The sequence below is a fragment of the Vigna angularis genome, chromosome 6, assembly GCF_016808095.1.
Source record: "Vigna angularis cultivar LongXiaoDou No.4 chromosome 6, ASM1680809v1, whole genome shotgun sequence".
Classification (NCBI taxonomy): Eukaryota; Viridiplantae; Streptophyta; class Magnoliopsida; order Fabales; family Fabaceae; genus Vigna; species Vigna angularis.
Genome location: NC_068975.1, coordinates 27,087,914 through 27,200,776, shown reverse-complemented (window position 1 = coordinate 27,200,776; position 112,863 = coordinate 27,087,914). Strand labels below are relative to the sequence as shown.

The 112,863-nt window shown below is 32.5% G+C and overlaps 8 protein-coding genes across 17 annotated transcripts; 2 read left to right on the top strand and 6 right to left on the bottom strand.

Moving 5' to 3' along the window:
* Positions 1–229: 229 nt before the first annotated feature.
* LOC108345671 (probable serine/threonine protein phosphatase 2A regulatory subunit B''delta) lies at positions 230–13,345 on the bottom strand. Of its 3 annotated transcripts, none has more exons than XM_017584332.2 (13): positions 12,791–13,345; positions 11,990–12,229; positions 11,634–11,739; positions 11,284–11,380; positions 9,373–9,478; positions 9,049–9,139; positions 5,701–5,842; positions 5,454–5,601; positions 5,153–5,262; positions 2,982–3,138; positions 2,626–2,751; positions 2,374–2,524; positions 230–764 (listed from the first exon to the last, which is right to left on the bottom strand). In XM_017584332.2, the coding sequence occupies exons 1-12, from the start codon at positions 12,938–12,940 to the stop codon at positions 2,384–2,386; spliced, it is 1,614 nt and encodes a 537-aa protein (XP_017439821.1). In that variant the 5' UTR covers positions 12,941–13,345; the 3' UTR covers positions 230–764; positions 2,374–2,383. The 3 variants fall into 3 exon arrangements, with proteins under 3 accessions (XP_017439821.1, XP_017439822.1, XP_017439823.1); XM_017584333.2 differs by having other exon boundaries at positions 230–760; XM_017584334.2 differs by lacking the exon at positions 230–764 and adding an exon at positions 785–2,292.
* A 6,656-nt stretch (positions 13,346–20,001) lies between these two features.
* LOC108345529 (uncharacterized) lies at positions 20,002–63,383 on the top strand. Of its 7 annotated transcripts, none has more exons than XM_052879773.1 (33): positions 20,002–20,275; positions 20,379–20,462; positions 21,330–21,417; positions 24,743–24,851; positions 26,109–26,207; positions 28,652–28,694; positions 29,390–29,461; positions 29,563–29,658; positions 29,768–30,004; positions 30,188–30,371; positions 30,796–30,907; positions 31,018–31,104; positions 31,223–31,361; positions 31,607–31,703; positions 31,817–31,879; positions 33,417–33,526; positions 36,114–36,218; positions 37,235–37,311; positions 37,958–38,033; positions 38,704–38,925; positions 56,667–56,738; positions 57,717–57,788; positions 57,863–57,927; positions 58,007–58,109; positions 58,184–58,315; positions 58,555–58,698; positions 60,403–60,510; positions 60,625–60,675; positions 60,720–60,824; positions 60,907–61,020; positions 61,284–61,480; positions 61,830–61,899; positions 62,386–63,383. In XM_052879773.1, exons 2-33 carry the CDS (start codon positions 20,379–20,381, stop codon positions 62,572–62,574), a joined length of 3,522 nt encoding a protein of 1,173 aa, XP_052735733.1. In that variant the 5' UTR covers positions 20,002–20,275; the 3' UTR covers positions 62,575–63,383. The 7 variants fall into 7 exon arrangements, 4 of the variants coding, with proteins under 4 accessions (XP_052735733.1, XP_052735734.1, XP_052735732.1 ...); XM_052879774.1 differs by having other exon boundaries at positions 20,002–20,296; positions 60,747–60,824; XM_052879772.1 differs by having other exon boundaries at positions 20,002–20,296.
* Positions 45,614–47,494, top strand: LOC128197593 (uncharacterized). The gene is made up of 2 exons (XM_052879776.1): positions 45,614–46,960; positions 47,197–47,494. The coding sequence occupies exons 1-2, from the start codon at positions 45,949–45,951 to the stop codon at positions 47,232–47,234; spliced, it is 1,050 nt and encodes a 349-aa protein (XP_052735736.1). The 5' UTR covers positions 45,614–45,948; the 3' UTR covers positions 47,235–47,494.
* A 6,411-nt stretch (positions 63,384–69,794) lies between the features above and the next one.
* LOC108345133 (protein G1-like5) lies at positions 69,795–71,250 on the bottom strand. The gene has a single exon (XM_017583708.2). The coding sequence runs from the start codon at positions 70,746–70,748 to the stop codon at positions 70,206–70,208; it is 543 nt and encodes a 180-aa protein (XP_017439197.1). The 5' UTR covers positions 70,749–71,250; the 3' UTR covers positions 69,795–70,205.
* A 14,436-nt stretch (positions 71,251–85,686) lies between these two features.
* LOC108344767 (low-specificity L-threonine aldolase 1) lies at positions 85,687–90,217 on the bottom strand. Its single transcript, XM_017583254.2, has 10 exons — positions 89,996–90,217; positions 88,667–89,114; positions 88,389–88,500; positions 87,856–87,906; positions 87,325–87,396; positions 87,099–87,231; positions 86,943–87,001; positions 86,728–86,828; positions 86,346–86,412; positions 85,687–86,119 (listed from the first exon to the last, which is right to left on the bottom strand). Exons 2-10 carry the CDS (start codon positions 89,107–89,109, stop codon positions 86,081–86,083), a joined length of 1,077 nt encoding a protein of 358 aa, XP_017438743.1. The 5' UTR covers positions 89,110–89,114; positions 89,996–90,217; the 3' UTR covers positions 85,687–86,080.
* A 1,715-nt stretch (positions 90,218–91,932) lies between these two features.
* On the bottom strand, positions 91,933–96,960 carry LOC108343807 (protein CHLOROPLAST J-LIKE DOMAIN 1, chloroplastic). Of its 2 annotated transcripts, none has more exons than XM_017582197.2 (10): positions 96,751–96,960; positions 96,534–96,633; positions 96,351–96,455; positions 95,879–95,956; positions 94,948–95,003; positions 94,252–94,309; positions 93,999–94,124; positions 93,792–93,887; positions 93,176–93,247; positions 91,933–92,172 (listed from the first exon to the last, which is right to left on the bottom strand). In XM_017582197.2, exons 1-10 carry the CDS (start codon positions 96,870–96,872, stop codon positions 92,110–92,112), a joined length of 876 nt encoding a protein of 291 aa, XP_017437686.1. In that variant the 5' UTR covers positions 96,873–96,960; the 3' UTR covers positions 91,933–92,109. The 2 variants fall into 2 exon arrangements, with proteins under 2 accessions (XP_017437686.1, XP_017437687.1); XM_017582198.2 differs by having other exon boundaries at positions 96,784–96,958.
* Positions 96,961–103,176: 6,216 nt separating this feature from the next.
* Positions 103,177–105,211, bottom strand: LOC108344988 (transcription factor MYB4-like). Its single transcript, XM_052879769.1, is given in 4 exon segments — positions 103,177–103,416; positions 103,418–103,771; positions 103,969–104,098; positions 104,193–105,211. Coding segments are annotated over 4 exon segments (660 nt in total). The 5' UTR covers positions 104,323–105,211; the 3' UTR covers positions 103,177–103,370.
* Positions 105,212–107,482: 2,271 nt separating this feature from the next.
* LOC108345084 (uncharacterized) lies at positions 107,483–111,561 on the bottom strand. Its single transcript, XM_017583650.2, has 9 exons — positions 111,360–111,561; positions 111,171–111,250; positions 110,712–110,902; positions 109,219–110,386; positions 108,971–109,071; positions 108,739–108,798; positions 108,459–108,509; positions 108,037–108,107; positions 107,483–107,773 (listed from the first exon to the last, which is right to left on the bottom strand). Exons 1-9 carry the CDS (start codon positions 111,473–111,475, stop codon positions 107,626–107,628), a joined length of 1,986 nt encoding a protein of 661 aa, XP_017439139.2. The 5' UTR covers positions 111,476–111,561; the 3' UTR covers positions 107,483–107,625.
* Positions 111,562–112,863: the final 1,302 nt, after the last annotated feature.

Genomic DNA, 112,863 nt, shown 5'->3' with positions numbered 1-112,863 from the left:
ATTGCAATGCAGTTAGAAATATTATATATAAATTTATTATAAAATATAGCAATTAAAATTCTGTAATCCAAAGTTCAGAAAAGTTAAACATTGGTGTTTTAATTCCCTTCTTCATTTGAAAATAAGTGCTATGTTCTTAATATTTCGTTAAATACAAAAATTATATTGAGTATATTTTACTAGCACTTTTATAAGTCCACATCAGTGTAGTAATATCAGTCAAATTGGATAGAAGTGAACTGAAGTTTCCTCTAAATAGTAGATAGAGCAAATCCAATGTACAGCCTCTGCATGCATCAGACAAATCGAATAACGCAGAAAATACATGACCTTTTTTGTGTAGTTTTCTTTAAACTCTTCAGTAGCCTAAAAAGAAAAAGAAATTCGGTAAAAACAAATAACAGCCTGGGCCATAATTGACGAAACAAATCAGGAATGTACTCTTGTACAGATCCGAGGTAAAAGTGACTCGATCAGTAAATCAAATTACTAAAAATCCATCAGAAATCTCGCTACTTATGGTAAGCGTCTAAAAATGACGTCAATTTAATTCAACTTGGCTAATCACCTCAGCAAAGGTCCTCACTTTACATGGACTTTGGTCCAGCGACAAAACTTCCAAGATCCCAATATTTATCATATGCGAGTCTGAATATCGTTGTTGCTGATTGGCCCCCATCCAAACATATTCCATAGCAGAAGCTTGGAATTCCTCCCCTTTGGGGCAACGTTGGCGTTCAAAGCTGAACTTGAGTCGTGTCTGTCTGAACAATGGCCAGTCAAGCCGATATGCGGCATTAATACTTTTCATACACTAATAATGTATAATTTTAAAAACTAGATGAACTTATAATTTAAAAATGCTTTCATAATTAAGAGGATACAAAATTATACACACTGCGTAGTAGTCAGTTGACCAAAAGGGCTCCCAAAAAATGACCAGATAACATGATAAAAAATGGAGGGGGGGATAATTGTCACCTCTTTTCTCTTCCCCATCCCCGATGTAAGTTTACGGAATTACGGGGGCATGAAGAGAACAGAAAGGTGGCTAGGGAAGCAAAATGTGAACAGCCCAGGTACAAAATCACAATGGCTATATTTGGGAAAGGCCATTGCATCAAGGAAGGAAGTCACAGTTTGGGTCAATATCGATGAAAGCACGGGTTATGGGCAACAGGGCAGGGCAGGTAACAAAAGTTACTTGAGATACTTGTACTCTGTACAATGAATAGATAGATAGATATGGGCTTTTGTCTTTTCAACCAATATATTTGCTTGTCTTCTTTATTTATCATACAGACTATTAAGTTGTAAGAAAGTGTTTCATTTTGAGAATGAGAGGGTTCAATAATAACCATCAGACAAAAAAAAATGGTCAATATAACTATATAATTTAAAATCTTACATTTATTCTACTCTCCCACGCGCACTCTTGCTCGTGTATCCCGTCACTCTTTACAAAACCACCAATTCCTCTGCCCTCTGACTTCCTTCAAGCACTCCAATGTTTAATGAAATGCTTTTTTATTTAAAAAGTAAAAGCGACCTATGACAAGCCCAACCGCAGAACCTCATGAAGGAATTACCAAGGCCACATTTAATTATCCAAAAAATTTCTATTGCCAGACCTACATGAATCCATGGCGTAGCCCCTGAACATTCCATTTGAAACCATACAGCATGTCACTAGTATTGGACACGGCGATGAACTTGCGTTCCCTTCATCTCGTTTTTTTATTTCATGTGATATTCATGTTTAAATTCATCAAACATTTGAGACGAGAGTGATTGTTGAAGTCAGTTGGACATAGAAATGGATAGAGAAAATGACGATTTTGGAAAGAAAAAAAAATAGGAGATGAAGAGAGACACGAGAAAGTGAATGAAAGAATAGAATGCATAGTCACGTTAGATTTTATATTGACAGTTTATTTTAATCCAACGGTTATTATTGAACCCTCTTATTCTCACAATAAAACATTTTCTCACGATAGTTAATGCGGTAATACCCCAATTGATAATAACACAATCAATTGATCACGAGGCAAGCTGCACGGTGAATGCAAGCTTCCATGTCCAAATCCTAATACAGAGCATTGTAAAACAATTATGCCCCCGTCATTGAAATTTCTAAATCACTACTGCGAGAATGCCATTGAAAATGCTCTGCATGTGCAAAAGTAATTAAATTGAAAGAGAATGATAATTTTGATTTGCTGGCTTCGAATGCCTGCAACCTGCTTAAGACCAGTCTAGCTTAGTGCTGCCCTGATCCGTATTTAGCCCAATCTGATTTGAATAGACCCCTTTTTCCAAATTATATTAAAAATGCAAGATAAATTGGATAAGTATTATCATAGTTAAACTTACATAAATGATGTCAGAAAGGAGCCTCTAGTGATTCATCCCAAACTTCTGCACTACCATTGGATGCATCCTCTACGTCTTCTTCCATTGAAAGCCTTATATATTCTCTATGAGCAAAGCGATCCCACTCTGTCAATGTAGGATTCTCACGTTCCTGTTCACAGAAGGGCATATACCAATTCAATCAAAACTCACCAAAAATAGTTACTCACACTGACTCAACAGCGAAATAATTTCTATCAAATATTCATCTACCTGACGAATCAAAAATGGGTCACGAGTTTCAAAGGCCATGAACTTATTCAGATTGAACAGGATATTGAAAACACTTCCTGAGAGTTTACCGCCTTTCAGGTCTCGCAGAGTTATATAGCTCTCATCCTACATAATCAAGAATTTGAATTTAAAATTAAGGAAAAAAGTATCTCAAATAAAGCATAAAATCAACCAAAAGGATAGAGAAAGGACAAGAAAATGAGCAACCAAAACAGTGGAATTGGTATGTTATTTTTCCAAGACAACACAGTTTTAAACAACAGATTACATTCCATCTAGAATGACTTCCCAACAACATAATGAAGAATCGATTGAAGTAAGATTGAGAGACAAACCTCAGGTCCAACCATGTCAATAATCTGGCACAGTATATCCTCAAATAGCACAGGTTCTTGGGCCATGCACTCCATTCGATGCAATTGCTCCTCATAAAAAAATTGCAGTTCATTCCGTGTCAAAACTCCATTTCCATCCAAATCAATGCACTTAAACCTAATCATGACAAATCAAATCACCAATAATAACCAATTAAAGTCAACTAAAAAGATCAAATATCCAATGTTTGCTTAAGAGTGTACTGAGTATGAAAACAATAGAGGGAAGAGAAAAAAAAAAAAAGTGAAAAGCTTCAAGAAAAAGAAAAAGGGAAGAAAAAAATAATCAAACATCCAATGTTCTTCCATTTATTCCATAAATCAAGCCGCCCGAATTTCCATCAATCCATTTCCCCTGTCCTGTTTTCAGCATTACCTTTTGTTGAGGCTAAACTTAAGCATTCTACCCTACTACACAAAGGGCTTTCTTATCCCAAGGAAGATGTTCGGATGTGTTTGAAATTGGTTTTGTCAGGAACCAAGCAATGAAAAGAGAAAGAAAAGAAAACTTTTTATTGGATAGAATGAAAAGAACAAGAAATAGGAGAGCCTCTCTCCTTCAAGGGCTTCCCCTTCACAGAGGTAACACTCAGTCTACAAAATTCACCCCCTCTTCCTCCCCACTTCTTCTTTCCTATTTATATCTAACACCTCAAATAACTAACTAATGAATATTCTAACTATCTTAACTAATTTCTCTTTTATGTGTATCCTAACATACACTCCTCCAAAAATCAACCTTGTCCTTAAGGTTGGAACAATGGAAGCTTTATCACGTAGCTCATCTCCATCACGGTGATCGTTATCTACTCTTCCTGAAAGCATAGTGATTTTGTCCTATCATAGTGGGGGAATGCTCGGGCCACTACATTCAAATTCAGGTCCGAAAGTTGGGTGGTGGTGGGGATGAGTGGTTTTTGTATAAAAGTCTCTGAACCAGTAAGTTTAAATTCCAATATTTATTGATGTTCCAACCACCTTCATTATCAAATCTAAGTCCAGAAATGATTTCTTATTCATATTACGTAAATCTGAATATGGGAAAAAAGGATTTTTGGCTGCATTTCCACCTTCAACTTTCTTATTGATTAATTTTGTAATTTGGTTATCAAGAAACTAACCTTCACAGTCCATAATCTTCTCTCTCTTTTGATGCATCCCCTTCTTCCATCATAATTTATGTTTCTGTTTCAAATCTCACTTCCTTTTTGGTTTTTTCTTAACTATAGAGGGTGTTATTCTTCATAGCAGAACCTTCTCTCACGTCTCAAACAATTTCCATAGCTCTAATCAAGTCTTTTGGATCCTATGGTGGAATCTAATTTTTGAATGTTAGATTGCAACCCTGAAAAGAAATACCCCTGCAATTGATCTTTTGGTGTTTGATTTGCTTGTGACACCAACCTTGAGGAGTTATTCCCTTCAAATATGGGCAACTCCACCCTTTTAATCCAAGGCCTTAGCAATTCTACTCTTTCCTCATCTGATCTACTACTACGTAGATATCTTTCTTCCTTCTCTTCATTATTACCGAGTACTCTCCTTCTTCAGACAGTTTCTTGCTTTTCTTGATTTCTTGTAACAGTTATTTGATTTCTTTCATGTATGGAAAATCAGCTTTCAGCTCCACAACCACCTTCCCTTGTTCGCGGGCCCATCTTTCCAACCACTCAAACGACTTTCTATTATGACCTGTTACTGTAGATTTGGCAGATCAGACCAATTTATTAGAATGAAAAGAACAAGAAATAGGAGAGCACTCTCTCCTTCAAAGGCTTCTCCTTCACAAAGAGCTAACGCTCAGTCTACAAAATTCACCCCCTCTTCCTCTCCCTCTTTCCTATTTATATCTAACTAACACCTTAAGTAACTAACTCATTAATATTCTAACTATCTTAACTAACTTCACTTATTTGTGTATCCTGACAGTTTCCAATTGGTTTAAAATATTAAATGAATAAAACCTGTTTGAGAGATTGTTTTCACCATGCAAACATTTAAAACAGTTTTATATTGCTTATATCTTCTAGATTTCGTAATTTGAAATCATTCAATATAAAGGAAACACCTAATGAGAGTAGTTTTGGGGTGGGGGGTTAAGAAAATATCTTAATGGATGGGAAACAAAATACCAATATTCAAGACTTGGCTCAGATGATTTATCCTCTTCTGACAGTATGAAGTAAACAAAATCTTCATAACCCATCTTTCCCTCAACCTTACTGGTAAATCTTCTAGGAACCTGAGATAATATTGAAGAGAATCAATTTTTGCATCGTGAACAAATGCTCTGATAATTCATATAAACAGATGTGAAAAGACATGCACGTGTATTACAAGAGAAGGGTAGGGCTTTGGGCTGTCTGTGGCCCTAGACAACAATAGTCAAATTAGAAGACAGAAGCAACAGATGATATAGTAATCCACACCAACCTGGGAAAATATTCTATCAACAATTCGATAGGTAAGCGCATGGTTACCATATCTGATAAGATTCTCTTTGTCTATCAAGAAATCATGATCTGTATCCAGCTCCCAAAACTTGCAGTATATGACATAAAAATGCTCATAAGAAAAGTACCTGTAGATAATATTAAGGTAAAAACAGTAAGGCATCTTCAAAAAACCAAGGTCATTTTACATAGTTAATGAAAATGACATCTTCAAAAAGTACACCTACCTCAAAACCTTGTTTATGTCCTCTTCTTCATCAGCATGCTGCATTGCATCAATTATGTTTCCACGCTTCAGCTCCCTCAGGGTGAGACGACCATTTCCTGATCTATTAATGTAGTAATATATTCTGTATATGACAGTTTCAGCTGGAACATCAGAAAAACAAGTAGTTATGAACATTGCACTACGAAGACGAAAAAAGAACATTATATCAGATGATAATGTCAACAAAGTTGAAAAACTGGTTACAGGGGAAAATGCCGGCTAGAATTATTTCAGTAAGTGTAAAACAATCAACAAACAGAGCTGGCAGGTATGTGGATTGCCTAAGCAGGAGAAAAGTAAATGTTTAAAGAGCATCCAATACATTTGGATCAATCAAGAGAGCTACTTGACAGGACACAGTTTTGCATGGTCTTGAGTAGAAAAAAACTAATTGTCCAAACAATAGCTTATAAATAGCAGCTGCAGGCAAAACCCAACGATTTTAAAAGGAACACATACCTAATTATATTTTGTAAGGTAAAGATTGAATCAAATTTCATGAAAGCACAGTACATTGGATTGAAAAAAAAAAAATGCAGTGTCAGAAACATGCAGCCTTGTTTTGCTCATGTTGCTTTACTTAAAATGCCATATTTTGTATTTATTAGAAAGTGGGTTTAAGCCTAACTCAATCCCACAAAACCGGCTTGTAAGGTGAGGTTTGCACCTCACTTATATATTATAATTTGGCCTTATCTCTAGTCGATGTGGGACTTCCAACACACCCCCTTCATGCTGAGGTATAGACATCTCGTGCGTGATAGTAGAAATTGGGTGGTCCGATAACGGCCGGATAGCGGATGGAATAGAAGAATAGAATGCCCACTTAGAACTCGCTAGGATAGGCTCTATGGCTCTGATACCATATTAGAAAGTGGATTTATGCCTAACTCAACCTCACAAAACCGACTTGTAAGGTGAGGTTTGCACCTCACTTATATATTATAATTTGACCTTATCTCTAGTCGATGTGGGACTTCCAACAGTATTGTTCATCTATTGTATGATTTATAAATTGATTCGATTTGATTCACAAATTCATAAAATATCTCTTCTCAATCACAACAATATAGTCACACAACAGCGTAAAATAGATCTTCCAAGTACAATTCATAAACTAGCTCCTGCAATCCAATAACCATGACTGTGATATTCTAAAAGTCTCCCTCATGCTAAAGCTGGCTAAGCAGGACAGAGAACTTGTTAGGAACCCAGAATTGATAAAGAGAAAGAAAAGTAATATTCTTTATGGTATAGACTGTATAGACTGAAAAGAACACAAAAAATAGGAAAGCACTCTCTCCTCCAAGGGTTTCCCCTTCACAGAGAGCTAAAGCTCAATCTACAAAATTGCCAAAAAGTCCCCTGCATATTAGGACCCTCCAACTATATAAAGGAAACCTCACTCACCCTAACAACCTAACTAACACTATTTCTTAATTTGTTTCCTTCTATCATACACACATTATATCCTATCAGAACTACACCCCAAAAAAGAGGCTAGGGATACTATAAACAAGACGACACATGTGGAGCCCATGCACCATCAAGAACAGCAGGTGAAAAATAGCTCATAAATGCACATAAGAGGTTCTTCAATATTGGCACCCCGAGGGATGGTCAATTGGTGACTTCTGAACAAGACAATGGTGTCTGGTTTAACCAAAGATTAAAACAGTTAATCAGCCTCAAGAGTGGTATTTAAAACAGAAAAAAAATAAGGGTCAAACTAGAGAAGATTTGCATTTTAGGGAACTCGTCAACGAAATAATTATATGATAGGTCAAAAATGAAATGATTGGAGCCAAGGGAGCATGGATGGTATCAAATAGATGCGAATGTCAAAGGCAAAACTCAAAAGAGATGATCAAAAAATAAAGCTGAGGATTGAAGATGATCAATGACTATTCTATTTAATGGAGTAGTTCAGCTAATTCTACATAGCAAAAAAGAGAAATGCCTCTCAGAGTGGACTATGGCTTTAGTATATAATGTTGGAATTAGGTTTAGAAGGAAAAAATGGAGAGAAAAAGGATAAATACAATAAAATTCATATTGACTTGACATTATATGATGTGTTAAAATTCATATTGACTTAAATTACTAATCCTTACTGTTGGAAGTGGACTTTAAGCCTAACTTAACCCCACAAAACCGGCTTGTAGGGTGAGGTTTGCACCCACTTATAAACTATGAAATGGCCTTATCTCTAGTCGATATGAGACTTCCAACACACCCCCTCACGCCGAGGTATATACATCTCGAGCGTGGGATTAGACTTTTTAATGGGTGGTCCAATAGCGGCCCGATAGCGGGTGGAACAATATGCCCAGCAAACAACAAACATCGCTAGGATGGGCTCTAACCATGGCTTTGATACCATGTTAGAAGTAGACTTTAAGCCTAACTCAACCCCACAAAACCGGCTTGTAGGGTGAGGTTTGCACCCACTTATAAACTATGAAATGGCCTTATCTCTAGTCGATGTGAGACTTCCAACACTTACTTTTGTACTAGTAACCCTAACTAAATAAGCTAACAAAATCACACGAATTAGAAAGCATGCAAACTATGATAAGCAACCTAATCCGCCTAAGATACTCTAAAATATTCCAAGATATGACACTGATATTATGGGATAGTATAACAAAACCAAACCATAAAAAGTTGCTCCAAATTCATTTCAATAAATCCAATACAGGGGTCAGATATAGATAAAGGATATGTCAGAAGACCTAGCACAAACAATAAAGCATTCTCCAGGGCATGGAATGTGTAATTTGTTGATTACTAACTCAACTGTAATGTCTCTCTCTACATATCTTCCAGTAAAATATCTGAAAACAAGTTTAAGGACATACCCAGTATGTAGAACTTGATTAATCCAACAAGGGTCAGGATAGAACACTACAGAAAACATTTCAACAGAAACAAGAAGTTTAACTCAAGGGGAGTGTCAGAAATTTGGCAGAAAAGGTTTACAAAAGGCTAATTCGGGATGTGTGAGAATAATGCAGAAGATCTGCCCAATCTCCCTTGATATCCAAAATAGTGACTCCACTCAAGCAATCAAAGGAAGAACAACAGTGCCATAAAACTTTACTGCAGTTAAAATTAGTCCTTTATAAGGCAACATCAACAAAAAGCTGCTCCAGGGTAGAAGAAGACATTCATGCCTTCCAATAATCCACACAATGGTTTTGTTTAAATCAAGTACGGCAAGAATTTCAAATTTATTAACCAATGTCCACATATGAACTTACATGAACCCCTATATACAAGGTTACAACCAAGATGGAAAACAAACCGTATCTCTCTTGAAACTCAGGTGTGCTCTGCAGAAACTCCAATCCTGGATGAGTTGCCAAAAGTTCACGTAGCACAGGTTTAAAATCATCCTGACATGAAGTATCATATAGTTAGAAAGAAGATCAACAAGAATATACTACCATAGCCAAGAAAATCAACAAAAGTGCCACTAAAATAATCAATCACACTAGAATCAAGGAACCCAAGAAATGATATTTTGATAGATATAACCTGGTCATGGCTAAGTGTAACTCTTAGAGGAGGAGAAGAAAACTACATGAAATCAAAGGCATAAAATATAAATGCAATAGAAGTAAAATACCTGAGTAAGGTATTTGAGCTGTGGTTGCTTTAAAATTGTGAATATTTGGGTCGCTATATCTTTTGTCAACATGTTTCCGTTGACCCAATAATCAATAAATGATTTCCTATAGGAATATAAAATCAAGGAATTAAGCATAATTATTGGGAATTACTAATTACGGGGAACAGAACCATTCATGTACAGTTCCTACCTAAGTCATGGAAGGAGACTTAAATAAAAAGCATGTTCTTTTTATTAATAAACATAAGGTCGTTCAAGCAAGAAATCAATCAGCATACTGCCATAATGAATTGAAATAGCAGTTTGCAAGAGTAGTTTCCGGTTTAACACCAAACACAAGGGAACCATAGAGAATTCTTGACCAAACAATGCATAAAACCAAGTTTGGGGCATATGCTTGTTTCTGCCAACTTGCCTCTTCCTACTAATGGTTGGTTCCTTCATTTGTTACCTTGAACAGTACAGCATCAAATATTTTACATGTCATAGTAGGAAAAACTAAAAACCTTCATTATTCAAAAGATGATCGAGAGAGGAAATTTAATGTTCTTTCCTTTCTAGTCAAAACTATTCTGACATAGTTTTCAGTTAAGATCATGTTTGTTGATAGCAAAAAGGAAGAAAGCACTCCAGAGGGAAGAAGATATAAAAATTTAGTTGATGTAGTAATTCATAACTTTCCACAGCCTCCTCCACAAGCCATCATTCATCTTTCAAATGACAATACTTTCCTGGTTGCCTTTAATACACTTTTGACATGTCAAACGAGGTTCATTTCTAAATGTCCAAATTCAATACTTAGTAGAAATTACAACAGATAAAGTCAATATTACATTCCAAAATGGCCGTTACATATTTTTCAGGGGGGGGGGGGGGGGGGGGGGGGGGGGGGGGGGGGTTGGGGCGAATTAGTCACCTCTTTTTCAAAATCTCTCAAAGGAAATTCCCTGGAAAAGAAAACATTCCCCTGGAAAATATATTTTTATGAACACGCTCTTTGAAGTGATTTCTATCAGTTTTGAAGTCTGTTATATGTATCAGATGACTACTAATTTGACCAAGAAACCATACTAGTTTGCTTGTTTTAGGTCCATTTCTAACAACTTTCCTAATCACTCCTCAGATTAGATACTATAAACATCATTGTTGACTTTGCAATGATATAATGCAATTAACTCAAATTTAAAATCCTAGAAACTAGTGGAAGAGATATTTGAAACCACAACTAAATTACGGATAGGGGACAGGGCATAGATAAACTGTTTATGGCATTTGTGAAATATACATAAATAGAATCAAACAAATGAACTATTGGCCATTGATATAACATGTAAACTAATGCATCCACCTCCCTTGAGCTTGACATATAAATCAAGGATAGATCCATCACTACCAGTACCACCTCCATTTATACTTTCATTATAAACACGTAAAACTCAGAATAACTCACTGAAGATGGCTACAATATGTCAAAGAATCACTCAATATTACGGGAACTAAAGAATGTTTCTATCTTTTAAAGGACGGCTTATTTGGGAAAGGGAACTAAATATTAATACATTATAGCAGGAGGGTAATATGTGAATAAGGTCAAACTTGAGTATCTTGTAAGCTTAAGGCTTTGTATAATGAAGAACTCACTTGATTAGCCAGTTGAATAAAGAAATTAATTATCAAAAATAAATAATGGGATAGTCAGAAATACAGGATTTTCGGGTTCCAAGCTCTTTCCTTTTTCTGAATAATTACACAGTACTTATCATGTTCCAGCTCTATTCAATGTCATGACATCTAAATAAACACTTTTTAGATATCGAAACAGCTAAATCAAACAACCACTATCCGCAGCAAAAAAAATACAGAAGCATAATTTTGTTATAATTATAATGATAATAATAAAGCACACACCTTGTCACAAATCCAGTTCCATCGTCAATCTTTCTAAACAGAGATGTGGAAAAGAAAGATGGCAGCTTGCATACTTCCTTAGTAATTGTCTTGAATTCTGCCAACCAAAAGAAACAAGTAGAACATAATTAAGCTAGTATTACTGTAACTATTCATTTTATTACAGAGTGGTTTTCAGATAGATAGTCACGTATTGACTTGAGGGAGCATTTAAACTATTTTTTTTACTTAAAATGAGGGGTGGTGCTTGCTTAAAAAGCTAGGATGTGCACGCTATTGGAAATCACAGTTTCCCCCAATTGCCAATTGCTCCTTTAGACTATAACGCCTCTATATTCCCAATATCTCACCATGTATCTGCAGACCATCCATGTGATCATGAAATAAATGGTCAATTCTAACAAGGCATTGTTCTTTCAGTTCATTTGGAGGAGGACGCCCAAATTGAAAGTAGAACTGCAGCACACAAGTATCTATGTTATTAGAAAAAAAAAAAATATATATATATATATATATATAGCATGAAAAGGGGGGGGGGGGGGGGGAGAGGGTGATAAACAAAAAAGAAGAAAAATAAACACAGGACATACTCACAAACAGTCAGCAGACGAGGAAAAAAAGAAAAGCATGATAAATAAAAATATACAGGAAAGCATCACATATAAATAAAGAATATACTGATAAACAGTTACCAGATGGACCTAACCTGAGGTATCAATTCTTTTACTGGCTCACTGACAACCTTCAAAGGAGAACCCAAGTTAGAAGGGCCAACTCTATGTTTCACTATGCGAGGGGAGCCAGATGAACTTCTTGGCGAAAGAGGCGGTGCAGTGCCAGCGGGAAACATGGAGGGTAAAGAATTGCTTGAAGAATTCGGACTAGAGCAATTCCCTGGTACATTCAAGGGAGCACCTGACTTTGCTTCATTTAGCAACGATGTTACCTACACATATCAACAAGTGAGACATAAGATTAAGAATAAAATCACAAATGCACGAATTTATCCTTTAAATACTGTTTGAAGGGGAAAACTTGACCAATAAGGAAACTCAAATTTTCAAAAACAAAATTAATAATCCATATTTCATTCATGAGTATCATCAAGACTTATTTATATGGCTTGTGAAAGTAGACAACAGTCCTTCCTACAATAAGCTGCGGTGGTTTCTCTTAAGGAAAGAGATTGAGACATAACAGTAGACATAATCACTTATTAACATAAAAATATGTTGAGTATATCTAGGAAAAAAATCATAATAATGCTCATGAAGTAGGTGTATGGAACCCCACACCAACGACTATCTTTCATTAACATAAATAATAATTAATAATCCATCATTCTCACAAAAACATTGTGGATTTGAGTATTATTATTCAAATGATTATTAATTTATTATCTGACAGCAGAAGTTGCTACTACGAATGGATATGTAATAAAAATTGCGAAATGAGCAAAGTTGCAATATGTTGATTTCCTAATCGAGGAACATGTTACGAAGCGTACCAATCGATGACTTTCAGGAAGCGAAAGCCACTGCTCGAAGAGCGTCTCAACGAAACTTAGGTTAGATTTGAGTGCCAAAGAGGACACCTCAGGGAGCTGCAACAAGTCGACATCCAACGACGCCGTATCGCTAACGACCTCCATGCTCATCTAATCGAAACCGTGACCTTATCTCTCATTCACGAACCGAACCACGCAAAGAACAAAGCGAAACCTGCTTGAGCGAGCTGAATTTCAATGCCTTCGAATCGAAACTGCGTGCGCCAACCAGATTCTATATCGGAATGAAACAAATGTGCTGGAGCCAGCTGCTGATTCAGCAGGAACCCTAGATCTTTCTACTGTTAGGAATTACGATCGATTACCGATGTAGATTGAGGAGATGGATCGGTGCGGCGATCTGGTAAGAGGCTTCGACGGAGAAAGAATGCGCGAGGGAAATAAAACCGGATGTAAATTTCTGTAGAGATCCACGCGATTTTGGAGGGAGAGAGAACAAATGTGTGTGCAGATACTGAAGAAAAAAAAAATGAAGAGAGGCGTGGTGTTTTCGTGTTTTTTTGTATATTTTATTTGTTTTGAAATGAAGCGAAAGAGCAGAAAATGAAAATTTTGACAGGCCGACACGTGGTCTGCTTACGGAAAATACGGTTTTTTGAGTGCAATCATCAGTCTTCACATGCTGGAGGATCCTACGTCTACAGTCAACACCACTTCCAAGTTCCCATCCATGGTTCCATTATTTTTTGGGGTACGACCCTAGCAGTACTTTATTTAATTGTACATATCCTTGCTTCCATTATTGCTATTCAGTAGTATATTAAATAATGAAAGATGCTATTTGTGCTCTTAAAAATATAATCAAATATATATATTCGAATTTTATGACTAAAATTTTAATCAAACTTTAAAGACAAATTTTAGTCACCATTCATTAATTAATGCAAATAATTTTACGAGCAATTTGTCCAGTGAATGAATTTTATAAATGTAAACAACGAATTTGTCCGTTTATCTTGTTAAACTGTAATGTTAAAGGCAAATGTAGATAAGGTAAAAGTGGATTACGTTGTCTAAACTCATTCCGTGTAGAAAAGATAAAGAATTTGTTATACTTACAATTGAATTTTAGAAAATAAGGGGTAACATAAAATGTAATCAGACTTAGATTTGCAGTACAATACACGAAATCCAAGTTATGGTCAAATTAGATATTGAATTGACGAAGATAAAATTAACTTCAATAAATAATAATATTATTTTCTTTTCAATACATGAATACAACATACGGAACAATACTAATAAAAAATAAAATTATATACATAAATTTTAAATTTAAATTTCACTTTAAAATATCACGACTCAAAAACAAGCTATATGTCAACACAAACAAATAAAGAAAATATAAGATTATATTTAAGTTAGAAGTACAAATGTCTTTAAAAAATAATTTAAAAAAATACGTGTTATTTAGTGAATTCATTAATTTTTTCTAAACCCAGTTATTTCTTTTAAATTCTTTTTGAGTTATAACCCGTTCTTCTAGTTTAACCAAAACTTCATTTTCAAACACAAATATTGGTTTCAGTTCAAACCATTAATTCAGCTAATTCATTTAACGTTGATAAATAATCACTCCAAGAAAATTGTATATATGTTGTCGACAGTAACGTGTAATAAATGGATTTATCGAAAAAGGATATAAGGATTTAGTCAATGAGTAAGAGTGACTCTTTGAATAAAGCTTACTTTTAGGTTTAATTAGTAATTTAATTTTTATATTTAATATATTTTGTTTCTTATTTGTTTTTAATTTAATTGAGTTTTTATTTTTCTTTTAAATTTAATATCATATATTCCGTTAAATTAACATTAACAGGTGTTACTAGTTAAAATTTGTATCATGTATTAAATTTTGAATTATCTTTTACTTAAAACTCTTCTTATTTTAATACATCACGCTTTCAGATAGAAAATGATTCAAAATTTTGATAGGTGGCAGATTCAAAAATTGTAAAACATCATACAAACTATGTTCAAATCAATTTAACGAAGTGATTGAAACTTTTAAAAATTCAATTGAGTAAGAAAAAAATAAGAATTAAAACAATTTAAAAACCTAAATATATATAGACAATATTATTAATTAAATCATTATTTTATTATTAAAAGATCGCGTTCATAAATAGAAAAAGCAGTTGACTGAGTTTTGTTTTATAAAAAATATTATATCTTTATAAATAGTTTTCTTACTTTTTGTTATATTCTTTATAAGTTTTTAACTTATTTTTTTAATATCGGATACTAGCACAATAATTTTGTCTCAAAAAGCTTATGTCTCGTTAGAACTTTTATTGGAGTATATTTATCTCTTACCTTTTCTTAAGATATTTTAATGATATTGTATGCATTTGTGGTAGCATGTTGTTCGAAAGGATTTAAAATAAATCTATCGATTTCTGATAATTTGTTGGCACATAGGTAACATTTTCAAATAAATTTTTTAACATGAAACTTTTTAGTTTTTTATAAATTTTAAGTGAGATGTTTTTTAAAAAAAATATTAGAAAATACTAATCTAATATAAGGTTTTTCAAAATCTAAATATAAGTTATTTTATATGATAGTTGAATAATAAAATAAAATTACTTTAATAGTGTGAATACTTTATTATTGTTTTTTGTTATTATTTTGTAAATTGTTTGCTTTACAGATAATATCATCAATTTTCTGTAAAAATAATAATATCACGTGTAACCAAAATATATGTTTTATTGAATAGTGTCGTTTTAAATTAAAAAACAGTATATTACTTTTAGGTTGAACAGTATTTCTATTTTTGAAAATAAATCTTATATTATGAAATATTTTATGCTATTTGAATTAACTTTGTATACACTTTTAAAAGTCATACCTGAATGGTAGATATGGATTTTTTTTATGCAATAATATCTAAACGTTATTGTTTTTCGTTTTGTCAATTAAATTTAGTTTTATTTAACAGTATGATTATATTTTGATATTTTACAAGTAATAAAATTGTTATTTTGAAAACATAAACAACTCAATTTTACAACTAAGGTTAAGAAAAATTGCAACAAAATTTGTTGATATTAATTTTATCTGTGATATTAATAGAACTAAGGTGAGTATCACTCTAAATTCATACGAAGATTTTGCCAATAAAATGTTAGTATCGACCTCAACTCAGCTATATGTTAATATTAATGGATCAAAGTCAATGTTGATTTTAACCCAATCAAATGTTGATCTTGGAAACATTAGGGTTAATATTAATTCCAACTCATTGATATTGATCCAAACTCAACAAAAAGTTATCATTGGTAAAAGCAAGGTTATTATCAATCTCAATTCGACTATAAACTACCCATGCGAGACAAAGGTCAATATCGACATAGACTTGACGATGTTGATATTAGCAAGAACAATATCAAGATCAACTCCAACATAATATTTTATAAACTAAGATCAATATCAACCTTAACTCAACTAAAGGCTAGCATTTACAAAACTAAAGTCAACATTAACATCAAACTCAATAAAAGACGGATTTTGACAAGACTAATGTTTGCTTTGACTTTAGTTTGAGTGAAGTTGACTTTGTACTACCACGATAAGGACAATCTTCTTAATCACTCCAGCCTTTATGTCTTATTTAGCTTAAGGTTGGGAAGTTGTGATCCGTCATGTTGACATGCATCGTGGAATTTTGACTAAGTACGGTATACCTATGATGTTTGAGCATCAAATTATGATTAATGATTATTAATATAACATACCGTCTTAAATGTCTTTATACCAAGTAAGGGATGTTCCTTACAAAAATCGATCATGGACTAGTGATTCAAAAGTTTTCATTTTGATGCAACGAGATGTTTGGGATATTGGTTAAAGTTCAAATATCACTTTTATGCCTTTTCGCCTTGAGTGTCTCTTACGACTTAAGATTAAATGTAACGTGCCATCACAATATCAGAGAACGATCAAATACCAAATACTTTTACACGAAACCAACTAAAACTTGGGGGTTGTATATAGGATGACAAAAAAAACCCACACCTACGAGTATCTATAGATAAAATCCACGATAGATAGTTGATATCCGCGAGTTGCGGGTGACATATATTGTAATATCCGCTTATAAACAGGTAGAGTGCATGTATTATACTATTTATACTCGCATGTATCCGCTATCCATAAGAAATAAAAGTAAAAAATTAATTTATGTTTTACTAAATTAAATTTAATTAAAATTAATTTTTAATTTATAGATAATTTATATTATATTATATATTTTTTGTAATTTTATTCAAAATTTATTTTAAAAAGTCATAAAAATATATATTTTTTAAATACGTACGAGTACCTATAAATTTTAAAATATCCGCAAATATTTTTTAAATGAGTATCTACATAGGTAACGGGCAAGTAGCAAATATATTTATTTGTACAGATCAAATAACGGGTAAACTCTATTTATGTCCGACTCGACCTGTTACTATTCTAGTTATATATTATAACAATACAAGACTTGTTAGAAACGATTTTAGACTAATTAACCGTATAAATAAATTAAAACACATCTCCTATAATATTAAATATATAATTTTAAATGTATGATTTATATTATTTTATAGGATTTTATATATGTTCGATGCATAAAATATAAAAGTTGATATTCAACATACAATCCGATTGACTATAATAGGAAAATATTGTAAAGGTTTAGACTCTACAATATTCTAACTTGAAACTTTAAATTAAATAATTCATAAACACTCCTTTAAATCTATTTTAAATTATTTGTGTTTGATTTAGAATAGAAAAAACATATTTAATTTAATGTCCAATTCAAACACGGTTACAATGCCAAAAACCCTATATTAATCAGATAAATCTTACTATTTTCGACTGTTCTTTCCTACTCGTATTTAGGATAATTAAATAAAATGATCTAAAAAGGACAAATATTTTGTTGTCATATTTACTTCATATATCGTCTTCATATTTTATTGTTTATTTGAGTGATTTAGAAGTAAGTGAGAATGAATTTGGAAGCAATATTTGTAAGAATTAGTGTAGGATTTGATTGATATGACAGATTAAAAAAATTTACTCCAAAATTCACTCTTATTTACTTCCAAATTCACTCAAATAAACAACAAAAAAAGTTACCTTTAAATCCACTCAATCACTCTCCCCCAAATCCATTTAAGTGAACAAAATATATTGAAGCAATATTTTCATCAAACTCAAGCTTTACATCCATGGTTCTCACCTAATTCAAAATTTAAGAGATTCAAACAAGTCACCACACTCATTTTAACAACGAAAAATTATATATGTACACTCTTTCGGTTGTAGGGGCTGAGTCGTGTAATACCTCACGTCCTCCTCTTCCTATTTCTCGACCGTCTCCTTACTCCTCGTCTCACTCCTCTGCGGGTGGGAGACCTGCGAAAGATTCTCCGATGCCAAAGTCAGTTTGAGAACAATGACGTTTTTCAATAGAACAATAATAAATGCTCAATCAATGCCCCCTCTACCACTCACCTTTCACCACCTGTATTTATAGTTTTTGTTATGGGCTTAGGATTAGTGAAAAGTTAATCACGGCCCAACTTTGGCCCAATAGTTTTTAACAGCTATTTACCTTAATCTTGATCTGGTCAACGGGCAGTAGAGTCGGCCGGCCTCCTGATATTTGGTCTTACAGCCGGCCAGCTCATATGAGTTGATGTTCGTCCGGATGACGAGCGGCAGGGCCGCATGATTGGATAATCATGGATCTACGAACATCTGGTCTGTATGCTGTCCGGCCCCTCCTGATGACGAGCGGCAAGGTCGCGTGATTGGACAATCATGGACCTACGGACGTCCGGTCTGTACACTGTCCGACCCCTCCTGATGATGAGCGACAAGGTCGCGTGATTGAACAATCATGATTATGCGAACGTCCGGTCTATATGTTGCCCGATCCCTACCCAATCCCTACTGGTACATACACTTTTCAACTTGTTTATTTCTATCAAAAATTTAATAAAGAGTTATTTTTATTTAATTATTTAAACTTATTTTATATTTTTAGATTAAAATATAGTTTATATTGAATACGTGTATCAAAATTAGTAAAAGTTAAAGCTAAAAGATTCAAATAAGTCACCACGCTCCTTTTAACAACGAAAAATTATATATGTACACTTTTCAACTTGTTTATCACTATCAAAAATTTAATAAAAAGCTATTTTTATTTAATTATTTAAACTTATTTTATATTTTTAAATTAAAATATAGTTCATATTGAATACGTGTAGAGTAAAACATTGAGTGTCTATATATTATCATCTTAAATACTATATTTTTTTTATCAAAATTGGTAAGCAAAATTGTACTCAGTGATTTAAAAATTATCCATTTATTTGAAACAAACATTATTTTTTGTGTGATTTGTCCAACAAATTGCCCCTTGCATATAAATAACTTACAGTTGTTTTCTTTCTAATAAAATACATAAAAAAATTGAAGAGGATTCTCAATTTTTTATTTCATAAATGATTCTCCTATTTTATTATTTTATCTATAATCTATAAAACAAACGTTATTAACAAAATGAAGTTCTTAACTTGTGAAACCCCAATCCCAATAACTCTGCCATATAACAGTTATATATGCTTTTATTTACTCTTATCTAAATTATTAAAATTATTATTTCTAAACCAAGGATCGTTCATTAGAGATTAAGAATTTCAGAAAAGTACTATAAACATTGAAATTATTTTGAGAAATGTCAACTATCTGTGTTCTTCACAATTATAATTATTTCAACACAATAAATATATGGATAACATAGTTAATGAATAGTAAATTTTACTTCTAAGTAAAACCTTATGGAAAAATATTTTAAAAGATAGAATGTATTAATTCACACAATTTTCAGGTATTTGGGTTTTCGTAATCGAATAATCCCAAGATATCAAATACCAAGGTCGGCATAGTCTCATATTAATCACATAATAATGTAAATAGCAATTTTTTATTTAGTATTTGTAGGCTTTTTTTATTGGATTATGGCGGCTAGAAGATATATATATTTTTTAGTCTCTTAATTTGCTATTTTTATTTTAAAACAATTACATTTTTAATTTTATTATTTATTACAAGTATTATTGTAAAGTCAAGAAAAAAAAAACTCTGGCATTTCGGAACTTGGGCAGACAGAAGAAAGGAGACTGGGTTGGGTGTAGTAGAAGTGGAGGGACTGAACCCAGTCGCTCAGACACATCACAGTCCAATGGACCCTCTGCTTCTGCTCTCACCGCGCTTCAAATAAATTCTTCTTTCTTATCTCACTACCCTAAACTCCTCACACTGTCACTCTTTCACTCTCCTCTTCTCATTTTTCCGATTCATTCACTTCTCAAGATTCTTGTCATCATCGACGACGACACGACGCGTGTTTCCGCGGTGATCTTTCCGTTAATGCATGTAACGAAATTTAGCCAATGAAACTAATTGAATCTCGATAAAGTATTTTCAATTCCTTTTTCCAATTTGTTCTCTCGCGAAGATGCAAGGGTTTACTCCAACTACAGATTTGAAAGAGCTTCAGTCCACCATGCGAGCCATCGAGCAGGCTTGCACTTCCATTCAGGTTCCAATCATTCTGTCCCGCTATAATCCCCGCTCGTTTTTTTTTTTGGAAGTGGAGAAGGAGAGAATGCAGAGTTAAGAATAAGGAACTCATTTTCCCTAGTTCTGAATTTTTGTCGAGAATCTAAATACTTAATTATGAAAACGTCGTTTCACGTTTAGTTGTTTTCTTTGGTTCTGATTATAAAACTTGCTTGAGTATCTGATGTGTAAGTTGACGTCTGTTGTTATTCCTGCCATGCTTGTGGTAAATAATGAGAGATCGGCGGAGTGTAATTCCATTGGTCGTGATTATTCTGTTGAGTGTTTTATTTGTTTTGTCCAGAGTAGAAGGTAAAAATAGCACGATCACATTAACGCACAAAAGAATCAATTATTATGTTATGTACACTAATATGGTACTATATTTACCTGTCTTTAAAATTTCTCTGTAAACAATTTTTTCGGAAAAAAAGGCAGATGTTAAACTGCTGAACATGGCAAGTGTGTTACTGCTTCTGACATCTTCTTCATTTGTTAGTACAAAATATTTGACAAGAAATAAATGTGTAACACACTATCATATTTTTTGCATTTTCTACTATTTGTATTGCATAATAAAATGTTGCTTTAACTCCTGGTCTCTTTTCTAATAATTTTGGTTCTTGTCGAGTACCCATTCATCAAGTCTAGGAGAACTACCTTTACTCGGATATAAAATCTCTCCCTTTATCTCTCTCTCTCCCTCTCTCTCTCTCTCTATATATATATTTATAGTGTGTGTAGATATATGTATATACATATGTATGTATGTATATGAACATATAGACATGCAAATAGATATGCATATGTAGTCATGTTCTTATACTTGTGATGCATTTATTTTCAGATGCATATCAATCCAGGAGCTTCAGAGGCAGTTATTTTGTCATTAGGCCAGTCTTCTCAGCCATATAAGACTTGCCAATTCATTCTTGGTGAGTTTCATGTTGTGTGACAAACAAAATATCTGCCTATCGTGTAATGCAAATAATATTGTTCATTCAAATACATGAGAGTGGACGTATGAGAAAGAATGTTTAAGAAATTAATACATCTCTCAGCCTATTTATGCATTTATATATAAGAGTCCTTGCACCAAAGATACTAAGACATGAAAAGACTACACCTAGGTGACAAATGAAAGAAACTTTTTAGCTTTCTAGAGATAAACAAAAAGATAAGTTAACCTATTCTAACAAGTTAAACTATTCTAACACTCTCCATTAATATCGATTGTAAAACATACAAATTGAATTCAAGGATTTAGTCAAAACACTTGAAAGGTGATTATTGGAGTTAACAAATTTTGTGCAAATTTCCTTGGACAACAACTTTTCTTGGACATAATGACAAAAGGTTATTGTGTATCTTGTTCTCTCACAAAATATAGGAACAAAAGCAATGTGAATAGCTGCATGATTATCACAATATGTTCTCATTTGTTGAATTTCACCAACTTTTAGTTCTTGGAGGAATTGTTTTATCCACACCAATTCATAAGTGAACTACGCTATTGCCCTATAGTCAACTTCAATACTAGATCAAGCAAGCACATCCTGGTTCTTGCTTTTTTAATAAATAATATTGCCTCTAATGAAAACACAATATTTAGTAGTGTGTTAAGAAGTGAACCTTAAGCCTAACTCATTCTTACAAAACCAACTTGTAAGGTGGGGTTTGTACTTTATATTGTAAATTTGTCTTATTTCTAGGTAATGGGAAACTTCTAACACATTCCTCACGTCGAGGCATATACATATCGAGCATAAGACTAAATATTAATTGGTGGTCCGATGATAGTTTAATGATGGGTGGAACAATAAATCCAATAAATAACAAATTTCACTATAATAAACTCTAACCTATGGTTTGATGCCATATTAAGAAGTGAACTTTAAACTTAACTTAACCTTACAAAACTGGCTTATAAGTTAAGGTATGCACCCACTTATATATATTTTAAATTGGTTTTATCTCTAGTCAGTGTGAGATTTCTAAAATAGTGAGATACTTGTTTACAGGAGATTTTGCCCTATTAGCATCATAATAACCATATATATGAGTTTTCCATTATCTTCATATACCAATCCCTATTTTGAGTCTCTTTGAGGGTGCAAATGACAACTTTCTAGAGATCAAGATGAGGAGCATTCCAAATGCGGAAGGTTCTTTTATATCTTTTAGGTTTGAGAAAGGTTCACTTTATTCTACCATTAATTTCTAATTTGAATCTATAGGACTATCCATAGGTCTACAATAAATTATATCGGTTTCTTGTATCTAAGGCATATTTTCTTTGAGAGATTACAAAACCTTTGATTGAGCTACTTCAATACACAAGTAGTGTATTTGAGATCTTTGGTCTAAAAGTGATTGCATAAATGGTTCTTTAAATAAGAAATTTTAGTGAAAAAATTCTCTATAATGACTATGTCAACTTACACAATTAAGTGCACGCATTTCTTATCAGACAATAAGAGATTGAATGTATGTTTCACTATGTTTTAATGCATACATTTGTACAATGTGGCTAATTTCGCCAAACCAAACAGGTGGAGATTGTTTTAGATCACATGGATTGACATAATTTACAAACTAACCTGTATTTTCCTCGTGCAACAAACCTAAGAGGTTGCTTTATGTAGATTTCCTCCTTTACATCACCATGAAGGAAGACACCCTTGATATTTAGTGTCTTGTTGAGGTCAATGGGGAATTGTAGACATGGGAAAGAAAATTCATACAATGGTGATCATTTTCTGTTTCACTGTCATTCTCCCCAAAGATGTGTCTATCACATTGTATGTGTGGATGACATTGTTATTATAAATAGTGATAAGTAGGGCATTGGCCAACTATAACAGTATCTTTCTCAAAAAAATCTTGGACACTTTAGGTATTTCCTTGGTATAAAAAGTTGCACAATTGAAGAATGGTTTGGTCATATCTTAAAGAATATATGCTTTGAACTTTTTAAAAGAAACATGAATGTTAAATGTTAAATCTATGGAGACACTAATGGATCCAAGTGTCAAACTTGTACTTGTCCAAAGAAAACTGTATTATGATCTTGCGAGGTACAAAAGATTGGTTGGTTTGTTAAATTAGCTCATTGTTGACTCATCCTGACCTTACCTTTGTAGTGAACATAATAATTCAATTTTCAAATCTCCTTGTTGTTACGATTGGGATGCCGTCATATGGATCATAAACTATATTGAGAATGGTCTTGGAAAAGGCTTCATTTATGAAGATAAGGGAAATACTCAAATTGTTGGGTATGTGACTCTCATTGGGCAGGGTCACCGAGCGAGAGACACTCCACTTCAAGGTATTGTGCTATTGTTGAATGTAATTTAGTATCGAGGAAAAGCATAAACAAAATGTTGTGGCACAATAAAGTGCAAAAGTTGAATATGGGACAATGACATTAGTCATTTGTGAGCTCATGGCTTAAACAACACCTTAAAGAGCTTAAATTCCAAGAAAGTTCCTTAATACACCTTATATGCGATGACCAGAAAGTATTAAACATTTCTCGTGATCTTATCTTTGATGAGGTTACCAAACATATTGAGATGGATTGTCATTTCTTAAAAAACTGAACCTGGAGATATTGGCATTAGATTTGTCAATTCTATTCACCAAGTCTCTAAGAGGACCAAATATTGAAAATATTTGTAGCAAGCTGGGTGTGTATAACTTGTATGTTTAAACTTGAGGTGACATGTTATAACTATAGAAATAAGGAGCAAGTATTATATAATAAAAAATATCTAGAATATATATCATTCTCAAAAAGTTACTTGTTGTCTCTAATGTTCTGGCCCAAGCTCTGGTTGCTCTTATCCTGACCAAGCTCTTTTGAAGACTTGCTTAACTCAGGGTTTTGAGTTTCTCACAAGCCCGAGTTTGTGGAGGAGGAGTAGAGTTCTGCTCTTTTTCTTTGTAAGCTGATTGACTATCTGCCTCATGATCATGATTAGTTAATGTTGTTTGTCTTATGCTACATCAGCTTCTTTTTTTATCAACAGCATAGTTAGTTGCTGTAGTTAGATGGTACTTTATAAGTTGTTTCGCTTTGCTGCATCAACATAGTTAGACTATCTTGTTGCTTATCTTGTTCTAGTCTCTGTTACTATTTAAATTGATCTCATATTTTGTGAGACTAGAATATGAAATACGAATGAAGTTCTTAGGAATTGTCTCTCTTTTAACTTATAGGTTTTCTACAATACTGCATTGGTTTTATCTGTGCAGAAAATTCACAGGTGGCAACTGCCAGGTTTCAAGCGGCTGCAGCAATCCGAGAAGCTGCTATTAGAGAATGGGTTGTTCTCAGTGCTGATGTCAAGAGAAACTTGATAAGGTTTTCTAATTTCTATTCCACTAACTTTTGTGTCGTTTTTGATATTTCCTTCATAAGCGGCCTTGTTCATATAGTTTACAATTACATATCTTTTTTATGCACCTAATAGCAGTTGTTTCATACATTTCCAAAAAGTTGTTACTGTTGACAACATTACTCTTGTGAAGCCTCTCAATCCAACCCAAAGGTAAAAAAGGCTTGAGTTGTGTATCCATGATTTTGTGGGAAATAAACCTTTTTGGTTTGGGTTAATATATCCCAAACACATTCATCCCATCCCAACTGGCCCAAGCCTAACCGATTATTTGGATTAAGCATTAATTTATCCTAAAGACACCCATCCCATTTATTGGGTTTGGGGCAAGAATTTTCATACTGCAGCCACCCTTTCCTTCTGTGTGTTATGCTGTTGCGTAGGATAATGTAGAGATTCTTACATCATATTTAGCACAAATTTTTTGTGGTTAAGAAAAGCTGTAATGAGAGAAATAAAATAGGAAAAGGCATGGACTTTCAGGACTATGCATATGCCCATGGACTGCAAAATTGAATGAAATACAAAGCACACCTAAAGAAGTACAAAATCTATAAATAAAATTGAAGGGCCTATCAGGAATGTAATAGTAAAACATAACTGATGTATGTATACCACTTTAATAGCTGTCTGGATTTAATAAAAATGATACTTGATCTTTTTTCCTGTGTCATAAAAAAGGAAAACATTGTTGTGCCATTTGTTTTTAGACTTTCCTTATCGATCCACCTAAATGTAGTGCATGGAATGGAACTATGTATGCTACCAAATATATTGTTATGGCTTCAAGTAGTATGGTTGTTCCTAAATCGTTGCCTCAAGAACTGGGAGGGAGCCAAATATGTATAACGTGTCTCTTGTTTGATAGTTACAAGACAACTTTCTATCAGACTCAGTCATGCTGATGCTTCTATTTGATCTTTAGTTACTGATTGTCTAAATAAAACTTAGATCTAAAGAAAAAAACGGTAAATGTAAATCTGAAAAATAATGCTTCAATTATTTCTTTTCTGATTTCTTAAAGTGAGAGATGCAATTTATATAATACAAGCATGAAGCTGATGTCGGACTTAGCTCAACAGAAATAAGTATTTTGCTGATGTGTATGTAGCAGAAATAACCACTTTGCTAATGTGACAAATGCCACTCAGTTTTACCAAAAACAGAAGTTTTATTCTTTTACTCTGATGTCCGATTCCTCCTTCAATATCTGTTACTTGCAGTTTTTGTCTATGCTATATCATGCAACATGCTAGTTCTCCTGATGGTTATGTTCAAGCAAAGGTCGCATCTGTGGCTAGTCAGTTGATGAAAAGGGGTTGGTAAGTAGTGTATTCTATTTTTGATTTTAGTTTTATTAGGAGATTAACTGAATATGTAACCGGCATATACAACCATGTCTCATTTATACATATATTTGTAATCTGGATTCTTTTTGTTGCAAACTTTTGGCAGGTCGGGGTCTTACTTTAGTGACTGTCTAAATTCACATTGAATTGAATGATTAGCTTTGTTTGAGAGAGATCCTACTTGTTATAGAATTTAATTCACTAGAGCGTTAAATGGGAGTGAGTGCAGATGCTGTAGAGATTTTTTTCAAACTGCCGTCTTAGAGTAACTAAACTCAAAATAGAATTAAAGAGAATGAACTGAATATTTTTATTATTGTATCTCGGTTCTGAAACATGAGTACAGAATGTTTTTATAGACATTGCTTATTGACAGCTGTACTAACTAGCTCACTAATAATCTTACAGCTGTACATAGAGTCTTACTAGCTGTACAAATGGACTTGAAAGAATTAATACAGAGAGAGAGAGAAGTCTAACCAAGTAGTAATTACAAGAAGATCTCTAGAACCTTCTACCAGCTTCTAAGAACCTCTAGTAGAATATTTAATATCATAATAACGACATAAACTGTATAACTTACTTGTATCTACTAACATGCAGTATTATTAAAAAATCTTACATTGCAGATACAACTTTAGTGCATCAATATAAGTTATTTACATTCAGAGACTGTTATTAAAATTCTTGTTCACTTTCAATAAACACTAGTGACTTAAAAAATTATAAAAATTACTGTATAAATAAAATTATATGATTGCATAATGATTTATCTATCGAATTAATGAAAAAGCTCTTTGAGATAAGTAAACCCAAAACCCTCCAAATATTAACAAAGTAGGCTGAGGCGTTTGAAATTTTAAAAGCTCTTCCTCACTTGAAATTGGAATCAGAATAGTTAAATCATGTCCCATGCCTGATTAACTGAGGGACTAGCTTAGAAACAAACTTGACATCTCGTTCTTCCTGAAAAAAAAACTAATTCCATACTGAACACCAATGATTGTTTTGGTATTTTGAAAATATAATGATATTGTTGAGATCATATCCAGCAGTGGAGCTTCTTAGGGACAAGGAAGCTGTGGCCACCCAAACTTTTTCTTGAAGTTCTATATATACACATTTGAGAAGTTTCGGGAAACATGTTTACACACATACACATGCATACATACATTAAGTGAGTCAAATTTAAATGACAACCAGAGAAGTAAATACTAACCAGATATTAATATATAGATGGCCAAGTTTTAATGTAATGTGACTACTTTTAAAAGTTTCACCGCCAAAGAAATTTTTGAATGAAGCATAAAATATTTCAGATGGATGAAGGTCTTAATAGTTTTTTCATGTCCAAGGATTTTTGTTTCCAATCTAAGGGGTAAGATAAAGATTTGAGACATGGTACGCATTTTTCTTAACAAGATGATGATTGAGTGAATTCTTTTGATATTATATGTTGAGTACCGAAGCACTTGGGAAACTCAACCACAAAGCTATTAAGGAGGAAGAACCAAACACTTAAATACTCCATTGAGTATATTTATTAGACTCAGTTCAAAGCAGTCGGTCCAACTGGTTAAACCAGAAAGTAGTTGGCTAGCCTTTCTGAGCATATTATTCAATTGGTCATGCATTTAAACTGAAATAGACCTGTTTGACTTGGAGGTTTTAAATCAAACTGGTGACTCACGGTTAGTTGGAGACTGGACCTGGTTAGCAAGTATAACTTTCCCAAGTGGCCATAAAGTACAACACATTATTAAGGTAGAAGGGTTGGGAGAGCTAGATCAAGGGTTGCGCAGCAGCATTTAGGGAATCCTGCATTTAAAAGTAGTTTCTTAGATGGTTTGGGGGACCTGACTTGTTTTGTTTGCTCCTGCAAATATGTTTTTCGTAGTCATGATCCCACAATTGAATGCTTCTATTAGAGTGTAGTTACTTAGCAAAAGTACTTTGTCAGATAGCCCTCTAGTGCAGAAAAGTATTCCCGTTGAGTAACTATACTTTAATAGCTTCTAAGTGAGGACAAAACTCCTTAAATGCATTTTATGCTAGTTACATGATTTTTAGGGTAAGCAAAAAAAGAGTTGGATTGAATGATCCATGTTGGAATGCGATTTTCAGCAAGAACCGACCCTTGTAATCCTTTCTTTAGATATTGACTTTGCTAAAACTATAAACACACTTTGACTTGGTTAAACATCAACAATAATTGTTTGAGACATCCTGCATTGCACTTGTTCTAATTAAAGATTTGTAGTGTTTTTTTTCCTTCTATGTGGTGCTTATATTATAGCAAGTTGTGTATTTTCTTTAGAAGAAAAATATTATTATATTCTTGCAGATCCGTACAGTTAAAGTTTTGTGGTTATGGTTTCATTTGTCTTATAGTTTGTTTGGTAAATATTTTCTTGTAGGCTTGAGTTTATGGTTGGAGAGAAGGTGGTTTTCTTTTATCAGGTGCCGACATATTTTGTTTCTGTTTATAATTGCTTTCAGCTTTTTTTGGTCTCAATATTACACTTTTTGCCTGTCTGCTACTTTTTCTTAATGCCGCTCCTATATCAGTGGGCTGTTCAAATTTCTCTGAATTGATTACACTGATGACTGAACTACTAAAGTAAATTTAAGTGGTAGTTTGCTTTTTTTTAGTTGGACAGAAACTTTTTGTTGGGTTGCTCGGTATGGGATTGCGTAGAAATAAGGAGCTGATCTTTATAATCAGAAATATTATTATAATTATAGGAATAAGGAGCTGATCTTAAATAATTAGGAATGTCTAGATTATATATATGTGTGTGTATATTATATTATTCAGAACTTTTTTTATTTACTTTCGAATTATATCTTTGTTATAAGAGGATATAAAATCTCCCCTATTTCTTGGATTGATTTTTTTTTTCTCGGTATCAATAAAGCATCCGTGCAGTCTTAGAAACACACGGTTTCTATTCAATGTTTTTCTCTTTCCTAGATTTTAACATCTTTACATTTTAATGTTTAAATGACTAACCATTGCGATGGACAATCTATTCTTTGCCTCATCTTCTGTTTATTCTATTCACTTAACTTTAAGACGCTATACCATTCAGGATTTTTAGTTTACTCTCAAACATCCATATTTCATGCAAGTCTGACAGTTTTATGTCTTGCAGGTGAACAAGGCCGTTGTGGGTGCTGATGGGATAGACATGCAGTTTGCTGGAATAAAATTCCTTGAATCATTGGTATTAGACTTTTTACGATTAAGAAATTTTACCCATTTCTTCTTATTGCCTTGGCTTTGAACGTGTTGTTTTAGTTTTTTTATTTAATTCAATATCTATAGCTATCAGAATTTTCTCCATCTACTTCAAGTGCTATGGGCCTTCCAAGGGAATTTCATGAGCAGTGTAGGAGGTCATTTGAACGGGAGTACCTGAAGGTCTTTCTGATTTTTAATATTTATTTTGAGTTTTCTTTTACCAGGTAATTGATTTTCATTAGAATTAGCAATAACTTCCTGAATTGGTACCCCCTCTTTTATATTATAGACATTCTACCATTGGACCCAAGAAGCCGCCTTAAGTGTCACAAACCAGATTATTGAATCTGACTCTGCTGTACCTGAGGTTAAAGTTTGCACTGCTGCACTGGATCTCATGCTTCAAATCCTGAATTGGGATTTTCGTAGCAATAACAGTGACACAAAACTAAATGTAAATGTCTTCTCTTCTGGAGTTAGACAGGATGGGGATTCTCTCAAAAAGTCTGAATGTCACGTAGTGCAGGTAATGAGTTGGTTTGCTTACTTAACAATGCACATGCATTTGATAGAACTAAACGTAACACACTACAAATTGGTCATCATTGCACATTAAGCAAGAAACATGATGATTAGGTCATAACTAGAAATTTAGACTGTAAATCTCCCTTCAATTGGCCTTCATTCTCTTTTTCATGCTAATATGCAGCCTGGTTCTGAATGGCGTGATGTGTTAGTTTTAAGTGGTCATGTTGGATGGCTTTTGAGTTTATATGCAGCATTGAGGCTGAAATTTTCACGCGAAGGATACTGGATTGACTGCCCTGTTGCAGTCTCTGCTCGAAAGCTAGTTGTACAATTTTGTTCTTTAACAGGACCTGTATTTCTTTCTGGTATAAGTATTACTTGTCTTCCCTTTCGCGTATTGTATGTTCATTTTATTAGAATTACAATCTTCAAGTTGATAAGTATTCTACCTATATTAGGGGGGATTTGACAGAGATGTCTTATGAGAAGCATGAAATGAGACTATAGTGATAATGGTTTTTGAAGTCCATGTTGCTTTAAAGTTTTTAAACTCTTCATTACAACCTTTGCGGTTCTTGCTTCAATATAAAAAATTTCAAACTGCTACTCGCACAGTTGTACTGCTGGATTTTATTGGATTACTAGTTATTGATGAAAGGATCCTGACCAGTCTTAAGCCTCAGGGACATGTTTCTCTGTGTAACCATTACAACCCCTGTCCCCTAAAATATATAAGTTTTGGAAATCCTTTATTTGAATTTCTCTGACATTGTTTGTTCCGTGATTTAGATGATAGAAAAATGCATGAGCAACATCTTCTGCAGCTCCTATCTGGGATAATAGAGTGGGTAGATCCTCCTGATGCTGTTTCAAAAGCTATTGAAAATGGGAAAAGTGACAGGTTTGGAGAATATTCATCTGCATAATGCACGGTTACCTACCTGCACATACCCATCTGATCATTTTTTACAATATGTATTTAACCCTCAACTTGATGTTGGTTTCATTCAGTGAGATGCTTGATGGCTGTCGAGCATTATTGGCCATTGCAAATGTAACAACTCCCCATGATTTTGACGGTTTGCTAAAATCTATGAGGTCATAGTTAGCGTAATTCGATAGTGTAGGTTTAGGGTTTAGCATAATTTCTCAGTGTTGACCATAATGACAGTTGAAATAAACTGACGAGGGTAAACATTTTGTTTTGATACTTTAGGCCTATGGGTACTCTTACCTTTTTGTCAATGTTGATGTCTGAAGTTATTAAAGTCCTCATGACTAGTAACACAGAAGAGGAGACTTGGAGCTGGGAAGCACGTGATGTTTTATTGGATACTTGGACTGCCATTCTAACGGTATTCATTTGAATGAATTGTTTGCAACATTTACCTTGTTTCATCTAATTCTAATAACAATTTTTCAATGAAAATAAAATAAGGAAACTTGTTTAGTTCTGGTATTATTATTTTTTTCCATAAAATTCACGTAGTAGGTGACATTATGTAATATGGACATCCCAGCCAGGGTAGCGTCCCCAAGGCCCATTAATCATATGCTAGTTCTTGTCATTACACTGAACTATATTTATTTCTCTTTCCAGCCAATAAATACAATGAATGTGAATGCTTTGCTTCCGCCTGATGGGATAACAGCTGCTGCTAATCTCTTCAGTTTCATTGTAGAGTGCGAGCTACGATGTAAAACCTCTATAAAAATTTCTACAATGTTGTCTTTTTCTTCATACAATTGTATTACTTTCTTTTTCTGCATGTACAATCTTATGATAATGTGACTTTTCTTTTTTATTTAGTGGCTTCTGCAACAGCATTTAATGATGAGGGCAATTCAGACTATCTTCATGCTTCTGTATCAGGTACGAAACCAAGATTATAAAACATTGCACATGTTATTATTATGCTGCAATTATGTTCTTGTTGATATTTGTCTTTTCTATTGCTGGATTTTCTTTAAGCTGTTATACTACTGAACATAGAATACAGACTGCATACAAGCAGATGTGGACAGGAGACAGAGTCCTGCTTTATAATGTCAGTAATTGGTTTAGAACTCCATTTAGTGCTGCAAATGAGGAGTTGTTGCCTTGAAAATGTAAACTCAAAATGTGGTAAAATTGCATTGTCATTGATGCCTTGTTGAAATACAAATGCCACATTCACAGGATAGAAACAAGTTAAATCATATGTAATAGGGTAATGATCCAAAGTGATAAGAGACTTGTACATGCAAGTTACTCAAGTTGAAAGCTTACTAACTCTCACTTACGCACACCCTCATAATTCTAATATGGTACCAAAGCCTATAAAACTAAGGAAGACTTGTAACCACCCAATTAGAAAAAGTGGCCGATAACAAAATGAAATACTCAACAAAAAAGAAGCTCAGTAATGGAAGGCAGACAGACCTGTGGCTTCTAAAACTTAAGAAAAGAATCCCAAGTTCAGGCAATAAAGGAAAGTAAGACCTGTGGCCTTTGAGACGCAAACATTAAGTACAATCCAAAGCTGGGAATTGAAGACAAGTTAGAATTGGACCAAGGTAGTTGGAGGCAAGGGCGTTTGTGCCATTGGTATTTGGTGGGTTAGAAATATGTTAAAGAGTATTTAAGTAAAAGGCCATGATTTTGAAGTGCTGCCATAGTTTTAGGACATAGTGGCCTCTCAAGCTGAAAATTATAACTCACTCTTGGGCAATGACACCGCAAATATTATAAAATGCCTGTGGTAGCCTCTTCCTTGATAATTCAATCCCATTTTTATTATTAAAAGAATGAAACTAATATTTGAAATGGAATGGCTAGGGACCTATTGTGGGGGGCATCACAAATTACTTAACAACTAAAATACAATATCGCAATTTGAAATGAGTTGATTATTTTAGAGATATGATGTATTTCTTAGGGAAATATCTTATCAAATATTTTCCCTATTAGATATTAATTTTGTTCCTTATTATTGTATCTCTTGTTCATTATAAAAAAGAATATATGTGTGTACCCAACGCACAAATTTCGTTGTATTCCTTCTTGGTTTCTCTCTTCTCAACATGGTACTAGAGGACTACCATCCTTTGTGAAATGTTTTGAGATCGATCCTTTCAAGTCATTGTATTATTTTTTATACCATATTAGTATTAGTTAGAATTAAGTGGAACAAAATCTTTTTTTAGATTTATTTGAACTATTAACTTAAATGGGGCTGCAATAGTTTTCCACAGTTCAATTTCATTGATTTTATTTAAGGCCGATAGTTTCCTTTAAGAATACATTTAGTTCTTGTGTGAAAATATCTTCTACAATAACAAATTACTATGATTTTTCATCACCAGAAATCGATATCATATTTGGGTTTGAAGAATTTCCTTTTTGTTTTCAAATTACAATGTTTTTGCAGCCATGGATGAAAGGTTAAGCTGCTATGCGCTTATTGCAAGAGCTTGTATTGATGTTACAATTCCTTTGCTCCTAAGAGTATTTTCCGAGCGGGTTGCACGCCTTAATCAGGTTGGTTTTATATTTGTGGAATGGTAGCAAGATGCACTTTATTGACTAGTGGAAACACATCTATTCACTTTTTCTCACCATAATAACAAAATATATAGCTAACAAATTAATTATTACAATAATTGTTAAAATAAAAAGTGATTATTAAATTTATATTAAAATTATAAAAATGTGTGTAAGAAAATTTGTTTTATTAATTTTTATTTTATAGTTGTATAATAACATTAGATGTAATTTTTCTTTATGATAAGTATTACTTATAGTGGGTAGTCTTTTATAAATTAATAAAATGTTATATTTATAGGGGTAAAAATGGTAAAAAAATGAGTCACAAGAAAGGTAGTTATAAAAAAACATAGCCCTCTTTATATATGGTTATAGATTACAAATTTTTGGGACTCTCAAAATGATGTGGGTCGCCCTCTGTATTTATCTGATATCACAATTTTGAAAATCCCAGTAGAATGGTCTGATGGTAAAGATTGTGTTAAAGAATGAGTTTAGATTTCTCTCTATCTTTTTTTATGGAGATTAACTTTTTATTATGAATATTTTAGATCTGTTCGTTATTAGTTTATTTTCTACCCCATCCCCTATTTCTGAATATTATTAATTGTTTTGACTGCAAAGATTGATATCAGTTATTGTTGATACTGCAGAAAATTGATATTAGTTATTAACACCATAAAAAACAAAATGAACAATTATTCAGAATCCAAGAATTTAGATGTAAGCCAGGGGGGCTGGAGAGCCGAGACAGGATTTCTTTTTTGTTTCATTTAGAAGGATGTACATTACACCCTTTTAGAGGAGGTGAATAAAGCAATGTAAAAATAGTGGATATGTTTGAAGTCTAAGGAAGATATTCTATAAAGAAATGTTCTTAAGAGAGAAAGGAATTGGGAGAAAATCTCCATGGAGATAAAATTTAGCATTCTTGTTGTGTATTCAGTGGTCTGTAATTCTTATGTATATCAGCTATATAACTGAGTATAGATTCTACTAGAATATTAACTGACTTAAAATATTCTAAAATATAATGAACACTAACATGTAACAGAAAACATGTATGTTGAGAGGTTGCCACACTGTGGGCCTGTTTGAATTAACTTCTCCATAACATATTGGGGAGAAAAATAAGAAGAAAAAGTGAAATTGGTGTCTTTATAAGTTAAAATAAGGTTATGCATTAACTAATTTTGTAGAAGTTCTCTCGTATAGTTTCTCTGAATTCTAATTTTTAACTTTTTCATAAACTATTTTTAGGTTTTGCAGAAAATCGTTACATTTTTCTATCCCATAACTGCTTATAGAGAAGTTTGTCCAAACATATCCTATGTACTCTATCATCAGATAAGCAACCCAGGAAAGTAATTACAGAGCTCTTAGGGAATTTGAACAAATAAAAGAGGGGGAAAAACTCAACAAGAACAGAATATTTTTTATTAACTGATTTCACACTTGAATATTATGTACAAGAGGTATAAATAGACATAGATTATTTCATGCTGTTATAAACTGACAGCTGTACAATGAAAAAGAACACATACAATGAAAGAAACCTACAGCTGTACAAGTTTGACTATTTATACAAGTTGACTATAGTTGAATTCAATATATACACTAACAAGCTCTCTCCGCAGAATTATTAGTTTATTGCATTTTCATTAAAAGCCCAATGCCCATAGCAATAAACCTGAAACTGCTTTGAATATCTTTACTTTTATTTTCACCCCTACCCCATTGCAGTAAATAAAAATCATATAACCTCTGTTGTAACTCGATACATTCTAAGCATTATGAGGAAGATATGGTCTAGGGCTCTAGTAACTATTATAATTAGCAAGCACTTTACTTACAATAGCCGTGTTCCTTACCCTAGATTGTTGCTATTAGAATGTTATATTCTCTTCACATGTTGCTGCGTAATTGATAAATCAATCTTTCTTGGATGCTCTCACAAGAAAAAGGTTCACTGTTGGTTTACACCCATTAAGATACAATGCAACTTTTAACACAAAACCACCATTAATTTAGCATTGTCATCTATATCACCACCCATGTAATCGCATGGATCTAGGATTATCGAAACACAAGAATAATGTTTTGTAAACATCTTGTGGGTGTACATTATCTAACACCAAATATAAATGGAAAAATCAGAGTTTAAGTGTATAAAAATGATGGTGGGATTAGTTGGAATCAAATGGTGGAAAATTGTGATGCAAATGTCTCTTCTAAACATGACTACAGTTTTTGTTGCAATCAAGTTGGAAACTGGTTAAATTGACAATAGGTTTTGGATGAATTTGATTGTTCATTTTGGTTATTATTTAAAAAAAAATACTTTTTATATCAATAAATACCAATTGGATATCTAAATATATATAATAAAATAGTTTCTCCTTTGAACAATAATTTTTAGTGATAGTGTAGAAATGTTACGTTCTAATAAAACAAATTGAAATATGGAAAAGCTAAAGCTCTATAAGAGAAAACTTCATAATACAGACACTGGCTTCTCTATTCGTATTTTTTGTAAGTTGTGAATTATTTCCACAGCTCAAATTATTCACTTCATTTGTAGGGCAGAGGCATCATCGACTTGACTGAAACATTGGAAGAACTTTATTCATTGTTGCTTATTATTGGTCATGTAATTGCAGATGAAGGGGAGGGGGAACTACCATTGGTATGTGATTTGTATTTTGTGCGTGTTTGATTCACTTAGAACTGGTTGTTCGTGCTGCACATATTTTTGTTTTAATAAAGAGAAAATACTCTATTTGGAAAGATGGCTTAGGCAGGGGGTGGCTGGGGTGTGGACAACATTTATACCGTAAACAATTTGCAAGTTTGATACACAGAAAAACAATTTTGGGTATTTCTTTTATATTTCCATTTCGTGTGTATCAAATTGGCAAATATTGCAAATCTCGTGGGATAATATAGAAAAAAGTCTGTTAAGAAAAAAAGGGTTTTTTTTGGGAAAAGGGACAGGACTTACCATAAATAGTTGTCATTTTGATGCACTGAAAAAATAACTGTATTTCTTTAATATTTCCATCTTTAACTTTTATTTTTCATTCTGGCAATGTTGACTAGGGGTGTTCATTGGATCCGATTACCCAATGACACAACCCCCAATGACACAACCCGACTCAATGCAACCCAATTAAATTGGAATGGACTAAATTGGGTTGGGTTTCAATTATGATTGGGTCCAAGCCAAACTAACCCACTCTAATACAGTTTGGGTTATGGGTTTTGTATGGGCAATCCAAAACTCAACCCGATACTCACTCTTACTATTGTGGTATGAACAAATTATGTTATATTTCTTTTTTTCATGTTTTAAATTAGTTTGGACAAATTTGTTATGATTTGACTTATTGTCTTACTTGAAGTCTCAAATTAAATTTTGTAAAGATTGTATTATTTTTTTAATTAGGTTGATACTTGAAATTACAACTTTAAACAAAAAAGAAAGCTTTTCAAAATCTTGAACCAATTGACCCAGCCCAATCCAACAGGCTCAAGATTGAGTTTAACATAAAAAATGCATAAACCCAACCCAATCTGATACTATTTTGGTGGGTTGGGTAATGGTTTGGTCAAATCCTACCCAACCTGACCCGTTTAACATCCCTAATTGTTGACTGTAATGTGCAGTGTTGATTTAAGGTTATGTCATTTTGTGATATTTAGGTTCCTAATACGATACAAACCCAGTTTGTTGTTGATTTCGTTGAAGCAGATAGGCACCCTGTTATTTTACTTTCCAGGTATATTATTTCCTTCTGTTTTTCTGGCTTGGAAATTGATGTTTGAGTTATTTGAAAGGAATCTTAGCAAATTATGTTTAGTGAACTTCGTTCAGATATTGGAACTTGTTTTTTCCTTGGCTATGTTAAAATTCATGATTTTTTTTTAATAAATTGGTAGTGCTAATGCATTAGTTCTTTTTTATAAATTTATAGAAAATTCATAAAATTCACATGTTGAAGTATAATCATCTTGCTTCTTGAATACTGAATTTGAGGAAATTTGGGGTATGATAATGTGTAATTAAACAATTGGTATTTCATTTTTCTGTCATTGATTTTACTGTCAATGGTGTATAAGCAGTTTTTATTGACATTGATTTTACTGTCAATGGTGTACAAGCAGTTTTTTATTCATGCCTGTGTTTGCTGTTTGTCTGTGAGCACATAAATGACTGTTACTCTAGTAGCCTGATAACTTTGTCTTTGTTAAAGAGCTTTCTTTGGTATGGTTCTTCCTAGGATAGTAGTGAAGAGTTGATTCTTGAAATTTTGATGATACGGAGTTAACATTTGAATACAATACCTTATGTCGAAGTTTGCATTAGGCATAATGTCTGATCCAATTATGCATCCATAAGACCCTTTTCCTTATGCATGAATGCAGCTCAATCTTAAAATTTGCTGAGCAGTGCCTCAGTCCGGAAATGAGGGCATCAGTTTTTAGTCCGCGACTAATGGAGGTATGTCAATCCACCTTATATTGTGTCAATCTTTTTGTAATGTTAATTTGGCTCTTCTACCTCCTATATTCATAAGTTTCAGTTAGACATCCAATCTGAATACGTTGGTTTTGACGTTTTCTTGCTTTATTTCAGTGGTAGACCAAAATCTTATTCACGATTTGAATCTAACAATTCAAACCCAGAAATAATATGTTCTTTTGTTGCTTTTTCTTTGTTTTCATTCTTCTAAATATAATGATTTTGTTGTACAAGACTTTAGTGTAAGTTTTATTTTTTTCAGATTTAAATTTGTGGTACAGAACATAATATATGTTATATATGATATATTTGAAATAGTTTTTCCTTGTTTGTGAATCTTATCGTATGATACAAATAATGATTCATGATTCAAAAAGCTTTTGGATGTAGAGTTCATTAATATACTAATAATGAACTAGACTATTTTCAGAATTCTTAGTTTAGCAACTTCCAAGTCATTTAAAAAATTAATAAAGAATGACATTACCATTGATAACATTTGGCTGTGTACGCCAATAGAAGCCAATTTTGTTGGTTTTAAATTGTTGTCTTATTTGGAGATTAAGTATGTTGAATTCTATTTTCTGTGATTCTCTCTGGTGAGGTACTTATTATTTCCCAATCCCTTTTAAATTTATGCTCTATGCAGTCAATTATATGGTTCCTTGCAAGGTGGTCTCGTACATATTTGATGTCTTCTGATGGGATTGCGGAGAAAATATTAGATTCAGGTCATCATCACGAGCATAGTTCAAAAAAGACTTTGCTTTGCTTCTTTGGAGAACATAACCAAGGGAAACTTGTTCTTGATATTATTGTTCGTATAGCTTTCATCACACTTACATCTTATCAAGGAGAGAAGGATTTGCAGGTTTGAGTTTATCATTTTAACAATTTTGGACATTCTCTTTTGAACATGGTTGTTTGCCTAGTTTGAATTTCTGTAACTAATGTGATGTGTATATCAAAATTCAGAGTTCACAAACTACATCTTTACATGCATATTTATCATAATTGTCAAAATGCAGTATGTTTTATTGTATTATGTAAATGTATTATTGGGGGTGGATTTTATTTTTAATCAAAGAAAAGAATGTTATAGCATCACTATAGAATTTGCAAGCCTAATTAAGTTACTCTACAACTTGTATCAATCATATGCAGTATTCTTAAAAATATTATTTAAGAGCGGCAGACCACACATATTCCAAAGAAGTCAAACAATACAAGGAGGTACACTATCCATTGAAAAAACCGAAGTTGTCAAATCATAAATTGCTAAACCTTCAACTCCTGTTTCCCTCCCTTTAATATGAGAAAATTTGAAATTTGTGTTCTAATGGACTCTAAAACATTAAGCCATGGCTTGCTTAATTTTGAAGTTACCGAAGAGCTATCATAGAGGATTTCACAGTAAGGAAAAAATTGGTTTCAATCCAAAGAGCTCTTCGTCCTTTTTGAATAGTAATCTGAATATGTATAACTTCCATAAGCTCTACTTCAGAGGATTATTCATGTAGAGATTGTTAAACTCTAGGGAAGAGAGGAAAATTGAGTTGTAACTATGTTTTTGAGACAACCTGAGTACTTTATTTTAAGAAAAAAGGAATCAATATAATAAGGGAGACATCATATCCTCTAATAATAAAGATATAATAAGAGAATAAATTAAAACATTTCTAATAATACATATATAATCGAAATTTTCTTGATTATATAAGATCAATTCCTTATTTATATAATTGTAACACTCCCTTAAGTTGGAGCATATAAGTTGTATGAACCCATCAATCCTGTGACCACTTAGAGACTTGGTGCAAATATAAGTGTTTACTAGTGTTGACAAAACTAGTGATTTCTTTTTCTGTTTCTCTCATGAATGACAATGTATTAAGTTTATATTGTTTTGTGTGTGCACCCAACTTAAGAGGTGGGGTTGTATTCTGTCCACTATTGTATTATATATATATATATAGAATACCAAAACCTTGTAAGTGAGTTAATGAATGAATAAAATGTTTCAGTTAGTTCTCTAACATGGTATCAAAGCCAGGTTCAGTGTGACGCCACTGTCGCCGTCACTTTCCGCCGCCATCGCTGGTATCGCCGCTGCCGTCCGCTGTCGCCTTTTGACAGGCAAAGTTAAGGGTTAGGTTCGCCCTGAGAAGCACAACCCAACCTTGGTGGTCGCCTCCTAGAAACCTCTGCATGCTCCTCCACGCGCCACTTCTCTCTAGCAAGTCTCCGGTGTGTGTTCCTCACGCGCTGCCTTCTCGGTGTCAGATTGACACCGCACCACTGCAGATCGTTTGCCGGAGCTTCCTGAGCGTGTTTTGGCCCTTGCTTCGCTGTTTCGATGGCTGTAGTTTGTACCTAGGGTTTTCTCCCTCAAGCTGATTTTCTCCCTCAACGCTGTTACCCTTCATTATTTGTGGAACCAGATTCCATATTTCCATATTGAGCCTTCTTCATCATTAATACCAGATTTCACACTGTACTGCTGATGAACTTCATTTCTCTTAGTATGGTTGGACAGGGATTCTGATTTCCCATAGTCATAAGACTTTGTCTCTGTTTTGGAATCCTAAGTTCTGCTTCTTCTCTGAGATTTAGAATGGCATCCTTTACTGAAATTAATTTCTCCTTATCTGCCACTTCAAGGAGAGGAGCTAATCGAGGAGGCCATGGTAGTCGAAGTGGGTATGTGCAATGCTCATATTGTAAGAAAATTGGTCATACCCAGAAAAGATGTTATTCGTTACATGATTTTCCAGATAAAAATGTGCATCTGTACAAATTTGATAATTTGGAATCAAGAATTTTAAATGAAGAGTATCAAGAATTTTAAGATATAAGTTTGACAAATCCACTGGTCTTTGTCAGTTTCCTCCCGTGCCAAGTGTGTCAACTGCATGCATCTCTCAATCTGTGGAATGTCAAGGTTCATGGATTCTTGACTCAGGTGCCTCGAACCATTTGTCTCTGGTAACACTCATTTATTTTCCTTCATTACCCCTCAAAAGTTCCTCAATTGGTTACTGTTGCCAATGGATCCAAATTGACATCTCAAGGAATTGGCAAAGTGTCCTTATCTCCTTCATTAAACTTAAATTCCGTTTTGTATATTGCACATTGTCCTTATAATGTAATCTCTTTGAGTCAATTGACACGTTCATTAAATTGTTCTATAACCTTTACTGCTACTTCCTTTGTCTATAACTCTTTTGTTTCCTGCATTTCAACTTCATCTCCTAAAATTTTACATGATCGTTTGGGTCACCCAAGTTTGTCTAAGCTGAAGTTGATGGTTCCAAGTCTTAAACACATTCCTGCCTTAGATTGTGAGTCTTGTCAGTTAGGAAAACATGTTAGATCTTCTTATCCAAAGAAATCTGAGACACGATGAAAGTCTATTTTTTCTACCATTCACTCCGATATTTGGGGACCGAGTCGAGTTACTTCCTTTGGTTTTAACTATTTTGTAACCTTCATTGATGAATTTTCTTGTTGTACGTGGGTTTATCTTATGAAAGAGAGATATGAACTTTTAGTCATTTTTATGTCCTTTGTTAATGAAATTAAGAATCAATTTGGAAAGACAATTAAAATTCTCAGAAGTGATAATGCTAAGGAATATTTTTCTGCCGCATTTTCTTCATTTTTATTTTCCAAAGGAATTTTACATCAGTCAACATGTCCTCACACTCCACAACAAAATCGCATAGTTGAGAGAAAAAATAGACATCTCATTGAGACAACATGTTTCCTGATGTTAAATACTAATGTTCCTGTTCATTATTGGGGGATGCAATCCTCACTGCTTGTTTTTTGATCAATAGGATGCCTTCTTCATCTCTTGACAATAAAGTTCCTCACTGCATAATTTTTCCAAATGATCCTCTTTACCATGTTTCTCCACGTGTTTTTGGGAGCACTTGTTTTGTTCATAATGTCTCCCCAGGTCTTGATAAACTTTCTCCCAAGTCTATTAAATGTGTCTTTTTGGGATATTCTCGCATTCAAAAAGGATATAGATGTTATTCTCCATCCACGAGAAGGTATTATATGTCTTCTGATGTCACCTTTTTTGAGGATACACCTTTCTTGTCTTCCAAGGAGGATCGTTCATCTATTCAATAGATACTTCCTACACCATCATGTGATCCCTTGGTCATTCCCGCTTCTCCATCTTCAGCTCAAACTCAGAATGCACAAGATACTGTTCAACCACCTTCCTCCTTGCCTGAAGATCCTCGAGACTCAGCTCCTTCTCCATTAGTTTCCCAGACCATGGATCCTTCACCCTCCTCGTCCTCTCTTGACTCAATTAGTTCTCTAACAGAGGCAATGTATAATCCGGCTTGGTTGTTGCATGGTGCATTATGGAGCTTTCTTCAAATTTGAGTTCTTTGAGAAATTATTTTAGCCATATGAGCTCGCAGGTGACTAATGTCGCTGCCTATTCTACTTTTACGCTTGATTTTGGAACATTTTGTTTCTTACTTTTTCCATGCTTTTAAATTACCTCCAACAAGAACACAATACCTAGGTAGAGCATATGTCACTTGGTGACCTTGCTCAATCAGGATCAAAATACTCAACAATTTCATTATTTCCCTTGTCTTCATAAACAAGACCTTCTCAAGGAGCTTTGTTAATACACTTTAGAATTCTCACGACCGCATCTTATTACTTGTTGGAAATGTGATGTCAAGGGGCGTCTGATAGGATATAGGGTGATAGGATATAATGGGTTTAGGATAGAAGGAAGAGGAAATGAGAGGGCAGTTAAGAGGGAAGAGGAATTGAGTGGGCAGTTAGGAGGGAAGAGTTGTTTGACAGTTAGTTAGTTAGTGGGAAGGGGAAGAGAGACTTAATAAATAGGGTGTGTGTTCTGTATAGGGAGGATTATTCATTTTTGTATTCATTTGGTATAGACTGGAAATTTGTTCCAGTGAGAAATTTCAACCAATGGGGAGAAGAAAAGAGAAACGGATAACAGCGCAGAGGATGGGGTTGTCCAATACTGTGAGGGGGATGTTGTTACCATCACATCAAGGAGTAGAGGGTCAAAAAATGCTGTTTTTAGTGTTGATTGCTTTGCAAGAATTAGAGGGCAAGAGAGGAGAGAAGAAAATATATGTGAAGAAGGAGGCAATGACGAAAATGTGGAGACATTGGTGTGGCAGCAGCTGAGAAAGTTGCAGAAGTTACTGCTGTAAGGGTTGATAACATGACAAATGTTGGTAGGGAAAATACATCAGGTGAAGACCATGATGGGAAGGTTGTAACTCTTGCTTCTCTAAGTAAAGTTGCAAAAGTTGTTGTTTTTAGTGGAGATAGAGTGGTAGGTTGTGGTGTGAATGTCAAAACAATAATGAAAGGGGAAGAATTCTTGAGGCTTGGGGTTAAAACAATGGTGTCAGAGAGCAATCCAGTTGAGTCTGTTTACATAGCAAGAGAGGAACTTCTGCAAGACATCAAGAAAGGAATGAAACACTCAGGTGGAGGAGAAAATTCAAGCAATTGGGAGCAAAAAGGAGAAGAGGAAGCCATTGATAAAAATGGAGCTAGGAATGGTGAGGAAAAATCAGTTTTTTCATGGGTGAAAAGAGAAGAGTTGACCACTTATAAAGGGATTGACACCCAAGGTCAAACAACAGGGGCAGCAAATGCTTCTGAAGTTCAAAACACCAAAGGATCAACAAAAGCACAACCAAACAACAAAGAAAATGTAGTCCAGGGGTTCAAGACCTGGCATAAAAAATCCAAGAACCTTTCTTGGGAAAATCTGGCCACAGCTCTACTAAAGATAGCTGAAGGGAACAAGAGAAGCATTCTATGTGAGAGTTGGACAACAGTAACACGGATGGGGAGTGTGGAAATTTTACATGAGAGTTTGCAAGTAGATGAAGTAGGTGCCGAAAGTGTTGTTACTACAAGAGCGATGAAGTCAGAGATGAGATTTTAAGGATTTCACAAAATTGGGCTAAAAGAATTCAGGAAGAGTGGAAGTCATTGGAGGAGGATCAACATTCTGAAGTTCAAAACACCAAAGTTTCAACAAAAGCACAACCAAACAACAAAGAAAATGTAGTCCAGGGGTTCAAGACCTAGCATAAAAAATCCAAGAACCTTTCTTGGAAAAATCTGGCCACAGCTCTACTAAAGATAGTTGAAGGGAACAAGAGAAGCATTCTATGTGAGAGTTGGACAACAGTAACATGGATGGGGAGTGTGGAAATTTTACATGAGAGTTTGCAAGTAGATGAAGTAGGTGCCGAAAGTGTTGTTACTACAAGAGCGATGAAGTCAGAGATGAGATTTTAAGGATTTCACAAAATTAGGCTAAAAGAATTCAGGAAGAATGGAAGTCATTAGAGGAGGATTTGCCACCACCCAAGCCTCTAGACCTGAATTGGAGGGTAGTAGCCAGTGTGTTCCCTTCATATGATAACACGATGATGAAGAGAAGCCATGAGATCAAGCTTCCCGGTTCCAACCTTGGGGACAAGGTTGTTCTGCAGCGAGGTGTAATGATAGGATATAAAGTGATATGATATAATGGGTTTAGGATTGAAGGAAGAGGAAATGAGAGGACAGTTAGGAGGGAAGAGTTGTTTGACAGTTAGTTAGTTAGTGGGAAGGGGAAGAGAGACTTTATAAATAGGGTGTGTGTTCTGTACAGGAGGGATTATTCATTTTTGTATTCATTTGGGTATAGACTGGAAATTTGTTCCAGTGGAGGGAGAGAGGCTTCCTTGGTGTGATTCTTTGTACATTGTTTCATTCATACATCAATAAGATACACACTGTTTTGTGTCTTTTCGTGTGTGCTTGAGAGGAGGAGAGTGTTGATTGGCTTCTTGACTAAAGAAGCCTAACAGAGTCACAATGAGATAAATTAGTTTACTAACTGACCTTTTTTTATCTCCCAAGATCTATATTCCTCCTTTATCAGGTATAGGTTTGACACTAGGATCCACTGGCGTTAACAGGCTTAGCATTGAGCATCCTTGGATTGCGTCTCTTCTATACCAAGGAAATACCTATGATAATGTTTGAGGAAGATATTGTTTTAGTTGTAAAATGTCGTCTTTACCATTGCCTGTGATAATAATGTCACCCACATATGCAATGAGATAGATACATCATCTGGGAGAATGACGATAAGATAGAGAATAATAAGCATCACTTTGTATCATTCGAAACTGCTGGATGAAAATCCAAAAATGCCCAAATCGTGAACAAAGTGATTACTTGAGGCCATATAGGGACCCAGGTAAATGACATACCATATGTGACTGTTGAAATGTAATATGTTTTTAGATATAGGCTCTGTAGGAGCCTATTGTTTACTGTTTATTGTTGATTACTGTTTTTCATTATTGTATAAGTATGTGTTTAGTGTGAAGATAATAATATGAAAAAAAGAGAGTTTCTTTCTCTTAATTCTCCAAAATGGTATCAAGAGCCAAGCACCGGGGCTCTCTTCTGTAGACGCCATCAACCACCAGCCGCCGCCGTCGCCGCCGTTTTCGCCGTCGCCGTCGCCGCCGCCGCCGCCGCCGCCGGTACCCCATTTTCTCAGGAAAATTTAGGGGTTTTGTGCGCCTCCGTGAGCGCGACCCAACCCTGGTGGTCGCCGTCCCTGCAAAGCCCTCACGCGCTGCCACGCGCCGCCGCAGCCCGCCAGATCTCGCGCGCGTACTGTTCACGCGCCGCCCTACGCTGGTCGGAATTTCACCGCGCATCTAGGGTTCCGCTCGCCTCACTCTCCTGAGCCTATATCTGATCTTACTTCCCTGTTTCAGTGGGTGTAATTGATACCTAGGGTTTTCTCTCTCCCAATAGTTGAATATCTCTCCAAGTCTGGTTCTTTTTCCGATCTGTAATGGCATCTACTGCAATTAATTCCTCTCTATCTGCAACTCCTATCATTACATCTGCAAAACTCAACTGGAAAAATTATTTATCTTGGTCTTCTGCAGTGGAATTATGGTTTCTTGGTCAAGGACACCATGATCATCTAGAACAAGATATCTCTATGGTTCCAGATGAAGAAAAATCTCAATGGCAAAAATTGGATTTTCAGTTATGCGCAATTTTGTGGCAGTCAGTGGAGCAAGAGGTTTTAGATATCTTGAGACCCTATAAAACATGTTCATCATTCTGGAAGAGGGCAGAAGATATTTTTGCAAATGATGTACAACGTCTTTTTGATGCAACCCAAAGAGTAGCTTCTCTAAAACAAGTCAACCATGACATGGTTTCTCATATAGCAAAGGCTCGGGCTGCTGTAGAAGAATTAAAGAACTTCTTTGTAGCTGATTCATTAGAAGGGATCAATAAAAAGCTTGACAAGTTTTACATGGTCCTAATTCTGAGAAGCTTACACTCCGATTATGATCATGTACGTGATCAAGTTTTAGCTGGTGATCAAATCCCTTCAATGGATGGTTTGGTTACTCGACTTCTTCGAGTACCTCCATTGGTGAAAGATGAGAATTCAATCGATGTTATTGGAACATCAGCTATGATAATGCCACAAGGAAGAGGAGTGCCACAAGGAAGAGGAGGAGGCAGAAGCAACCGAGGACGTGGTGGTCGTAGCATACGTCCTCCTCCTCAATGCACATACTGTAAGAAACTAGGCCATACTCGAGACAAATGTTATGTTCTACATGGATATCCAGACAAAGTTGCTCATGTGTCTAAATCTGGTGATCTAGAATCCAGAATTTCAAATGAAGAATATGAAGAATTTTTACGTTACAAATCTGGAAAACCGTCTAATCCTGGCCAATCCTCTGTCATGACTAGTGTGCCTACAGCCAGCCTATCTCAATCTGTGGAAGGTCATAATCCATGGATTCTGGACTCAGGTGCCTCAGACCATATCTCTGGTAACATTCCTTCATTTTCTTCATTGTCTTCTCCAAGAATTCCTCATCTCATTACCGTTGCCAATGGATCAAAAGTGAAATCTCAGGGAATTGGAACAGTTTCCTTATCTCCTTCACTAAGTTTAAATTTTGTGTTATATGTTCCCAATTGTCCATACAATTTAATCTCTTTGAGTCAGTTGACTCGTACCTTAAATTGTTCCATAACCTTTACGGCCAATTCTTTTGTTATACAGGAACATGGGACAGGTCGTCTGATTGGAGAAGGACATGAGTCTCAAGGACTTTATTTCTTAAAACCTCATTCCTCAGTTTCCTGCTTTACCACTTCATCCCCCAAACTTCTGCATGATCGTCTAGGCCATCCAAGTTTGTTCAAGTTGAAGATGATGGTTCCAAGTCTCAAAAACATCCAAGTCTTAGATTGTGAATCTTGTCAATTAGGAAAACATGTTAGATCTTCCTATCCTAAAAGATCTGAGACACAGTGTGATTTTCCTTTCTCAATAATTCATTCAGATATTTGGGGACCAAGTCGTGTTACTTCATTTGGTTTTAATTATTTTGTAACCTTTATTGATGAATTCTCTCGATGTACTTGGGTTTATTTAATGAAAGAGAGATCTGAACTTTTGTCCATATTCAAGTCCTTTTTTATTGAAATTAAGAACCAATTTGGGAAGACAATTAAAATTCTTCGAAGTGATAATGCTAAGGAATACTTCTCTCTAGCATTTTCTTCATTCTTATCTTCCCAAGGAATTTTACACCAGTCAACCTGTCCTCACACTCCACAACAAAATGGCATTGCAGAAAGAAAGAATAGACATCTCATTGAAACTGCACGTTCCTTAATGTTGAATACTAATGTTCCTGTACATCATTGGGGCGATGCAGTCCTCACTGCCTGTTTTCTTATCAATAGGATGCCTTCTTCCTCTCTTAATAATAAAATTCCTCACTCTGTCATTTTTCCCAACGACACTTTATACCATGTTTCCCCACGTGTATTTGGGTGTATGTGTTTTGTTCATAATGTTTCTCCAGGTCTTGATAAGCTCTCAGCAAAAGCTATCAAGTGTGTTTTCTTAGGATACTCTCGTCTTCAGAAAGGGTATAGATGTTATTCTCCCTTCACAAAGAGATATTATATGTCAGCTGATGTCACATTCTTTGAGGATACACCTTTTTTTTCTTCCTCCATGGAGGATCGTTCCTCTGTTCAACAAATGTTTCCTTTACCAACATGTGATCCTCTAATTATTCCTGATTCAGTACCTCAAAATCAAAATCCAAATAACATTGTTCCTCCACCTCTTATCACATATCAACGTCGAACCCAATCTCGAACTCCTAACACTGACGATCCTCGAGACTCAGATCCTTTTGCATCAGATCCTCAGACCATGGATCCTTCATCATCTTCACCTTCTACTGATTCAGATGATAACTGGCCCATTGCCCTCCGTAAAGGTATTCGTTCTACTCGCAATCCATATCCTATTTATAATTTTGTGAGTTATCATAACTTGTCTCCTACATATTTCTCCTTTGTTTCCTCATTATCATCGACTAAGGTTCCTAATAATATTCATGAGGCACTTGTTCATTCTGGATGGCGACAAGCCATGGTTGATGAGATGAAGGCACTTGAACACAATGGCACTTGGGATCTTGTCCCTCTTCCTCCTGATAAGAAGCCTGTTGGTTGTAGATGGATTTATACTGTTAAAGTTGGTCCTACTGGTAAAATTGATCGCCTTAAAGCTCGACTGGTAGCTAAGGGCTATACTCAAGTTTATGGCCAAGACTATTGTGATACTTTTTCTCCTGTGGCTAAAACCAGTACCGTTCGTATTTTTCTTGCTATGGCTGCCATTCGTCATTGGCCTCTTTATCAGTTAGACATTAAAAGTGCCTTCCTTCATGGTGATCTGGAAGAGGAGATATACATGGAGCAACCTCCTGGATTTGTTGCTCAGGGGGAGTCTGGATTAGTTTGTAAGTTGCGTCGTTCCCTTTATGGCTTAAAGCAATCACCTCGAGCTTGGTTTGGTAAATTTAGTCAGGTGGTGCAAAAATTTGGACTGAAACGTTGTGAGGCGGATCATTCAGTGTTTTATGGTCACTATTCTCCTGACAAATGTGTTTATCTCATGGTGTATGTTGATGATATTGTTATTACAGGGAATGACATCACTAGAATTAATCAGTTAAAGAATCATCTGTTCAATCACTTTCAAACTAAAGATCTGGGTCGTCTAAAATATTTTCTTGGTATTGAAGTGGCACAGTCAAAAGAAGGTGTCATTATTTCACAAAGGAAATATGCTCTTGACATTTTAGAGGAAACAGGTCTGACAAATTGCAAGCCCATTGACAATCCCATGGACCCAAATCAAAAGTTAATGACAGATCAGGGTGAACCTTTCTCAGACCCAGAGAGATATAGAAGACTAGTTGGAAAACTCATTTATCTTACCATAACAAGACCTGATCTTTCTTATCCAGTTGGAGTTGTGAGTCAATTTATGCAAAATCCACATGTTGATCATTGGAATGCAGTACTTCGCATTCTCAGATACATAAAAGGAAGTCCAGGACAGGGACTATTGTATGAGAACAAGGGAAACACTCGGATCGAAGGATATTGTGATGCAGATTGGGCTGGTAGTCCAATTGATCGAAGATCTACTACAGGATATTGTGTTTTACTTGGTGGGAACCTTGTATCTTGGAAAAGTAAGAAACAAAACGTTGTTGCTCGATCTAGTGCTGAAGCTGAATACCGATCTATGGCTCTGACTACATGTGAACTTGTGTGGATTAAACAACTTCTTCAAGAATTGAAGTTTTGTAAAAATGAGCAAATGAAACTGTACTGTGACAATCAAGCAGCTCTACACATTTCCTCCAATCCTGTGTTTCATGAGAGGATGAAACACATAGAAATTGACTGTCATTTTATTAGAGAGAAGTTGTTGTCAAAGGAACTGGTTACTGAATTTGTCAATTCTAATGAACAACTCGGAGACATGTTGACCAAATCTCTAAGGGGGCCTAGAATTCAATTTATATGTTCCAAGCTTGGGGCATATGACTTATATGCTCCAGCTTGAGGGGGAGTGTTGAAATGTAATATGTTTTTAGATATAGGCTCTGTAGGAGCCTATTGTTTACTGTTTATTGTTGATTACTGTTTTTCATTATTGTATAAGTATGTGTTTAGTGTGAAGATAATAATATGAAAAAAAGAGAGTTTCTTTCTCTTAATTCTCCAAAAGTGACAACTAGAGTGTTGTTGTTATTGCCCATAACCCTTTTTTTAACTCCAAGACTGAGCATATGGAGATTAATGTCTTTTTTGTATGTGAGCAAGTGCCATCCCAGCAACTTGTGGTCTCTCACATTTCCAATACTAAACCAGTCTCTTCCGCTCATTTTCAGTTTCTCCATTCAAAACCCAATGTGATGGATTTCATTCATCCAAATCCCTCACCTGGAGTTTGAGGGAAGCTATTAATGTTATAGGTTTATTGTTTGTTTGTTGTTTGTTTCTTTATTGTTTTATAATACAGTTTTATCTCTTTTTCTATATTTTATTTCTCTTTATTTTGTAATTTTCGGACTTGTTTGTAACCACCCATAATTGCTCATAACTTCTCTCTTTCTCTCTTTAAGTTCTGCCTGGCAAAATTGATGTCAATTGCATAATTTTCAAAACTCTATTAAGCACTGTTTTTACACAGTCACACGACTGTTTCCTCTGTTTATTCAAACTTTATTACCTAACAAACAATAAATTTTGCTAAGTTGCTAAGATAGGCTCTAACCCATAAATATGATACCATGTTAAAAAACAAATTTTAAGCCTAATTCAATCTTATAAAACTGTCTTATAAGTGAGGTTTGAATTCACATATTGATAGGACTCCTAATAAGGATGGGCCTGTTAATCAACATGAAACAATTATAGAGGGAGCAAGGCCCAAAATATGGAATGTTTACGTGAGAAGAAAGAAAATGGGGTTAGGAAAAGAAAGGGAAGTTAGTTAGAGAGGGGAATGACGTGTCAGGAATCCAGGGGAGGGGAATTCTGTTATAGGAGAGAGAATAGAGTGTGAAGGGGGATACGGAGTAGGAGGTGGTGAGTTGGTTAGGAGGAGAGTCATCCTCTGGTTAGGAGTGAGAGCACTCTGGGTTTTACTGGTGATTGTAGAGCTTTTAGTCCATAACTTTTCTTCTGCATAATACTTGAATAATATACCTGTGATATTCAGTTTAATTGTTGGGTTTCTATCATTAGTCCGACCTGCCGGATCCCCGAGAAGAGCTAGCATTGTTGTCCATGCCACCCAAAATGTCTGACCGAGTCGACGCATTGGAGGAAAGATTGTTAGCGATGGAAGTGTCTGTACGTGAGACGTTGGGGGAATTTCGCCAACTAATGTTGGAAGAGCTGACTAAGCTGCGTAACGAGCAAGCGGGAGAGTGTCGAGAATCTCCGTTTTCAGATATGAATTCAGGGGCAGAATACAGGATGGCAACAAAGAAGGTGGAATTGCCATCATTTGATGGTACTGACCCTGTGGGATGGATTACCAGGGCAGAGACATATTTTGAAGTGCACGGCTCTACAGAAGAGGTGAAGGTCCGATTGGCAAAACTAAGCATGGAAGGGGCAACCATTCATTGGTTTAATCTTCTACAAGAAGCAGAAGTGGGGTTGTCGTGGACCAAGTTAAAAAGAGAGTTGATCGGTCGTTATGGTGGTCGTACTAGCAGTAATCCTTTCGAGGAGTTGAAAGATTTGTCGCAGACGGGCAGCGTAGATGAGTATCTAGCGGAGTTCGAATATATCTCCTCTCAAGTTTCTCGTTTACCAGAGGAGCAATATCTGGGTTACTTTATTGGAGGGTTGCGACCGGAGATTCGGCGGAGGGTTCGCACCTTCAACCCGATGAATCGTCTCCAAGCCATGCGCCTAGCTCGAGACGTGGAAGCAGAAGTGCAGGAGAGGGATTTCAGCGTGGAGGAGGATTACGAGGGTGGAAAAGCAATCGTGATTGGGGTACGGGTCAGGGAGAGAAGTCTGGATCCGGGTCGGGTCAAGGGCCACATTTAGGGAAATTAGGCGTTGGGTTAGGCCCAACCCAGAGCATATCAAATAAACCATTATCGGCAGCGGGCTCCAGCCTTCATGAGTCACGCTCGACGATGCAAGGCAGTAGCGTTTCAGGTGATCGTTTTCCGACCGCCAACCGAAATCGCGGACGAAACATTTGCCGTACTCTGAATTGATGAACAGGAAAGCTTAAGGGCTTTGTTTTCGATGCGGTGAAAAGTATCACCCCTTGCATCGATGCACAGAGCGGCAACTGCGAATGGTGGTATTAGCGGATGATGAAACAGTAAATGAAGCGGGGGAGGTGATCGCGAGTGAGACACAAGAAGAGGAAGATGACCATAACTTGGAGTGTGGGTCTATGGGGTTGTTCGCAGAAGTGGAAGTACCATGGGGTGGTCGGAATAACCCTACAACTTTGCGCATAGAGGGTCTTCTCAATGGAGTAACCCTGGGAGTGCTGATTGATAGTGGGGCAAGTCACAATTTCATTTCTCCCCTTGTAGTGGCTGCCCTGGAGTTGAAAGTGGACAAAAGAAAACAGATTGGTGTACGTTTGGGAGATGGACATAGGGTGTCTACGGCGGGGAAATGTGAGAAGTTGGACATCCAATTAGGAGAATTCTCTACTACGGTAGAGCCATATGTGTTGGAATTGGGGGACGTGGACATGATTTTGGGAGTTTCTTGGTTGCGAAGGTTTGGAAAGGTTACTTTTGAGTGGGAAGAGATGATGCTAAGTTTTTTTTGGCAGGACAAATATCTAGAGTTACAAGGTCAGAAACTGAGAAAACACGGACAACATATAGCGTTGATGACATCTTTCCAGAGTGTGGTGAAGGAGAATAGTTTGGGAGAAAAGTCCACTTCGAAGCAAAGCTTATCAAAGACACAAGTTGAAGATATTCAACAGATTTTAGTGGGTTATGCGACTGTATTCCAAGAGCCACAGGGGCTGCCACCTTATAGAAATGTGGTGCATGTTATTACATTGCAGCCAGAAGCAAAAGCCGTGAGTGTGCGACCATATCGGTATCCACATCACCATAAAGAGGAGATTGAAAAACAGATTGAAGAAATGTTGACTCAAGGAATTATCAGACCCAGTTCTTGCGCTTTTTCCAGCCCGGTAATTCTTGTTAAGAAGAAAGAAGGTTCATGGCGCATGTGCATGGATTATAGGGAGCTGAATAAAGTCACAATTCCCGACAAATACCCAATTCCAGTGGTAGAGGAGTTATTGGATGAGTTATATGGTGCTACTTATTTTTCTAAACTAGATTTGAAATCTGGGTATCATCAAATACGCATGGCGGAGGAAGATGTTCATAAAACAGCTTTCAGGACACATGAGGGTCACTATGAATTTTTAGTGATGCCCTTTGGTTTTACAAATGCCCCTGCGACTTTCCGTCTATGAATCAGATTTTTAAGCCCTATTTGAGGAAGTTTGTACTAGTATTCTTTGATGATATACTAGTTTACAATAAAGGATGGGATGAACATTTGAAGCACTTAATGAGAGTCTTTGAGCTGCTGTGTGAACAATCTTTCATTGTCAATAGAAAAAAGTGTGTTTTGGGGAGTCGGCAAGTAGAATACTTGGGTCATCTAATTTCTGAGCAAGGAGTTGCAGTAGACCCAGAAAAAATTAAAAGTGTGATAAATTGGCCCATACCTCATAATGTCAAAGGTGTGAGGGGTTTTTTGGGATTAACGGGGTATTATCGAAAATTTATTGCGGGTTATGGTAAGATTGCTCGGCCCCTTACTGAATTGACGAAGAAGGATGGTTTCCATTGGGGTCCAAATGCATTATTGGCCTTTGAGGAATTAAAAAAGGTGATGGCTCAAGCTCCCCTATTGGCTTTACCTAACTTTTCTAAATCGTTTGAAATTGAGTGTGACGCTTCAGGGGCAGGGATAGGAGCAGTATTGATGCAAGACCGACAACCGATAGCTTATTTTAGTAAAGCTTTGGCACCGACTAATGTTAACAAGTCAGCCTATGAGAAATAATTAATGGCATTAGTGTTGGCGGTCCAACATTGGAGACCATACTTGATTGGAAGGAGTTTTAAGGTGTACTCAGATCAGAAGAGTTTAAGACACCTCTTACATCAAAAAATCACCACCGAAGCTCAACAAAATTGGCTGGCAAAATTGTTAGGATATCAGTTTGAGGTGATTTACAAACCGGGCCCAGAGAATAAAGCTGCTGACTCACTATCAAGAATGTTCGAAGCGGGGGAATTGAGGGAGATTCAGTCTTTTCCATTATGGTTGCAGGAACAGCATATCCAAGAGGAAGTGGAAGTAGATCCTTTCTTACAGCAAGTGGTGCAGAAGTTACAACAGGAAGATGCATCTGTTGCAGATTTCAGTTTGCAAAGAGGAGTATTATTTTACAAAGGACGCTTGGTATTGTCAGCTAGTCAGATTTAATTCCTACTATCTTAAATGAGTTTCATTCTTCACCAGTAGGGGGTCACTCGGGTTTTTTAAGAACTTACAAATGTATCGCAGCAAATCTGTACTGGACGGGAATGAAGAAGATGATTCAAGAGTTTGTTAAAGCATGTGATGTGTGCCAACGACAGAAATATGAAGCAACGTCTCCAGCAGGATTACTACAGCCCCTGCCTATTCCAGATAGGATTTGGGAAGATATTTCCCTAGACTTCATTACGGGCTTACCAAAATCGAAGGGGTTTCAAGCTATATTTGTAGTGGTGGATCGATTGTCTAAATATGGCCACTTTATTTTATTGAAACATCCTTATACTGCCAGGAAGATTGCTGAATTATTTGCTAAGGAGATTGTACGACTTCACGGCCTTCCGCAATTGATTGTTAGTGATCGAGACCCTGTGTTCATGAGTCTTTTTTGGCAGGAATTATTTCGATTTCAGGGAACAACTTTAAAAATGAGTTCTTCTTATCATCCTGAGACCGATGGTCAAACGGAAGTGGTAAATCGATGTTTAGAAGCTTATTTACGATGTTTGTGTCGGAACAGCCCAAGAACTGGTCATATTGGGTACCTTGGGCAGAATTATTGTATAATACTACTTTTCATGGAGCAACAGGAAAAACCCCCCTTTTGAAATTGTGTATGGGAGAACACCACCTGCTTTAGTGCGTTTTACACAGGGCGAAACACGTGTGGAAGCTGTAGCCGCTGACTTGGTTGATAGAGATGAAGCTATTCGACAATTGAAATATCATCTGCTGCGAGCCCAGCAGTAAATGAAGAAATTTGCAGACAAAAAGCGGAGATTCATGCAGTTCGAGGTCGGAGAGTGGGTGTTTATTAAATTGCGTCCCCATAGACAAGTAACCATAGCTCGACGTATTAATCAGAAGCTGGCACCTCGGTATTATGGGCCTTTCTTAGTGGTGGAGAAGAAGGGAGAAGTGTCTTATAAGGTGCAGTTGCCGGAATCAGCAAAAGTACACCCGGTTTTTCATGTTTCTCAATTAAAAAAGGCTATTGGTAATCATGCGGTAGAACCCACTTTACCAACAGAGTTGAGTCTTGAGGAGGAAGATCAAGAAGAACCTGAGACAGTGTTAGCAACCAGGGAGATTCCTGAGGGTGCTACTATTACTAAACAATGGTTGGTTAAATGGAAGGGGAGAACAGAGGAGGAGGCAACTTGGGAAGATGAGGGACTATTGCGAAGTCAATTTCCTTATTTTAGCCTTGAGGACAAGGCTGTTGTTGCAGGAGGGAGTAATGATAGGACTCCTAATAAGGATGGGCCTGTTAATCAACATGAAACAATTATAGAGGGAGCAAGGCCCAAAATATGGAATGTTTACGTGAGAAGAAAGAAAATGGAGTTAGGAAAAGAAAGGGAAGTTAGTTAGAGAGGGGAATGACGTGTCAGGAATCCAGGGGAGGGGAATTCTGTTATAGGAGAGAGAATAGAGAATGTGAAGGGGGATACGGAGTAGGAGGTGGTGAGTTGGTTAGGAGGAGAGTCATCCTCTGGTTAGGAGTGAGAGCACTCTGGGTTTTACTAGTGATTGTAGAGCTTTCAGTCCATAACTTTTCTTCTGCATAATACTTGAATAATATACCTGTGATATTCAGTTTAATTGTTGGGTTTCTATCACATATATATTATAAATTTGCCTTATCTCTAGTCGATATAAGACTTTCAACGTGTTTTTAGTTTTCGGCCTAAGATTAAGATATTATTGGATATTTTTATGTATCCAAACCTTTTCTTTGAAAGTGCTAGGATTATGAATGAATTACATTTCTGATATTTCAAAGAAAAAATTAGATTTGAATATGTAATTGTATGTCAAAATTATTATCCAAAAAGAGCACAAATTGTAACATCTAATACTTGGGTAGGTGGATTCATCTTCTTAGATCTGTTAAGAGAATGTGTTGACTGGCACCCTAGACATTTATGTTTGATTTATTTGATATGCATATTTTCTTTACCATTTTTTCCTTCTAAAATTTAATATTCAATTTTTAATCCCAAAGTGCAATTTATCCGTAAAAGATGCTGGAATAAATGTCAAATGACCTTGTTTCGAATGCAATGTATTTTTCCCTAGGGACTCACTTGTTACCAGTTACTTCATTCTCTGGTTCAGCAAAAGCATATATGCATCCACCTTGTTACTCTGGTGAGTCAACACTTATTTATGTACCTTTAAATTGATAAAGCACATCAAGTGTTGTATTGATGCAAACTTAAGAGTATGCATATTTTAAAATGTATTTTTCATTAATGGGTGATTCAAGTTTGGTAAGTATTTGCTTTTGTAAGTTATAATAATAGAATGCTCGTAACAATATAATGATGACAAAATGATCAATCAAACTGTAAAACGCATCATATCATATCCATCCTTTCCTTTGTGTTTATATAGCATCTTCCATGCCAATTTTCTCATATTATCTTGGAATATTGGAGTGTATCTTAAATTTCTAGGAGATACAATTTAATTACTGAGGTAGCTCAAGTAGGTTGGTTCTCATGCTCCAAAGTTGACTAACACAACTAGCTTTATAATTGATTACTTTAGCTGCAAATCTGTCTCATTGGAGGGGTAGGGGGTTACAATGCCTCACAGAAAGGGTTCTTCCTTGGGTATAGACTTCCAAACAGAAGGTCCATGTCACCATGATGTGTATGTCAATGTCTTTGATAGTTGTAAGGTTTTTTAGCACATAGATCCGATAATGCATTACCATTTTGATATGATCTTCAGTAATCATGTCAACTTAATGGTCTATTCAGCACAGAAGTATTTCTCATTGTTTACTTGATTCTTATACTCCCATAAACTGGGAAGTATTCCGAAAGGATTTTTGGTGATGGTGTAATTCTCAAAAATAATGTGTTGTATTTTATGTGTTCGCCACTTTAGATGCTTTCTTAATGATACATTAATTGTTTTTTTAATTGGTTTTAAACAATATTAAAAGTGTTGTACATACTAGAAGAGATCAAATTCCCATTTATCATAAAAATGATGGTTATTTCTAATACACTTGAGACCCAAAAAGACCTTCATACAGCTCTCATCTGTTATTCTACTTCTTACCACCAGTGTTACTATCACAGTTTGATTCGCTTGTTCTTTTGATATTATGTGCAGAATTCATGGCATGAACTAGCAACCTCATTTTCCACTGAAAAGACTTTGATGTTGTTGGACACTGCTCATCAGGTAAGATCTTTATCACGCACTATCTACTATGTTGTTATGAGTTGTTTTCTAAGGCCATCAGTTTCTTGCTCCAGCGATCTCTTGCACAAACACTAGTTCGTTCAGCTTCAGGCATAAGAAATTCAGAGGCATCTAGTCAGTGAGTATTTACTTAAACTTTCTTTTGCTATATTTTCAAAATTTGATGCTGTAAACCTTTTGTTTATTTTTATTTATAGGTATGTAAGAAATCTCATGGGTCCTATTGCAACATACATAGTGGAGATATCTAGGAAGCATAATTTTAGAAGCATTGCCCAACAACCAGATATTCTCCTTTCGGTGAGGGCTTGAACAATTATGTCATTGCAATGTTTGTATGAAATTTTGTCCTCAATATCATCAACGTTCTGTAGGTCAGCTGCATGTTGGAACGGCTACGTGGAGCTGCAAGTGCGTCCGAACCTCGAACACAGAAGGCTATCTATGAACTGGGATTCTCTGTAATGAATCCCATTCTAATTCTTCTTGAAGTTTATAAACATGAGGTAGCAGTCCCATATATCAGTATCTTCAACTTATATAATCCTCATTGCTCTTGGCAAACTCAGAAGTGTTATTTATATGACTCTTATATTTTTTTTAACATCTTATAGTATCTAAATTATTCATTTTATCAAGTTAATTTTATTCCTTATAATGATTTCATTATATTGTTAACAAATGTGTGTAATTTCCAAGTTTCTGACATCTTGTTGCTCTGTACTTATATGTATTTATTGTTTAGTCTGCAGTTGTCTACCTGCTACTTAAATTTGTAGTTGACTGGGTTGATGGACAAATTACATACTTGGAGGCCCAAGAAACTGCTGCCGTCGTTGATTTCTGCATGCGTTTGCTTCAGCTGTATTCATCTCACAATATTGGCAAGGTAATTTTCTGTTATCACTTATATTTTTTTTTCGTATGGCAAATACTTTGGATCAGGAGGAACACCTTGGCTAGTTAAATGTAAGCGAAAGGGATGAAGAAAGAGAAAAAGTACTGTACCGTATTATGCTACTCATGTATGGGTATCTTACTAGAGGAAGAACTTAACAGTGAGACTGTGATAGGTGATACAATTATACAAAAGCTAAATGAAGATAAGGAAAACTAAGAGCAGAGAATTCCAGAGAGGGTCAAGGAAAGAAAGCCAAGTGACTGATCCAATTCCTCCCTCTTCTCTTCTATTGTCCCTTATTTTATTTCATTTCTCTACCCAAACGTAGTCCTTCACAACAGAGTTTGTTATGCGATTGTTCTCACCTTTTTGGATCACCTTGATTTCATCATACTTAGATACGTGTCCTAACTGTGTAACAAAATTCTCTTGCACCTTGCCAACGGCTGCCACCTCATTTGCTATTGATTGTTCCTCTATCATAATATTAAACTTTCCTTTTGGTACCTCAGATTGTTGGGGCTCCCGTTTGGCTTCCATTTTGTAATTTTTTTGGATGCATTCGGTTATGATAAAGTTGAATTTAAATAAAAATTACCTTATGAATAGGCTTTTTACATGTCTCTTTTATTTTTCCTAGGGATTTTCATCTCGGGTAAGTGAGCACTAGTTAGTTGTGCTCTCAGCCTCCCTCTTCTATATGAATTTTCTTTTTCTGAAAAAGATAAAGTATACTATTGAAGCTTTAATCTGGTTCAAGTTCAAACCACATACAAATGTCGAGGTCAGATAGTTGGAAAGGAAAATCTTTGGAGTCCTATACCTTCAGTGTTAAAAGTCAATGATTACACACCTTTATAAGTTTGTATGAAGCATAAAGATGCAAAGAACTTTTTTATTTAAATTTTTTTCCCTTTTAAACTGCCTTTCTCTTTCATCCCAATACCAAAAATAAGTGTTTCAATTATATTATGCGTTGTTTCGTTTGTGCTTATTTTTTTGATAAAGATGTTTTTTTTTACTAAAATAAACAGATTTTTGTTTTTGTTTTGTGTTTATTCCCATATACTTATTTATATTAGAAGTCCTACATTAACTAGAGATAAAGTAAATTTAGAATATATATATATATATATATATATATATATATATATATATATATATATATATATATATATATATATATATATATATATATAAAAGTGTGTGCAAACCTCATCTTACAAGTTGGTTTTGTGGAGTTAAAGTCCATCCTAGTAAGATTTTTATTTGTTGGACATATCATTTCACTCGTTATCGGGCCACTAACAAACCTTGGTGTAAGAGTAATATGTTGAAAGTCTCACATCAACTAGAGATAAAGTCAATTTAGAATATATAAGTATGTACAAACTTCACCTTACAAGCTTGTTTTGTGCGACTAAGTTAAGTTTAAAATTCACTTCTTACTATTTGAAAAATAAAATTTTATTCATCTTACTTTTATAAGAAAGTCTTGTCTGTTTTAAATATATGATTTCTTACAAATTATTTATTTCAAAAACACTTATTTTTAAGTTTAAACGAACTGGCCCGATATGAAGTTAATATATTGTTGCTGTCTGAACAAATCCTCATAATTGTTTCTGATTCAATTTTTCTTTTTTGTTATTTTAAAAATATTCTCTCTCAAGTTATTCGCTCCTTTTTCAGATATCACTAAGTCTGTCACTCAGCTTAATTAGTGAGTCTAAAACAGACAAGTATAGAGATTTGCGTGCACTTCTTCAACTTCTCTCAAGTCTTTGCTCTAAAGACATGGTAAATATTTTCTTTGCGTAATTTATTTGACTAGCAGTTGGAAAGAGATTACCTGCCTCCAATACTCATACTTAACTAAGGTGCAACTTAACTAAAAAATTCTTATTGTGGCAGATTGATTTCTCGTCAGATTCGATTGAGGCCCAAGGCACTAACATATCTCAGGTAATATCAAGATTACATTAATCAGTTTCATGTTAAGTTAGTAGTCAATTTCTAGTGCATGTGTCTTGCAGGTGGTTTACTATGGACTTCACATGGTCGCGCCATTGATTTCTATGGAACTCTTAAAATATCCCAAACTTTGTCATGATGTAAGATATTCATGTGCTCTGTGGAATAATACGGGATTGAGTGTTATCCAAAGCTGATACTTACTGTATAACTCATTTGCAGTATTTTTCTCTCCTTTCACATATGTTGGAGGTTTATCCAGAAACATTTGCGCTACTAAATAGTGAAGCCTTTGCTCATGTACTTGGAACCCTTGATTTTGGTCTTCACCATCAGGTAATATTTGTAATGCGCTTTTTCTTTAATAATCAATATTATAGAATGAAGCAGTTTGAAACTAAACTAATTAAGCTACAATAAGCTTAAGCAGTGTTTCAACAGTTTAGCATTCTTTTCCAGTGTCCTAAAGAAACTTTTTTGAAAAATGGATAAATTTCCCCACTGTTTATTACAGTTCAAGATGAATTTATTTTCTAATTGGTAACTTATATTGTGCTTAGAATTTGCGTCTAAGAACTATATGATTTGGGATTTTGAAGGACGCAGATGTGGTTAGTAAGAGTCTGAGAGCTCTGCAAGCTCTTGCTTCTTACCACTACAAAGAGACTGGTAATGGTAATATAGGCTTGGGTGCCCACACCACGGGTCTTAAGGATTCAAGTGGGAATGTTCAGGAAGGTCTTTTGAGCCGTTTTCTTCGTTCATTGCTGCAGCTTCTCCTTTTTGAGGATTATAGGTGAGAATGCACAGAAAATTCTTTTTTCCCCTTTTCTTTTGTTTTACCAAGACCGACTATGTTTTGGACCTTGAGAGTGGGACTGTTTATCTATTGTGGGGGTGTCAAATGAATGTGCAAGTCAAATAATGCCCCATCTTTTAGAGCACACCCACATACTTTATTTTCAAGTGTGGTATGTATTTAATAAAACTTGTCAATTGATTTAGTTTAAATTGGAAAACACATTTCCACACAAGTACATCTGTTTCCTAGTATAATGATACAAAACGGCCACTTCACATCTTTAGTCAATACTGTTGCAAAATCACATTGCAATTGGCTAACAGTATTACCATTGTTATTTCAGTTCGGATCTGATCAGTGTTGCAGCAGATGCTCTCCTTCCATTAATCCTGTGTGAGCAAGGCCTGTATCAGGTATGATCTCTAAATTGCATTTGGTAAAAAATATTCAATGCAAGTTCTAGGTTACAAACATTCTTTATTAAATTTTCATAGCTAACATGTTTGAACTAGTATTATAAAATTGATCTATAGATGAACATAGTGTTGCATATTCTCTTCAATAGTGAATATGCCAGCTACGTTACTTGTCATGTCGAGAATATGTTTTATATTTTTGTTCAGTGTCCATATAAATCCATTTCAAATCAGTGTCCATATATTTTTGTTCAGTGAAAAGCTTAGCTTGTCTGTTGCTAATGGCGACTTACATTCCAAAAAGAACTTCAATTGTGAACCAGCTTATATATTATTGTTTTTTGGGGGTAGGGTATTCAAACTTCAGTTTTTAAGAAAATTTTACATAATCAGTTACTATACAACATTCTTGCATCCCTATATGATTTCCCCCTTTTATTTTATGTATGGATCCTGAGAAGATTTTGGTAAATTTCCTTACAGAGATTGGGGAATGAATTGATAGAGAGACAACCAAATCCAACACTCAAAACTAGGCTGGCAAATGCATTTCACACACTAACAAGTGCAAATCAGCTTTCTTCCTCCCTGGATCGAATAAATTACCAGAGGTTTAGAAAAAATCTTACTAGTTTCCTAGTTGAAGTTCGTGGATTTCTAAGGACAATGTGATCAACTGTGTATGGCTTGTACTGTATAAAGCTTCCGAAGTGGAGTTGGGATCACTACTGATTAAGCCAGCAGCTGAAGATAAACGTAGAGAGCTAATCTCTTGGCATACAAATTATTTGGAGTTACTCCGTGTCCTATCTTCACTTGGCTTTCCTCAGTTATATCATATATCACTTGGGTTGTTTGAAAAAGTAAAAGCTTCTTTTTTGTTTGTCAGAGAGGCTATTACAAAAGTAGAAAAGCTGCCTGAAGAAGGTCTTAGTTGCAATTCAATGACAATAGTTGTCGAGGCACATTCTTTTGTGGAAAAATGCATCCTTGTGTAGATATACATTACTATCACTTAGTTTTGCAGGAGCCTCGCATTCTATGCAACTTTTCATGTTTGTGCTCTAACGTGCTCACAGTCCGTTCAGATCCGTTAGAGATACTAAGCCATTCATATGCTTGTGCAAACTTAAACTTTCACGGAAGATCATTCTTGAGAAGATCAAAATGCTAGAGTGATTTTGTTCACACAAGTTTTGCAATTATGTTTGTAGAAGTATACATATGGCTCCATCTGTTTTGGTGTGTCTGCATCTTATGTTAAGATCTTGCTCATCAATATGTACAGTTACGTATGACAGTAAATGCAATTGTCGAGTGACAATCATGAAAGCTCAATCTTCATTTAGCTCCATTTTTTTAGCAGTCCGGTGGAAGCCGCAATAGCAATGATGGGTGCCGCAATGATGAATGCTGTTTAAATACTTTCCTCCTAGGAGTGTATTTTTTCAGTAATGAATTTTTATATTAATCTTATAAGCTATATAAATAATCCATCTTACCATCTAAAATATTTAATTTTAAATCATTTACGTGTCCAATTAAACACAAATTAATGTAAGATCAAAATCATTTATGTGTCCAATTATACACATAACGTACATATTGATAAATTGAATATAGACATGAATATCTTCAATAATTTCAATTCATTTATCAAATCTTATATCTACAAATATCAATTTCATATTTGTAAACATTTTCAATTTTATATACAAATCATATATCTCATAATATTTTAAAATAAAGTAAGTCGATGAAATATAATTTGCATAACAAATTTAAATAATAAATGAGTTAATTGTTCTCGGTTTAAGATTAATTGAGAAAATTGTTGTCTATTGGACGAATTGTTCAGGACGAGAAAAAAATAACAAATTTCATATCAGATAGACAACCTAACAAATTTGAATTTAACATTTCTAAAATTTTCAATCAATCAAAATATTAAATAAAAAATACAAATAACATTATATTATTAATTTCAAATAATTTGTTGACTCTCGCCCTTGACCAAGCACACAATAATATACAAAAATAAATCACACATCACAATTAAGTTGTCGAATCTCATTTTTTTCTTAGCTATATTTATTTGTATTCTAATTTAATAATAGAAACAAAAGTAAGAAAACATAAAAATGTGTTTTTTTTAACAATATTTAATTTGATCACAAATAATCTAAATTCAAATAATTTACATAAACCATATCCATATTTGCAAACCTTATCCTACATGTATATATTTCAATTCATCTTTACAAAATTTGTACCAATAATATTTCCCATACTATTTTTCTTAATCAAAATCAATTAACATCACATCAGCTTATTGACAAGTATCTATCCTTAAAAGATTTCATTCTCTACCTATCCTTTTAACTCAGATCAATTTTAACTAATTAAATCTTAACTTGAAGTTTTTCATTTCTCAAACAAAAGAAAAAAGACTTGAAATTACCGTAAACTCCAATCAACATAACATAACACCACCAAATCAACCAAAACACTCTAAGAGAATGATCTAGTTGACAACAGATGAAACTCTAAGAAGGTGACGATTTCATAATAAAAAACATATATTCATAAAGATGATAAGAAATTACTTTCGACTTAAAACAATATATTTTTCTTTTTAAATAACAACTAATTTTAAAAAAAAATATTAATCAATATAATAACCAATTTAAATATTAATATCTAAAATTGTTTTTGTTATGAATAAAAATTATAATTGATTTGTAAATTTGTCATTCATCTTTACTTTAACGTTAGTTAGCAAAATTTTGACTATAAAAAAAATTAATATCTAAATTAATCTCTAATGTTAAGAATTTAAGTTTAAACATTTTTCAGAAAATCAATTTATAAAATGAATTATAATTTATTTTTACCTCACTTAATATATATATATATATATATATATATATATATATATATATATATATATATATATATATATATAATAGAACAATTTAAACTATGACATGGTAATTAATATTTGGTTTGAGTGTGTATTTTATTTGAAGATGTAAGTGGGCATGAGAAAGAAGAGAGAGTGGGGTAATAAATTAAAGATGGTAAGCAAAACAAGAAGGGAAAAGAAAAGAAGTGTGGGAAAGATATAAATTAATTATAAGTTGGAAAGCATTGACATCGATCTATTCAAAGTTTGGCTTCGTTTTGGTGAAAATGAGTACAAATTTTTTGCACCTTGGTTTCGTAACACAGTAACAATAAGAGGTTACGAGAAGATGGTACATTAATATAAAGTCTTCTGCTGCCAAAAACAACTTGTTTGAATTCTATGGACAGCATCTTCAGATAGAATATTGGAGAAAAGGTACAATCATACAACACCTTTACCTAAAGTTTGCACAATTTTCATGCACCATTCACACCACTACTCTTACATTATTCAACCATTTTTCGTACACTTTATTTAACTTCAACAAATGTAACTATTCAAATCCAAAACTTTTCAAATTTCATATTCTTTTCACTTAAATCTCACACTTCCATCTCAAATATATCTAGATAAGATGACAAACTCAATTATCAATCGTGTTATTTCTTACTATTTTTATTTTTCGAAAATCTCTTCCTTCCTTTTTTAAAGAAAATAAAATAAAAAATCACTTTAGGAATGGAATTTTGATTTGTTTTTCAACTTATTCCTTCCAAATTGTAGTTTTGATTCCTTTCAAATTGTAGTTTAGAGTTCGATAACCGAATTTTAATTTGATTTTCAACTAGTTTTGTTTTGGAAGTTCTTGATTGGACTTGTGATTACTCCTAGATCAGACAAATTGTATTGTAGATTGGATAGATTCTCGACGGTCAGTTACTTGATTTTTAGTGTCTTTTCAGTATCGTTTAAAGTTTGTTCGGATGGTATCTGCAGGAGGTATTACCATGCTAAAGTCAATAAATGATCGTTCGATTAATAATCAATGCATATTATGTGTATGTTATGTTAAAGTCATACCTAAGATCTTTATATATAGTAGTTGTGATGAGTTTTTACACTTTTGTCGGTCTAATCACAATCAAATTATATCTTAATCTGCATTAAGAGATTAATTAGTCACTATCATTGTTAATTTGAGCATGTTGTAATTGATCTACCATGCTCTTTGGTCAGGATAGTCCTCCATTCGTTGTTATCATTGTTAACAACCATTTTGTAATCAATTAATTTAGAGTGAATAGCTCAAACGAGTTAACTAAAGGAATTTTATTCGAGAGTGATCAATCTAGAAGTTTTGTCTAAAGAAATTCAGTCTGGAAAGTTCTACTTAAAAGAGTTTCAATATTGAAACTCAAATGGAGAAGCTCGACTTAAAGGAGACCGGAAGAAGAGTTTAGTACGATTGAAAGAGCTTATCATGAAGAACTTGATCTAGAGAAGGTGTTTTAGGTTTGAATAACTCGACCTAAAAATACTCAGCTAAACAGATACACGATACAAATTATACATTTGTTCTTTATTAAATTAAAAATACAATTCACTTTTTCATTGTTTGGTTGCTTCCATATCTTGATATTTTGATTAAAAAATTTGATAGATTGTAAGTCACTGCATCGATCTACACGTCAGAAAGTTTTAAGAATTTAAATAGAGTTTTACGAAAATGTGCAACAAGCATGATTTGTAGAGTGTCCATGGGGTTTCTGAAATCCTTCGTAGAGTACAAAATTTTGGGTACTCTACTTCCCACACATACATTTATGAATATCTTAATATTTTTACTTTTTTAAACCCCAAATTATCTTTCTTTTTTCTAGAAATATTAAACTTAAAAATATTACCATCGTAAATATCATGTTTGAGTTTTTTAATCAGGCATTAATACGAACTTTATATATAAAAAATAACTTTTATATATACGAGACCATCAGAAACTCTCTTTTAAGAACAAATATTGCTTTTTATAGCGTAAAATATAATTGAAAGATATATATATATATATATATATATATATATATATATAACATATCTTAATAATATATTTATATAAATACGAGAATATATATTGTGATCCCCGTATTTTCAAAAATAAAATCCTAACATCCACTTAGACTCAGTTTGAAAATCCATTTTATGAGTCTCAAAAAGGAAGTTTTACATTTTTCATTTTAAAAACATAAAACTGAAATTATTATTAGATTAACATTGCACCTAAATTGAGATACATAAATTAAAATTGACATTCAAACATTGCAGCAGCAGCATCACCTTTGCGTGGAATCGATTATTACTGTAAGATTAAAACTTGATTAGCTACTGAATTGAATTAGAGTTATTTAGTTTGATGGTTGCGGAAATAAAGGTGCATTTTACGAAAAGTTTAAAAAGTAAAATAAATAATATTGTATAAGGACTATATTTTTTTAGATTATTTTATTAAGAATTAAATATGACTTTAGATTGGATAAAAATGAGTGAGATAAGAATAACTCATAAATATATTATTTTAAAATGTTTAGTTGAAATTGATATTTTAATATTTTGTATGAATTTGTTCAGGGTTCATTTGTCAAATTTATCTGACTTTCTTCTTAATAAATAAAACAAATTGTAATACTTTTGACAATTATTGTCACAATTCGTGGGCAACTACTTTAAGGTATGATGGAACTAGAATCTTATAAAGTTAACTTAATTCAATTATCTCTAATAATTACAAAATACTATAAGATATTATTAGTACACCATATTTCAAAAGATACATGCATCTATACAACTTTTCTCATATGTCTCTAACAAAACAAGGAAAGTAGGATTAGATCAATTTTGCTTTATAAAGTATACCTTTTTTAGTATACTATATATAACTCACATTACTGATTTAAATAATTTTCCCCGTAGATTATGGTCATTGATTTTCTTTTTATTTGATGAAAAGATTATTTATGTTTTTTTTTTGTATCTACTATTCACTAGCATTCATTAAGTGATAATTTATACCTTAAGTGAGACATGGGAGGACCTAACTAGTGACACGTGTGTTGTTTTTTTAATTCTTCATTTTTTTCCAATAAAAAAGTCACTGGTTCAATGGATTTTTTTTATTTCTATTGTTTATTGACATTATTTTCATTAAGTAACCATGTCAATAAGGAAAAAAAGTTATGAAAACAGTTTTATTTATCTTTAATCAGGATTTATATCCTCTATTTCTTTAAGTTTATTTATTTATTTATTTTTATTTAAGGTTAAAGTTAACATAATAAAAACAGATACAGATCATTATTTAGATTCTCGATGACAAATAAAAAAAATTGAAGAAAAAGGGAAATGCTAACTTAGCAAAGAAAACAAAACAAGTTTATCACATGAATTATTCCTTAAAGTAGAATAATTTAAAAAAAAAAAATATGCAAGTCAATATACTTATTTATTGACGTAGTCATTTAACACACAATTCATAACTTAAAAAATATTAATAAATATAAGAAAATAAAAATAGAAATACATTTTAAAAGACTAAAAAAAAGAAACAAATTAAAATGTTAATCATATTTAACCACTCAAGTTAACTTAACGAATGAATTGTCACTTAAGGAAAATGTTAGTAGACGGAAAATGTTCGTAAATATAAACTAAAACGAAATTTAAAAAAAAAAAATTATCAATGATTCAAATGAGAATTTTATTTTATTGACTTTATGAAAAATTCTCAAATTTATGAAAATGTGAAAGTTATTAATGTTTTTGTCTGAAAAAATTATCTCATCAGTTATCTAGTAAAGTTGAATGTATGCCTCATATATAGACATGCATCCTGGGCTATATAAAATGTGGCATATATAATAATTTTACATGCCCTAAATTAGCCTCTATTAATGTAGTTTTCATCCTATAAAAAGCAATCTAACCATACAAACAATGTTTGAATTAATAAAATATTACTGAACAACATATATCAATTATACATTAAATATATATATATATATATATATATATATATATATATATATATATATATATATATATATATATATATATATATACTACAATGTAACATATCAGTGGTAAAAAATCATAACATTTGCGAATTATTAAATATTTTTAATCGTAACTATATTTTCTGTTGTGGTTTAACTTCCATATCCGTTGAATCATTGGAAATGACAGAAATAATCATTTGTGAAAGAATTCCCAATTATGTTAATTAATTAAAGCAACCGATTCAACCAAGGAACTTGCATTAATCGTATTGGGTTTAGACATTAGAATATGCATATACATGAATAAAAGGGCCTTTAACCCATACCATGTAGAACCACTTTTCATCAAATTTAAGGGCTCTTTGTCCTAGTTACAGGGGGTTAGGCAAATAACCTACCCTCATTCTCAATAATCCAAAAATTGTTGTTACAAATCTAGCTACTTTTCAATCTCCATCTTTAGCTGTCACCTATAACACTACACAGACAATCTAGGTTTTCCTCTAAACACAGATTTCTCAAACCTAACTCCATTTCACAACGCTGTCTTCTTCCACTTTCCAACCTAACTGTTACTTACACTGTTAGTTGTTTAACATAAATAATATTATATTACACCCAACTAACTATTCATAACACTTTTCTTAATCCATGCATGGATCACTGGGAAAAGAAACCAAACACAGAAAATGTGTTAATTAATTATTACAAGAAAAGAAAAACCTTCCTCAATGTAACTGCTGGCTAAGAAACACTGTTAAGAAAAAGAGAAATGTCGTCTGTGAGTAATTATTAGCAAAAAATACACAAAAAAACTACAAAAAGAAAGCACATTGGCAGCACCGGCAACTTCTGATCACTTTACAAGTACATGGGTAACTGCAGTTCAACCATCCATATAAATTTTCAGGTATATATAAAGTAAAACATTATTAATCTTGATTAAACTTCAATATTTCTCACTGGCACCGAACTTACAATGGGAAAAAGATCTTGATCTTAAATATACACTTCTTCTGCTCATCATTTTATAGATTCCAGTGAGTGTGTTACTGTAGAGAATCAGAAATCCCGAAAATGTCCATTAATTTGAGCACTAAAAATAGGCATAAACATGTATCCTAGTTTGGTATACATTCTATTTCCACGAACACAGGAAGCCAGACAACTGAGAAAAACATCTCACGAATTCAGAAGGCGGCGTGAACACCTTTGTAAGCAAAGGCGTATAAATAGAACCTTAAAGTTGCCAAAAATAAACACAAAACGAAATGGAGAAAAAGATATGCATGTGAGGGCATGGGATGATGGATGATATTGATTATATAATTGGTTTGAATGTGAAGAAACTAAGTAGCGGTGGCAGTTGCAGTGGCATTGGGGGAAGTGGTAACCGGAGTTGCATTAGAGATGTTGGAGGACTTTGGCCTTTTTCTCTTCTTCTCGTAGCTCACTCCTCTCGCCTTCGCCTGAAACTCACGAACATCATGCAAGTACAGCCTCACGGCGCGGGCGCCGAACGGGTTGCTTTCGGCTCTCCCGCCGTTCTCCTCGTAGGCGGCGCGGAGGCGCCCGATTAGGGCATCCAGGCTGCCCCAGGCCTGGCGGAGCGGGCAGGGGCACGGCGCCGGAGGGTTAGGCAGCCCGAAGAACGGGCACGTCGGATTGTGCACCTTCGTCTTCCCGAATTGGTCCAGGTAGTGCAGGAATTCCAGCACGTGCGCCCCACTGCACATGGCCACCGTCAGCGGCGGCCGGTGGTTCCGCAGATACTGGCTGAACGTGTTCCAGTCTCGCCGCTTCTGGTTCTCGTACCTACTCGGAGTAGTACTACCGCCGCCACCACCACCACTGTTGGTGGTGCTTGTTATTGGGGATGGCACGGTCTCCATTGCAAAGATCTGATGCTTGGTGATTTGGATTTGAGTCGGATCTTGTGGATAGTGAGGTTGACTTTGTGGTGGTAGGTTGAAGTAGAAGGATCCACCACGAACCCACCTGCTATATAAACATATATATATGTGTGTGTGTATCTAGAAATGAAGATGTTCTTAGGAAGAGTAGGTAGGGTTTTGTATTGTGTAGTAGAAAGAAGTGAAGAGGGTGTGTGTTGGTAGGAAGAAAGATTATCGGTATTGGTCAGAGAAGCTTGGTGAGATAGAAGCTAAAAGGGTGCATGTTTTTCACTGTGTTTATTAACTTGTTGTAGTGTGAAGTGGAAGATGAAGAGGGAAGAAGAAGAAGAAGAAGAAGAAATTGTACGGTGAAAGAGAAAGCGATGGAAATGGAAGAAAAACAAGAGATTTGTGTTTGCAGAAGGAGAAAGTGAGAGAGAAGAGAAGAGAAGAGAAGAAGAATTAAATGAAGAAGAGGGCACTGTGCCCCAAAACAGGACAAAGTTTGGCAGTGAGAGATAGTGATGATGCTGACCATAGCTCTATAGACACATCTTTGCATTCTTTTTTTCACGCTCTGCTTCTAAGCGCGTCGTTCCACTTCCCTTCACTTTGCATTTACTCTTTTTTTTTTTATCATTATATGAAATAATGTATCTATTGAAAAATAAAATATTCGAATTTCATAATATATGTTTATTATTATTCTTCTTAATTTGTGTAAAAATAAAAAACGGGTTTTGGAAATAAAGGAATGATAGTTACATAAGTATTACCATGGTTAAGTTAAATTATTTAATAAGATCTTCAATTATAAAAAAAAATATTAGCTATTTGAATTTGTATTTCTTTTTTAAAATGATTTCTTTATGTTTAACTTTCGTTATACAAGAAAATAAAGTTTAATTATAATTTTTTGTTTTTCCTATATTTTACAAAACCTATAACTTTGTTTTTTTTTTCCCACAATTCTAGTTCCTTAATGTTTGACTGTCCATAATTTTATTCTCTACATTTTTTATGCAGTTATGATCTCTTAGCTTTTAATAAATATATTTAACTTTGTTCAGTTTTCATTTTAAATAAGTCTCCCTCTTCAATTCTAGCTAACATTTTCGACCTCTTAAAAAAAAACAAGTATCAAAGTCATTTTGTTATGTTGCGTCCAAGGTAAAATAAAAAATATGAATAATTAAACGAATATTCATATAATTAAAAATTAAAAGTGTGTAAAGAGGAAATTCAAGAACCAAAATTACAGATAATTAAAAACTGAAGAACTAAAATTACAAGAAATGGTTTTTAAATTACATTTTGAAAATCCCAAACTTTAATGTCATAACTAAAAACTCTATTCACTCTTTACATATTAATAAACTCATTTTTTTTCTCTAATTTGTAGTTTTGTAACAAAAGAAGCTTTTATTTTAAGAATTCACAAATTGTTCTTACACAGTGACAAACTACAATTACAAATGTCATGTGAACAAGTTTAGTTTGTAAACTCTTTGCTAACTCAATTTCAAACATATTAAAAAAAATGCTATTTAGATTAACTTTTGCATCAATTTTTGTTTTAATTTAAAATTTTGTTTAATTTAATTAAAAATTTAATCGAAGTCCATGTTTGAAAGTTATATCAAAATACATTAATAAAGAAACATTGTATTAATTGTAAATTATGTTACAATTTTTATATGAATAAAAATTATTTCAATTAATTTTACAATTATTTATATATCAGAATTTATATAAATAAAAAATAATATTTTAAAATAATAATAATATATTAATTTCTATATTATTATTTCACTTTTCTAAAAAGAAAAATTAATTTAAATACGTGCTAAATATTTATTATTATCTAAAAAGAAATTATCACTAGATTCCATTTTTAACTAGTTAAACTTTTAAAAATATTCTTTTTCCAAATAAATAGGTTTTTGCATCATTTATTATTTAGTTGCTTTGGTTGGCGTTTTGTACCTTTGAACTTCAACTTTGAGGTTTATAAACAATACTACTTCTCTTTATGTCAACTAAATTATCTCATTTATAACAAATTATAAATGTTTTTAACTTTGTTGTTTATATATTTACATGTTATTTATTTATTTATTTATTATTATTATTATTAGTATTTACGTATATTAACTTAAAGCAAGCACAATGATATTCAAATTTTCAAGAAAGGTATATAAATAAGAATCGTTTAAAAATAAATAAATATAAAAAGTTTATGAACAAAATAAATAACTCCACATAGGGCTGCTCCTAGACATGAATATATATATATATATATATATATATATATATATATATATATATATATATATATATATATATATATATATATATATATATATATATATATTATTCTTTATTTTATTAAGAAAATTATTTGTCTATTTTTTCTAATTATAGTTTGAATACATTTATTTTATTAGAGTAAATATTCATTCTCATCGTTGATATAACTCGTTTTATTATGTTTATTCTAATCAAGGGTATGTGAGTTAAATTCTGAAAATTTCATTCGTATAATTAGATTTTTCGATATTTGTACACCAATAACTTCGTTAGGCTTTCATTTATTTAATTGAATGTTTTTTAATGTGTGAATTATATGAGTATTCAGATCATGAGAATGTTAAAATATTAATGCTGTGAAAACGAGTCATTTGGTTTAATCTAATCCAGCTCACGGATTATTCACTTATTGAGTTAATTTAATGGTTATTAATAAGTCAAAAAAATTCAAACTTGATCGAGTTTATCATGATGAGTTAAACATATTGACTCACTAGTTTAATTAGTGACAATTTCTTTTTTCAATTTCAAGAAAAATAACAATTTTTTTCTAATTCAAATCTAAATAAATTTCAATAAAATGATGTTAAATTCCAAAGATAATTCAAAATAAAAAGATATAATACAATCCAAAATTATTTTAAACTCTAAATATAATTTAAAAAACAAACACAAAAAATAAAATTAGATAGATATGCTAGTCAATGTGGTGGAATTCAACTTGGATTAGTCGAGTTCTTAATGAGTAAGACTCAAAAAAAAAAATTTCAACTCAACCCAATCCAAATTTGTGATAGACCAAATTGACTCTCGAGTTCTAATCTATTTTGACAATTCTATAAAATAAATCATACATGTATGAAAAGTGTTTGAAAATTAGAGGTATAATTATAAAATTTAAGTGCACGATACAACAAATATTTTATATTTAACTGGTGTTTCAAAGTGTTAACCATAATATATGTCTTATATTTGATTTTTTATATATTTATAAAATTGTATTATCGCCGGTGAATTATTAAGACGAAAACCTTATAAAAAGGAGAAAAGGGGAGAATTTGGGTGGAAAAATAGGGAAGAAAGTTGACAGCTTTAGTGACTATCGGGAGAATAGAAGAGATTCCGAATGCAGTCAATCCATGAAACGGAATTTTCCAAGCATTTCAAAAACTCCAAATGAGAATATTTAAAAATACATTAATTTTAATATATTTTAAAACATCAAAACTGAAATATCAATATATTAAAAAAAATTAAAATCCAAATGAAAATCTAGATTGATTTTGTGAAACTGTAATCCATAAATGTTGTCCTAATAGCATGAAATGCTTTCTTTTCTAAATATATTCTTTTGAAATAGCTTCATTATAGATGTCAAATGTTTTCTTTTCAATATATTTAATTTTTTGTTTTCTTTTTAAAATAACTATTTTATTTTTCGCATCTCTATTTTACATTCGTAGTTAAAATGTGTTACTATCTGTAGAAAAAAAATATTACATTGTCTTAGGTAATATTTAAGTCCTAATGTTATATTATAATTCGTAATGAAATTAATTTTAAAATAATGAAAAACTGTCTTATTTATTTTTAAAAATAAAAGGGAAAACGTTTTTTATGAAGATAAAAAAAGTAAACTGAATTTAAAGTAAAAATAAAATATTAAATTGATAATTTAACATTTTTTAATCCATGTTGGGAAATTATAGAAATAATTGTATTTTTTTTATAAGTGAGAATAAGAGGTGGAACTTACCTAAACTTGACTGACACAAAATAAAGAAAGTGATAGAAATTAAATGTGGAAATTATGGTGATAGAAATCTTAGTAAAGAATCTAGCATGAGGGCCCATTCATACACACGAAAGTCATGAAAACGACTCTTGTGAAAGTGAAGATCAAACTCAAACCATAAATTATCAAAATATACATATATAAGAATTTTTGACAATTTTTTTCTTAAAATTTTGTAGGAGGAAAAAACTTAAAATAAACACACATCTTAAAACTAGCTATAATAAAAAAATATTTATATTTTTTTAATTTTCAAATAAAATAATCTTTCACATCACCGTAAACTTTAACTTAAACTTTAAAATCTTTTAATATCATCACATAAAACTTTATCAAAAATAAAAACACAAATTATGAAATCGACATCAAACTTATATTAAAAATTATATTTTTAAAACATAGACCAATTATATTACAAAAAATATAAAGAAAACATTAAATCATTAAAAAATAGTTTATGAATTTTTAAATTTATGTGTAAGTTAGTTTTAATAAAAAAGAATTATTTGTATAAGATTTTATGAATTTTTGTAAGTGGGTGAGTAGGTTTAGGGATGTACTGGCAGAAGGTAGCTGAGTGAGATACGATGTAAAGACAAAAAATCTTAGAGGACCCCGAACGACCCAAAGGTTATGGCATGCCACGCACTCACGATGGGACATTACATCATCTCTTTTTTTAATTCAACAATTTTTCTCTTTTTATTTCAGAATTTAATTCACTTTTTAGATTCTGCTTTTTTAAATTCATTTTTTCATCTAATTAACTACATACAAAATTAAACATTGACCAAATTAACTTGTTTAGAACTTCAATTCATTTAGACGAATAAAATTTAATTATTGTGTTAATTGTGTTAAAAAAATGTATAAATAAAAAAGTTCAATTAATCAAATTTTATTTTACAAAATTTCAAATTTCTCAAACAAAAAATCTTTACTTTTCATTTAGATTTGTAATCAATTCATCTTATTAAGATTAGCTTATAACAATAAAGCTAATGAACAAATGAAAATTTATTTGTTTGAAGAAGTTTGTATTATATATGGTGGAGTATTTCTTTGTTTTCGGTATTAGTTTGGTTTTTGGATAATGTTGAATAGATTATAACCTAATACATATGTATCTAAACATATTTAATGTATATGGTATGTAACTATTGGACGGTCTAGTCAATTATATGTCGACGTATAATAATTAATGACGTATCGTCTACTTTATAACTTTATAAAAATATGAACAAACATTTTTGTTTTAATAAGATAAATGAGTCATTTAATCTAAATTTAAATCTATCCAGGTAAAGACTGACAAACACGATAAATGATATTATAAATAACACAATCATTTAGGTATTTTATTTATGTTTTCATTAATTATGAATTTATTATTGTATTAACTTCAAATACTAAAGTGAAAGACTAACTTGAATGTCAGAATGTCTTTTGTAAACATAACATACATTTACATTAAGAAACACATGTTAAAGAGAAAAACAAATATTGCAAATTTAGATACGTTTGTGAAGCTGACCAAGTATTTACAGGATACATTGGTTCTGTAAAACTATATTTTTTATTTAGTTTTTTCGTATGTATTGTGATTTTTTAGTTTAATTATATGTAGGGTGATTTTATGTTTCAGATTTGACACATAGTTTGATAAATAAAGATAAATATATGTTAGTATAATTGGTAATATAATGTCTTTGGTTCGTAGACAAAGATTTATTAAGTTTTGGCTGCAATAATTATAGTTTTGATGTAAGGAAAGTTGGTTATAATTTGATAATTGTTTGTATAGAAGATTTTAATAGGGTAAATATGATTTGGTCTCAATGATATATTATACCGAATAATAACTAATAGACATTATTGCTTGTTGTATTTTTTAAATTTAGAAATATATGACAGAGTTGTAAAAATTTTAATTGTGATCTGGTACGATGAAAGTTGTTTGGAGATGTGAAATATATGTAATCATAATTGATTTTCGAAGTCCAACGAACTCTTAATCAGCTTTTAAAAACAGGTTAAGAGTCCTTAATTTTTCTAAAGATTTTCATTTACCTCCAATAACAACTTCAGTAAAGTGAATTATTAAAGTAAAGTGTGCCACTCACATCACTTTCTTTTATAAAAATTTATAAAATGCTAATATTGACTGAAAGTTGCAATTTTCTAAATTTATGATTTTCTAGAATAACTTGCAAAAAAATAACTATAAATTATAATTTCGGGAATTAAAAGATTAAGTATGAAGAATTTTACTTTAGCCCGCTACTCTTACATGTATGTTATTTTTAAAATAACTAAATAAGGATTTTATATTCTTTTGTCCTGTTTTGTTCTCCAAGATATACTAACTGGACGATTAGATTATAAAAATGTTCATTCATATCTATAACTTTTAGTGCGTGTACCACATACTTTGTCTCTCTGTTATAATATATTTAGAAACGATTTTTGAAAAAGTAAAAAAAAAAATGATAAAGTAAAATGAAAAGATAAAAGAGAAATTTAGTTGTTGTTTTATGAAAAGCAGACACCTGGGCTGGCCCATTAATAAAGAAGAAGTCAAGAAGCACGTTGACATGTTGTTTGGCACATCTATCTAATTTAATAGCTTCTGCGTTACTATTTTCTGGCCACCTTGGTTTTCTTGTCTTTAAATATCATTAAAATCACTTTTGAAAATCTCACCATTAACATCCAAATTCCAAACTGTCTTTCCAATCAGTACAGGTGTGTTTTTTTTCCTCCAAACCATTCAATTCAACCTTTTCTTCTAACCAAACTTTGAAACTTTTCTACCAACGTGCTTCCACAATGCACTATGTCTATCTTCACTGTTAAAACAGACAAAATTAACTTTCCACGTGTTAAGGAAAATACCACACGACATTTTATTTTATTACGAATTAAAATTTATATCATTACAAAATAAAGTAACAGTAATTTAAATTTATTTATATTTAAAAGTATAATTGTATATGCATATTTAATAAATCGTTACGGGAATAGTATTTATTTAAATTAAATTTGCCTCCTTCGTAGCGTACGAAGATTACCTAGGGTAAAGGCAATTCCTGTTAGTTGATTATGACTATTTTGGATAAAAGTTGAAAATGTAATTTGGAAAATTTTAATATATATTTACAAGATTTAAGATGCAAAATGGGGAAAGAAAAAAAATCCTGGAAATGCTTTTAAAATGATGCACTAAATGCGATTAATCAACTACCTTTATTTTGAGGCAAATTGAAATGGGGAAAAATAGAATCAAAATTAAATGAAGGGGGAAAAAACAAAATGTTGTTTGAGAAGTTAACATTTTTTAAACAAAAGATGAGCTTAGCCTTCGTATAGAATAATACATACATTAAATGACAATATTTAATTAATTAATTAATGTGCCTTGCAGTTTTCACATATATCAAAATTTAATTTATTTTATATTAACATTCATACCATTAATTCAACGTCCCAATGTTTATAGTAATTAATTATTATAATTACATCACACTTTTAATAATACAAAATAATTAATTAAAACAAAACACATAAGATATTATTACAATTATCAAGATATAACATATAATAACAAAATATATACATAGTCTTATTTTATAAGGAGATAATACTACACTAAACAGAAAGTATAATATAGTATACAAAAAAACAAATAGAAATAATTAGATGTATGTTATACCATAAACCAACAACTTCATTTTTGTGAATTGGAGAACCAAGAAATTGTTTAAATGACTAAATTGGTATTACTAACTCAATGAAGAGTTCTAAAATAGGTGTTGATGTCATATTGAACACCAATTCGCTCAATTGATTCAAAATCCCCTATTCTCTAATTCAAAACCAAACCAATAGCTCATATATAAAATTTCACATATTTCATATTAGATTTTAATGAACTAAATGACTAACCAAGTTCTAATTGACACAAAAACAAACTCCAAACATTAGATTCCCTTTTAAATAAACTCTTTTAGAATTTAACCTGTTAAAACCCAAAATTTTAGACAAAAAACCAATCATTCCAATAAATTATTGTCAAACTAAAATTCAACAGCTAATCCATCAACCAAACCAACAACCTATCATCGACAAATAATTAAGAATTAAACACAATTCAGTAAGCAATCATATCAAATCTCTTCCAATATCAGACAACACACATTTAGACCAAGTCCAAGTAAGTATACCACAACATAATAGAATTTCAAACCTGCTTAATCTCTAAATAAAACTCAAGCATACCAACTTAGATTATCAAAACACTAAAATAATAGAAAAGAGATATTTAGTTTCACTTACCTAACGGAAGACCAAACTGTTTTAGGAAGCCTAAAACAGTTCCAAACACACAAGAAGCCTTATATATTCTTATGAATCACAAAAACACGACCAGGTGCACCATTATGATCACTTATCAACATAAAATTTATAAAAGACTCAAATGTCACATGCAAAACAAAGAGAGTTAGAATACAAAGAAAACGAAACTGACCAAAGAAATGAACATAAAATCGACTTACTCTATATGAGAAACTGAATATTAGAAGATTTCGCTGCGACGATCACTCAAAGAGTTTTCGATTCTCAAAAAGATGAACAGTGAGCAAGAACTCTTATAGAGAAGTCAGAAAACTCTAAAAAATAGTTTCTAGAAAGATTATGTGTTTTAAAATTATGAAACTCATTTATAATAAAATTATTTATATTAAAACTCTTTAATATTAAAATAATCAAATCTCATTATTTTAAACCATTATCATTTTGAAACTGTCATTTTCTAAATTTTTACACTAATGGTTGGATATGAATTTACTATAAAAAAATTATAACAAAAAAAAATGATCGTTAAACTGTTAGTAAACGATAATATTGTTTTAGTTGGAATAATATTTGTAGTTATGAAATATAGAAGAATTAATGGTGGTTGAAAAACCCAGCAATAGCAATGACCAAACCCTCACTGATAGAGTTGCCAGCGGGGCTTTGTTTTTGGTTTGGCTTTCCTTAGACATAGTTGCTAATACGAAACTTAATTACGAAATGACACCATTGTTGCCAATATTAACACTCTCTTTCATTCCTTAAGCACCAATTAATTTCATTCCGTCCAATGACCTACTCATGACTATAATTTATAGGGCGACAAAAATTAATTACTTCACTCAACTTCATACAAGTAATATCCTTAGTATTGTTTGGGTAATTTATTTTTAGTAATTAATTATTTCCAAATTAAAATGTACTTATTAACTAAAAATAGACTTTTAGAAGCTACTTTTAAAAAAAAATCTATGTATAAACTAATTTTATTTATGTGCTTACATTCTTTTATGATAAAAAGATGAGGAAGTATTTTTCAAATAAAATCTTTAAATTAAATTAAGATTGTATTATCCTTTTATTAAGTTTTAAAATTTAAAATAAAACTTAGGTTAATTTAGGTTGAGATAATATAAGTTTATGCAAAAGATTTGATCAAGTTTAAGTTAAATTAAAGTTATTTCAAATAATTCAGTATAAGATTTAGTTAAGTTGATTTGGAATAAAGTTTAGTCAAATTAATTTAAACTTAAATTAAACTAAGTCTTGTTAGATTTAAATTAGGTTAATTCAGGGTATAGTCAAATTGACTCCAAATCATATATCAAAAGTATAAATGAATTAAGTGAAAGTCAAATAAACCATAAACAAAATGAGTTGAACCCCAACCTCACAACTAAGTTGTGAATAATAAAAAAATATGTAAAGATCCATTTGTAATTAATGCATGAATCAATTTACAATTTATAATATTTTAAAAACTTATATAATTATAAAAAATATTTAAGAATTAATCGAAGTTTTATTTTAATTAAAGTATCTTCACCCTAATCCCAACTTATTCATCTTCAACTTATTTATTTAATAAATAAAACAAACAAATTTTTTATAAGTAAATTAGGTTGATCTGTAAGTCATGAATCAAATTAACATTTCCAATAAATATATATAATCCTAAAAATAATGTTATTACATTCCAAAATTCAACTACGAAGAAGAAAAAAAATGTGACTCTCAATTATGTTGTATAAAATTCCTGTACACCAAAATCTTTATATTTACCCAAAACATATCTATTTACTAAACAATGTTTTTCAATAATTGGGAAATTTTCTGCATTTTTGATGTATCTGAATTATCTGAATATAGACAAAAGAAAAAAAAAAGTTGTATACATTGTATGTGGAGGTTAAGGAAGAAATATTGTACAGAGTTGAAACTACCAACTGACCAGAACAGACACTGCATCTGCATTTGAAAAGGAAATGCACTCACATTTCTTTCATTTAATCAAATCAATGTAAGATAACGATACTCTGAAAATATTTTAGCTATCGTTACGTGATTAGTTCATATTAATATTTATAATTATTATTATTAATTATAAATTAATTTTAAATCAATTATTGATATGTAGATGATATTAAAATATTGTCAAAAAATATTTTTAAAATATTAATATCCAGGATTTTCAAAGTTCAAAGATCATCGGTCCCAATCCATTAGCAACAGCTGCAGCCACTCAACAAGATAAATACTCAAAGTGCCTAAACATGGAATAACTAAAATTACTTAAAAATAGGTTCAGTTAATTTCTATACGCTCAACCATTTCATAATTTCCACATCTTTCAAATTGTTTACTTTGTTATTAAAATTATTTTTCTCAATTCACCGTCAAACTTGTCTTCTTTTTGTAATTAATATTGTATCAATGACTTTTTTTTAAAGAAATAATAATAATAATAATAATAGTAAATATTTAATAATTTTAAATTATAATCTAGATGAATATTAATATTATCTTTAATTTGTAATTAAGATATTTGATCAAATATATCATATATAGAAAATTGTATCAGTCTTTTGATATACACATCTCATTATTGATTGTGCTTTTATTAGCATAAATTATTTTAGTTATACTATCTTTTAAATCTGTATCTATTTTTTATAAATTTTTTATAAAATATCCTATTATATTTTATTTTAATAATAATTAATTTTTTATTTTATTTTATAATCATAAAATAAAAGTGGATATATACTAGTAGTATAGTTAAAGTGGATCAGTCATTAACTACTAGACAATATAAATATATTTTTTTAAAATAAATAACTGAAATTTGATGAATATTCAGTACTTTTATTTTAAAATTGAAGATAAGGAACTAATTTTTTTTTTTATTTCAAAATTCTTATGTTAGTTTACTAAGACTTTTTTTAAATCTTTTTTAATGTTATTGACATAAGTATATAATTACTTTTTTTTTCTAAATTATACCTTTTAATGTTTAAATACATTTTTTTTTTACGAAAACGAAATTCTAATCATGTTTTCGTTAATTTTGCAGGTTGTCTCTGGTTGATATTTTTTTTAAAGAACGAATTCTTAATAACATTTTTTTCTAGTTTTCTAAATTTGCATGGTTACATTAAATTTCTTTTCAAATACTCTTACCTACAATCACGTTATTATTTTATTTTATTTTTCTAGCTTATTACATACAAAAATTTATTACAAATTATTTTAACCAAATAAATATATATAATTATCAAAATTAATTTTATAAAAAAAACAATCATAATTACAATATTTTATATTGTATTAGGATAATTTTTCTATTACCATGATTACCATTTATTTAAATTATCTTATTTATCATTATCTTCAACTTTTTTATTCTCAATTAATTTATAAATATTAAAATGAATATATGTTTAAATTTATATTTACATGAATTTACAAAAAAATATAATTTTTTTATAAACCAATTTTTTATAAATAAACATACAAATCTATAAAACTAAAAAATGTTACTAATAAGCCGTTCCTAAAAAATATAATTTTAGTATCAAAGAACCTAAATTATTAAAAAAAATGATGAAATTAGTCTTTCCAAAGAAAATTATCCATCTAGTTTACATAAAAATTTCCTAATAGTCTGTTTACGTTAACAAAATTAAAAATATCTATAAGAAAGAAAAAACTGGTTTAGTAATACTTAGACCTTTGTTTTGAACAACTTAAAAAAAATCTTATAAATAAACATCTTAACACAATAAAACTAACATTCAAATATTTTAGGTAAGAAACTAAAAAATAAAATATTAGAATTAATAGGTATTTTAAAATAATGAGATCGATTATTAGAAATATAAAATAATTCGGTAATATAAGTAGAATTTTATAAATACATCTCATCATTTAAAATATTCACAATCTCTTCAAAACTCATTTTCTGAGTTCTATCTCTTTTTTCTCTAAGATTTCTAATCTTGAGTTATCTCTTTGATAATCAAGGTACCTAGACCCTCACTCTAATAAATTCTTCCCCTTCATCTTATTAGTTTTTTTGTATAGAGTAAGTCAATTTTAACTTTTTTTTTTCTCTTTTGATTTTCAGTTTAAGACACATGCAAATAGACTGAACGCATGTGTCACCCAATCTATTTTCCTAGTTCTTTATTGATCAATGATTTTAAGGACACATACCTTGATCATAATTCTATGATCTGTAGATACAAATATATAGAGTGGTATGAGCTGAGGTAGAGATAATTGCTTTTAGATGTGTATAGGCTTTCTTAGAAGGTAAGGAAAGCTAATTGTTATATTTTATTTTTTATCTAGAGATTTTGAGTTCGTATTTATGGTTGAAATGTAATGAATTTGATGTTTAATTTGTTGATAACATGTATTGGTTTTGGTCAATGAAAGAATTATATATGGGAATTTGGTAATTATATGATGATATGCTTGTTGATTGATGCTTGTCCTTGAGGAATGTTGGTAATCAATGATTGTGTTTTGTTTATACTTGTTTGGGTTACTTGAGGTTGTTGTTTTGTGGTATAATTTAGTGGAAAGATGATGTTGTTTTGAGATTAGTGAATAGGTAGGGCTTGGGGTTGGTTTTGGATAAAAAACGGATTGTGATAAGAGAAATTTTGAAATAATGGTTGAATGGGAAAAATTGAGGCCTAAGGTCTGTTTTTAGGTGACTTAAGATTTGTGTAGTCTTTTAGTTAAAAAAAATCTCATGTGAAATATATAGAATCTAGTATATGAGTTTTTATAGTTTTGATTTGTCAATAGAACAATGTATGGATCAGTTTTGGCTAAGAAAATGGGGAGTTTTGACAAGTGAAATATTGGAGGAAGGGTATTATAAGCACAACTATTGTTTGGTGTTTATTTGGAGGCCGTCTAGGACTTAGTTAACTACTTAAAGCATTAGAGTTCTGGTTTAAAACATGAGAAATGAAATACATGAGTTTAGAGTTGTAGCTTTATTGGTTGAACTTTGATTACTAACTAAATCAAAAAGTTAGCATTTAATAAAGTTATAAACTTATTTTTGAATCATTCACGATGTCTAGGTGTTGGGAATCTAAGTGTGATTCAAAGTCTCACATTGGATAAAAATGAGAAAATAGAACACTATATAAAGATGAAAGACTCATTAACCCACTGTCTTAAGGTTTTGGATAGAAAGTGGTGTCAATCTCTTATATGGTTAAACTCATATCTCATTGGTACTGTATCTCCCCGATGAATCCCTCCTTATTAGAGCCAACAATGCATAATCTCTTTTCAACATAATCAATTTTGTTGGATTTTGCAACATCTTTTAATTATAAAAGAAATTCATAATAAAGGAATTCTATGAGACATATTTTTCTTGGACGTTAACCTTTTTAAAAAGAAAACAAATAATGTTAATAAAAGATTTTAAATATTGTAAATTTATATTTTATTTAATTAAATAAATTTCATTTTTTATTTTATTGTTATAATATATATAAATAAATAAACAGAAGCATAGAGCCCACAAGTCTTGTGAGATGTAACATCAATGCTTTTTTTGAGTTTTTCTTTCTTTTTTTTTTCTTTGTTTAAATATGAAAAGGACACAAGAGTTTGGAGTTGAAAGCATTGTATCTTTTAAGAATGATGATACCATGTTATCTTTTGAAGAATGATTGATATACTTTTTTATACACCTATTATCAGACACAAAGAGAAAAAAATCTGATGTGACTATAAAAAGTAAAGATAAAAATAAGGTTTTAATGAAATAGAATAAAAAAATATTAAAGAGGTAGAAATGTTAATTATCAAACTCTTTAAAGTTGGTTATAATACAAACAAGAAATTCAAAAACTTAAGGTGAGTACCTATAGATATAAATGTATAACATAGGAACTTGTATATAATATTAGAGGTGTTTATTAGGATCGATCATGTAATAAAATTTGATTTAATCCAATTTAATTAAATTGATTTGAACTTGGGATAAAATGTGAGTTAATTTCAATTAATTCATTCTTTTATGAATTGGGTCTTAACTTAACACTAAAAAAAATTATTTAATAACAATCAATTTTAAAGATTAAAATAATTAGTTACTCTATTAATTAAATTATATGTCATGTTTATAAACTAAAAATTATTAATACTAAAATAATTTCTATTATAAATACAAAATTATAACTAATATATGAATTAGAGTGTAAATTGATTTTTAACATTAACTACTAAAATTTCAATTACTTACTAATATTGATTCTAAATCATAAATTAATTATAATTTTTTATTCATAATATAGATTATTTTAAATATTAATACTTTTATTAATTTATAAAATAATATAATAATTTATTATTTTTTGCTTAATGATTTTTTTATAATAATTTACTCACAATTAAAATACAATTAAATTACACTTATTTTAAAAATAAAATCCAATATAGACAAATAAGTCACTCATATTAATTCTTAATTCCAATAATTAATGTCAAGTAATCCATCTATCAAATGCTTGAATATAAATTTTAAAATATTAAATTTGATTAAGCTAGATCCAACTAGGAATAGAACAACCAAGCAACTACTTTTTGCTAGTATTTCTTACTAATTAAAATGCAGGAAAGGAAGAACCTCATTTTGTGGAAGAAGATACTGAAAATTTTAAGAGTTCAAAAGACTCCATAAAGCCTTCACTATACATTGTTTCCCAATGCAGCTTCATATTCAGGCAACTTTGGATCATTCTAAAACCTTTTCACAAAGCTTCATGCTTATTATTCTCATCATGGAATGGAATTTGGTGTTAGTTTTTCATGTGCCACCAAGTTGCAAACTTCAGTTGCCATTTTCATTTCGTACACCATTCACAGCTTGCTACAGTTTTCAACAAAAGAGTCTTTCAATTTCATCTTCCAATGTAAAAATGCATGCTGATGAAATGAGCAAGTGAAACACAATTTGTAGGCCAAATAAGGCCAAAATTCAATGCCCTTTTTGAAACTTCAAAACATAAAATAAAAAAGAAGAAAATTTTCATTTTGAGTAACAGTATCAGATATTTTTGAAGTTTCTCAAGTAATAATGGATTCCTAGTCATCACCTGAAAGCATGATAAGGTGTACTGCACGTCACTTGCAGATATTTGGTGGTGGAACACAATTCTCAATCTGCAAAAAGTAGGTACTGCCCATAATTACCATAAAGTGCAATTCCTATTTATATTAATTACTAAACTAATCATTTACAAAACATAACTTTTTCTCCACCAAAATAGTTACAAAAAGTTTTACAGAAAATTGTCTATCAGTTCACCATAACTGCATAAAATTTCCTTAGCTATTTCATAATATTAAAATACAAAAGGACTCCACATCATGGACTGGTTTCTAGTTTAGGTGAGTATATAAGAATGGGCTAAAATAATGAAAAGTTTAGTTGATTAATTAATTGCAGATTAAGAAAACAGTAACTGCAAATAACACCTTGATGAGCCAACTGTCATGAGAAGAATACCATAGTCTTCCAAGTCCTTGCACAGCTTGGATGCTGTAGTTCCTAATCTCTCTTCAATTTCAACATATATCTGCACCATGGTATCAATCAAACATTAATTCTAATCACATCACAGATTATCAAATTTGTTTGAGAAACAACAATGCAATTGTACTGTTATCAGTGGTCTCAACTGAATACTCACCATATTGGTTTCCACAGAAGAGGTTTTCACTCTCAGTCCTTTAATTTCATTCAATCCATCTAAGACAAAAGGAAATCTTTTTGAGAAAACTAAGAAGTGCATTTTAAAGGGTGTGTTTAAAAAGATCAGGACAGTTAAAAGTTGAATTGCATTTACCAGCCAAAAGTTTAGCTTTCTTGTGATCACTTTCTAGCTTTTCAACATTTTCCTGTAAAGCAACTAGTGCAGCTGCACAAAGGATGCCAACTTGCCTCATTCCACCACCTAAGGTTTTTCTGAGCCTTCTAGCCTAAAATTGTATATATGTTCTGCTGGTATCAGCTTCTTTCAGAAAGGAGATATAATAATAGATACTGTTATATTCTCCCAGAATTTATATTACCTTGCTGATAAAGCTATTGGAACCAACAATAACAGATCCAACTGGAGCACCCAGGCCTTTTGACAGACATACCTAAAATTCATGTATTCAAAGATATGATTCACAACAAAGTTTGATTAGGGTTTAAAATCTGTTAAAATCAAGAGATTTCACTTATTTTTAAAGAGGGATAACCACAGTTATAAAACATATTCAAAAGCTGAGTAACTTTTCAATAAAGAAAAACAACATTTGCATAAATAACCTTCACAAGAGTTTTTCCTTCTCTTTTTTATTTGAAATTTCAAAATTTAGTAACACATTATTCAACTCTTGAGAAGAAAAAAAGAACTTCCTATATCTTGAAGAATGTTCTTCTGATATGAATTGTTTCTGAAGTGAGAAACAGATTAAGATGTATATGTCCTTAATTATAATATATACCTATGAATACAATCTTATTTACTCCCTTTAAAAATAGAGTAGTCACTTCTGAATATCCTTTCCATGAATATTGTGCAAAAGAAGAAAAATGAGAAAAGAAAAACACACCGAAACTGAATCAGCTGCTTGAACAAGCCTACCCACAGGGACACCTAGTGCCTGAAAGTGCATGATAACACAAAAGGGTAAACAAAAAGGCATATGATGAGGCGCAAAAGAACTGAAAGCAAGATTTTCAATAAAGTTACAGCAATAAGAAAATACAATTGACAATATCAAAGCACTCACTGGAAAAAGCAAGAACTCAGATTCATTTCTATCTGGAAATGCCAATGCCACATTTATGTAGTTATTTCTAGAGTTAATTTGAACCATGGTATAAAAGTAATCAATTTTTTGATGGAGAACTTTTTTGCTGACACATGTTGTTTACACAAACAGATGTATTCATAAAGCATATAGTAAAATCAAAATTTATCTTACTTTACCTTATTGGAGATCTAAGGCTGACAGATATTATTTACACATTTTTTAAGTATTCATCTAGCTAGGTGCATTTCAGGCACAAGTTTATCCTTGCAGTGATTTTACTCAGTTTTTGAACAAAATAAAAATCAATACTAAGCAGAAAATTTACTTACAACTGATGCATTAAATATTCGGGCTCCATCAATGTGAAGCTTCAATCCATGCTTTTTAGCAACCTCTCCTACTCTGTCTGTATATTCAACTGAAAGACATCTACCTCCACAGCTGCATTCAAGAAAACATACCAACCACTGATACTGCTTATGTCCTTAAGAGAAATCTAATAATGTGATCTTAATGTTTGTGTATGTAGCTGATTTCACAAGGGACTTTGTTATTATTGTTGTAATATTGTACTATCTAGAAAAATTTGGACAGAATAATTGCTTACTTTCCATGAGTATTTTCCAAGCAAATAAGCCTTGTGGTTGGATATACTAACTCTCCCTTAGGATCTCTGATTGCAGCCTCGATTAAATCAATGTCCATTGTTCCATCTTCATTGTTTTTAACTGTTCTTGGATGCACCCCTCCAAGGGTTGCAATGCCTCCATTCTCATAAATGTGTATGTGTGAATCATCTCCAAGAATAACTTCACTTCCTCTAATGTTACAATGCACAAGCACAGATATAAGGTTGGCCATGGTGCCTGATGGAACAAAAAGTGCAGCTTCCTTTCCCAATAACTTTGCCATCTCTGTCTCCAAGCGAAAACAGGAGGGGTCACGTCCAAGAACATCATCATCAACCTCAGCACTTGCCATAGCACCTCGCATTGCTTCAGTTGGTTTTGTCACTGTATCTGACCGAAGATCAACTATCTTAGCTACCATTTTCTCTGCCACCAAAACAAGCCACAAGGTACATGTTTTGAGCCATTGTTGCTTTCGTTACAAAAACAAAAACACAATCATACAGTGACCTTTTTTTGCAACCATTCTTGGATTAAAATTCCATAATTACTAGACATTTATGTTCCCTGTGGTGCACTATATATCATCTTGAAATGGTCTATATGATTTTTATGCTGTATGTAACAAAAGGAGCATACCGATCAAAATACCATGACCGATAGTCTAAATATGAAGATCGATCAGTCACGGTTAAAATCAACTCATTATCTAATTAATCTAAACATATGAGTAATTAGTTTTAAACAGAAATGAACGTGATTAGACCAACTCTAATTAAAAATTCATAGAGAAAATTATAAATATAGTTTGGCTGTTGAAATTTTTACTAAATGTTTATTACAGCATTGATGCTTAACCGTCAATTAAGTTCGAATTGACTTTAATATTGAAATACCTTTAGCAGACACTTTCGAATTGGTTGGAGAACAGCTTAACCGAAGAGAAAATAACATTAGAACATGTGATTAGGAAATTATTTTAAGTGAATTTTCGACTATACACATTGAATAAAGGGGCAAATATAGAGAATTTACATGCTCGAGCTCTTCACTGAATTTAAGTTAAACAAGAATTTCATAAAAAAAAATCTTTTTCTCAACCAGGTTTCGTGCACAGATACGTTCAACAAGGTATCTGAATCAGAACTATCACCTGTAATAGGTCAGCTAATTACTCTCAATTTAGTTCAGATGAAAAAATATGAGGACAGAAATAAATATACATATATATAGCTGCAAAGAACATGGGAGAAACAAGGAAAGTGGAACAGATTAAAGTGACAGAAATTTTGAAGGAAATTAATTACCTAGATTAGGTACTCCAACAAGATTGCAAGCAAACCAATTTAAGTGTGATCAAGGTAACTGCATCTATAGTACACACTTATTTCAAGAACTTTGTGTTGAAGTGCATGCGATGCTTCAAGATTTGAGGAGGGTGAAGAACAAATGAGTTTAATTATTACTAAGATATTACGAGGAAGGAAAAAGGAATCATACTGTCATTTTGCATATGCATAATCAAGTGTTTTTGTTTTTACTTGCTCTGAAAGTCTTTAAACATAATTTAAAATTGACTACTCTAATAAATTTTAATAAACTATTAACATTTGTATTTATTTTCTTAATAAAGTACATCATTATAATTTATAAAAGGGTATTGAATTGTCAATTCATATTATGAGCAGAGTGCAGTTTCAATGGATTCCTCCACCAATTATTGATTTGTTTTTATGCACTGTGTCGTCTATTCTGTCCCATTACAGCCACTAATAAAATTTGAAACGGTACACACAAATAATTTAGTTTTGTCTCTCTCCATCATATTGTGTATGACATTTCTTATAAAACTAATATCCTATTTGTTCAGTCTTATTGTATATTAGATAATTCAGTTTTGCAGTGTCAATAAAAGCTCCACTTGACATTAAATTTTATACGACAACATTAATATTTGAGACAAATACTTCTTTATAAAATTGAATGATAGATAATAATGATAATAATAATAATACAATCAGTCTTTCACACAGTCAGTCTTATATTTGTATTTATCATACAAATGAATAGAACACAGTCATGTTCCTGATGGGACAACCGAATGTGTTTGCTCCTAAAGCACCAAAAAGAGGACCTAACCTCTCTACAAACCTACCACACATTTTCTTTCTCTCATCACAATATGGTGTCTGTTTTTCAGTCTTCTTCAATGGCAAAATACCAAACGGAACATTACAAAACAAAAATACATTCTACTTATGGTCTCCTTCGGGTAACTTTTTGATGGGTGAGACAGAAATTTGATAAGGTGTAGAAAGCAATACCCATATCTCACCATCTCATTCTACTTATGGACTCCTTCTTTGCTATCTTGGCATCCTAACAAGATTGCACCACCAAAAGCCTAAAAAGGAATCATGTATGATTCCTTATTCTTATTTTGGTTTTGCAAATTAGTGCTATTTAATTTAGTATATTGTTAATCTAACTAATTATGTGACATTCATGCATTCAATCCATTCTAAAAGGTAACATAACATATTTAACAAACTTATCTAAATTGAATATTTTCTAAATCACTTATTTAGAAGGAAATATAATTATTTATTGAAATAATTCGAAATCTGTCTATTTTAAAATAAATAGATTAGACAAAAAAAATCTATTCATTTTATTAAAAAATAATTCCAGAAAAGTATAAACAAACGAATTCAAACTGTTTATTAAAAAGCAAAATAAAAAACTTATCTATAAAATAAACAGATTGAACATACGTAAAAAAAAAAAATGCTTATTTCATTTAAAAAAATACTTTTGGAAAAAACAAAAACCAAACTGACCCATTATACTAATTTTCCATTATAAAAATAAGTTGATGTTCAATTCAAATTAACCTATATCGTTTTTCCCGTTTTGCGTTTCAGACCCACGTGAAATCGAGAAAACCATTGACACAACAAGCGACTTAATCCTAATCCTTCATCGTATGGAACTAAACGAAATAGTACATTTTCCCAACATCATTACATTTTTGTCGTGTGAAAGTGTGTAACTATCTCATTCATGGACACGGTCAAATAAGGCATCTTGCATTGCATGAATGACCATTTTATTTACTTGGCAATAAAATGGAATAAATAAACGAGAAAAACAAGCGAGAGTGCGTGACTATATGTACCACTATGATATGTGAATAGTCAAAATTAATATAAAGACACCCCAAAGAAAAAAGTAAAAAGTAGCATAAGAAAGTTAACACAATTCCTGCTATATATTAAAACAAGGAAAAAGTACATCTCTTTTGACAAAATTTGAGCTAACACTAGTGAGGAACAAAAGCAAGAAATGAGCGAAAAAAGATAAAAATGGATGATGACGATGCGTGTTTTCTTCGTCTTCTTCGTCTTCAAGACAAGCTCCACTATCTATAATAAGATGCCATGATATAAAGCATCACTGCCGATGAAGTGGTGATTACCAATTCCTGCAGATACCATAACGGCTATCAACTTAGCAGAAACACACACTGAACAATAGGATATATACTAACTAGGATTAGCATTCAGCAATAAAAAAAATGACAAATAGAACTAGTGACAAGAGAGGTGTGTATCTTATTTCCAGAGTAAATAAAAAACCAATGCATGCCATAAAATGTGTCATTCAAGAAACAGCTTCTTTGCTATGGCAGACAAGAAACCAGACTAGTCCCACCATCACCCGTAGACTAAGTTGCATGCTACGCGTAAATTTAGTTTAAATGACATTATTGGCCTTTCAAAGATGATAGCAACACAACCCTGGTCCTCCATTTATAAATACATCAAATCAATAACATGATGAAATTGGTTTTCAAATTTCACATTTTACCATTAAATTGGTTTTTGAAGGAAAACCAATGTCACTAATTATCATCAAAGAAACAATCTTTGGGGAACCAATCTAATCTCACATACATCTTTAGAGGCCCAAAATGGATGTTAATAATATCGCTAATGAAAAATATAACATCATGGAGATTTTATATTGTAGAGGATAAACTGGCAGTTGAATTACAATCGACCACAATGAATTCATGAAATATTAGCTGATACCTTCAACTGTTCAAGGGAAAAAGTCCCTGACATTGCACCTGTGCTTCGTAAAATTTATTTTATTACACAATCTAAATTCATCTGCTATTTAAGAAACATGGCCACTAAACTAGCTATCATTATCCTAGTTCACAACAATTTGATACTTCAATCGCAACCCATCCCCTCACATCACATGTATTAAAAGACCATGGGATCATTTTTCTCTTATCTGCATTAGGCAAACAGGGAATAAAATGTATTTGGCAAGAAAATTCACATAAAGAATGTCCCAACGTTTTAAAGGCAAAAAACCTGCTCGGCACACATCATATTATTCATAAGGATAGAGGACAGTTTTATCTTAATATATTTCAAGCCATGAGGGGCCGTTCTCATTGATTTATAGTATACCTGATTGTTGTACAAAAGAGCAGGAATAAAACCACCTGCAAACTCAATTATGTTCAAAATAAAAGTATATGCCTGCATGAGAAGAACAAGAAAGTATTAATTTTCATTTGGAAAATTAAATAATTATGAGACATGCCCATGCCAATGTGTAAAGATGATAAGAAAAAAGAGAACTTGAGCCACATTCAACTAGGATAAATATTGAGTGACAAATAAATAGAATATCCCACTTCCATAAAAAAAACTACAATTACGTGGTAAAAACTAGTTAGGGCATCATTTGCCTGGTTCCGTACCAGTGGAAGTCAAACAGGGTACAAAATATAAATTCCGTAGTTTGGCTACCATGGTTTTCTTAATTCAAAAAAGAGATTCAATACAGATAAAAAAAGAACATAATTGATGCATCATACCATAATGAACAATTTAGTATCACATAAAGTAAAATAGAAAAAGAGGGAAAAAAGATGAATTGATCCCTCTCTCCCTTCTTTTCTTTTTCTTGTTACAGGAAAAAAAAACCTATATGTACATCAATTGAAAGGAAAGCCAAAAATTTGGGATATCAAAGTACTGATCCATGAGTCACACCAAAAGATCTAAGGAATCATCATACCAAAGATGAAATTGCTACACATCCAAAAACCAAAGCCAGTGCTCGGAGCAGTCTTTTCCCCATGCGCAATCCTTCTCCGGTGTCTTCACCCTCTTCCTGTAGCCAACAATAACATGAACTATACAATTCTACTAGTAATTCAATGCAGTGAAAAAACAGAAAATTTATATATTCCACAAATGTCCTGACATAAAAGAAGAGACTCACATTATATATGCGGGTTACAGGAGATTCAAAGGCTTTTAACTTCTCAAAAAGCCTATAAACAAAGGCAAAGGCTAAAAACTGCAAAGGTTTATATTCAGCACTGCGCTTGACAAGGATCCATGCTGTCTGCAGAAAGATGATAAATAACTCTGCTTAAATACTACATTTTAAGACATAAGTCACAAGATTGATATGGCTTAGTATTGATATTTTCCCAAAAAAATAAATAAATAACTATCTTTATCCAACTCACAAAAACAGCTGATATTGCCAAGTTTATGCGTGTGTCATTTTGACTTGATTTAGTAAACCTGAAATTACATACAAAATAACATCAAAAGTTACAAAGTAACTATCAATAGAGTGATAGTGATAAGGGGGGAAACAATGATTTGAATAAAAAGTAAACCATGAGAAATAAATGTAATCCATCTATGCAAGCAAGAAAAATGAGATTTTCCATCCAAACTGTTATTTATAAAACATCTAAAAAAAACTAATCCAAATAGAGATGATTCCAATCCAAGCATCACTTTCTCATAATATAAGAGTATACGGATATCCTAATTAATACATTTATTTGATGGTTTGATTGAGTGATTGCTTGATTCAGCTTAATTTAGAGAGAAATATCACTTGTTTTTGTCTTGTTTCTAAAAGAGCTATTGAAATAGATTACATTTACACAATTTGGCAAAACCTTATTTTTTTCTGGGAGGTGGGGAGAAGGTGGTAATTCATAATGGGGAGATGACTGTCATGCGGTAAAGCAATCTATAGAGATCCTGGCTGTGATTACTAGAAAGGAAACATGTCAACCTAGAGAAGTTAAATATTAAATCATCCATTAAAGTAAGAATTACCAGATATTTTAGTAAACTCATGGTAGCAACAACAATGTACAGCAAAAAAACTACATTGTTACTAATCATAAGCAGAAACACCAAACCTTGGCCCCCACGGTAGAATTGGCTGCTTGTCAGCATACTTAATCTCCTTTGAAACCTGCATTTAGTTTAATACACAATTAAGATTTGGAGATGCAAACAAAAACAACAAATTTGAATCTAGGGCAGTGCTAGCATTACACTCTCTTACGCATCATTCCTCACACTTTATACTATTGGTTAAAATTTATTGGCGACTACAAAATTACACGTGAAGATAATTAAATATGGAGTGGAACCCATAAAATCGTTTGATTTCTAATCAATTTCAGCTAATAGTAAAGAATGTTTTCAAATGAGTGTATTGCTAGCATTTATCTTGGGTCAGATGCTTGGGAAAAACTAGGAAGAAGGCACAAAACATACTTAAATGAACATCTTTTTTTCATAAAAAGTATCTCCTAGGGAAATATTTGTGTTCTTCGGTATCTACTAACAAACCATTGTAAATAGACACAGAAGCATTAATAGCTGAAGAAAAAATCATGACTGCCGTATACTCTCTCAATATCCACTACCCACGCTAAGCATAAAAGATTTGCATGGCTGGAGCAAAACTCATTTTTGTGGTACACTATGAATAGAATTATCTAACTTCACCCTCCACAGCACAAAGAAAATAGTGAACAATATCGAGTTCAAGATAATATGGTATCATTTCCTCCAAATTCTACATGACCATAATTTATAGGCACTCTGGGTTCATTTAGAGAAGAGAAAAACAGTAAAAAGAGATGTTCTACAAAATTATGGCTACTTCGTCAAAGGAAGTCCAGTGAATATTGAAAGCATCAAACACATCCAAAACTAAATTAACAAAAGTAGCTTGCACCTCAAACGGAATTTAAACAATAAGCACTTCCCTGTTATTATGCCTTCAAGTTATATGTGCGATTTTACAGTCCACAGAAAGAAAGATTCCCCTACATTTACCTTAAATGATCCAAAAGTTACACCTTTTTTCCGATTAGTCAACTGAGCCATCATGAGTTTGTCATATGCCTTTTCCAGCTGAATTATACATTCACAGCGCACAACATCCCACACATTAGTGCATTAAACTTTGAGAAAAAAAAAATCAAATATCAATAAACATCACTAAGAACCTCAAAATAAAGGAATGATAGGCTCTTGTATCCAATAAGTGAGCTCTACTTTGGATGACAAGCAAGCATTATAAGTAAACTCAACACTATTATACATAATGCACAGCTCATACATCTTGTTAACTTCCGAATACGGATGCAGCAAATCAACTTCGACCATTTCAAACTTGGGAAACTAGTTGCCATATCAGTAATGACAATGCAGACTGTTCCGTAATATTATATGGTTGGAATGCCATAGTTATGAAAACCATTTCACACACAAAAAAAAAGGAAAAAATAAAAAAAAGTCGACCTACTCTGGAAGCAGTTGCTTCATCGCCCTTCATCTCAGCTTCCTTCTTTCTTTTTGCATATGCTGCCTTGACCATGTCAAATTTCTCAAGAGGGCTTACACCTAGCACCTACATGACATGACATGACAGAAACTAAGATACAATTCGAACAACTTCAAATTTCAAAGAGTAGATTTTACTCTTTACCTCATAAGGATTAAAGTCACCATCGGAATTAGAGCTCCCTGCCGCAGATGCAGCAGCACAGACAATCTTTCTATCACTCCATGTTGCTGTCTGGGGAAACCTGAAAATCGAAACCGAACTGCATTCTATTAACCCTAGAAATGATGTCGACGAAACTCGTCGTAAGCGAAAAACAAACAAATTCGAAGGAAAACTAAATTCGTTCTTTGATTCTTACAAATGGAAAGGAAAAGAGGGAGAAATGGATGACCTGAGAGAGGTTGAAACTTTGGGACGGAGATTGCTGTGGGAGAAACTCAATTTGGGGCAGTGCAGAATGTTTGAGATTCCTAGAGCCATTGATGCACTGTTATCTCTCTCACTTTATGTCTGAAATTTTAGTTTCATAGGGTTTTGCTTTATCTTTCACGCTTTCTTCTTTCAAAGTTTTCTTGTTGCATGCTACTTCTAAATTGTTTTATTTTTTATGATAATTAAAGTTAGTAAAGCAGTTATTTTTTTTATGAAATTATTAAAGTTAGAAATTTGATTCTAACACACCAAAAAAAAATAAGAAAACTTGTAACATGAGACATTTGATTTTTTTTAGAATATTTATATGTTTGAATTGATAAATATCATCACTACTAATTGAGATGTTTATAACATAACAAAACATTTTATATGAAACTTTCAAATATAAGCAAATTATAAAACAACAACCAAATTGTATAAGAAAGAAGGCACTGATTAAATAAAGTAAAGGGCAATACAAGTAAACAAATATTTAGATATAAGGAAAAAAATTAATAAACAAATTAAGAAGAAGAAAAACCTAATACAGAATATAATGAAAATTTGTCTGTTATATAAAGAAAAAACCAATTGATTTTATTTAAAAAAATATGATTAATAAAAATCATAAACGGAAAACATTACGAAGAAGTCCGGCAGTTCGCGTGGCATCATGGATATTAAACTATTAATTGTATAAATGTTATATTCTGAATTTATTGTTTTAACAAAAACATAGAGGGGTTTGTGTCATACCATTAACACTATTAGTATTTTTTTTAATTGATAAAGTTTTTCAAAAGTTAAAATGTTATTAAAACTTTTTCAAAAGTGAAGACTGACTTAAAACTTTTTTCATTAAAGGAGAAACCAAACAAATAATTAAATCTTATTAAGAATCAGTAGCTAAACGTTTAAGATCTGGTGGTACTTATCATATCCAAAATTTGTCCAGATTTATTACTCAAAGAAGGTGATGTTTTCGTAAGAACTTTTTATTGTAATTCAATTGAAATATGTAAAAATTGTTAGAAGTTTGTCTTAGAAGTCCCACATCTAAAGTGGGCAAAGACTTCCCTCCCTCATTTGCATATAAATAGAGGTGTAAGGGAAGGTGTAAGATGCACCAAAATTACTTGTATCCTCCTTGCTCTAAAGAGAGTGTGTTGTAATTTCTTCTATCTAGTAAATATTTTTCTTGACCTTGCCCTTGGTCTTGTGTTAGTTATAAATTTTCTCATCTTTAATTTTAGTTGTGTGTGCTTGTGTTGTATGACTGATACCCAACAGTGGTATCAGAGCTTTCGGTTTGTATTCCGCTGCTATTGTCATTAGAATAGTATTGGTAAAATTCTGAGTATGCTCTGTGGTTGCGGTTTAATCCGATCTTCCGCATCAGAAAAGAGTTATTACTGGAAACGTTTGGTAGTGTGAAAGTGCGGTCTGAGAAAGTTCTGGCTAGGAAAGACTTGGTACTTAAGAGTGTCCATTTGTGACCCACCTCTCTTTCCTGGGAACTTCTTGGTGCTTTACTTCACAGTCTACCTGTACTGTACCAGTAGACAATACTATTCATAGTGAGAAGTGCATAAGCCGGTTCAAGAGTGAAACCATGACAGCAAAATTTGAGATAGAAAAGTTCAACGGAAATAATTTTTCCTTGTGGAAACTGAAGATAAGGGCAATTTTGAGAAAAGACAACTGTCTGGATGCAATTGAAGACAGACGTGCAGAAATTTCTGATGAAAAATGGAAAGAGATGGATGACAACGCGGTTGCCAATTTGCACCTAGCAATGGCAGATTCAGTTCTGTCTAGTATAGCAGAGAAGAAGACTGCAAAGGAGATTTGGGATACTCTCATTAAACTGTACGAGGTCAAGTCACTTCACACTAGAATTTTCTTAAAAAGAAAACTCTATACTCTTCGAATGAGTGAGTTCACGCCAGTGACGGAACACATCAACAATCTGAATACATTATTTGCTCAGCTCACCGCGTCAGATTTCAACATAGTAGAAAATGAACGTGCAGAGCTACTACTTCAGAGTTTACCAGATTCATATGATCAACTCATCATCAACATTACAAATAACAACATTGTTGGTCGTTTATCCTTTGAAGATGTTGCTGGAGCTATTCTTGAAGAAGAATCCAGGCGAAAGAATAAGGAAGACAGGACAGAAAGTTCGAAGCAAGTAGAAGCTTTAACGATGATGAGAGGAAGATCAACGGAACGTGGCTCCAGTGGGAGTCAAAATCATGGTAGATCAAAGTCTCGAGGAAGAAAGAATTTTAAATGCTACAATTGTGGCATGAGGGGGCATCTGAAAAAAGATTGTTGGCACAAGAAGAGTGGAGGAAAGAACTTCGAAGCATCAAGCTCTCAAGGCTGTGTTGCAAAAACTTCTGAAGATGGAGAAATCCTGTATAGTGAAGCAGAAGGTAGTTCTAAAGGCAGAAGACAACTTTCTGATGCCTGGATAGTAGACTCAGGCGCGACATGGCATATGACTTCACACCGAGATTGGTTTCACACTTATGAACCTGTCTCAGGAGGATCTGTGTTCATGGGGAATGATCATGCCTTAGAAATTGGAGGGATTGGTACCGTCAAAATCAAAATGTATGATGGTACAATACGCACTCTTCAAGGAGTTCGACATGTGAAGGGATTGAAGAAGAACCTCTTGTCTGTTGGACAATTGGATGACCTTGGGTGCAAAATTCACATTGAAGGCGGAATCCTAAAAATGGTGAAAGGTAACCTCATTGTGATGAAAGCAGAGAAGATCGCAGTAAATCTATACATGTTGTTGGGAGATACGTTGCAAGAAGCAGATGCATCAGTTGCAACAACAAAAGAAGAAGAAGCAACGATGATGTGGCATTACAGACTTGGTCACATGTCAGAACGAGGCTTGAAAATTCTTGCTGATCATAATCTCCTGCCGGGGCTCAAAACAGTTAACTTACCGTTTTGTGAGCACTGTGTGACTAGTAAGCAACATAGATTGAAGTTTGCTAAAATGACTGCTAGAAGCAAGCACATACTTGACTTAATCCATTCTGATGTCTGGGAATCACCAGAAATATCCATGGGAGGAGCAAAGTATTTTGTATCATTCATTGATGATTATTCCCGAAGATTATGGGTGTACCCAATCAAGAAGAAGTCAGATGTGTTTCCAGTATTCAAGGAATTCAAAGCACAGGTAGAACTTGAAACTGGAAAAATGATCAAATGCTTGAGGACAGATAATGGAGGAGAATATACTGATGGTGATTTTCTGGCATTCTGCAAGCAAGAAGGTATTAAGAGGCAATTTACAGTTGCTCATACACCTCAACAGAATGGTGTAGCAGAGCGGATGAATAGAACTCTTCTAGAAAGGACAAGGGCCATGTTGAAAACTGCAGGATTAGCCAAGTCCTTCTGGGCAGAAGCAGTCAAAACTGCTTGCTATTTGATAAATCGCTCGCCATCAACAGCAATTGGTGTAAAGACACCAATAGAAATGTGGAAAGGAAAACCAGCTGATTACTCTTCTCTGCATGTATTTGGTTGTCCTGTGTACGTGATGTACAACTCCCAAGAAAGAACAAAGTTGGACCCAAAATCCAGGAAATGTATATTCTTGGGTTATGCTGACAATGTTAAGGGGTATCGCTTGTGGGATCCCACTGCCCACAAGATTATTGTTAGCAGGGATGTAGTTTTTGCAGAAAAATTGCAAAGTGAGCAGAAAAATGTCAGCACACCAATAGACATTACTTCAATACAGATAGAGGAAAAGTCAAAAGATAATGATTCCTCTGAAACAGAACCAGAGCACGATGAACAAGAACCAAATGAGGTCAATGATGAAGATGCTCGACGAACAACACGTTTGATGAAGAAACCATCTTGGCACTCAGACTATGTTATGGCAAACCATGATGCGTACTGTCTCTTAACTGAAGAAGGAGAACCTTCAACCTTTCAAGAAGCGTTGAGGAGTTCAGATGTTTCTCAATGGATGACAGCAATGCATGAAGAAATAGAAGCCTTACATAGGAACGAGACATGGGAACTTGTTGAACTTCCAAAAGGTCGAAAAGCAATTGGAAACAAATGGGTATACAAAATCAAACGAGATGGCAATGAACAAGTGGAGCGATATCGTGCAAGACTGGTGGTCAAAGGATATGCTCAGAAAGAAGGTCTTGATTTTAACGAGATATTCTCACCAGTTGTTAGACTTACCACTATCAGAATAGTGCTGGCAATGTGTGCTGTAGATGATTTACATCTGGAACAGTTAGATGTAAAGACTGCTTTTCTTCATGGAGAACTTGAAGAAGAAATATATATGCTCCAACCAGAAGGTTTTGAAGAACAAGGCAAAGAAAACTTGGTTTGTAGGTTGACCAAATCTCTGTACGATTTAAAGCAGGCGCCAAGGTGTTGGTATAAGAGATTTGATTCTTTCATTATTAGCCTCAGATACAACAGATTAAGTTCAGACCATTGTACGTACTACAAGAGGTTTGAGGATAATGATTTCATCATTTTGCTGTTGTACGTGGATGATATGTTGGTGGTAGGCTCCAACAAAGTTCGAGTCCAAGAATTGAAGGCACAATTGGCTAGGGAATTTGATATGAAGGACTTGGGACCTGCAAACAAGATTTTAGGGATGCAAATTCACCGAGACAGAAAAAACAGGAAGATTTGGCTTTCACAAAAGAATTATTTTCGAAAGGTCTTGCGGCGCTTCAACATGCAAGATTGCAAGCCAACTTCTACCCCACTTCCTGTTAATTATAAATTATCCTCAAGTATGTGTCCTAGCAATGAAGCAGAGAGGATGGAAATGTCTCGAGTTCCGTATGCATCAGCAGTGGGAAGCCTAATGTATGCCATGATTTGTACAAGACCAGACATTGCACATGCAGTGGGAGCAGTTAGTAGATTTATGGCAAATCCTGGTGAAGAGCATTGGAATGCTGTTAAGAGGGTCCTTAGATACATCAAAGGAACCTCAGATGTTGCGTTATGTTTTGGAGGATCAAAATTTATTGTCAGAGGTTATGTCGACTCAGATTATGCAGGTGATCTTGATAAAAGAAAATCTACTACAGGCTATGTGTTTAAACTTGCAGGAGGGGTGGTAAGCTGGTTATCTAAACTACAAACTGTTGTAGCTCTATCCACCACAGAAGCTGAATACATGGCAGCTACTCAAGCATGCAAAGAAGCAATCTGGATTCAAAGGTTATTGGAAGAACTCGGGCACAAGCAAAACAAAATTACTGTATATTGTGACAGTCAGAGTGCTTTGCACATTGCAAGAAATCCAGCCTTTCATTCCAGGACAAAGCATATAGGGGTTCAATATCATTTTGTCCGAGAAGTAGTAGAGAAAGGAGATGTAGATTTGGAAAAGATCTGTACCAAAGATAACCTAGCAGATGTTATGACAAAGCCGGTCAATACTGACAAGTTTGTATGGAGTAGATCCTCTTATGGTCTATCAGCAACGTAGCATGAAACTGACAAGGAAGACAAAGTATTGTGAAGACATGATTGATTCAATCAAATCTTCAAGTGGGAGAATTGTTAGAAGTTTGTCTTAGAAGTCCCACATCTAAAGTGGGCAAAGACTTCCCTCCCTCATTTGCATATAAATAGAGGTGTAAGGGAAGGTGTAAGATGCACCAAAATTACTTGTATCCTCCTTGCTCTAAAGAGAGGGTGTTGTAATCTCTTCTATCTAGTAAATATTTTTCTTGACCTTGCCCTTGGTCTTGTGTTAGTTATAAATTTTCTCATCTTTAATTTTAGTTGTGTGTGCTTGTGTTGTATGACTGATACCCAACAAAAATAAGTTTATTTTTATTGATAAAAGTTAATTAATAAGTAAATTTTATCAATTGTGAACTTTGAAACAAATATTACAGTTACTATTTTAATGTAGTAGCATTATGAGGAAAAGATGAAAGATTTCATTTGAATGCTCACCCTTTTTCAATCTATTTGAAAGATCATGATTCACATGTGTCTCTTTAAATGTAGAAATTCTATTGTTCTCTTCTTTTTTTTCCCCAAACAAATTTGGAGTTAACTTGTAGAGAGAATAAGGTAACTCATTTATCTTGTATATCAGCTTAATCTCTCAGCTTTTTCGTTTTGGTGTTGAGTTTATTTTCAGTTTATTTTTTATTTTTTTGTTTCACACCTATCCTATCGTAACAAAATAATGGTGCGGCAAACCTTGGCCAAAATAATTAATAAAAGAAAGAGCAAACTTGAAGGAGGAAATTTTCCCTGGGCTTCAAATAACAGTAAAAATTTCACAACGAAAAATGACAAACGTAAAATGTTCCAATTTGTATTATAACTGCCCAACTCTTATCCAGATTTTATTAACAAAATTATTCATTCATCTTTAGTTTTCCGATTTGAAACTCCAAAAAGGATTTTAAGTTTTTTTACACAAACACCAATTAAGCTGAAACCAAAGGTTGACTTGACATCTGTAAGCTGATAGACAAACTATATATCATGCATCCTAATAATGTCCTAGATTTTCATTGTCTCGTGATGTTTGCCCTGATTTGATGAATATATTGTACCAAAACTCCATTTCTTCACTTAGCTGACAAGAATCATGATTGTCCTCAGTTTCTCCAAAAGTATCTGAGGAGACTGCACCATAAAATCCAGTACCTACAGTAGGTGGATTGATTGGATTCTTCCTTGAGGGTAAACCGTAATTGTCAAGCATTACATTTCCATAGGCACTAGAAACTGCACCTGAACTTGATGAACTATTTGCTTGTGCCTCTTGCAGGATATGCGATGAAGCATTGCCATTTATATGCACTCCACTTTTTTGGATCCTCTTCTTCAAATGGGTATGCCAAAAATTCTTTATTTCGTTGTCTGTTCTTCCGGGTAAGCTTGTCGCTATAGCAGACCACCTAAGCATCAAGGGTGATCACCATCAAATTTTCACATTTTCTTAACCAAATTCAGCCTATACGTGTTAATTACATCTCTTACATTAAATCATAATAATACTAGGAAATCATATTCATGGTGTTTCATGCACGTAGGGAAGACAATAGAAAGAACCAGCAGAAGACATTAGAATGAATACATGTTATTAGATGCCCACCTATTTCCAAGAATTTCATGCAGCTTTAGGATGGTATCTTCTTCTTCCTTGCTGAATTTCCCTCGTTTAATATCTGGCCTTAGGTAATTAATCCAACGAAGCCTGCAACTCTTGCCACACCTTAACAATCCTGATTAAACAACCATATCATATAATCATACATATGTTTGTTTAACCTTTACCGGTTTACAGAGAAAATGTTGCTAACTAGAAGAAGAACTTACCAGCTTGTTTAGGAAGGGCACGCCAGTTACCATGGCCATATCGTTGAATATGAGAAACCAATATATGATCTTCCTCTGCAGTCCAAGGTCCCTTCTTCATTCCCATTCTCTCACAGCAAGGAGTCTTCATAGTAACCGCTTGCTTCACAGCACAACACAATAATGTGTGTCCTTTTCCTCTGTACTATGGAGTAGTAATAACTTTGGTGGCCGCTTAAGCTCTTTCAAGGTAGCTTCGGTTCCTTTATGATTACTATACCAGAGAAAATGAACATGTGGTCCAAATAAACAGCATGGCTTTCAAAACAAAAGTGCATGATAGTGATCACATGATCGATGACATCCCCTTTTGTGTGATAAAATTCCAAACTAAAGCACGCACGCACACAGAAACTGTTGAAATGAAATTAAAAAAATACACATAATCAGATTTGTAATGATGTTTAGAGAGATGTAGCACTAGAGAAACTGCTCCCATAATTTTATATGCATTGTGTGAGAAAGTAGCATTGGTTTGTAGAATCCAACTCCAAAGGAGTTTCCAGGTTGCTTCTCTTGTAAACTTAGGGCATCTGGTAAAGGCTAAAAGTAATGATTGTTTTGGGCAGATAGGTCAAAAGTAGTATGCGCGCGGCAGGAACATTATGCACTTCTTGATCATGTTTTCTTACTGTTTCTGCCGCCTCTTTCCATTGTCCCCGTGAAGTGCTAGTTACTATCTTCAATCTAATGCTTTTCTTTTTCCCCAATTTTCGATTCTCCCAGTCACGTATAACAACAAACATGTTAGCTACAGAATATATACATGAAAAAACAGTGCTCAAAATTTATCAAATTATTCAAATCTTCCTAATATTCTTAATTATTACACACATAAAACGTTGAACTCACTGTTCTGCGCACTACCATTGATGATCAAGAAGAAGATTACGGGCTTTGAATCCATGCAAATGCTCTTTCCCCTCTTCTTCGCGAGGAAAAAAAATAACGATTTCTTGAAAATTATTAAAAATTATAATATTTTAAATATCGTTCTTATTTCTCAATAAAAAAATATATCTATATACTACTTATTTTTAATATTTCAATAATAAAATTGTCTTTGTGATGATATCTTTAGATTAATTAAATTAAAAAAAAATATCCATAAACGAAAATGTTTCGGTCACCTTTAAGAAGTGTGTGTCGGCATGCCATCTCAAAGTAATTAAATGAAAGTGAAAAAAAAAATTATATTAATAATAATTATCATTATTATTGTCATAAGATATATAATAATATTAGTAATGCAAGATTTGCCAAAATAATCTATCTCCGTATCTCTTTGGGCTAATTAGCTTTAGCGTAGCTCAAATCATGATGATAAAGGTTGACTTTGTGTTAGGAAAAAGAAGCTCTTCTTTTCTTATATTATTAATTAATGTACTAAAACATTTATGCATATCTCAATTTCCAAAACATTGAACTTGGGCCATTATCGCAAAACTCAAACAATCACATCACATGTTGTCTCTTTGTTTTATATTTAATTTGAAATATTTTTAATACAGTGAAATTTGATTTATTGATAATGTTTGACAAAATATTTTACATTTAAATATGTAATCGAGAAAAATAATTTAAAAATAAAGCCAACAAACTCAAAGAAAGAGTTTGCATCTCAGTTAAATATAAGTATTACTTGATTCCTCATAATGTAAGAAATTAGTTAATTATTTATTTTCGCTTAATGCAATCCATTAATACTAGTTACAAGTATTTGGTATAATAACTTGTTGGCTATTAGAAAAAATATATATATTAAAAATTACATGAAATGTGTAAATGATTTATGTAATTTTTCTATTTCTATTCTTAACGGATATTTAAAGAATGTGCTTAGCTTTTTCTCGCTGCATTCTATTAAATATTGGTTAAAATATAAAGTTAAAACATGTTTATTTAATTTATAAATCAAGTATATATAAGAAAGTTACTAACACTCGATAAATTCAAATAGTTTTAACTTCAATTACTTTTAACATAGAAGGGCAAAATTGGGCTATTATTATGTTTTCATCATTTTTAAAAATTGAAAATTAGTCAATGTTCCTTTTCTCCAAACATATAATGTTTCTATGTGACTTTTCTTTTTTCTTTATCTCTTACATTTTGTTCACTTAAATTGATTTGAAAAAGAATAATTAAATAAATTTGAAAGGATTTAAAGATAATTTTTTTTGTTTATTGGAGTGGATTTTGAAGATAAGTAATTTGGAAGTAAATCTTTTTAATCTGTCACATGAATCAAATCCTATTCTAATTCTCACACACTTTTTTTCTAAATCCACTCTTACTTACTTTTAAAATCCACTCAAATAAACAACAAAAAATTTACCTTCAAATCATCTCAAATTTATTTAATCACTCTCTCCAAATTTATTCAAGTAAACAATGCCTTAAAGTGGTTTTCTTTTTTATATTGAGAAATTATTTTTTATTATACACTAGTAAAGATTGGAAGAAATCATTTAAAAAATGAAAAAAAATATACTTGAGAAAAATATTATTTTCTCAGTTTTTTTTTCAAAAGCATGCAACATTTCTCCTTTTTTACTTTATCTTCAGCTTAGTAAAAAAAGTGTATCATTAAAGATACTTTTTTCTTCTTGTCCAATGTATAATTAATCTATCAATAAAAGCGATGAATGAGAAAGATTTCAAGAGACTCTAGAATTGGATAAAAATAATCTCTTGAACAATATAGATGCTATGAAATGTTTTGTTAACTCAACACCCATATTAGAATAAGAAATCATTGTTATTAATAGGATAAAATAAGAGATTACATTAATTAATTACATCCTATTAGCATATAACTACATATAATAGGATAAAATTACTATTATTTCACCAAATAAGTGCTTAGACTCTTCAAGGTGTGCAAATTGGATAAACAATGTGCCTTATAGCTTTATAACATATGCCAAAAGTGGTTGACTTTCTACTTAAGATAAAGATATATAACAGTTGAGTTGACACTCAGTGTAGTTGCAAATCACTTTTTCTTAATTATTGCCACTAAATCTCATGCTCAAAACCGCAACCATATCTTATTTCATCATCTTGGTCAACTTTTTATATTAGTGTTGGTAAACTTTAGCATCACATTTACTTGTGGAAGATTATCTATATTTTTCCAAAAAGAAACCATATTAATCATATTAAACCATTTAATATGGTAACGGATTAAATATTTTAGTAAGAACAAATTCTTCTGTTTTTTTTAATATATATATTCAGAAAGAAAATTTTAAAATGCAGAGACTGGAATTCTTATATAAGATTAGAGATATAAAATATGTTCCTTTGTCAGTTTAGACACTTAATAATTGTAAAAGGCAAAGTCTGAAACTGAGTCCTTATCTCAAAAACTTACAATAAGAGTGAGGAATCAGTTTGTATTTGTATCTTGTTCATCTTCGGAATCACCACATTTTGCCTCAACAAGCTCTGCACGAACTGATGGCACGCTCTTCAACGGTTGTTCTTGTTTCCATGATTTTTCAAGTCGTTCCCTTTCCTCAAGTAATGCAATTTTTGTATGGCAAAAGCAGTTAAGGAGATACAAACTATCATTCTTGTAAATCTTTTGTATTTTGAATGGTTTTGATGACACATTTTAGGAGACACAAACATGAATCAAATGTCAAACCAAACAACACTAATTATAGCTTCTTAGGAGCATACATCATAATGCATTATGTATCAATCACTTTTAGTTAGTATCTGTAAGCATGTAGGAATGTGATGCTAGAATGAATTCACATGTTCATTAACTTCCATGTAAAATATAAAAGGATATTCTCTATTTCGTCCTCTGAGATTTGCACGGTCAATTTGATTTTGCAAATGGACTAGGCGAGTCGTGAAGCTCTACCAAGAACATAATCATGGAGTGAGGATTGTCAGAAAAACAATATTATGTGGTATATTTGCAAACAGTTAATTCAACAAATACTAAACCATGTTACATATAAGTAGAAGAAAGTGAACCACACAAGTAAAAGTTTGGCTGCATAGATAGTTACACATCTTAACATGATATTAGTAAAATAGAGTTAGATGAGTAGAAGATGAAACCATAAGGTTGACTACTGCATTTTATGTAATGATATTCGATTGACAGAATACAGAAAATGCATCTAAATTAGTTATTGATCAGATATGTTGAAATCAGAAGAGCAACAAAGAAAATGTTGACATGGCAGAGTCAGGAAAGCATACATGTTTTGTTATATCCTCATGAAGACTTTCAGCCTTTTCTTGAACCTCAGCCTGCCAAACGCCAGTGAGGTAAAGAGAAAGTAGTTATAATTGTGGTTTGCAATATATTCAATGGAAAGAAACTATCATTTTCTAAGTTATGAAAAGATACATTAAACTGCACATACCAAAACTGATACAAGAATATGTAGTACAAATATGGCTCCAATTTTAAACTATTTTTCAGATAGTCATCCTTCGAAAGATAAAACATTTTCTCTTTATGTATCAAATAACTTACCACAGTTAACTTTGGGAGCAAGCTGGTTTTCACTTTTTGCTGCAAATCCTCACATTCTTGCTGTAAGAAAAATAACACAGTTGGTATCTAATGTAGGAGATGAGAGGAATGTCAAAATTACATAATTTCCAATGCAACTATGCATTGGAAACATTTGGAAAGATGGCTTTCCTATTACATGTTTATAGTTGATTACATGAAAATAATAACAGGCTCAGTGCAAGTCCTTTACCTCTGTGAAATCTTCATCAGAGAGCTCTGAAATGGCAATGGCCTTAGGCATTAAGGAAACTTGCAAGAGAGTTCTATTAGAGATTTCATCAAATTCAACACCTACAAGTTAAACAAGAGAAACTGTCAATCATGCGATAATTAAGACATAAGAGACTAAAGCTTCATGAACAAATATAAAGTAACATACAAAAAAGAAAGAATGGAAGTGGTGAACAAAAAGTATCAGATCTGTATGAAATTTGTTACCTAAAACTCTCACGAGATGGTAAGACTTTCTTTGCCTAGAATCATTGGAATCCATTCTAGCTCGGACGAAAGTTCCAACGATCTTTCCCAGAAAACTTTCAGGCTGTTTTGATAACTCCAGCAGCAAACTTCGTTTTAGATAAATGAGCTTTATATTATGGGCATTAATGGATGCAAAGTGGCTATGCTTGATAAAAAAGTCTCCCTTTTTCAATGGAGGTTTTCCAATTAAGGTTGACAAGTTGCTTCGAGTGCATGAATTCTTAGCAATGAGATGCTCGTCTAGTGAACTGTTACTGATTTGAACATTGTTTTCATCCTCAAATGAATCTTCCATTTTCTTGGCAATGTGAAACTCAAGCAGATAATATATATCCCTTTTTGAGACAACTTTCTTTCTAAATATAGGAAACAACCTTTCATCAGGGAGGAACTTCCCCTTGTATCTAGGGTGGTCAAGACTTTTCTCTTTGATGTATTCATGTATGAGAGAATTCACATTCCATTTGGTTAATGGTTCAGTTTCATGTTTCCCAATGGATGCAAGGAAGCTAATCAGAGGTTTTGATCTCCATCCCACAAACTCCTCTGAATTGCTCCTTTTCCGTTTGGCTGGCTTACTATCTTCATCACTACTCAATGACATCAAACCATTTCCTTCTTCACTTTCTTCTTCTTCTTCTCCTTCCTCACTTTCTTCTTCTTCATCTTCTTCTTCTCCTTCCTCACTTTCTTCTTCATCTTCACTTTCTTCTTCTTCTTCTTCTTCTACTTTACTAATTTTTTTATGATGCTTAAAACTTTTGAACTTTTTGTACTCAGCCCGTGCAGCAAAAGTAACATCAGCAGTAAATCCTTCTTTTACCTCATTTTGATCTTCTTCAACATTACTAACTTTTTTATGATGTAGCAAACTATCAAACTTTTTGTAGTCCGGGCTTGCAGCAAAAACAGCATCACTTCTCCACCCTTCTTTTAACCCATTTTGCACTTCTTTCTCTTCACCTTTACTATTTTTTTTGTGATGTTGAAAATGTTTACACGTTCTGAAATCTGGCTGTGCAGCAAAAACGTCCGCACTAGTCAATCTTTCTTCTACCTTAATAATTTCCCAATATTCCTTGAATAGGCATTCGTATGTTTCCCTGTCATTCAAGGCTATTTTGTTCTGCAATGAGCAAAAAAAAAAATCATTGTCAATAAGAACATAAATAGACAAGGGATAACCACTATGTGTATAATGACCCCAACTAGTACTACTAATTTCATTAAACAAGTATTACTGTTCTGACAAAAAGAAAACCAAATTTAGTTATAATAAGAGCAGCAAGAGTAACATGGAAACCAAATTTGCAAGATACTTTATAATCCACAGAACATTCGACTGTCAAACTAACTAGTTTCATGAATATGCTAGCTTTTTAACAGTAAGGTCATATGTCAAGCAAGTAAAATTATTAAGAACTATTCAAAATTTCATTATCACAGCTTACCCCATTTGAGTCATGGTCTAAATTTTGTTCTACAATCTCCATTAGCTTCCAACAATCTATGCATAAGCCTTTTACCCCTCTAACAACAGTAAATTCTTCTGAAGCAGCAAAGCATTTTCTGCACACACCAATTGGACAGCCAAGACAATAAAACCTTGAAGGTTCATTGCATTGGAAGCAGACATGTCTACCTGAAAATATGAAGAAAAAACAAATCAATATATTTTTCAACTTTCACTTCCTAAAAGAGCATACCCACTAAAAATTTTCAAAATATCCAGTGAAAAGGAGAGAATATCCCCTCCTTGTATAATAGATAAAAAATACAGATTCCAATACATGCAAACCATATTACTATTGTATTTTTTATCACTATCTTGATCTTTGTTACAGAAGAACAATGCATCTGTTGCATGCAGAAGACAGCTAATACATTAACAATAAATCAAACAAACTTACCACAAAACCAAGATTTTACATTGTCAAAAAAAGCAGCATCCTTCCCAACACAAATAGGGTGATAAACTTTCCAACAATTCCTACAAAAACAATAAATAAACATGGTCGGTCTTTAACATCCATTGATTAACTAACACTAAACTAAGGAAACTTCCTGGGTAAAAAGAAACTAAAAATGAAAAGACTCACGGATGATCACAGATGATCATTTGCCCACCATCCTTGCATCCAAAACACCACTCTTCGGAGGGTTTTTCTTCTTTTTCTAAAAAAACTACTGTAGTTTCTTCCATGTCCTCAAGCATTTTGATTGTGGGTGCAGAGAATCTCAAAAAATAAGTTACAGTGACTAATGATGGTTATAGTTGATTGGGCTATTTATTTCTGGCGTGATCTTGAAAGAAGATATCTTTATGGTAAAAGAAAATAGTTAATTATTACATGCGCAAGATATTAGGTTCAATAAGAGACCAATGCATGTCTTCGATTCCATTTGTACGAATTAATAGATAAAAATCTCTTATTGGTTTCTATTGCGGCGACAAAGATTTAAAAAAAATCTAATATTTTTTTTTGTTTTCATATTAATTTTATTTCTTTAATTTTAAATTTCCTATTTCATGTGGAACTTTATGTAAGTTATTTTTTAAAATTACAATAAATAATTCATGTTATAATATAAGATTACTTTTAACTATTAAAAAAATATTAATAAAATTTGATTTATAAATATCGATAAAACAAAACAAACTAAACATACGAAAAAGAAATCACAATAATGAAAATTTAAAACAAGATTATTGAAAAAAAAAATCATGAGATGTGAGATTAGTGCGTGAAATAGAAATCTTATAATATTTAATTAAGAGAGTGAAAAAATAAAAAATATTGCTTTTTTAAAATATATATTCTAATTAATGATATATATATATATATATATATATATATATATATATATATATATATATATATATATATATATATGTATGTATGTATGCGTGTGTATTAGGTCATTATATATATCTATATAAAGTATACCCTAAATCTAAATATTTTTATTTTTAATTTATAAAGATACAATTATTGTTGATAAAGTAGTTATAAGGATTTTCATTTGAGCATAAGATTTATGGCCAAGAATGTATTTTTAACAGACATTATGACATGAGTATATTATGTATAAAATAAAATATTTTCTCCCTAAATATAAATATTTATATTTATAAATTTATTATTTTATTTATTAAAGTCATTGTAATAAATATCTTTTTTTATATCATTTAAAATATACAAATATATATTCTGTTTCAATTTTACCGGAATTTCAAATTAAAAAATATTGCATTATTTAAGATTCATGAAAGAAGATTATAATATAAAAACTTATAAACAACTTAACACATTTCCATTATTAATATTTCTTACAGCAATTGTGTATATATTTGAGTTATTTGCATGTACATATATATTAAAATATAAGTTTGGTAATATATATTTAAAAAATTAATATAATAAATAAATATATTTAAAATTATAATAGTATAAATAGTAAGTTATAACATCAATATTCATACAAATTAAAAATATTTACTTATTTATAATGAATACTTAAATACAAAAGGATGAGTGCTGGAAAAATATTTGAGATTGTAAAATTGTGAAGTTATAAGTAATTAGTTGTCTATTTGGATTA

Bases quoted from the DNA above. Each gene is read 5' to 3' on its own strand.
- LOC108345671 (XM_017584332.2), bottom strand. From the start codon at position 12,940: ATGAGCATGGAGGTCGTTAGCGATACGGCGTCGTTGGATGTCGACTTG. The intron at 11,740-11,989 runs GTTAGGTCCATC...TGTGTGCTGCAG, and splicing joins TAAAAGAATTGATACCTCAG to TTCTACTTTCAATTTGGGCG. The intron at 9,479-11,283 runs GTGTGTGCTTTA...ATATTCCTATAG, and splicing joins GGAACTGGATTTGTGACAAG to GAAATCATTTATTGATTATT.
- LOC108345529 (XM_052879772.1), top strand. The intron at 29,659-29,767 runs GTCTTTCTGATT...TTTATATTATAG, and splicing joins TTGAACGGGAGTACCTGAAG to ACATTCTACCATTGGACCCA. The intron at 37,312-37,957 runs GTATATTATTTC...GCATGAATGCAG, and splicing joins CCTGTTATTTTACTTTCCAG to CTCAATCTTAAAATTTGCTG.
- LOC128197593 (XM_052879776.1), top strand. From the start codon at position 45,949: ATGGCATCTACTGCAATTAATTCCTCTCTATCTGCAACTCCTATCATT. The intron at 46,961-47,196 runs GTAACATTCCTT...TTTGTTATACAG, and splicing joins TGCCTCAGACCATATCTCTG to GAACATGGGACAGGTCGTCT.
- LOC108345133 (XM_017583708.2), bottom strand. From the start codon at position 70,748: ATGGAGACCGTGCCATCCCCAATAACAAGCACCACCAACAGTGGTGGT.
- LOC108344767 (XM_017583254.2), bottom strand. From the start codon at position 89,109: ATGGTAGCTAAGATAGTTGATCTTCGGTCAGATACAGTGACAAAACCA. The intron at 88,501-88,666 runs GTAAGCAATTAT...TCTTGAATGCAG, and splicing joins TTGGAAAATACTCATGGAAA to CTGTGGAGGTAGATGTCTTT. The intron at 86,120-86,345 runs GTGATGACTAGG...TGAAAACTGTAG, and splicing joins ACACCTTATCATGCTTTCAG to CAAGCTGTGAATGGTGTACG.
- LOC108343807 (XM_017582197.2), bottom strand. From the start codon at position 96,872: ATGGCTCTAGGAATCTCAAACATTCTGCACTGCCCCAAATTGAGTTTC. The intron at 96,456-96,533 runs GTAAAGAGTAAA...CATGTCATGTAG, and splicing joins GTGACTTTAATCCTTATGAG to GTGCTAGGTGTAAGCCCTCT. The intron at 93,248-93,791 runs GTATGATGATTC...CTTCTCATGCAG, and splicing joins GTGTAGCAATTTCATCTTTG to GCATATACTTTTATTTTGAA.
- LOC108345084 (XM_017583650.2), bottom strand. From the start codon at position 111,475: ATGCTTGAGGACATGGAAGAAACTACAGTAGTTTTTTTAGAAAAAGAA. The intron at 108,799-108,970 runs GTAAAGGACTTG...TTTTTCTTACAG, and splicing joins CTGATGAAGATTTCACAGAG to CAAGAATGTGAGGATTTGCA. The intron at 107,774-108,036 runs ATATCCTTTTAT...CTTTTGCCATAC, and splicing joins CTCAGAGGACGAAATAGAGA to AAAAATTGCATTACTTGAGG.